The sequence below is a fragment of the Peromyscus leucopus genome, chromosome 7 (genome assembly GCF_004664715.2).
Source record: "Peromyscus leucopus breed LL Stock chromosome 7, UCI_PerLeu_2.1, whole genome shotgun sequence".
NCBI lineage: Eukaryota > Metazoa > Chordata > Mammalia > Rodentia > Cricetidae > Peromyscus > Peromyscus leucopus.
Window position 1 is genome coordinate 70,771,997 of NC_051069.1, and position 144,179 is coordinate 70,916,175.

General features: G+C 38.3%; 1 protein-coding gene and 1 long non-coding RNA gene across 5 annotated transcripts; one reads left to right on the forward strand and one right to left on the reverse strand.

Moving 5' to 3' along the window:
* Nucleotides 1–37,302: 37,302 nt before the first annotated feature.
* Nucleotides 37,303–42,855, reverse strand: Htr1b (5-hydroxytryptamine receptor 1B). Of its 2 annotated transcripts, none has more exons than XM_028879834.2 (2): nucleotides 42,572–42,855; nucleotides 37,303–41,794 (listed from the first exon to the last, which is right to left on the reverse strand). In XM_028879834.2, the coding sequence occupies exon 2, from the start codon at nucleotides 41,473–41,475 to the stop codon at nucleotides 40,315–40,317; it is 1,161 nt and encodes a 386-aa protein (XP_028735667.1). In that variant the 5' UTR covers nucleotides 41,476–41,794; nucleotides 42,572–42,855; the 3' UTR covers nucleotides 37,303–40,314. The 2 variants fall into 2 exon arrangements, with proteins under 2 accessions (XP_028735667.1, XP_037063698.1); XM_037207803.1 differs by having other exon boundaries at nucleotides 42,282–42,855.
* LOC114700264 lies at nucleotides 41,098–117,424 on the forward strand. Of its 3 annotated transcripts, none has more exons than XR_005092011.1 (5): nucleotides 41,098–41,202; nucleotides 106,178–106,399; nucleotides 106,942–107,191; nucleotides 109,056–109,105; nucleotides 110,717–117,423. It is a non-coding gene; the product is annotated as an uncharacterized LOC114700264 (long non-coding RNA). The 3 variants fall into 3 exon arrangements; XR_005092012.1 differs by having other exon boundaries at nucleotides 113,024–117,423; XR_003735651.2 differs by having other exon boundaries at nucleotides 109,056–117,424.
* Nucleotides 117,425–144,179: the final 26,755 nt, after the last annotated feature.

Sequence of the window (144,179 nt, forward strand, 5' to 3'; positions counted from 1 at the left end):
TAGTACTGAGAGCTCTCTGTTCTGTGGTTGGAATGCTCCTAGAATTGAATTGTCTGTCCTTTGAGGTTTTTTTTAATCAAACTTGACCAAGAGTTAAGAAAGGGGAAAGATGGAAAGTCGTCTTCAGTAACAGAAAAAGGTGAGGACATCAGCAGAAAGGAAAAGTAGTTCATCCAATCTCAAGCAAAACCAAGGAGGGTTGGGGCTGGCCATAAAAGCATTCTAGCATTGCATAGGCAGACAAACAGACAGCCCATACTATTCCATGATGGCTCTCAGAAGGACACTTCTGCTTCTTGCTTGAGAACTTCAGGGAGGCAGAGCATCTAAAAAATCTTTACAGGGAGCTGCCTCATAGCTTCAGGCTCTGTAAACTAGTTTTAGATTCAAAATACATGCACATCCAAGATTCAGCACCATGGGAAGGGCACCTTTGCCAACTTCATAAAGAATAGATGAATTAATGTTGTTTTACTTTAATTGAATGTATTTAATATAACTCTGGCAATGATTTCTGCCGAGTGTCTCAGTTATTTTGGGCTGAGAAAAGTGAAATATGCCAACACAGCCTTATTTTATGAAGATGATTACTTAGAAAACATTTGCAAATAATATACTTGAGTTGTAATGACAGAAATAAAATCTGGAAATGTTGATCTGCCTACTTGACAACCAGTTATTATGTGGTCAACCACACCATCCTATATAGTATCTGATACTAAGCACATTGCTTGTCTTTGAGAGGTTGGCTAGGGAAGAAGACAGACTTGTAAACACTAATTTGGGACAATGGGTGGCTATTGGTGTGAGAACAGCTGGAATAAATGTTTCCTTTGTTGTAGAAAGGCAGAAGTTATCTTATAATTGGTGTGAGCTGAATTCTAATGCAGAAAGCCAGTCGTGTGACTTCAGGTTGGGTAGTCAACAGCCAAGTGGATGTCGCTGTTTAGTAAGTACATAAAACCTAGAACCAGCCAAGCTTAAGACATCAGCGTTGGGTTTGCTTTGTTTTGTTTCTGTATAACAAACCAAAGTTAGAAAGTTTGAGACTGATGAAGCTGCTCAAAAAGCTGATGAAAGACTCAGTTACATTTAGATTCGTGATTAAATAGACATAATACCTAGCTTTTGTTTTGTGCACAAAATAGCTGTTAAGTCTCCAAAAATCTTTTCCCATTTTAAGAGGAATAACAAGACAAACCATGAAGGAAAGATGCTATTGTTATTTACTTTGTGTCTGTTTTTATTAGAATGATAACTTTCCCCAAAGTCTTATCCAGTAGGTCTTGGCTTTTTCATTATGAACCTATGTTGGATCACCTGAACATCTCTAAAGGAAGGAGAATCTGAGAAATTGCTTTTCCATAACTTCTTCAACTACCTTTCTTATACAACCCAGGATCACTTGTGTAGGAGTAACACCAACCGTAGTGGCTAAATTCTCCTCCGTCAGTAAGCAATTAAAAAAAATTCCACTCCCCCTTCGGACCCTGTATTCTACAAACCCCACGAGGTCCCCCAAACCTACCCACCCCCCAAGACCTAAGCTCTTCCTTGAGATGCAGACTCTACCAGCTCTGATTGGAACAACAGGTGAGTAACTGTTCTCCAAGCCAGTCAGCCCAGTCTCTAGGCCCTTGGCCCTGGGACACAACCTGTGCCACACTAGCTCATCCCATTGTAGCTCCAGTTGCAGGCCAGCAGGCAAGATTCCTGCAGGCAGACCTATCCATGCCCCCCATGGGACTCTGTAATCTACAAGCCCCACTCTGTCCCCCAAACTCACCCATCCCCTGAGACCTCAACTCCTCCCTGAGACACAAACCCTGCCTACTCTGATTGGAACAAGAGATGAGTAGCTGTTCTACAAGCTGGTCATCTCAATCTCTAGGCCCTAGGCTCCAAGGTACAACCCATGCTCCCCTACCCCCACCCACTACAATCCCAATTGCAGGCCAGCAGGCAAGACTCTTATAGGCAGGCTTGACCACCACCACCCTCCATTGGACCCTATAGTCTACAAGCCCCACTCTATCCCCCAAAACTACCCATCCCCCGAGACCTCAGAGGCTCCCTGAGACACAAGCACAGACAGTGCCCATTGGACCAAGAGGGGTCCCAAAGACACAGACACCACTTGCACCAACTGGAGGAAGATGTGGGTAGATGCCAGTGTAAGACTACATTCAGCAGCATAAAGAGCAATAGGGCACCACCAGAACCTACTGGTTCTACAAGACCTGATCATCCCAATGCAGAAGAAGCAACGGAAATAGACCTTTAAATGACCTTATGAAAATGATAGAGGCCTCGAAAGAGGAAATGAAAAATTCCCTTAAAGAAATCGAGGAAAAAATAAACAAAAAAAAAAATTGGAAAAAATCAATAAATCCCTTAAAGAAAGCCAAGAAAACCAAGAAAAGGTGATCAAACAGGTGAAGGGAACAGTTCAAGATTTGGATATTGAAATAGAGGCAAAAAAGAAGCCACAAATGAAGGTAATGCTGGAAATAGGAAATCTGAGTAAATGAACAGGAACTACAGATGCAACCATAACCAACACAATGCAAGAGATGGAAGAGAGAATTTCTGGCTTTGAAGATACAAGAGAGGAAATAGATTCATTGGTAAAAATAAACATTAAAGCCAACAAAGTCATAACATAAATCATCCAGGAAATCTGGGATACCATGAAAAGACCAAACTTAAGAATAATGGGGATGGAAAAAGGAGAATACCAGCTAAAAGGCATAAAAAAATATTCAACAAAATCATAGAAGAAAACTTTCCCAACCTAAAGAAGGAAATGCCTATGAAGATACAAGAAGCTTACAGAACACCACATAGACTGGATGCCCCCCCCCAAAAAAAAGTTCCCTCACTACATAATAACCAAATCATTAAATATACAAAATAAAGAAAGAATATTAAAAACACCAAAAGAAAAAGACCAAGTAACTTATAAAGGCAGACTCATCAGAATAACACTTGACTTCTCAATGGAGACTCTGAAAGTCAGAGGGTTCTGGAAAGATGTTATGCAGACACTAAGAGACCATGGATGCCAGCCCACACTACTATACCCAGTAAAACTTTCAATTACCATAGACAGAATAAACAAGATATTTCATGACAAAACCATTTCTAAACAATACCTATCCATAAATCCAACCCAAGAGAAATCACTAAAAGGAAAATCCCAACCTAAGGAGGTTAGATGCACCCATGAAAACACAGGCAATAGATAATCCCACACCAATGAATCCCAAAGAAGGGGAACACAAACACACTATCACCAAAAAGTAACAGGAATTAACAACCACTGATCATTAATATCCCTTAATATCAATGGACTCAATGTGCCTATAAAAAGACACAGGCTAACAAAATGGATACAAAAAACCATCCTTCTACTACATACAAGAAACATACCTCTATTGGTGAAATTATTAAGGCCACTCCACATAGTTAAAAGGAATATTTATTCAGTGGGTAACTTACAAATGAAAGGATAGGTAGATCGCGGGGCCTGGGGAAGGTGTATCGCAATCCAGTGGTGTTCTCTGGAGCTCTGCTCAGTCAACTTCCACCGTCTAGGGTCCAGGAACAGAGAGAGTGCTCGCCCATTCAGGTCTCGGGTCTCCAGACGCCTCCCCTGGCCCCGCCTCTTGGGTGTGACAGTTGCCAGAGTCTCAATGGGGGTTGGAACTTGCAGATCCAAGCTGGAATGGCTACCCACTACAACCTCAACTTCAAAGACAGACACTATCTCAGAGTAAAGGGTTGGGAAAAAACTTTCCAATCAAATAGACAAGAAGCAAGCTGATGTAGCTATCCTAATATCTAACAAAATAGACTTCAAACTAAAATTAATCAAAAGAGATGGAGAAGGACATTACATATTCATCACAGGAAAAATCCATCAAGATGAAGTCTCAATTTTGAACATTTGTGCCCCAAATACAAGGGCACCCACATATGTAAAAGAAATATTACTAAAGCTTAAATTGTACATCAAATCCCACATACTGATAATGGGAGACTTCAACACTCCACTCTCACCAATGGACATGTCTGCCAGACAGAAACTTAACAGAGAAATAAGGAAACTAACAGATGTTATAACTCAAGTGGACTTAATAGACAACTATTGAACATTCCACCCAAACACAGAAGAATATACTATCTTCTCATCACCCCATGGAACCTTCTCTAAAATTGATCACATATACATGATAAAGATTCTGGAGAGATCAGAGATACAAGGAGCATAGCTAAACATAATGAAAGCAATATACAGCAAGCTGACAGCCAACATCAAATTAAATGGGGAGAAACTTAAAGTGATTCCACTAAAATGAGGAACAAGACAAGGCTTTCCACTCTCTCCATATCTATTAAATATAGTACTTGAAGATCTACCTAGAGCAATAAGACAACAAAAAGAGATCAAAGGGATACAAATTGGAAAGGAAGGAATAAAACTTTCACTATTTGCAGATGATATGATTGTATACACAAGTGGCCACAAAAATTCTATCAGAGAACTCCCACAGCTGATAAACACTTTCAGTAATATGGTGGAATACAAGATTAATACAAAAAATCAGTAGCCCTCCTATATACAAATGATAAATGGGATGAGAAAGAAATCAGATAAACAACATCATTTTCAATAGATAATATAAAATATATTGAGATAACTCTAACCAAACAAGTGAAAGATAGGTATTACAAGAACTTTAAGTCTTTGAAGAAGATATCAGAAAATGGGAAAATATCCCAAGTTCATGGATAGGTCGGATCAACATAGTAAAAATGGCAATCTTACCAAAAGCCATCTGAAGATTCAAGGCAATCCCCATCAAAGTCCCAACACAATTCTTCATAGACCTTGAAAGAACAATATTCAATTTTATATGGAAAAACAAAAAACCTAGGGTAGCTAAAACAATCTTGTACAATAAAGGAACTTCCAGAGGTATTACTATCACTGACTTCAAGCTCTACTATAGAACTATAGTAACAAAAACAGCTTGATATTGGGATAAAATAGACCCATGGATCAATGGAATCAAATCAAAGACCCTGACATAAATCCACAAACCTAAGATTACCTGATTTTTGACAAAGAAGCTAAAAATATACCATGGAAAAAAGAAAGCATCTTCAACAAATGGTGCTGGCATAACTGGATGGTGGCCTATAGACGAATGCAAATCAATTCATATCTATTGCCCCGCACAAAACTCAAATCCAAGTGAATCAAAGACCTCAACATAAATACAGTTACACTGAACCTGATAAAGGAAAAAGTAGGAAGTAGCCTTGAATGCATTGGCACAAGAGACAATTTCCTGAATATAACACCAGCAGTATAGACACTGAGATCCACAATTATTAAATGTGACCTCCTGAAACTGCAAAACTTCTGTAAGGCAAAAGACAGTGTCAATAAGATAAAACAAAAGTCTACAGAATGAGAAAAGATCTCTAAAATATATAAAGAACTAAAGAAACTGTACGTCAAAGTACCAAATAATTCAATTTTTAAAAGGGGGTACAAATCTAAGCAGAGAATACTCAACTGAAGAATCTCAAATGGCTGAAAGACACTTAAAGAATTTTTCAACATCCTTAGTCATCAGAGAAGTGTAAATCAAAATTACTCTGAGATAAGATCTTATACCTTTCCTAATGGCTAAGATCAAAACCACTGATAACAGCCTATGTTGGAGAGGATGTGGAGTAAGGGGAACACTCCTCCACTGCTGGTTTGAGTGCAAACTTGTACAGCCACTTTGGAAATCCATATGACAGTTTCTCAGATTAATGGGAATCAATCTACCTCAAGACCCAGCTATACTAATCTTGGGCTTATACCCAAAGGATGCTCAATCATGTGGTAACAAGGATACTTGCTCAACTATGTTCATAGCAGAATTATTCATAACAGCCAGAACCTGGAAACAACCTAGATGCCCTTCAACCAAAGAATAGATAAGGAAAATGTGGTATATTTATACAATGGAGTAGTATTACTCAGCTTTAAAAAACAATGACCTCATGAAATTTGCAGGCAAATGGATGGAACTAGAAAAAAATCATTCTGAATGTGGTAACCCAGACGCAGAAAGACAAATATGGTATGTACTCACTCATAAGTGTATATTAGGAGTAAAGTACAGGATAACCAACCTATAATCCATAGCCTCAGAGATGCTAGATAACAAAGAGGGCCCAAAGAAAGATGAATGGATTTCCCTGGGAATGGGAAATAGAAGCAATCTCCTGGGTAAAATGTGGACTGGAGTATGGGTAATGGGTAATGGGGGAATTGGAACTTGAGGGAGCAAGTTGGGCAGGATGGGCACAGGAGCCATTGGGGGCAGGACTGAGTGGGAGAGTAAGGAAAAGATGGCTTGATGGGGGTGGTGCATTTGGGGGTTAGGGAGAAACCTGGTGCCAGGGAAATTCCCAGGAATTCACAAGGATGACCCCAGTTAAGACTCCTAGCAATGGTGGAGAGGGTGCCTGAACTAGCCATCTGCCTTAATCAGATTGGTGAATATCCTAGTTGTCAACAGAGAGCCTTTGTCTAGTAACTGATAGAAACAGATGCAGAGAGCCACAGCCAAGCACTGGGCCGAGCTCTGGGAGTCCTCTTGAAGAAAGGGAGGAGGGATTGTATGAGCCAGGGGGCCAAGGTCATGATAGGGAATCCACAGAGACAGCTGACCTGAGTTCATGGGAGCTCATGGACTCTGGACCAACAGTCAGGGAGCCTGCTTGGGACTGACCTAGTCCCTCTGCATGTGTGTGACAGTTGTGTAGCTTAGTCTGTTTGTAAGGCTCCTAGCAATGAGATCAAGACCTGTTCCTGGCACTTAGCTAGCTTTTGGAAACCTATTCCCCATGCTGGATTATCTCACCTGGCTTTGATGCATGGGGTCCTATCTCAACTTGATGTGTCATGCTTTGTTCAAGCCCATGGCAGGCCTGCCCCCCTTTCTGAATGGAAACAGAGGAGGAGTGGAAGAGGATGGGGATAGATGGGGGGACAGTAGGAGGAGAGGAGGTAGGGGAAGCTGTGGTTGGTATGTAAAATAAATGAAAAAATGTTAATTAAATAAAATAAAATTTAAAAAATAAAAAATAAACAAAATAAAATCTTAATAAATTTTTGAAACAGAAAAAATAAAAATTAGGAGTTTTGAGAAAACTCTTAACACTTGTAATTATATAGAGGAGTGCAGTTTGTGGTGTTCACAACAGCAACAAAACCAAGTCTGGAAGTCAGAGGTCTCTCCAAGTCCCAACACACTGTAGGACAGCTCTAACTGTTACATATATATTGAAAGAATGTGTCTCATGAAGCCACAAACACACATAGTGTGTCAACATAGCAAGAGAGCTTATTTTCACTCCATTAAACCTGATTTTCAAGTATGACCCCTGAGATGAGCAAGGGAAAAAATGCTAGACCATGTAGGTAAATGTTAATGCTTGTGCCTGAAAAATAAAGGTAAGCTTTATCACATCCATCATGATATACATGAAAGAGATTTTTATAAAGCAGCTTTTGGAATTGCTGATTTTATTAACGACTTTTAAGAGGAGGGGGAAAGAGAGAGAGAGAGAGATGAGAGAGAATGATGAGAGAGAGAATGCACCAGCAAGCACAGTTAGGTGGCATTTCACTTCAACACAATTGTGATTTTTTTTTTTTTTTTTGAGATTTTATTCCAGAGACTGGAAGTGGGCTAGCTGTCTTCTGATAAGAGTTATATTCCTTTACGAGGCCCTGGAGATAAGTTCTCAGGGCTCTCTAAGATTTGTGATGTATTTTGCAAAGTATGTAAGTAAACCAATATTTTCCTCTTAAGTTTTTGAAGTACTAGAAAGAAAAATGTCTAATGAGGTTCTTTGTGACGTATAGGCATAAGATTAAGGAAATGCATCAGAGCAGCATTGTGTGCTCCTGGAATGGTTTAAAAGGGAAAGAGTAAGAAGTAAGTAAACCCAGAACTCCTTATATCTGCTCTGTTGAGAAAATGGCTCCATATACTGTTGACAAGTTGATTAAATAAAGATGGAGGGAAACAAAATGATAACCCTGACTGCATTTGGTAAAACTCGTGGGAAAAAACTGCACCCACAGATGACATGCTGAACATTAAAATCAGTCTGACTTGGTGACAAAAGCGTAGCTGGGAGCAGAGGGACATTAACCACTTGCCTCAATCTAGGGAAAGTCACTCACCATCCCTGTGGCCAGGGCCACTCATCTAGAAGTAACTATGACTGCCATGCTTGGTGTCCACAGGTTATAGTTCTACCTTGGTGAGCTGGGGGCATATTTCTTACCTCCAACTCAATTTTCTCACCTGAGGTAAGTTTATTAATAAAGTAGTTATATAGTTGTGAAGATCAAATAAGTCATTTGACACAAAGCATGGTTTAATTAGTGATTTTCAATCATATTATTATTAACCTCTCAATCATATGCTAGACATAGACCCTCTTGAAGAACAGATTCACAGTGAAGCATTGGAACTAGCTTAGTGTGGTAGTCCAGCTTACACCTTTTCTCTCACCTTTTAAAGGGCTCTTAGGTGTAGGAGAGAGGGATAAGAAAATATCAGATAGAAAGAGAGACCTAGATGACGAGAAGAAAGAAACACAGGATAGCTTCGGGAGGGTCTGGGTCAACACCCAACAGCCTGATGGTTTATTCAAAGGAGCTTTTTATAATATGCCAAGGGGAGAGGCAAAAGACCTCCCCCTTGCACAATCACACAAACAGAACAACATACAGCCAAGTGTAGACCCTTCAACACCTGGTAAACACATCCGTGGTCAAATCATCTCATTATGCAGCCCTGCTGGGTAAAGTGAGCCCAGATTCTCTGACCCTGTGTAAGTTCTTACTAGGAAGCCTCTGTGGGTCTCCACAACTTAGAGGCCAGAATCCATCATAGCCTTGTATAAATTTTATAAATGGTCTGATATGTTTTGTTTGGCAGACTATATTTAGCTCCAGAACATTTTCATTATCATATTTTGAATTATTTCTCAATACGTAAAACTGGTTTTCAAAAACAAATCTCAACATTAAGCTTTCTCTAAAAATGTGAAGTATCTGGTAATATTAATCTTGCCAACTCAAATGTCCACCATTAGGGTCAGGTTAAAGCTGTTCTCTTTCAAGAATCTCTCTCTCTCTCTCTCTCTCTCTCTCTCTCTCTCTCTCTCTCTCTCTCTCCCTCTCTTTCTCTCTCTCTCTCTGTGTGTGTGTGTGTGTGTGTGTGTGTGTGTGTGCTGGTTATCTGTGCATTTTTATGTTGGTGCATGTGCATATGTTCAGGAGTCCATGCAGCCTCAGAAATAGCTCTCAAAGAGCCATCCACTTTGTTTTTCAAAATAGGGTCTCTTACTGGGACTATGTCTCACTGACCAGGCTAGACTGCCTTATCAACGAGCCCTAGAGCTCTGCCTGTCTCTACCTCCCCTGGATCCCCTCTGTCTCCACTGGCTGAGAACTGGCATTATAAATGTATGCTACTGTGCCCAGCTTTTTTCTCCCCATGGGTGCTGTGATCAAATCCAGGTTCTCATGCTCACAGGGAGAGCGTATTACTGACTGAGCCCCCTCTACAGCCCCAGACATTCCTCCTTTTATTAAAACTCACAAGTTTTGCTGAAGTTTATATTCTGCTGTTGTCAATGAGAACAAAACTTTAAGATAGATCATGGAAATTTCAAAATGTGCACAAAACAATTATTTCCCTTAGATTTCCACCACTGGGGGGGGGGAGGTTTACAAGGCTAGTGGCTCTCTTATTTTAATTAAAATGTGCACCTTAATTTTTGTCAGAACAGGAGAGGAAAGTGAACTTAAATGGTTTCTAAGCATTGCCATGTATTTAATGTCATGCTCAGTTATCCCTCTCTCTACTAGCTCCTCTGCAAGAGTGAAATAATGAAACATGAATGATAGAATGTATGCATGCCCTCACTTTAAATGAGTGGATATTGTGCTCATGAATCTTAAACAAAATGCTCATGAGTCTCAAGATATCAGAGCACCTCAATGTGTCCAACTTAAAAGTGTTTTTAGAAAATTGTTTTTAATAATCAAAACTTCAACATTCCCTGTTCTTTCTAAGAGTTATCATATATATATATGTATATATTAAGTCATACAAATAATTGCTCAGGAGACGCATAGAATTCTGCCTTCTTTGAAAAAAAATTGCTATATGTTTTTGTTCAAGTTTTTTATAGTGTGTGTGTGTGTGTGTGTGTGTGTGTGTGTGTCTGAAGACTTGAGAGGTAACCATGGCTGGAAGGAGAAACTGAGAAGCTGAAGAATTATTCTCTCATATGAAGTTTGCCATGCTTGATTCTCTCCTCTTCCAGCATCCTTCAGATTCCTATACATTATCATCTTTTTACCATCTGTACTATTGATGATTTTCCTTGCAAGTACCTAAGGAAGGAAGGGAGTGAGGGAGGGAGGGAGGGAGAAGACAGGGAAGGAAGGAAGGAAATGAGGGAGGGAAGGAGAGAGGGAGGGAAACAAGAAAGGGAAGGAGAAGGAGAAATGAATGGAATGGAAAGAAAGAAGGAAAGAGAAGAGGAAAGGAGAGGAGACGAGAGGAAGTGAGACAAGACAATATGAGACAAGACATGACATGACAAAACAAAAGGAACTCTTTTCTTGAAGAGTTTTCTTTTAAGTTGCCCTTTTATTTTAACTGAGACAGCGCATAAACAGACTTTAATATCCACAAGGTCCTGGGTATGTATTCTCTACTTTTCACCCCCACTACTTCCATTGCCCAGGCCCTTACAACCACTCTCCTTAACTGCATTGTACATTCTTCCAACTGGCATTCTGAATCCAGTTCCTGCTTCTGTAAACAGTCTTATAAAAGCACTGTGGGAACTATTTTCTAAAATAGAAGTCTGCTGTATTAGTTCATCCCCTGGCTTACAAGTAACAGAAACATGGTTTGAGCAAAATTGGAAATTTTTCATTAAGAATACTACGGAGTGCTTTTTTAAACCCAAACCAAGAGTAATTGAAAACAAATTATTTAAACATTAGAACACTTTGACTTTTTGTGGGTCACACCCTCCCTTTTGGTTAATCACTTTATTATTTCTCCATATGAGACAGCACATTTTTCATAGTTTCCATGACATAAAATATGAGCTTCTATGCTGTAAAAAAAAAAAAAAACTGCTGCTTTAATCCTCAACTTTCTCTTAGTGCTAAGTCCAAAATGGGAAGTGATCTGACAACCCTAGTTCCTAGTATTCACCAGGAACTGGATGAATTACCATCATGCTGGTTAGAACTGTTTTACGTATATGATTTCACCAAGGGTGGAAAAGGTATGAAGACGGGTGGTCAGAGAGAAGAAGGAATATTTCCAAAGGAGAATGTCTGGACAGAAAAACAATTAGATAATCACTAAATTTGTGTTCAGCACTTCTTCTCTCTCTCTTTCTCTCTCTCTCTCTCTCTCTCTCTCTCTCTCTCTCTCTCTCTCTCTCTCTCTCTCTCTCTTTCCTCAACAAAGATCCTGTGGTGTGCTGGTTATTTTCTATTGTCAACTTCACAAGCCTAGAGCAAGGGACCTGCTAAAAGCAACCCTCAATTGAAGAATTGGATTCATCAGATTGGCCTGTGTCCATATCTGCGAGAGACTGTCTTGATTGTGGGAGGGCCCAGTCTACTGTGGGTGACACCATCCTTAGGTAGGTGGACTTGGGCTATACAAAAAATGACCTGAGGATGAGCGAGAGAATGAGCCAATAAATAATGTTCCTCCAGGTTTTCCTCTTCAGTTCCTGTTTTAGTCACTGCCTTAACTTCCCTCAATGATGGATAACCTAGAAGTGTAAGTTGAAATGAACCTTTTCCTGCCCAGAATTGCTTTTTGTCAAAGGTTTTGTCACAGCAACAAGAATCATGCTAGAACATCCAGACAAGAGAAATATTCAAGGAATGTTGCTTAGTAGTAGTAGTAGTTGTTGTAGCAGTAGTACTGGTAGTAGTAGTAGTAATAGTAGTACCAAAGTAGTAGTAGCACTGTAGTAGTAGTTGTAGTATTTTATATATGAAGGTGTTTTACCTGCATATATATCTGTCCACACATGCACGCCTGGTACCTATGGAGGTCAGATCCCTTGATCTTGGATGATACAGACAGTTATGAGTAACCATGTATTTGCTGGCCATCCAACCCAGGTCCTGTGTAAAAGCAGTCAGTGTTTTTAACCACGAAACTATCACTCCAGCTCCTGAATACTGCTTTTCTTTATTCTTTGCTCAATAGTATTTAGTATCTTTGAGTTTTTCTACCCATCTTTCATATGTTTATAACTTGTGTGTAAGTCAGTCAATTAGAATAGATTCTCTCTTCAATCAGAAATCACACACACACACACACACACACACACACACACACATACATACACACATACACACACACACACACACACACACACACACACACACACACACACACACATTCACCAGCTATTCTCTACTGCCATTCTCCCTGTCCTCTCCCACTGAGGCTTTGTGGCATGATAAATAAGAGTACTATGAGTGAGTCCAACTCACAACTTCAGGTTTTGTGATCGAGTTCTTATGTACTGTAGAAATGGACAAGCCAAGTTTTCCTACAGTACAGTAGAATCTGCTATAGCTACTCTGCATAGTATCTTTCCATTCATATTTAGTGTTTTCTTACAATTGAAATGACGCTATACATTTCAGGGAAGGATGCCATCAAGGAGATGTGGTTGAATTACCCAGGAGTGCTCTAAACACTGTGATGTGTGATAGAAAATCACTGTCATCTTCTTTCTTTCATCTGTGAAAACCACAAATCCTCTGCATAGGTCACTGAGAACATCTCCTGCTGCTTCTCTGTGATTTCAGCTCTGCTGATTGTATTTACATAGTGCTCAGCAGCTTCTGAAAAGACAAATACAATGTACAGATCTTTCTGACAGTTTGATATACAAAACTACAGTTTTTCTATTTCAAGGAAGGAAAGAAAAAGAATCAATGAGACAATAAATAAGAATATTTGAAGGAAAGGACAGTTGAGGATGAAGTCAGCAGGAAAATATTTCTGTGCCATTTGCCTTTCCATCACACACATAAATGCACACAATCAATACTGGGCAGTAGATGATGACTTTTCCACTTTTTAAATAATATCAACTTTGTTTATAGCATTGCTTCTTAATTTTCATGCATAATATATTTTCTATATTTTTGGAGGTAAAATCTCGTGCTACAGTGTTGGTGTGGAAGTCAGAGAAGAGCCTGCAAGATCTGTTTCTTTCCACCAGAGTTGGTCCTAGATATTAAATTCACGTCATCAAGCTTAGTCACAAGTATTTTACCCATTGAGCCATCCTGCCCATGCTATAATTTTATTTATTTAGCTATTCCTTTTTCTCTTATGCAGGAAAAGTGCATATTGTTTAATTACAAGTAATCCAATACAAGGTGAGGCAAATTTTTGTTTTGCTTTAAGATACAAAAGAATATTTTTCAAAGTCTACTATTATAAATGACATTTTAAAAACACTAATTTCTGAACTGACTCAAACAGGAGTTCAACTCTAGTATTGCATTAAATTACTTATTAAGCAGAAAACAATCAAAGCTTGTGTTTTATGCTGTGTTTTTCCACATTACTGTTTTCCACGAACCAATGCTTTTCCTTCTAAAATTAAAATATATGTCTATTAAAAATCCATAAGATAAATGTAAGGGCACAAACGCATAAACACCTTATTTAACAAAGATATGATAGACAGATCATTACATGACTTTTCCTGGAAAGACACAAATAAGCATTTTCTTCACCATGATCTGATTATTGCGCATTGATGTGCATATCAAGCTATTACATGATGCCTCATACTATGTACAAATTTTAAGCTTAAAGCAAAATATATCTGACATTGGAAATATTTAAAATATAGTAGAAGTGGTTTCAGAAAATAACTCTAAGTAAAAATGAAATTTAATGAATAAAATTATATCTGTGTTTGTTTTCTAACATTCGGGTTTGGAGTTCAACATTATGTGTAGAAGGGCAAATGTTGAAAGCTCCCTTTAGTCTTCTGAAGTAAAAACCTGTTAGGATCCATTACTTCATCTTACCTGATGGGACTTTACCCTAGTGTTTCCATGGTGATTTTATACTTATTGCTTTGTTTTTATTGCCCTCCTTCTCTGTTCTTTCTCTTTCTTTGAAAATCACCTGTAATTTCATTGATTTTTCGAAGTTATTATATTGATATAATTTATAAACAAAGGTTATATATGTTTAATGTGTACATCTTGATATCTTAAGTCATATGCAAAAGCTTATAGAAGTATCATCACAGAAATATGCTACATTTTCCCCAAATTTCCTGTGTCCCTTTGTTTTTGTATAATTTTGTTTGTGTAATGACACATTCAATGGTAGATTTCTCACTTATTTATTTTCTGTGTTTTATTTTTAATAACACATTATTTGTGCATGCTAGTGGAGTTCAGTGTGGTATTTCCTTACATACATGTAGTATATATTGATCCAATTCAGCCTCTTTTTTATTCACTCTGCCTCCCCTCCTCCAAATATTAATCACTATTCTACATTCAAGTCAATAAATCCTCTTGTTTTAGCCACTTTTCAGTAAATGAAAGGTTTCATTTATAGTAGAATTATGTACACATATAATTAAAAAGCTTTTTGTTTTAGGCTTAAAACTAAGGATGAGTCATGTAGCAAAGCAACAGAGTTTGAGAAATGTACAAACCCACATTTTATGTCAAAGTAACTACGGAAAGTGTTGACATGTACAATTCCAGTCTTCTCTACCAGTACTCTCCCCACTACATCCTGCCACCCCGACCTGATTCCCTGCTGTTCTCATCCCTACCCACCCTTAGTCCATCCCTCAAGTCTTTTCTATTTTCCCTTCCCAGAAAGATACAAGCATTCTCCCCTGGAGCCCTCCTTGTTACCTAGTCTCTCTGGTTCTCTGGATTTTAACATGATTGTCTTTTACTTTACAGCTAATATCCGCATATAAGTGAATACATACCATGTTTGTCTTTCTGAGTTTGTGTTACTTCATTCAGGATGATTTTTTTTTTCTAGTTCTATCCATTTGCCGGAAGATTTTATGTCATTTTTTTTTAGCAGATAACACTCCACTGTGTAAATGTACCACATTTTCTTTACTTATTCTTCAGTTGAGGGACATCTAGAGCACTTTGGGGGCAAAGTAGACATCCAGTGCAATGGAAACTTACTGGAATCTATGAGGGTGACCCTAGTGAAGACTCCTAGTAATTGAGGATACAGATCCTGGACCAGTGATCTTCTATAACCAGGTAAGGTTTCCCATGGTGGGACTGGGGCACTAACTCAGCCACAAAACCTTAGACCTACAATTTGTCTGGCTTGAAATATGTGCTGGGAGAAAAAGAGAGTGCAGAATTTGTGGGAATGACCAACCAATGACCGATCCAACTTAACATTCACTCCAGGAGAGGGAGCTCATGCCTGACATTGCCTGAGAGCAAGAAACCAGAAGCCAGACAGCTGGGAAATCTAGGATAAAACCAAATATGCCTGACAATTTTTTTCAAGTCAGTGAAATGATTTCTAATAACATTCTGCTATACTGGTAGACCTACACCTAGCCTAGCACAATCGTCATCAGAGAGGCTTCATCCAGCAACTGGTAGTAGCAGAGGCAGAGACCTACAGCCAAAAATTAGATGGAGCTCAGGAATCTTGTGAAAGAAGGGAAGGAAGGGAGAATCCTAGAAGCCAGAGGGTTCAAGGACACCATGGTCCACAGAACCAACTAACCAGGGCTCACAGGGGCTCACAGACACTGAACAGACAATCAGGGAGCTTGTATATGCCTGCCTGAGGTCCTCTGCATATATGTTAAGATTGTGTCATTTGGTGTTCTTGTGGGACTCAACAGTGGGAGTGAGGGCTGTCTCTGACTCTTTTGCCTGTTTGGGGATCCTTTTCCTCCTACTGGGTTGCCTCACCCAAATTTACTATGAGGGGATATTCCCAGTCTTTTTGCAATTTATTATGCCATGTTTGGTTGACATCCCTGGGAGGGCTACTCATTTCTGAACAGAAATGGAGGAGGAGTGGATCTGGGGGAGATGGAAGGTGGGAGGGTGGGACTGGGAAGAGAGAAGAGAGGGAAAATTGCAGTCAGGTTGTAATATATGAGAGAAGAATAAACAAATCAATTAATTGAGAAAAGGCAAAGAAGTGTTGATATCTCATATGAAGATGTAATTAAGCAATAAAACACAAGATATATATATATATATATGTATATATATATATATATATTCCAGATTATTTCATCTGTAGATAGATTCTGAAGCTCACTTCATACCTTAAGAATCACAAATAATATGGTAGTAGAAATGGAGATGAGATCATCTCTTCAGTAAGTTGTTCTCATTATATATAGATGATATGATATGAGATAGTTGGATCACATAGTGGATCTATTTTCAGTTTTTCAAGGAAATTCCATTTTGTTCTAAAAAATAAGAGTACTAATTTACATTCTTATTGGTAGGAAATAAAACTTTCTTTTGTCTACATCTTACTAGCACTTGCTCCAATTTGCTGTTGTGATAATCATAGTCATTCTAGTTGGGATAGTACAGATCCTCATTATAGCTTTGATTTTCATTTCTGTCATGGCTAATGATATTGGGCAATTTTTCACAATAATTGCAAGGCTATTTGTATTTCTTCTTTTGAAAAGCATTTATTCAGACAATTTTACTTACTTTATTTAATTGTAAGTCTTCCATGAAAACATTATCTCTTTATTTCTTTCTATTGCCCTTTCTTCCTGTTAATGTAGACTCAGGATGTTTATATCATCATCATAGTCATAATCATCATCATCATTTTGATTACTGTGCGAGTTCTTCCAACTTTGGCCATCATTATGGCTGTAAGGAAAATTGCAGCTTCCATCTTATTTGTCTTATACAGGAAAGGCTCACTAATGAATACGTTATCAGATATCATTTGTGTAGTGTTTTTAAGAGTATGCTGTATCAACTTAATCATGATCAAATATTTGACAATTGCAAACTGGAGGACAGTATACAAAATATTTGCTAGTGTTCTATAAACACATGAAAGTCATAAAGAAAAGGATGAAAATTGTCACGAACAAGAGGAAGGAGTAGTCACATGATTACTATAATGTGGGATTTTGTGATTGGTACTGAAACTGAAAATGGCAATGCAATAGATATAACCAAGGATAACCCAAAATAACTGTTGTAGCAATCATAGTGTTGGTTATGATATTGCTGTTGCTAAACTGAGGTTGTTTTATAGTTAACTTCAAACAAAACATATGAGAAATTATAAGACATTCCAATTCTGTCTTCCTCAATATTCTGGAGAGTCAAGTTTTTCAATCTGTGAGAAGAAAGAATAAGCTACTAATTATCCTAATTTTGAATAACAAATATCAATATGAACTCCTGAGTATTTGTCACATATTATTCTTCTTATTTGTGTCCATGAAAGTCTCCAGGTGAAATGACTAAGAAAAAACCACCCAGAATCCGGGTAGGGCTTTCCAAATACTAAATAGAATTGGGGCTCCTTGGAAAAATGATTCTAGCACAGGGAAAACATAAGCTGCACTTGGAGAGTCATGCTGGATTACAAGACTGTGGTGATATTGTGTCCCCCAATATATTGTGCACCCTAATAAACTTATCTGGGTCAGAGAACAGAACAGCCACTAAATAGGCATAGAGGCCAGAAAATGGTGGCACAAATGCCTTTAATCCTAGCATTCTGGAGGCAGAGATCCATCTGAATCTCTGTGAATCCAAAGCCACACTGGAAACAGCCAGGCATGGTGGCACATACTTTTAATCCCAGGAAGTGTTGGCAGGAAGCAGAAAAGTATAAAAGGCATGAGACCAGGAACTAGGCTTGTTAAGCTTTTAGGCTTTTAGCAGCAGTTCAGCTGAGATCCATTCAGATGAGGCCACAGAGACTTACCATTTGAGGAAACAAGATCAGCTGAGAAGTTAGCAAGGTGAGGTTAGATGTGGCTTGTTCTGTTTCTCTGATCTTTCAGCGTTCGCACCAATATCTGGCTCCCATGTTTTTTATTAATAAGACCGTTTAAGATTCGTGTTACACAAGACTGGACTACAAATACCAGAAAAAAACAACATCAGTTTGTCATACCAGTGCAGCAGATGTGAGTGCAGTGGAACTCTGATGAGACACCTCCCTGTGCTGACTTTTCAAAGTCTTCTTCGGGATGGATCCCACGTCATCTCTAACCAGCTAACACACAGTGGCTTCTCTGACATCCAGCAAGCCTATGACCGCTGCTAAAGCCTGAATTCTAGTCTTAAGTCTCATCCTTGGGTACACATCTCAGTTCTAGGATTAGTGGCTGATGTTTCTACCTATTATATGTAAATTCTTTAGAGTTTTGTTTGTTTTTCACTGTGCAGTCTCTCATTATTCCAATCTCCCTTTATTGTTAACAATCCCTTCTATTAGTACTTTCTTGTTCCAGTTACTACTTGATTATGGCCTCTGTTTGAGCTTGGAATGGAGGGAGTAGCAGTATGAATGGGACCAGATTGGCCATGAGTTACACCTGTTTGGACTGGTTGACAATGGCAAATGCTTGATTATACTCCTCTGTTTTTGTGTATCTTTAAAATTATCTGTAATAGAAAGACAGCTTTCATATTTTTTTGTGATGAAACATGAATATTCATAGTGAGTCATAGAAGAAAAAAAACCCGAAAGTGTTCAACTCAATTTTTTTCCTACCAAGAGAGTATGCCCCAAATTTGTTGAAAACTGAAGTTTAGTTTCTGCAACATTTTATATATTTGAATTATAGGACAATCCAAATAGACATACGTAGTGATGTATACTATATAATTCAAAGGCCCAAGAGGAAACTGATTATACACTCAAATTAGTCATTGAAAGAGGGCTTAATAAAGAGAGTACTGTCTGTGTGTATGTGTAAGTGTGTATGTGGTGAGAGGTCAACTTCAGGTATCAGTTCTCACCTTCTTTGTGACAAGGTGTCTTGCTCACCACTACATACACCAGACCTGCTGATCCAGGAACTCTAGGAGCTTCTCCTGTTTTCTTTTCCATTCACCATAGGAGCATGTGCTATGCTGTACACTCCTTTACATAGCTTATAGTGATTTGAACCCAGGTCTTCATTATTATGGCACAAGTAATTTAGCCACTGAGCCTCTTCCTCAGTCTGGGAATATTATTTACCCTAATAAATGGCAGGCACTGTGAACATACTAATAGTATAGCTCTTTTGCACCTAGGGCCAACAATGTGAAAGCAAGGAAATTTGGTAAGAATGTTCTGAGAGAAATTTGCCTTGCAAAATCACAGAGCATAAAATCTGAGATGACTCCATAGGAGGGTTCTGACATTTCTCCCTTCCTTCTTCAGGCCTACTGCTGTATCTAACAAGAAACCAGTGGACAGCACTCTGGATACATCTGTGTAGACAGATCAAGGCCTCTGGACAAAGACTGAAGTGGATTGGGTGAAAACATCTGGAGAGATCAGGAGAAATGACAGTACAAAGATGCAAAGGATAATAGTCAGGAACTACTAACAACTGATAACACTGAGCAGTAGAGAACAGAGTGGGGCGATAGGAAGAATAAGAAACAGGTATATTATTGAGGCTAGTGATATATTAAAAAGCTTCATTCTAAGCAGTAGATGTGAAAAAGGATTACATAAACTCACAATGATAACACTGAAATAAGCACATCATTGTGTCAAATGTCAGGAGAGATACACATCCCTAATTATGAAGAGGTATCACTGTATCGTCTCTCACAAATTCAATAGTTTTCAGGACATCTTCCAGAAACATTCAAGCACCTAGTTATTCCCATAGCTTACAGATAATGCTAAAATCCTTGGTTTTTGCTAAACTGTTTGTTTAAAAAAAGTGTTATCTTAGCATGACCTAGTTCATTTTCTCTTCCATAATGTGAATCAAGGTAACTTCTAAGTCAGATTTCATATGATCAAATCTATTGTGAGTTCTCTAATCCACTTCATTATCTGTCTCTTCATGTACAAGTCTTAGCCTGCTATAACCACGAAAGATTTTTCAACATCTTTTCACACCAAGTAGAGCATGGTAGAACTAATCTCAGACTTTTTATTTTTACATAGCTTTCTAATGATTTCCGTTCATTTATTTCTCCATTTGAATTTTAGCTCTTTCCAACTAAAAGAGAAGCCTGTTGGATTTTGTTAACACTGGGTTAACTTGCAAAATAAGTTGATAAAGTTGTGATTAAATTGGTATGTCTTCATAACATCATTACAAGCCACAAGTTAAAAAAAATTACCATTCCTGGGACATTGCAAACAGATACATACATACAAATTTTAAAAAATTACCATTCCTGGGACATTACAGATACATACATAAAATGCTTGAGGACAAGCATGATCATGCGATGTTTTCCATCACATGCCAGAGTAAACTACCAACATGAGAAGACAAATTGCAGGATGAAAAACAACAGTAATTGGCACAGATAGATTTTAACTTGCTAATTCACAATACAATTTTTATATACAACCCCGAAGATGCAATATTAGTTAGAGAAAATGGGCAAACCACATGAATCAGCAGCTGACTATACTGAGTGTGAGCTCTTTGGGAACAGCTCCTGCAGGGCAGAGGTAAACAGATACATGTATGGGGAGTGCTCTATGGAAACCAGCTCAGGCTAACTCCCCTGGTGGTCATTTGAACACTAGAGAACAGAGAACTAATACATGTAGACCCCTTAACCCAGTATGGTTGAAGCCTAAAATTAGCCATCACACAGGACAAAAGCAAGTAAACACATACAAATCACCTGCACATAAATACAATATTTTTAAAAAATTATTCATAACAATAACATAAAGATATATTAAAGCTAAGAGTGTAATGAAGTTTGACATCAAACTCTGTTAAATTATAGGAAAAAGTACATGACTGATGGAAATACAATTTTTTACAATCTTTATAGGTGGCAGTATTGAAAGACATGTAAAAATTGTTAATCAAATATCTTTTGACCCATTCCACACCTGGGGCTGTATAATGCCTTTGTTGTTTAATATACCATATACATTTGACTGTTAATTAGAAGTCAATTGGAAAAAGCCAAAGTAATTAAACCTCAATGCTTGTCCGTAACCATTCACTGTGGAACTGCAAAAATAAAACGATAGTTTCTCCACAAACTCTTTAGTTTATTATGATGTATTACTAAAACAAGTTGCTATGTATAATAACCATTTCAACATACACCAATAATAATAATAAATTAAATTGAATAAAGTAATTCAATTTGGAAAAAAACAAATATACCCAGGATACATACAAGCTTAATTCTATACTGATGGTGGAAATAATGAAAAGAAGGACTAAATAAATTTAGAGGCACACAATCCTCATAGACTGGAAGATATGACTTAGTGAATTTGCAACTCTCCTCCAATTCCTTATGCTAATTTCTGCTTAAAGGTGTGTATGTAACTATATATGTATATATGTATAAGTCATGGTAAAATCTATATAGAAAAGCAAAGGACAGAAAATAGATAAACCTATATTGATAAAGAAGAAAATGTGAGGACTCATTCTGTCTGATGAGAAGACTTCCTATGATCTGTGGTACTCCTGGACATATAATGTTTGCATGGATACATGTATCCATAGGACAGAGAACAGGGAATCAGTCTGTACAAGCAGACACAAATGGTTATTTATAAAGGCACAGTACTGACTCAACAGAAAAGGGGTATGCTTTGATCTAGCGGGGGGGGGGTGTCTTTTGCCCCACCCCTTGGCATTGATATTAAAAGCCCTTTTGAAGAGACAGAAGGGACCAGTAGATTTTGATCCAGGTCCTCCCCAAGCTATCCTGTGTTTCTGTCTGTCTCCTCTCTGCTTTCTATCTAAAAGTTTCTTATTCCTCTCTCCTTCTCATAGGAACCCTTTAAAATGTGGGAACTGGCCTGCCAAAGATGGTGCCCTGAACAGGGGCTTAGGTTCAGGGATACCCACACTTGTATAAAAACTTATTTCTTTGAGAATTTCAAGAATTCATACTAAATATTTTAACAATATCCACCCTGACTCACCCCTCTATATCCTCTCCATCTTTTCCTTTTCATGATTTATTGAATCCAATTAGCACTCCCCACATTGCCCATAGGTTTAGGGCTGGCCATTCACCAAAGCATGGGCAACCAATCAGTTTTCACACACTTGGAGAAAACTGTCTCTCCCTCTCCATTAAACAGTCAACCTGCAATTACTCCTAAGCTTAGGGTAGAGTATTGTGAGCCCTTTCCCCATCCATTCTGGACTATTGACTAGCTTGATTGATTGTGCTTGTGCAGGTCTTACACCGGCATTGTTACTTATTTCAAAATAAAAGCTAGTAAGAATCATCGTTTAGAACTGAATGTGTAATGTGCTATTGTCTTATGAGGAAGCAGGGCACAAAGTAAATCTTTTGTTCTTGTCTAAACATGTACAACAGAACTCCAAGTGGATGCTAGTAGCAGAGATTGCCTGCACGTTTGTGACTAGGAAGAAGTGTCACAATGGGAGACAACTGTAAAAGGGAATTCCATTCTGTCTAACTTGGCCATGTTAATCTATTCATTAATCAAAAATTAGATATTAATTATCATATTAGGCATAGAAGTCACTACAATCATCGTGTACTATCCCTGCCATTCATAGAAATCAATCAATGAGATGTTAAGAAACAAAATGACCTAATGTCTATTTGAGAATATGTATTCAGATATAACTAGCCGTACTTCATTCTTATGTTTGCTCCTTTTTTTGTCACATAAATTTAGGGAAACTTTACCACTGGTCATCATTGATCCAGAAAACACTGCATTAATTCAACTGATTTCATCCAGGTGTGAAAATCAATTTCTCTTTTGACTCAGAGCTCTATGGTTTTCTCATATGTGAAGCACTGTGCTCTAGGACTTTCCTTATAGAAACCAACAAAACATACTTTAGAAAACTTGTAGAAATGAAACTAGAATATGGCTCTATTGCTTCATGGGAAATAGATTGGGTGGTGCGATTTGCACACTCCCCTAAAACAAAAGCCTCTAGGCTGCATAGAGAAATAAATATATTTATATATATATGCCATCCTAGAGGCTAAAGGAAATCAATAAATGCCAATGTGCCCAGTGCTGCAAGAATGGAAACATGTTCTTTTATTTACCTGCTATAGAAGAGTAAAGTAAAGGTGGCACCCTAGGCCGATAAAACATTAAAGATCCTTTGAGGTTCTCCACATTCAAAGCTGTAGTGTTAAAGGGCCATTTTTAGTAGATGTCTATACATAACATTTCTCATTGCTTCTTTTGGCATGTTTACAAAGAAGTGAGCAGTTTTGCCAATCTTAATAGGAAATAGACATCAACTTTAACAAAAAATAAATAAAATCTAGGAGCTTTAAACTAATAGAAAGGACACACATGGAAAAACACAGCTATATTAGCAATTCCAAAATGAACCACGGAAAGGGAAAGTCAAATGATTTGACTGCCAATTCAGGCAACTCAGGACAAAGCACATTGTGAATGGAGGATGTCTGGGGGAGGCCACAATCATTATTAACACGACTCCCACATTCAGAACACTCAACACACTTGAAAGAAAGATAACAGCCTCCTCAACTGGAACACCTCCTCCATATTTTGCCTACTCTCACACCCTTCAGCTCTGTTCAAACACATCCTCATTCAGAGATGTTGAAACAACACATCTGTGTTTCCCTGTTTCCTTTATAGCACTCATTAACACTGCATATTTTGTAGTTTTTGGTTATTGTCTGAATGCTCATTTTTCGTATTTCAGCTCTAGGAAGGTAAAAATTGGACAATTGTATTACAGCTGTATTTCCTTCTACAATTCCAGAGTCAAAAGAATGAACAATGCCAATATTCATTTTCTATTTAGGCTATGGGTGAGATAGGACCTCTGTTGGTCTTTTCTGTATCGAACACACAGATTGCAAGCCCAGTGCCACTTTGAGATCTTTGGCAGCAATTAACCATGCAGCTCACACACCATTGAGCCAGTATGATAATGAGTATTCAGAGATGGGTAATGCCTGGGAGCACTCACCAACCTAAGACCTAGCACCTGTGTGGCCTGGCCTGGGCAGGCGTCTCCATGACGGGTAAGGTGACCTGCTGACATCCCATGCAACCCAAGTCAGAAGCTCATTTTTTAATAAAAGGGGGACATGTAGGGCCCTGGCCCCCATTTTGGGTAGCTGTTGCCTTGCTTGTGGACCTTGACCTTGATATCCTCCCAATGCTAATTCCCTGCCAGGTTCTACCCTCCTTAATGCTTAAGGGAGGTTCCTTGTCTGTGTATCCTGAACAATGGGCATTAACAGCTTAGATGCAAGATTGTAAAACATCAGTAGTGAACTTCTGCCCTCCAGGGTCCTCCCTTTGTGCTGTAAGCCTGTATTTAAGACCTCCTACTCCCTTCAAGAAATGACATTCAACATTTAAAATTTAATATATATATGTATATGTATATATGTATATATATTTGAATGAATACTGCGAATGTAATCTATGAATACCACAAATGTGATTAATATCATGAGTGTAAGTAATGAATATCATGAGTGTAATTTAAAAAAAAATTTAAAAAATGGGTGTCCTTGTGTACCTAACAAAATTCTTTTATCTGATGCCCACATAATAAAAATGGCATGTGTGCTTCAGAAAGCAGTATACAACACCAGAGACCTAGGTAGCACTGCTATCTGAAAGTGAGAGCCAAGAACATGGGAGGTGTCTGAGGAGTGAGGAAGCCACCCATTGTATAATTAGAAACACTGGCCTCCTGAGACTTCATTGGTATAGATAGCTAGCTGATTTTTACCGAGTTTGGTTTCTTCTTCTATTGCCCTTGACCTCAATCACTGAGAAATGAGACGATAATTTAATTCTCAAACACTCATTTGGGAATGTGGATGATTAATGAACAGAGGCCACTACTCTTCCACACAGCTTGGCCTGTCTCTTCCTTTCTTTCTTCTGTGCTTGCTCTGTCTTCTCTTCTTGCAACTCCAAGAAACTAATTTGATATCAAAACAATAAAGTTCACCTGGCCTGTCTTAATCTTTCTCCTTTCATTTACTAATGTTTCACCCTAGAAAACTCTCCTGTGGATATTTGCATGGCAACTTGGTATTTCTGCATAACAGAGAACAGCCCTAGTCAGTCAGCATGACAAAGGGGTCATTCTCCCTTCCTTTACACCTCAGCCACCTAACAATCGTTGGAATGCTTGCTATTGAATTGTACCATCTTTATATCAGTTACAGTTGTTCAAATTTTTGATCCACTGAGCTCATGAGAGCAAAAAGGAAAGTAAAAATGTGTACTTATTCAATAAATTCAGTCAATCCAATATGCACATCTAAAATAATTGTTCAGACCACCAAAATTTGCTGCTGTGGCTGTTATGCTGGCATTAATGTTAGAATCATGTGAGGAAAAAATGTACTAATTTTACATAGAGGTCAGGTCTTTATTGACATAAATGTGCCTGATAAAAATGACTTAGTAAAAATATGTATTTTTCAAATGATCAAAAGAAGATATGTAAGACAGCATCTTCATCCCAGTCTATATAAGGGCTTCTCTCAGTTAAACAGGGATTAGAAGCCTCCATCTTTGGAATCAGAGTAAGGTCATATTCTCTAAGACTTGGTTGTACCTGCACAACTGAACCGGGGAGCCCTCCACCCACACAAGTGCTCTGGTCCCCCACCAGTCTATTCTGCACTCCAATTCCTCTTGTGCATCAGAGACTTAATGGGAATACAATGGGAGTGAGCAAAGAGTCAAAACAATGCCTTCCATCAAATAAGAATTATCTTTCCACTCATGACCTTGACCATAGAACAATGGTTCTCAACTTTCCTAATACTATAACCCTGTAATACAGTTCCTTATGTTGGGGTGACCCCCAACCACAACATTATTTCACTTCTACTTCATATCTGCAATCTTGCTACTGTTGTGAAGCATAATGTAAATATCTGACATGCAGGATATCTGATAGGCATCCCTGTGAAAGGGTCATTCAACTCCCAAGGGAGTCTCAAACCACCACCCAAGAAGAAGGCTGCAGCCACCACAATAAAGCATTCCTTTGAGTACTCAGGAATCCTTCCCATGCACTCCTGAAATCATGCCTTGTTCCCTTAGAAATACAGTACTCATCTCAGTAGAAAAATGAAATACTATGAAAAACTAAAATATAGAAATTAGTATTTAATACATTTAATGATAATAAAACTACAGCTATACAGAAAGCTTAGAGACTAAGCTCTCCTTTTAACTTTGCTTTCTGATGCTAAGAGGTGCTTGGCCTTAAAGTAACTTGACCTTTAGCTGTGAACCTTCTTACAGAAAATCTTCTAGATATATTAGTGCATTTTCTCCTTAAGGAAGTTATGATCTTTAATCATTTCTGATGATTCAGCTTCTGTTGGTATCTTAGTTAGAGCAAATATATAAGGTATAATTCTTTCTTTCAGTTATATACTTAAAACTAAAAGAGTTTTAGTAAACTAAATGTACTGAGCATTATTATGCAAAATAAAACATTCATTCATTCATTTGCTGAGTGCTTATGGAACTCCTATCACATGTGCAGGACTGTACCAGGCCTTGGGGTAAAGTGGCAAGTGACACCAAACCCAAAGAACAATTGTAGGCTAAATCCTCTTTTATGTTCTTCTATGAGACTTCTTTACCTTCCACTACAGTGTCCCCATTGTTATAGTCTATATGGTGTTTGGCCAAATAACTTCAATGATAATGTAGACCAGGAAACTGGCTGGGAGCTGGCCCAGAGGATAAAGTGCTTGCTGGCCAATCATGAGGATTTATGTGCTTAGCTTTTGTGTAAAAGCTGGGTTCAGAGATATACAATATAATGCCATATAGGGAGACATGGGGATTAGCAGTCCTTGGAAACACGATGCCACCCAATCTATCTAAAAAGCATGCCCAAATCAGAGAGAAACTTTAGATTAAAAGAAAGAAGGAAGGTGTGACATAAAATGACATCTGATATTCTCCATACCACACACATGGACAAATAGACTGTCTTAGTTAGAGTTACTATTTCTGTGAAGAGACACCATGACCAAGGCAACTTAAAGAAAGCATATAACTGGGGGCTTGCTTATAATTTTAGAGGATGAGTACATGACCATCATGATGGGGAACACAGCAGCAGGCAGGCAGGCATGGTGCTGATCAGTAGCTGGGAGTTTGTACATTGAGACACAACCAGGAGGCAGAGAGAGAGAGAGAGAGAGAGGAGAGAGAGAGAGAGACAGAGAGAATGGCATGGGCTATGGGCTTTTGGAATCTGAAAGCCCACCTCCACCTCCAGTGAACCACCTCCTCCAACAAGGCCACACCTCCTAATCCTCCCCAAACAATTACACCAACTGCAGAACAAACATTCAAATACATGAGCCAATGAGGGCCGTTCTTTGGACTTCAAATGCCCCCTTAATGCTACCATGAAGTTTCTAGAGATTTATGAATACATCTCTAAGAATCTCTGTATTATGTACAGTTGAGCAAATTCCTTTGTGCCTATGTAGTGAAAAATACTTAGCAATTATCTGAATAATACCAACAATATTGTGGCATAAGAAATGACTTGGGGGCCAGGAAGATAGCTCAGTCAGAAAAAGTGCTTGCTGAACAAATATGGGGACCTGAGTTCATATTTTTGCATTCAAGTAAAAAGTTAGGTGCAGGAACCTGTTTCTCTATAACTCAGGGCTGGGAAGCAGAGTCAAGCAGATCCTGGGACTTGCTGCCAAAGTAGCCAAAATTTTGAGTCCCTTCCAAAAAAAAAAAAAAAAAAAAACTGGAAAAAAGAAAGAAAGATGATATGATGTTGGGAGAACAATATGTTGGAGGTTGCTGGGGTAATTTGGAGGAGGCAAATGTTAGTGTGACCAAGACACATTATATATATAATATATATATAAGCTTTTATATATATATATATATATATATATATGCTTTTCAAAGAATATATTAAAATATTTTAAAAATGGAAATAAAAATAAAACTTAAAGGGTAAAGAGTTATAGAGGAACACTCCAAACATGATCTTCTGGCCTTTACATATGCACACATGTGGACATATATACATGTCACACACTCACACATGGAAAGAAAGGAAAAGAAGAAATGACTCGGATTCTTAAACAGATTTTCTGCTGTTTCTAATTTGCCTTTGCCTCTGAGGTTCTCAATAGTTTGTTGGTTTGCTTGTTTACTTATTCATATTTCCCATCAAAGGTCACTTTTCATGTCCTGAAAGAAGAATCCTCAGAAGCTGAGAGTAGGGGGAGGGGCTGGGGTTGCTCCTGACATCTAGAGCAAAGCTCAAGGTGTTAAATCTCTGAAACACAGACAACTGCCCCACACTGAAGGATGCTGTCACCAAAATGTCAATAGCGCCAAGGCTGAGAAGCCCTTATCTACAAGAACCAAGTGGTTGATATAATTTCTATAAGGAGTGGCTGGCCCCATTCACAGTTGATTCAGCAGAAGCTGGAAAGGGGCAGAGATACATCAGCTTGATACAAATAGCCTGGCTCTCTTTTTTTCTTGACAGAGAAGGAGGAACTGGATTCCTACCTTACAGACCTTAGTTTTTTATTTACTGTATATTTATTTGTATCTTTCCAGGGGTAAACGGATTTTTACTAAAATAAGGACATAAAAATACTAACTAGCTGGGCAGTGGTGGCGCACGCCTTTAATCCCAGCACTCAGGAGGCAGAGCCAGGCGGATCTCTGTGAGTTCAAGGCCAGCCTGGGCTACCAAGTGAGTTCTAGGAAAGGCACAAAGCTACGCAGAGAAACCCTGTCTCGAAAAACCAAAAAAAAAAAAAAAAAAAAAAAAAAACTAACTAATGCTGTCCATAAGGGCCTACTTTTATTCTCCTTTTGATCTGAAGTAGATCTCAGATATCATTTTTCGAAGGCAGGTTATCTGCTCTGTGCAAAGAAACTGATCTGGCTAGTCCATCCACCCTGGGGTGCTCACCTACAGCAGTTGCTATAGCAAATATCTGAGTTGTGTGGATATCTCTGAGTAACTGAAGCAGTCAAAATGAAAATAGACTTGATTAAATGTACACTAAGTGACCTTTAAAATTATTTTGTTGTCACTGGGTAGTGTTTTAGATTACTATGAACAAAAATATACTTGATGTGCATTTGGGCCACCCAAAACAGCTTCTATGGCAAAGAACAGTACCATGTGTCAGCCAAAGTTGCCTTCTCAGAGAGCAACAAATGCTGGACAGCCACTGCAAATGCTCAGAAATGCGCGGTGCCCATCAGAGAGCACAGCCGGAGGGCTTAGGTGTACTGGGTCTCAAATATACTGACATATTGACCATCACAAATTAGTTTTTCTCACTCTAGACTTCAGCGTTCATGATATGTAAAAAGAAAACTCTCATGGAAACATCTAGTCTAAAATGCAAATATATCACCACCCATAAAAGTACAGAGAGAGAAAGTCTTTTTAAAAAAAAAACAAAAAAAAAAAACTTTTCATTTCACTCTCCTCTAAGCTCCTACAGAAGCTGCCTTGCATCTATACTTATCTACAAATATATTACATACCACAGTCTATCATTTCTTATCCTCTTATACGCAAAGCTCACACCATTTCAATGTTCTGGACCCAAATGAACTATAACATGAGCAAACAAACTTGTATTAAGGATGATGGTTGGTGTAATGTATTAAAACTTCAAGCACTGTTCATTATTTAAAATAAGTAAAAGGATATTTTTTTAATTAATAAATACCAGTCAGAAAATAGCATTTTTTTTTTTTTTTTTTTTTTTTTTTTTTTTTTTTTTTTAGAAATCACATTATAAGCACTTTCCAGACAGGATCAATAAAACTGGCCTGATCTCACAAAGTTTTACAAATCTCACTTCCAACCAGAAATAGGATTTTAACTAGCAAGCCCTTGAGACAGACAGTCCTAGGCGGTGGCCTGAAGACAGGATAAACAGAAGAAAGATCTGCTGAGGAGCTGCCTTGCTTCTAGAACTTTCTCTGGTGTCTGATTACATAATAATAACAACGTGGTCCTCTTGCTCATCTTCTAAGATAGGTCTCTTCGTCCTGTTTAGAGAGAAGACTGAAGTGTTTAGAGATTAGATCACTTGTTCCAAAACCCAAGTTACTAAAAAGAAAAGCAGCAAGGAGGCTTTGGAGGGTAGCGTGGTAGAAAGGGACAGCAAGATGCCGAAGCGCAGAGGGGAAGGAAAACCAACAGAGAATTTTGTTTGAAAATGCCACACAAGCAAGCCTAGTACTTTCCATGCTAATCTTTAAGACATGGAAGAGGTAAATTAAAAAAAAAAAAAAAAAAAAAAAAAAACCCAAAACGTTCTGCTGACTTCAAATGCCAATCAGCACCTGCTTTCTTTTGTCTGAACAAGCAGCAAACTGGCATTTAATGAATGCCTCAAAGCTCTAAGTGCCTGTGGCCTGAGAGGGCATCTATTGTCTTCATGGCACTCACAGGCAGAGCAGGGCATGCCATGCCCACATTTATATGAGGAAACTAATATTCGGAGGCTGAGGTCACATGCAAGTCATTCTGGATCTTGATTCTAATTACAAGTTCATTCAAATTTGTTTCTATTGTCTTTCATGTAAAAACAAATGATAGTGATCAGATACCCAGCAGTCAGTATTTTGAGCAGAATTTTCTCCAAGCCAGAGGGGGCTGCCCATGGTTGCCTTTCACTCCCACAGTGCTCACCTCTTAAAGAGAGTCGACCTTCTATGTTCAGTCTACATGTGTAGTTTAAGTCAGTTTTTGTAAATTTGATATGTTTTTATCCTGGGAATCTGTCTTTTTTGATGTTTGTGTAGTATTTTAGGGTTTGAAGGGAGGTCTGCAGGGAAGGAAAAAACAATTCACTTAAATCCTCTTACAAACGAGTTGAATTCATAAAACATCCAACTTTAAAAGAAAGAGGAAAATGCAAGCATTAAGAAATTTCAGCTATGTGGATCAAGAAAAGAGAGGGAGAACAACGAATAGGAGACCATGGTAAATGAAGACCACATGAGAAGGGGAGGAAGCAGAGAGCTAGGGAGGCCCACGGAGATCCACAAAGATACCCCTGCAAAAGACTGCTGGCAATGGTCGAGAGACGGCAGGAGCTGACCTACTCTGGTGATGGGATGGCCAGACACCCTGATAGTTGTGCCATAAACCCCATCCAAGGACTGAGGAATCTGGATGCAGACATCCATGGCTGGGCCCCTGGTGGAGCACTGGGAGTCTAATTAGTGAGAAAGAAGAGGGTTTATATGAGCGAGAATTGTTGAAGCCAGGGTTGGATAAAGCACAGGGACAAATAGCCAAACGAATGGAAGCACAGGATCTATGAACCAAAGGCTGAGGGGCCCCCAACTGCATCAGGCCCCCTGAACGGGTGAGACAGTCATTTGGCTTGATCTGTTTGGGAGGCAGCCGTGTGTTGGTGCCGGGTCCTGGGCTTGTTGCATGAGTTGCCTGTTTGAATCCTGGGACATATGCAGGGACACTTGGCTCGGTCTGGGAGGGGGGGACTGGTCCTGGCTGGACTGAGTCTACCAGGTCGATCCCGGTCCTCAGGGGAGACCTTGATCTGGAGGAGGTGGGAATGGGGGGTGGGATGGGGGGAGGGGGAGGGGGGCGAGAGTGGGAGAACAGGGGAATCTGTGGCTATTATGTTGAACTAAATGATGTTGTAAAATAAATTTACTTAAAATAAAAAAATAAAAAAAAAAAAAGAAATTTCAGCTATGTTATGCAAAAAAAATAATAATAAAATAACTGTACTATTTGAAAACCACTTGTTCCCGAATTGGCTATTTCCTCAGAAGTTTGACTTCATGTAAAAATAGACAAAGTGGCTTGGGTTCCCAGGATTTGGAGAGATGTCTGTCAGTAACTTTCCACAGAGGGCCACACCTACTGGGACCTTCCTCACAGAGCACAAACACCTGTGCTTAATATTGCTGCAGCAAGCAGTTACATTCACATTTTCATGCATAACGTTTTTGGAAGGGTCAGTGGGCACCAAATATGCACTGGCTGGTGGAGGTTGAAGTTAGACACCAGGTGAGGTGAAGAATTTGGGGACCAACCCAAGAGGAAATCTGTGTTCTCTACATACAATACTGCAGCAAAATTTATCCATAAATTCCATGAAGTCCTAGTCTACTTTAATCCTTCAGAAAACACTTTTTTCATGTAAACAGACAAAATCATACAGTTTCCATTCCCAGTCTGAATGCAAATTGTCTAGCTGAGCCTGTAATTATAATTCTCTAAATTGAATTATTGAATGAAATTGCTAGAATACCTAATTCATGACCATGGTAATAATATAATAAGGGAAGCAATCTGGTCTCACAATAGTACTGTCAGGACTGAGTAACGGTGGGTCTTAAGTCAGTGCCCAGTAGTGTTAGTTCCTTCCTGAACTTTGAAAACAAAATCCTCAGCAATGCAGCTTTGCTGGGATCCAGCATGAAGGTCATAAGTGTACATGAAGCATGCCAGATGGGAGGCTGTGAACTGCATTTTGTAATGTGGAATGAAAACACACACTCACTGGCACTGTTTTCTTAGCTTCAAACACTCATAAACAAACAAGGATAACTCAATGATCCTTTCTGAAACAGGATTCTTTGATTCCTATTTAGGGAATAAAAAGTAAGAGAGACTTTCTGTGTAATAAAAAAAGTTTCAGAACCTAAATTTGTGTATATCTGTGTGTGTGTGTGTGTGTGTGTGTGTGTGCAAGTATGTCCTTGTGTGTATGTCTGTGTGTGAGAGTATATGAGTGTATATGTGAATGTGTGTCTGTGTGTGAGAGTGACTGTGTATATATATGTGAGTGGGTATGAGTGTGTGTGTGTGTGTGTATTAGACATAAATATAGGAGGGAGATTATTTGAGCAGAAAAGAGCCAGCAGGAAGGGGATGGGAACAAGAGAGGGTAACAGTATGGTGAGGTGAGAAAAATACATGATATATGCATATAAAAATGTTATAATGAAAGCCATTATTTTATATAAGTAACATACATTAATAAAAAAGTGCTAGCTCTTGTAGGATATGAACTTAAATGCTTAATTATTAGCACAAATGCTTAAAAGTTTCTAAAACATAGTAACAAGAGATAAAAATAATTGTTTGTACTTAGAAAATAAAAATATCTATACAATAGGCAAATATTTTCATGGCTCTGTGTTTAAAAAGCAATCCAAGTATACTGAACGAAACAAATTATGAAGGAAGCAGAGCCTTTTACTAAATATTAAGAATTGTTATTTCCTTTTTAAATTTGTGTTTTACCATTTGTACTTTTACAAGTTCTTTTTTTCAACTTTTTTTTGAAGGCAAATCTTTTAGTTAAAAATAGTTTGAAAACAAAGCACTGTATTGAGGTCAGTCATGCTTTGCTGAATCATACGCAGGAGTGAATTGCTTCTCTTAGGGTAGATTCGAGATGTATAGCTTCAGCAGAAAACATTTATTTCAGTGAGAACATTTAACAGTTGCTGAAATTGAGGTATAAGTATCATGTAAACAAACTGAGAAAACACAAGAAAAGCACAATTCTAATTCTCTGATCTGCAAATTTTGTATGGTTTTTGTTTATGTGCATGTGGAATGGCTGCTCCTCCTTTGTAACTAAGACAAGCTAGGTTTCCTTCCCTGCAGATCTCTATGATGCCATGTGATCCCTGGGCCAGTCTCATCAGGCTCCCCACAGAGCAGAGTCTTATAGGCCCACAAAGACACATCAGTCCTCTCCAGACCCATTGAATGGAGTCTGCTCTAAACAAACTCCTCAGGTGAGTCATATGCCCATTTAGTTTTGAGAAACATCATTGTGAAAACTCAAATTTCTTGACTTCCCATTTCTTTCTAGGATCTTCACACCCATATAAGCCTGTGTGTGCTGAACCTTATATTAAGAGCAGTGTATACACATCATCACAGTCTTAACTTTGGCCACAGATGAGAGTTATCTAGACAGGGCTTGATTTCAGTTATATAGTTCAATAATAAGAAACTGGGTCTCAACAAAGACTTTTTAAATAAGCTCACTTGATAAATAAAACGTGCAACTCTAGTTGAAACACTTGCAATATCATACATAGTTCTTACCTGAAAACACTGAGATGAGTATATTATACTACAGAGGGACTTGCCATGATTCTCAAACATGCATTTAGTCCGGTCTTTCTTGGCCTTTTTTTTCTTGAGAGCTTCCATGCCATCAAAGAGCTCTCAACTCCTACTATGTGATTATTTCATCATACAGCAGTCTGTGGGGGAAACCCGGAGAAGCAGAGCAAACACGGGGAGACTGGAGGACCTGACAGCCAGGAACAGCTTGGAAGGAAAGATGAAGCTCTGAGATAGTGTTCCTGCCAAGCACAGATGAGCATCCACTCAGTATTCAGCTAATGGCAACTGGAACTGCCGAGAGAGCTGCCACACCCAGAATTAAGAAGTAGCACACACGGGAGTATTAACAAAACACTCTGGGCACGGCTCTTTGACTAGGTGGCAAGGTCTCCTACCCTGCTCTGTCACAGCTGGCACATCACCAGCATGGCCACCATACTTTGGAGCAAGAGATATTCTGAAATCTGGTTATCCCAAAACAGGAGGACCAACCAGAGGCCCACCCATGTGTGGTATGTTCCCACAGAATCAGGCAGGAAGTGAGTCATGCCTGCTTGCATCACTAAAGTAAGGCATGTGTAATATTTTAAAGGATTTATTATAAATGAATCCCTCCCATCGCCATCTGCTCATTTTTGGTACAGGAACTATTACAAGCCCATTCTTGGACGGTTGGTTAACAGATTTAAAAAAGATGCATATTTTGTGATGTGTGCAAATAAGTAAAGGAAATGGGAATTTTCCTTTACAGACTATATTTGGAATGTTGTTAAGTCACTATCTTAGTCAGTTGCCCAGTTGCTAGTATACTCCTAAGATGTGGATGCTGCCTTTGAAAGTCCAATTGAATCCACAGATGTGTGTAATGGCCTGCTGCAGACAGTGAAGGCGCTGAGGATAACAGCAGTGTTGATGACCAGCAGCAATGGTGCCACAGCATCTATTTGCTTGCTTATTATGATCTGTTTGCCTCTGTAAAAAAAAAAAAAAAAATTGTCTTTCTGATACCCAACACTCTATTCACATTTATACCACACCGACTTTCAAATAAACACCAGAATTGCACAGATTTAAAGATTAAGCCTTCTGGGAAAGGCTGTCTTGGATGCATACTTTGCTTCTGTGTTGAAATGGCAAGTGCTGTACCTTTGAATTATGAGTGTATTAATATTAAACCAAAGAAGTTAAAGAGAAGGGGGAAAAGGGGAGGAAGAAGAGGAGAGACAGACAGACAGAAGACAGACAGAGACAGAAAGAGAGAAAGTGATGAGAAAATCCCTAGTGATGAATGTTCAAGTACATAGTTTGAATTATTTTGAGATAAATGTGTTTCTCTTAACTTCTGAATTCACTTGGTGTCATATTAATAAAAGGTCACAATAATGTAAATACTAAACTAAGAAAATAAAAATTGAGTACACATACATGAAGAAACACTTTGAGTGTGTTTTGGGGAAACTGCCTTCTTGGATTTTAACTTCTGAAAAATCTGCTACTTTAGTATCAGTGATGAACCTCGGGAGAGCTCGGGGAGCTTTGTTTTCACTGAGCCTAAAGGAGTTAATTCACTTGCAAACCACCTAGAAAGAATGACATCCTCAACTGGGAGCCGCAGCATTGGCTGACTGTTCAGAGGCATTCTGCCCCCTGGTGGACGCCCAGGGAGGGTTTGATGCATATTGCAGAAGCTTTCGTGCCCTTCCCACACCCTTCCCTTCTTTTTCTGATATCCTCAGGAGGTGCTCCATTTGAAAGCTTTTACCTCCTCCACATATATATGCATTTGGAGCAACAGTTTCCTTTTATGTAATATAAAAATTCTTGGCTTCCAAATCAGCTCTTCAGAGCTAAAATAAAAATTATACGCATCATTGTTGGTAAAGACTAAAAGAGGAAAATGAGGTGCTGAAAAAGGGTGTGGATATGGCCAGAGAATGTGGACTTGAGAAAATAGCCATACATCTCTAGAAGGTGGGAAAGAAGGTTTAAATGTGTATAAGAGAAAGCTACAGGAAACTAAGTGTGTGCCAATTTCTCACTGACATTGCACCTACTGAAAACCACCTTTTGTGTTCCCTTTTCCCTTTGGACCAGGAATGACCAGCCAAAGGAGGTGGTTGTGGAAAACTGCTAATCCCAATCATTTCTAATTTAGACAAGATCTCCCCATTCCAGCTAACTGAAACTTCCTCCGTCTACTCTCTCAAATAACCTTGATTTTCTGTGCTACAAGTACAGTGCATCCCTATAAAGGAAGCACTTGGAAATAATGCCAAAGAGGAGCTACCATTTATGAATCCCACTCCCCTTCTGAAGCGCAATGTGTACAGACTTTGAGCCTTTGCAACAACTTACAGTTAGGTGATATTTTGGAAAGAGAACCGCATAATCTACCATCTACATTTATCATTGAAACCTAGGACATTCTGACTCCAGAAGTTGTTTCTCTGGATATTCCATTGGTCCTTAGGTAGCACAGCCTACCCTTACATCATACAAAAGTCCGCTTTCACTCAGCTTCTCCTTTCTCTCATTTTGTATTTTAATCTTCAGAACACTGAGGAGAAACTCCTTTAACATTTCTATCTGGAAAGCATCTTGATAGTGGATGCAACCTTCCCTCTTTATAGAATACAAAATTACTTTTGAACTCTTCCTACACACATAAACTGAACTCTCCAAACCATGGCAACACATATCCATCCATCACACTGTCAACTATCACCAGTCAGCCTCTCATGAAGGCTTGAACTTCAAAACACAGCCCAGAATCAAGTGACCCAGTCTTCCCATAATAATAGAATAATAGTCTTTTAGAACACAAAAAGAACTTTTATTTCATCATTTTCCTAAATTTAATTTCCAATTACACATTTGCTGAGAGGTGGAATACCAAAGGCAACTTTAGACACAAAACTCCACCAAATACACACAATCTGAGACATGACTGCTTGAGTGAGTTATGGTCCTCTCAGTACTTCCCACTTAAAGAAAAGAAAACTAAGATAATAGAGAGGAAAGGTGAACAATATTGTTCTATAGGAATTTTGTCAAACTTCTTAAACATTCATTCCATGGGTGCAGTGTCCATTTTTTAAAAAGGAAACTCTAAAGTTCCTACAAACACAAGACAATATTGGCATTTTTAAATGAGTATACATTCATATACTTGTGTGAAAATTTGTGCAATTAAACAATATGGAAAATGGTACTTGTTACCATAGTCAATGAAAATATATTTTCATTTCTACGTAAGTTAAACATTTTCATCTCCCATTTTATGTTCTGCAAAAAAGCCATGTGTCTAGTTTATGAAACAAACTATGCTCATATGCAGTAGTAACTGAAAAGGAGCTTAACAGTTCTATCTGCATACCCGGGGGTGAATATACACCTTGCATAATCATGTGCAATGCTGGATGATGATCTTAGATCTCTTATCACTACAAAGGTTTGCAAGCTTCTATTTGATACACGATGCCTCACATTCAATCAGTTCAGCCAAAGTACTCAAGCAATAATTAAGGTGAGTGATTTACAAAATGACAAACAACCAATTTGACTAAATTGACCATGTTTTGTCAACATGGTGACACAGTCATTGTAAGTGCCCTATAAAGAAATCATTTGTAAGTGGCTATTTGTTTCAATTAATTTTCCCCTAAGGCTCTTAGAAGTTGACTTAATTGCCTCTTGGGCCCCAAGAAAACACAGCTACATAAACAGGAGACCAACATATTAATCATATGAAAACAAATACCATGCTTCATATGCATTCCTCCATAGGAGAAATGTCACAAAGCACAAAGAAACTAGGGATCCAGCAGAAATCTACAGGATTATCTAATGCCTAAGATTTTATCTTACTCCAGTGTCAGGTATAATGTTTGTTGAAATTCCCTTTTTTACCTACAGTACATGTGAACTTTTGACTAGCATCTTTTCAGAGTCATTACCCAGTGTGAAGGTCTGCACAGTAGGCGAGCAGTGTAATTCAGCTCACTACATCTATTGTCTGATGATCTAGACTGGGCAGCTTTACACAGGGAGTGGATCCATTTTATAAAGACAACTTCCTTCTGCAGACAAAAGGTCTCGAGTGCAGACAGCCTCTGAAGCAAGGACTGTGAATCTTCTTTGGCATATTAAACATTCCACATACACACTTGTTCTTACAGATGACCCTTCGGGACTGCTTCTTTTTGTTAAGAAAGTGCAATTTTTTTCATCTTCTAGTATGTGATTTTGCTGTATTATGTACCCCTCAGAGTGAATTCAAAATAACCAAGTGCCGTTGAAACTTAGAAAGAGAGATACGGTTCAGTAATTTTAGATGTTATCGTCACTGACATGGCAGGTCAGTAACACATCTCCAAGGCTAGCAGGCTTGCCAGTTTCCTGGTTGTTTAGTAAGCCTGAGGTCTGGCTCTATGAATTATAAAGAAAATAGGTTCAATTTCAGGCTCTCTCGGCTTTTCTAAATTTCTAATGTGTCTTTTTTTCTAGCTACTCCTACCCAAACTTCAATAGTAAGAAAAAAACAAGGTGGAGTCCCAGGCTCTCTCTCTCTCATGCACACTTTAATATAGTTTGGGGTGTTCTGGCTGCGTTTTGAAGATTTCTGGACAGGGAAACTTGTTCTCTTGTTTACTTTATATATTTGCACACAAAGGAACCACAGATGGGAGAGAGTGCAAATGATTATCAAAAATTGTCTCATGCATTTTAAGATTTTTTTTACAAGTCAAAAATATACATCCTCTTATCTCCCCCTTTATTCCTTAATTATATAAGAAATAGCATCTGTTTCATCAGTCTCCTCCGTATAGCACGGATAAGGAAGAAAGATACTTTCTTGTTAAGTAACTGTATCCAACTCTAATCCATTTGACAAACTCCTCTACCAGCAGCAGTTTGGACTGAGTCACTCAGCATACCCTCCATTGGTGGGGATTTAAGTGTGTAAGATGACTGGTACATGAGATTAGGAAACCACGCAGCCTGCAGACTTTGGCACTAGCACACATTATGTTTTGTTTGAGCTGTTAGAGTTGTAGTTTGACGATCACAAAACAGGAATTTAAAAAATTAGAACTCTGCAGAAAACAAACACTCTTAGGTGTTGATCCTCAGTGTAACACTCCCCATCTCCCATTCCCACCCACCACCCCCATATATTTTTTTGATTGTAATAAAAATAGAGCTCTTATCATCAGAATTTCACTTTAACTCTTCAAGGTTGCTCTGTGCCGTCCAAGCCACATTTAGTGTTTGAAGCACCAAATCCACAAGTTTCTCCAACCACATTTAAATAAACAAATGAAGACTGAAGGATGTCAAAGTGAGTGTTCTAAAATTAAGCTGTAACACAAAGTTCCCCCCAAAGCACAGGGTATTAATTGTCTAGTTCAAGTACTGCCAGGCTGTGTGTAGATCTGTCTCAGATAGGCTTCCGACAATACCTACAAGTGCCACTGGCTTAGAGGGCAATGTCCATGGTACAAAACGGGGCATCCCCCATCCATCATCAACGTTAAAAAGTTGCAACCTTTTGTGTGATTGGCTGCAGGAGGATCTGTGCTGAGCCCGAGCTTTGAGGACAGGAGGCTAACCTCCTCAGCATGGAAGCTTTGCAGTAGTTGGAGCAGTTCACCTTCCAGAGTGCTCTCTCAGAGCTGCCCGGATTCACAGGATCCATTGCCCTTGCCCGGGACAGAGAGCCTTGCTTCCACCCAGTAACAGGGAAAGAAGATTTGACCTACCTGCAAAAGACCCAACTTGATCCCCAAAGGCCGCCTAGGCGACCCCACTGCCATTGACAAGTCAACCTGTGCACTTAAAGCGTATCAGTTTATGGAATGCTTGTTTGAAGTCCTCATTGGACATGGTGTAGATGATGGGGTTGATGAGGGAGTTAAGATAGCCTAGCCAGTTGAAGAAGTCAAAGATGGCCATGTGAAACCAGCAGGCATCCTTGCAGATAGGCATCACCAGGGAGATGATGAAGAAGGGCAGCCAGCACACAATAAATGCTCCTAAAATGATCCCTAGGGTCTTGGTGGCTTTGCGCTCCCTAGCGGCCATGAGTTTCTTCTTTTCCAGCAGGGCGTCTGAGACTCTCACTTTGACTTGGTTCACGTACACTGGAGACCCGGACTCACTGGGCACGTCGGGAGCCCTGGAGTTAATAGAGGTGACCGAGGACGTGGACCCAGGGGAGTCTGTTATCAGCTGGGCTCGTGTCAAGCGCTTGCCGGTCTTGTTGGGTGTCTGTTTCAAAATCCGGGAGCGGGCTTCCACATAGATGCGGCCATAGAGGGCGATGAGGAGCAGGGTGGGTAAATAGAAAGCGCCCACCGTGGAGTAGACTGTGTAGAGGACGTGGTCGGTGTTCACAAAACAGTCCAGCACCTCCTCCTCAGCTTTGGCTTGACGCCAGAAGAAGGGTGGCAGCGAAATAGAGATGGAGAAGATCCACACCAGGGCTATCATGATGGCCGCCCTTTTGGGAGTCCTTTTAGCAGAATACTCTACCGCATCAGTGATGGCCCAGTAGCGGTCCAGGGCGATGACACAGAGATGCATAATGGAAGCAGTGCAACAGGTGATATCCGACGACAGCCAGAAGTCACAGACCACCTGGCCTAATGTCCAGCGTCCAGTGACCGTGTACATGGTGCTGATGGGCATCACCAGGATGGACACGAGCAGGTCAGTGACGGCCAGAGAGGCAATCAGGTAATTAGCTGGGGTGTGCAGCTTCCGGGTCCGATACACCGTGGCTATCACAAAGGCGTTGGAGAGCGTGGTGGCCAAGGTGATGAGAGCCAGCAAAGCAACCAGCAGGACTTTCCAGGGCATGGCGATGGAGTCCTGGTAAATGTAGCTGTCTGCGCTGCAGTTGTGAGAGAGGTTGACAAGAGGTACCCCTGTCTGGGAGGCGGCAGGAGGCGGCGGGGCGCACTGAACTCCCTGCTCCTCCATGGCTCTCCTCGCCCGGGCTGCGGAGCGCAGCTCTTGAGCATGGAGCGGACAAGGGAGAGAACAGAGGATGGGAGGATCATGGAGACCACGGGCTTGTCTCCTTTGCCTAGCCAGTTCCGTGGGCTCCTCAGTAACTCCTCCGCCTGGGTTCTTAGCCGAAAGGAGAGGTCACAGGCGCGGCCACCAAGCCGGCGGGCGCGTCCCCTGCACTTCCAGTGCGCCCAGCGCTGCCGCCGCGTCTGCTAGCTCCTCTCCACGCCCCGTCTTCGCCCGGGTGATTAAAGCACTGGCCCACCCAATCCAGCTCCGCTCAGGCTCCCTGGAGGCAAACAGTGGAGAAGGGCTAAGTATCGCTTGAGGAGGGTGTCTCAGGTCAAGTGGGACCTCTTACCCCAATTGTTCAGGGCTCAGCTTCTCCTAACCCGGGCGCTCCGGAATCTGCAGACTCCGCCCGCAGGAGTTTCCTCGTTGTACAGACCTAAGCTTGCATGCCAGTGCAGAGTCTGGGGCTTGCATCCCCGCCCCGCGCCCCCCACCCAGGGCAGGGCCACTTTCTGTGGCCACCGCCTGACTTGGGGGATTGTGAAGTCTGCGAGCCGCGCCGCGCCTGGCGCCGGAGCTCCGCACTCCCTCCCTTTTCACGCGCTGGCCACCCGGGCGAGCTGCCCCGCGGAGACGCGGCCACCAGAAGGGAGACTCTGGGGTCGGAGCTGCAGCTGCTCGAGCCGCGCAGCAGCCGTCACCACCCCCTGGGTTCCAGCAGCGCCGCTGGGAGCCATGCCGCGGGGCGCACAGGGCTGAGGCACCTGGAGCCGTAGACCAGGAGGGGGCAGGTGTCGGGGGGAGCAGGAGGAACCCGGCGTGCGCCAGCCCGGGAGCTAGATGTGAGCCTCGGAGCCGGTGAGGCTCCTTTTATACTATCTGGGTCCAGCCTGGTCCGGTCTTGCAACTCGTGCAGTGCGGCGAGTGCAGACGCCAGCGGCACAGCACCTTCGCTTTAGCTCTCTCCCTCCCTCTTTTCCTCCCGCCCAGTTCCATTCCCGGCCACAGACTTCTCCCGCCGGGTCCTACCGCCCTCTCTCGCAGTTTTCGTCACCTTGTCCCTTCTCCCGACCCTGACACTCAGAGTCAGTCGCCTTTCAGGCGGGGAATGGGGAACGGGACGTCCTGTTCTTGCCTCTGCAGGCTTTGAGTCCTAGCGCTCCCGCAGTCAATCCACGCCCTTAGTCGCTGCCACAGACTTAGTGCGGGCGTCCGGGTCTAGGCTTCCGCCTACCACCACCTCCCTCTTTCCTGGAGGTTGGTGGTAGGTGGAGCAAGCCCTAATCTCTGAACTCTCCTTTCTGGAATCTAACCCAACACGGAAGGCCACACCCAGGTTGGAAGGAGGCGCCAGAGATGCTGCCTTAGAAGGAAGAAACCAATTTGAGCATTTTATACTTCACGCTTGGGGCTTTGAGATGTCTTTAACTCTTAGTACATTAACAACACATTTTCTTATCTACATTTAGAAAATTGGGCTTGTCATCCAGTCTTCCCCCTTTAACTTTGTGAGTCATCGGGAGAGAAGCTGTCTGAAAGATTTAAAACAATGTCATAAAGAGAAGCCAGTTACTGTATGTGAAATTAAACATTTGGCTCCAACCTCGTTCCAGTGGCTGGCGGCTCAGTACCCGAGTTTCCAGGGAAGAACTTCTTCCCTTCAGCCCGCCCAGGAAAGAGAAAATAAAGGGGCCTCTGAGCCATCCTCACTGCACTCATCACACTGTCTCCTTTGCCCTCCACAAAAAGATCGCGATTCTGCCATAGGGGGCAGTAAGCAAGGCAGCCAGGCCCCCAAACCCTCATCAGATTCCTTGTGCTGGGTTTTTCCTCCAATCTGAACAGAACCAAATACAGGGTACATGTACAAATCAAGAGTTGAACGTGAAGGGAAATGTATTATCGGTCTTGAGCACTAAGCGGTCCACTGTAAGTCCCAAGAACCTAAGTTTGTGTTTGGTATGTTGGGTGGATCCAATGAAAGCTGCGGTATAATTGAATTCATCAGGTTCTCCGCAAGTGTGTTTTTATAAGCATGATTTATGCTGTCTCAGAGGTGAGTCAGGGATCATCTGCAATTTCAAAAGTGGAGTAACTCCAGACCTATATGAGAGACTTTACCTAAGATGACATGGCCCCAAACCAAATTCCCTGCGTTGTTGGTCCTCTAAGTCAGCCAGCCAGGCAAAAATTAGAATGAGTAATTGATGCTGGATTAGAATACATAATTGACGCTGGGTATTCTCTGCACTAGGAATATGGAAACGAACAGGGCAAATTCAGAACCAATTACAGCAGTTACATTCTAGGAGGGACAAAGACAGTGGGTGATGGTCAACTAAATTACTATACTTTCATTTGTTAGCAAGTGTGGTAAAGAAAATACAAACCATCCAAGCTTCAAGAGCGCACTCCTTTTAGTAAGGGGTTTTAGCCGGATTGCAGCAGATGATTTTAAAAAAAAGAAAGAAAGAAAGAAAAAGCAAAAGAAAAGCACCCCCCCCCCCGCTCCTTTCCCTGAGGCCAGAAACGTCAGCATATTAAGCATTTTCCCACCACATTTTTAAGGTGGCCTCCAGTCTTCCATCTTCCAACTCCATCCATCACCAGGCGCCTTTATAATTTTCTTAACCCTGGTGCCCAGTTCAAAGCTATTGGAAAGGGAAGGGAAGAGAAGCTGGCAAGTTTAAACCACTAGGTGGGGACGTTGACCAGGATGGAGCAAGTGCGTGTTGGAGGGGCAAGAATGGGGACACTAGAAAACTATTTTCTTGTTACCATAGTCTAGTAGGGGAGCTAGAGTAGCCCGAGAGAACTGCTCAAGAGAAAGGAGACAGGAGAAGAATATGGAGAACTACAGCGGCCTCGTTGTTTCTGTTTCAGAAGCAGGAGACGAAGAAAACAACTTCTCGGTATTGGCATTAGAGAGGCAGACACTTGTGGCATTCCCATGGACTACTGCAGCTGATTTGCAGAGTCCCATGCCCTGAGCAGACACTACCACTTGCAAGCAGATTGGGAGTTTACCTTCTGGTTAGAGCTGCGTGAATATGCCCCTGCAGCACAGAAGGGATGTGAGCAGAGCTCAGTGAAGAGCCACAGTTCATTAAGCCTAGTTTCTGAATCACACTCATTCCTTTTAGGACTTAAAACATAGAAAAGGCAGCTGTTTGCACAGCAGTGCATATTTTTGAAACAAGAAATTCACCCATCGCCCCTAGGTACCAATTCCTGGCTTTTTTGGATCCCAAGTCCCAGGTCATTCAAGGGCACCTTCTTTCAAATTAGCGGTGAATCCAGAGCTTCAAAGAACAGTAAAAATTCATTGGGTAGAAAAAGCTCTTAATAGAGACGGCAGGACAGATCAGGTAGTGAGTCATTCATGGTGGGGTATGAATCCCCCTCAAGGGGGCCTTTCTATGCCAAGGGGCTCTGTTGCTCCCACAGGGAAATAACAGGTACAGTCTGAGAGGTTTTGATCTTGGTCTTACCATACCAGACACTGAAGAGAAATTCTCTCTCCTGGCAACCACAAGGAGTATGTCACAGAACTCAGAACTCAATGTCCAACACAGTACCTAGCCTCCGGTGAAATCTTAATTGAAAAATATCCAAGTGGCAGGTCCTAATCACAGAATGTGGGGACTGGACAGGTACTTCTTTCAAGTCTTAAATGTCAAGTCTAAGGACAAGGTGAGACATTTTTACTGCTGTGATATTAAATTTCCACTGGTGAAATGATCAGCGAAGACACCAGCACTGAACAACCTTTTTTTGCATGGTGATAGCCCATAGCCTGGTTCCTCTCAAACATTCTCACTATCTCTGAAAGTTGATTGGTATCACAGGAAATACAAACTCTTCCAAGGGCCTTGTTTCTATCCTGTATCTTCTATGAGGAAACTATGGGAATGTCTGCATAAGAAAATACATGCAATTCTTACAAATACTGAGTGTTCAGGATTCTTTCGTACATTCATTGGCCTCTATAGTAGGTTTGTGAGCTGATATTCATGTCATAGTACTTCTATGCTATCTAATTTCTTAAGGATTTTTAAGATTTACTAGAAAATAAAGTCAGTTCTTTATGAGGCTAGTGTAGATTAGTTCCTAAGAAGGAACAGCTCTGCTGTGTTTCTAGGTATGGTGGACAAGCCATATTTATATAGAGAAAGGAAGAGTGACAAAATTAGAGCATATGTATAATATATAATATATTCATATGATATATATATATTTCATAGTCTAAGACCTGTCCTTGTAATAACAAACACTGTCTTAGTCAGTTTTCCTTTGCTGTGAAGAGACCCCATGGCCATGGTAATTCTTATAAAAAGAAAGCATTTAATTGGAGGCTTGCTTAAATTTTCAGGGGTTTAGTGCATTATCATTATGGTAGGGAGCATGGTGGCAGGCAGGCAGGCAGGCAGGCAAACACGGTAACTTAGACAACAGGAATGAGAGAGGCACTAGGCCTGGCTTGGACCCTTGACACCTCAAAGCCCACCCTTCAGTGACAAACTCCCTCCAATAAGTCTACACTTTCTCCAACAAAGGCACATCTCTTAATCCTTTCAAATGATGCCACTCCCGGGTGACAAAACAGTCAAGCATGTGAACCTATGGGAGCCATTCTTATTCCAACCAGCACGGACACTTTAAACAGTTACCTGCAACAAATATAGTAACACTGGTTCAAAGCTAACTCAGTTCAAACTAGCTAGCTCCCACACAAGACCTGGGTCTTGAGATACCACTAAGTAACACTAATATAAACTGCTTGGATCATTAGCTCCACCCAGCAGGGAATCTTTCTCCTTGGGAAGGGTAGGCTTTGTCTGCAATGAAAAGTTCTTTCATGAAAAAGCAATGCCAACTGAATCCACTAAACTTACAACAGGCTTTAAGTCAGCAATATCATTGTGAAGCTCTGTTCAGGATGAATTTTGTCTAAAACAAAAACAAATCAGAGCATATAATGATGAAATTGTCCATCAAGCCTGAAGAAAACAAGAAAAGAAATGCCTTTTTCTATATTCAAAATAAGTGGTTTGTTCTTTACTTTCAACCCAGAAGGAAAAAAAAAAAAAGCATCATTGTGTAGTTTAGGTTTGTAGAGAAAATAAGCCAAGCTGTGCTCTACCGCCTCTATACCTGTAATTCATGAATAATAATCATTATCCTTTACTGAGCACTGTGCACTGAGCCATATGCTGTGTGTCCCACACACATTTCTCATTTAATTGTTATAACACTGAAAACTGTCATTACCGTTCTCAGTTTCTGGATAAGGAAATTGAGACTTAGAGAATTTAAGAAACTCTGCTAATATCAGACAGCTGGCAAGTGCGAAATAGTCCAAATTCAAGTCTCTAAAACTTCCTGCTCTACCCCTTTCCCAGTGTTATATATAAACCAATCCTGCAACTCAGCCATGGTGCCTTTTTAACCAGTCTGCCTCTACTGTCCTTTTTTTTTTTTCTTCCAAGACATGACAGCAACAGTTTGTAGCTATTTGAGGTTCCAGGGTAATCTTACAGATACTTTCACAGTTCTGAAAGGGAGAAGAGTAACGGTACTGACTATGGTTTTAAAATCCGGGTATAAAACTAGTTTACTATAATTATAAGTGAGTGGCTAATCATTATATTATAAGCAGTATTTACTGGTGAATAGAACTTATTCATATGTTGAACACTCATGCGAAAACCATACTAAAGACTTACCTGTATTTTTGCATTAATTTTTGACCAGGGAGGGTTCGTTCTGGTTTTTTTTCTATCTTTATACTTCACACAGCCCTTGAAGTAAACACAAACATACACACTGAATTTTTCAAGGTCATCAATTAGAATTTGTTTGAATAGTGAGGAACAAGTTGCTGAACACTGTGACATTCATTCTCTTCTCTGAAATTTACCATACTATTTTGACTATCATAAAAATAACAGAAAAATTGAATTGCTTTACTTCTGATTTGTCTATTGAAGTTAATTATCCTTACTTTTCTTCCTAGGGCTAAGTAATTCAGAGAAAAAAAAAAGACTCTTCCTAGCAGTAAAATTATTCAAATAAAGTTATTAAAAAGTTTTAATCAAGCCAGGCATAGTGGTGCATGCCTTTAATCCCAATACTTTGGAGTTGGAGGCAGGTAGTTCTCTATGAAGTCAAGGCCAGCCAGATCTACATAGTGAATTCCAGGACAGCCTGAACTTAATAGTGAAACCCTGTCTCAAAGAGAAAAAGAAGGTTTAATCAACCATAAATCAGCAGTTTAGGATGTTCATTTACTAAAATAATACAAAACCCAGAAATGTATACAAAACTCTTATATTTTGTGTTATATAGATGACATTGTGGCTTCCAGTGTTCCTGAAGTTTAGAAGCATCACACTAGGAATTATGAGAAACTGTCAGACAAGCATATTGGATGTAGCAGGAAGTCAAATATGTCATCACTACTGTGAAGCAGAGAAGAGATTGAAGGCAAATGTTCAAGATTAAAAGCCTAAAAAGAATGACCATAATAACATTGCTTATATTAAAATATTTAATAGTATAACTAAAGACTCTGACCCAAATGTTGGTAAACCAATTTAATCCCATGTCTAAATAAAAGAAGGAGTCGGCTTCAAGAGGAGAGTGAGTGCGTCAAAACCAAGAGGAGCTGCATTAATTCACTTTGTAACTGAGCCTCAGGGAAAGCTAAGAAACTACAAGGCTGTCCTATTCCTCTTCAGTGTCGTGTGTATGTAGCTAGCTTCTTCTTCTTCTTCTTCTTCTTCTTCTTCTTCTTCTTCTTCTTCTTCTTCTTCTTCTTCTTCTCCTTCTCCTCCTCCTCCTCCTTCCTCTTAAAAGCTGCTGTCGTTTATTTTACCTTGTTCACAAACACTGTATCAGACTAACATTTCATTATTTAGTAGTATGTTAATCACACAAATTTTTATTGTATTTATTGACATACTTTGATCATATTTATCTTCCCCAACACTACCCTTCTTGCCATGTCCTTTTTCGCCTTACTCTTCATAAATATATCATTTTGTTTCTTTTTAATTTTGTTTAGTTTTTGTTTATTTGGATACAGTTTTTGTTGTTTGAGACAAGCCCTGACTCTGTAACTCAGGCAGTCCTGTAGCTCACTATGTGGCCTAGGCTAGATCATTCCTGCATTGATTGTCCTGCTTCTGCCTCTGGAGTGCTGAGATAATATCGATGAGTCACCACTATACCTGGAGCCAGCTACCACTGTTAATCCTGTATATGGAAGTGTTCCAGTGTTTGTACTTTAAATTGACGTGACTCTCCATAGTCTTTTCATATTGTTGTTAATACCTTAAAAATGCCTATCTTACCTTTAAATCATCAGCGGTTCAAATTCACATACCAAATTCAAGCCGGTTCCAAGTTCATAAATGATGAGAAATGTATTATGCTTCTGAATAAAAGATAGGTGCTACAAGTCACAAAAATATACAAAGTAGGATTTCAGCTGTTTATGATAAAGCTAACACCTGGAAGAAGCCAAGGGCCTTCCAGAGGTCAAGCTGAGGCTCAAGGAGCCTTGGTGATATTTGGCTTTTGATTATCAGCCATTTCCTGCTATGAGTTTCTTGTGTGCTATTGTAGCTTTTCCATCATTTATTGGGCACCATTTCCCCTCTACTAAAGGAATATTTAGACAACCTGCGCTGACAGCTATGCTCAGCCAGAACCCCAGTTCAAGCCTCCCTGTAATTATCTTCATTGGCAGCATCCGGCCAGGTCCATCCCCAGATGGAGGAAAGTACCTTATCAGAGATACCTCTATACTCTCTAAGAACAAACTTACGTGTCCAGATTACCCATTTGAGAAGGCCTGGCGGATGTGCCAATTAAGCTTAACTTCCTCCTTTTCCAAATCTTACCTCTAGTTCCAGATCTCCCTTTAACTATCACCAGAGGCATCTAGCTGTACACAAGTTGCCTAGTGACTGAGCACATCTTCCCCCACCCTGCAGAAAAACAGCAGATAGCTTAGACAGATAGGAGCCACAGGAACAAAGAAGGCAGTTTTATTTTCTCCCATTGTTCTAACAATTCTGGATGTTAGATATATCCCAATTCCTTACTAAAAGTATGATTCATTCCAGGCTCAGGAAACAGCCCTAGTAAATCAATTGTATATAAGCAGCTTCTTCGAGACCCCACTCTTACATTGTGGAGACATCCTAGGAAGCCCTACATAAGAGATATGAGTGGTCATCAGAAGAAAATAGATTCCGTTAAGTGGGCTTGAGCAAGAGTTATCAACTTATGTGGATTAGATTTGTACCATGTTTAACTCAATATAAGAACCATTGATGGTTAAAAATTTTTATTGTCATTTTAATTTTTAATTAAAATCTTACTTTATTTTATGCATAGTAACACAGTTTACATGCTAAATAACACTATAATAGAAGGATTTTATATGTTTTGAGCAGAAGAAAAAGGAAAACCTTTCAAGTTACAAAATCTTTTGCCCCCAACCAAAAATCCTTTTCTTAAAAAAATTGCTTCTGCTAAGCGGGTCAATGTGACAAATGTCTTATTGACTAGACATTTGTAATTCCTGTTGTACATTATAATAGTTAATGAGATTAAAAAGAAAGATATAATTTTACATCACTTCCTCAAAGAAATAGCACATGTTATATTCTTTTGGAATTCAAAATGGTTCTTGTTACTTCAATACATAGAAAGCTGAATTCACATTATGTTACATTGAAAGAGCACCAATTAAACTGCCAATTCTTTTTTAATTTTTATGTTCTTAACCTTAAAATAATTGTTCACAAATGGAAAAATAAATTATGTATTTTTATAAACAAAATAGGCAAAAATATTGCTATATTATTAAAAACTCTTACTTTAAGAATCTAAGTCTTCTGAATAGCTAATCAGAATATTTCATTTCTGTCATATACATCACCATCATCTGTCACCAATAGCACATGCAATACAACATTTTTACAAGAAATTACCAATGTTTTCTTAGGCACTTTTTCCCCCAAGGGAATATTCTGACGTTTTCCTCAACTCATGTAAACATGTAACAATTGACAATCACATCCAAACTTTCTTCAGTTAATTGTAACCCTATTTGAAAGATGGTCAAATACAGAAAAGAATGTTCATCTTAGACTTGATAACCTATAATAAGTTAATTTATATAAAATAAATTTCAGATTTGAAGTCTATTTATCAGCTTTGCCTGAATATCCATAAGAGTTAATGTTCTCATAGGTCATTATGTATTAACTACATGTATCTCAAAAACTTAAGGTTAAAGATGAAAACTTCATTATTTAATCCCATAAGAGTGAGAATGAAGAATACAAATTGAGACAATTTAATTGTGATTTCAAACACAGTTTGTTAATCTAATCTAGGTTGATATGAGTAAATTGGAGATATCTAAATTAAAATGATTAATAAGTTACCACTTGAAAAATGAAACTGTGATAAAAGTAACTACAATAATAAATAGAAGAATCTTAATAACAAAGTAGAAGGAATTGTAAAGATTTCTGGTACATAGAATGGTGAAATGAAAATCAGAGATAAAATAGGAAGAGACCACATTGACATAGCTATGTAGAGGAAGACACCAGACACTATGCAATAAATTATATTAATGCAAAACTATTCCTTAAGTTGAAGAAAGTGTGCTTGCTGGTTTAGAATACTGTTTCACGCCAGTTAATAAGAAAAGACATGCACATAAAGTACTCTATATTATTTCATTTTCAATATACTTTTCACATATTTTTTAAGAAGTATAGAACAGGGTAAGATAAAGGGTAAGATAAATAACTTTAACACAGGAAACAGAGTCTGTTCAATGTTTCTTAGAACTCCACCATCAAAATAAATGGAGAAGTGTTTGCAGACTTCGGGATCATGGAAGTCACAAGGCCAGACTTCAAAGCCTGAACACTGATACTCATGCATAGGAAAAACAGAAACTCTAGAAATGCAAGAAGCTGCATATCAATCAATTAATCTATAGACAAATACAGCTATATTCAACTGAAAAGTTCTGAAGAAATAAAATATCAAGCTTTGAACCCTTGAAGTTCTTTTGGCAGTATATCTCCACTCAGCAATCCTAGAAGACAGAAATGCAAGGAACAATGTATTTCAATCCTTGAAAGTAAATAGTTGCCAATAAGATTACTGGCCAAAGCCAGCATTACAGAAGATACTTAATGGGATACAGCAAAAAGTGGCTGGAGAAATACAGTCTCAATCACAAGAACATAGGAAAGAGTGAATTTCATGAGAGGTTCAGATAAACAAAGAAAGAAGGGCTGGGAAGTTAATCCACCACATTCAATAGTGAAACTAACAAACCTCTCATAGGGGAGAAAGAAAAAAAATCCAACCAAAAAAAAAAGCCAAATAAAATTATTACAATTAGAAAACATTAATAATAATATTTAATGCAAATAGCTTCAATTCATCAATTGAAAAGGCGTAGACTAGTTGACCTGCTTAAAAAGCAAGATCCAATTACATGTCTCCAAGAAACGTACTTTACTGGCAAAGATACTGTCTTAGTAAGTGTTCTGTTACAGTGAAGAGACACTGTGACTATGGCAACTCTTATGAAAGAACATTTAATTGGTGCTTGCTTACAGTTTCAGAGGTTTAGTCTCTTATCATCATCATGGAGAGCTATGGAGACACAAGGCAGACATGGTGCTGGAGAAGTAGTTGGAACTTCTATATCCAGATCCACAGGCAGCAGGAAGAAAAACAGCCATTGGGCTGGGTTTGGGCTTCTGAAACCTCAAAGTCCTCTTCTGGTGATATACTTCTTCCAACAAAGCCACATCTCCTAATACTTTCAAATAGTGTCACTCCCTGGTGGCCAAGTATTCAAATCTATGAGCTTAGGGAAGCCATCCTTATTCACACCACCAATACACACACACACACACACACACACACACACACACACACACACACAAACACACACGCGCGCACTAAAATCAAAGGTTGAAAGTCAATCTACCAAGCAAACATAAGTAAAAAACAAGCTGGTTCAGCTATTCTAACATCTGATAATGTAGATTACAACCAATATTATTCAGAATAAAGAAAGCCAACATATATATTAATGAGGGTAGCAATCAAGTGGAAAACTGTTAAATATATATTCACGAAATTTTAGGGCTCCTAATTTTAGAAAACAAATACTTAATGGGCATAAAGAATCAGAAAGGTCCTGAGAACAGTGGGTGATTCCATACCCTATGAATATCTAAACATAGGTAATATAAACTAAATACCAACAAAGAAATTTCAGAATTAAACTACATCACAGATTAAATTGACTGAAACAGATACCTACAAATTTGCTATATCTGACAAATACAGAATATACATTCTTCTCAGTAGCACAAAACAGATACCATTATAGGTTACAAAAAGTCTTATAACTTTCATGTATATAAGAATTTAATATGGTTTATCATATATAATGAACAATGCTCCTCTTATAAGCCACAGATTGACAAACTGCCCGATTCCAGATGTGAGATACTTTTTTTTTTTTTTTTTTTTTAAATCAGGGATGCCCAAGAGACCACAAAATAAAACATGCTCTTGGCATTGTTCTTGATTATCCACCAAAACTTCATGGTAAGACCCTGTTGCTGAAAGCATATGGCTACAGGACATGGATAAATCAAGTTAGTACTGAGCAGGAGGCTTCATCACTGCTGGACAGCTCTCATAAGACAGGAAGGTGCTCTATATGCTGCTGGGATGAAGGGGGGGGGTAATCAATGGTCTTACACACCTGTGAACCCTCTGAATTTCAATAATGTCTATCATGGCAAGTTTGGCCCATGATTATTGGCAGCATGAATGTTATGGGGTAAACAACGACTTTCTAGACTATTCCACAGAAGAAAACAAAATCCCCAGTACTGTTTTGGCCAAGGACCCAAGAACTCATAGTAGCTCCAAGGGTGAACTTACTACTATTATTTTGGTAAATGAAAACTGTATCAAATTGCCCTCTAATATCTCTCCACTTGTAATTTTAATATACTTTCAAGACCACATCAGCAAAGTTTCTTTGGTAGTTGATACAAAAACTCTTAACTGGTCAAAGTGAAGAGACTAAGTGTCTGTGGAGAGCTAAGTCAAAAATAGGACATGTATATCACATCACCCCGAAGCTCAGGATCTATTTTGGAAGATGGGTTGGAAATATTGTAAGAGCCAGAGGTTGAGGAGGACAGCGCTAAAACTCTCTCTGTACATAACAGGATCTCTGATATCATAAACTCATACCAGCTGGGGTTGCCTGCACAAGACCTGTATAAGAGCAAATCATTCAATTTTCCAGGACAGAGTAAGAAAACTCTATGTGTTTCCTCCAATAACTGAGAAGCTATTGATAGCTGATGGCATTTGGAGGATAGTCAGTTTTCTTCAAGGGTAAGGCCCTATTTTCCAGGTGATGGCCCCACAACCGTGAGTATGGACAACACAAATTGGGATCAGTGGGCTATAAATAAAAGAAACTGGGCACCAAGTTGGGAAGGGTGTCAAACTGGGAATGAGTTAGGGGGATAAGATGGATATGATTATGATCAAATTACTTACATCTATGAAATTTCACAAAAACTAATAAAATTTATTTTAACACAAAGGAATGAAAATAATTTACATACTATCATATAAACATGTTTAAAATGTATTTAACATCCTTAGCTATTAAGGAAATGCAAATTGCAAGTGCTTTGAGATTCCATCTCACCCTTCTCAGAATGGCTCACCATAAAAACCAATGACAACAAACAATGGTGAGGGTTTGGGAAAAGAAAAACTCTCATGTATTGTTGGTGGGATTGCAAACACTTGTGTAGTCACTATGGAAACTAGAATGGAGTTTCCTCAAAAGATTAGCAATAAGACTACGTAGATATCAGAACATTCATTTTTATTGGTACTGTATTCATAATAGCAAGATATGAATGAGCTCAGAAAGTCATTAACAAATAAGCAGATAAACACACACACAAAACCAAATTTGATTCAGCTGTAAAGAAAAAAAAACGAAATTGTGACATATAAGGAAGATGGGCACAATTTGAGATCTTTATATTAAACCAAACTCAGAGAAACAAGCACTAGGTTTTCTCATACACCAATGACTAGAGGAAGAGGACTATAAGAAGTAAGGAAGACGTCTAAAAAGGAAGGGGAATGAGTGAGGGTAATGGAATAAATATCTTTTAAATGCAGAAATGGGGACTGTTTAGAGCAGAAGAGACCACAATCCAAAAGGGATGATGGAAATGGGGAGGCAATGGGAGGGGCAAATAAGACCAAAGTACAAAGATGTATAAAAATGCCACCATGAACCCTATTTCTTTATTTGATACACAAATAACATGGTTGAATAAAAAGATGAAAAAGAGAAATCTTACCTATCTACTGTGCAGAAACATTTAATTAGCAAACTCACTAATTGTTTCAAGAAGATTCCTTTATATCTTAAAATGTTAGCAGATGTATCGTGCCACACATCAGTATTGTGTTTAGTAATACATTTTTGAGTTACTAGCGACATATCGAATATGTTTTAATACATGTAGTTTTAATACATTTAATACATCTAGAAGATGTTTCTAGAAATAGTGGAGTAATGCAAACACTACAAATTTCCCTAAAATTTCATTTTCATTTTGAGCATAAACTTAAGAGAAATGCTGTACATGTCATAGCAGAAACTAATATCTTTTAAAGTAGCAGCTTGCTCTGAATTTCTAATTTGCTGAACTGTTACAAAATACTTTATCTCTCATTGCTCAACAAAAATATTTCACACTTTCAATTTCAAATCTGAAAAATACTCTGTACATAAAGCTTTTTCCTCTAGGTCATACCATTGTTGGTTAGCTTTACCATTTTAATGAATAGCAAAATTATATTATTCAATAGTTGAATATTAATATTACTATCAGAATTCCAATTCTCTATAGCTTTGAATAAATGGGGTCATGTTAGTCTGCATTCACAGAATAGCTTCAGGGCCAAGCATTGTGTCTCACTGACATAAAGCTACTAAATAAATATTTGTATTGAGGATCAAAAGTAACTGTTCCAAAGTGGATCCTGGAACACAAAGTACATGACTGCTACTTTGAAGATCTTCATGAAGGTGCTTTAGAACTTATTATAAAACACTTCCCACTGTAATTATAAGTGTTCTCTGACATTTAAAGATCCATGCTTCTCCATTTATAAAAGCATTTTTAATGCTTCCATTTGCCTTTAAAATCCCATCATAGTTCGTTGAAATACATGTGGTCTTATTTTAAGACCTCATTAAGTCAATTTTCTAGTTTTAATCAAAATATTTAAATTAAAGTGCTAGGTAAAATTATATGTTTATTTCGTTGGAGGGAGTTGATACCAGGAAAGAAATAGCAATTAAGACATTGGGGATATACTTGTTTACAGGTGAATAGAACTGTCTCTAGCATTTGTTGCTACTATCTACCCTCATTAAAAGAAAGCCTGAGAATGGACTTCTTTAAATCTACCTTTTCCCATCTTTTTTTTTGGTAGGAAATATAGCAATATGCATGGAGTGGTTCCTGGGTGGAGCTTCTGAGGACCCCTGTTTTGTAATTAGATATCTGAAGCTCTTTTAATTTTGTGAACAGTTAAGACCCTTAATTAAGACTCAGACTAGGATGCTAAAGCATAATGGCATAGGAGTCAGATTCTAGCTGAACCTGAGAAACAGCTCTCACAAGCCTGAACCTAACTGTTAAATACAGACTTCAATTCTGTTAGGGTCACTGTTATTTCCAGATTCCAAATGTGCAGCCAAAACCAATTTCCAAAGTATTTAAGACATAGTCTTTACCCTTGATTTATCAAAGTATGATTATACTTTGGTTGTAAAATGCGTCAGTTCTTCCTTTGCAAACATTAATCAAGAGACTGACTTATCGCACAGCGTTTGCTTGGAACGTCACTGCTTACACATTTTCCTTCATTCTACAAATAGTTTCTGAGCAGCCAGGCATGTGGGCCTTAGAGATGAGCAGTATACTTCAAGATGTGTATTATGAGATAATCTGCTGAGTATATTTTGTTTAATCATGCCAAATAAGTCAAAAGTAATTTAAAATTAAAATTGACAATTTCTGAATTCCTATGTTAAATTTAATTGCAGAGTGAAATACAAATTAAATACTTAAGCACTAGTACCTACATAATAGCCTAGAATTTACCTCCTTCAAAATGCGTGTTTAAATTTTATCAGCATTATCTGTCTCTAGTCATGTAAATGTATGTTGTGTAATGTTTTTAGTTTGGAGAAAATTGCAAGACAAATTCTGAAGACATATTCTCTCTCTCTCTCTTTCTCTCTTTCTCTCTCTCTTTTTATTAAACATTGATTAAAATATGCAAGACTTGGGGGCTGGAGAGATGGCTCAGCAGTTAAGAGTATCTGTTGCTCTTCAGAAGACCTGTGTGAGATTACCATGACCCACATAGAGGCTTACAACCATATGCAACTATAGTTTCAGGAAATCTATATAATCATAGTTTCAGGGGTTCTAGTGCTCTTTTCTGAACTCTATGGGCACCAGGTATGCATGTGGTGAACATACAGTATGCAACCAAAGCACTCATTCACCTAAAAATTAAAAAAGAAAAGCTAAAAAAAAGAGAGAGATTCAAAACCTGATATTCTGAATCTGTAAAAGGAGAAAGCAGGGAATACACTTTAACTTCTAGATAGAAAGAACTTTGTCTGAGCAGGGCCATAGTAGTACAGGCATTAAGACCAGTGATTGACAAGTAGGACCTCAGGCAACTGAAAAGCTTCTGTACAGCAAGGGGCATGATCACTTTAGTGAAAAGACAGCCTACAGAATGGGGAAAATGTTAACTAGATATACAACTGATGTCTACAATAGCTGAAGAATTTACAACACTAAGCATCAAGAAAACAAGCTACTTAAGTTGAAAATAAGACATAGAACTTAGCAGAGTTCTCAAAAGATGAAATACAAATAGCCAAAAAATAATTTTTAAAATAACTGTTTAATATCCTTAGCTCATAGGAAAATGAATTAAAATTATTTTGAAATTTCATTTTATGCTACTGTGAATGTAAGAAAGGGAGAACAGTTACTCAGTGTTGGTTACAGAGCAAACTGGTGCAGCCAGTATGGAAATCAGTGTGAAGTTTCCTCAAAAAGCTAGGATTAATTCTACTATATGATCCATCTACACCACTTCTCAACAGATTACCAAAGGACTCAATATTATACTACAAAGATATGCCTGTTCATTACTACTCTATTCACAACAGTCAAAAATGGAAATAATGAAATGTGGTACATATATACAATGGAATTTTACTTAGCCGTAAATGAAAATGAATTTCATAGGTAGGTGGATGAAGCTGGAAATAATTATTCTGAGTGAGGAAACTGAGACCCAGAAAGACAAATGCTAAATGTTCTTCCTCATATATAGATGCCACTGCTGAATCTTTAGATATGTGTATTTGAATTCAAGTACCTGTAGGAGGCAGAAAAGTAGTAAGGGGACATGGAGGGTGGAGTTGAAGGAAAAGGAGATAGAACACAAGTGGAAAGAAGGGTAAATAGGCATAATGGAGAAGGAAGGGAAAATGATGCATGAAAACTGATTACTACAGAAATTTCCTAAAATGCATAAATATACACACATAAAGGGGGTTTAAATGTAGATACCCTATAACAGGGGAACAATTACTCATCTATCATTCTCTATCAAAACATAAAGTTCAGAGATAAGTATGGGTTACTTCTTTTGGAGTTGTTAATCAGTAGATTTCCATAGACTCCAAACATTGGTTAATCTCTGCAGTGGGTTGAGTGAGAATGCCCCCCATAGGCTCATATGTCTGAATGCTTAGTACTCAGTGGAACTCTTAGGAAATGATTAAGAGGTGTGGCCTTATTGGAGGAGGTGTAGTCTTGTTGGATGAAGTGTGTCACTGTCAGTGTGGCTGGGCTTTGAGGTTTCAAAAGCCCATACCAGGCCTTATCTATCAATCTATCTATCTATCTGTCAATCTATCTATGTGTCTGTCTGTCTGTCTGTCTTTCTGTCTGCTGTCTATCTATCTGCTGCCTATGAATCAGAATGTAGAGTTCTCAATTACTTCTCCAGCACCATGTCTGCCTGCCTGCCACCACAATCTCTGCCATGATGATAATGGACTAACCCACTGAAACTACAAATAAGTCCCCAATTAAGTGCTTTTATAACTTGCCTTGGTTATGTTGTCTCTTCACAGAAACAGAACAATAACTAAGACATCCTCCAAAACACTGGGTAGGACCCTATTGCTAAAGACATTACATAACTGAGTAATTGGACATGAAGAAATCAAGCTAGTACTGGAAGCTTCCTCCCTAGTAGCTAGTGTTCATAGTCCCAGAAGTTTATATATATGTTATGAGGGAAAGAAAATTTATCATCAGTCTTACTCAGCTCTGAATCCCTGAAACTATAATAATGACTAGCCTGGCAAGGGAATATAACTGTTGCAATACTGGCATGATTGTTGTAGGAGTAACCAAACACTTTCTTGTTGAATTTGGTGGCAGCTCTATAAGATGGGTCCCATGTCTCCTCCATTATCTAACCCTCAATTCATGACTGACGATGTCATATGCCCCAGGGAAGAAACTAGTACTATTAACTTGTTGACTGGATATAGTAATACACTGTAACTGGAGCTTTTCTGGTCCCACCTGGCTCGCAGCTGCTCAGACACAAACACACAGATGCTTGCTTATATTAATTAAAAATGTTTGGCCTAATGGCTCAGGCTTCTGGCTACCTAGATCTTACACTTAAATTAACCCATAATTCTTATTTATGCTTAGCCATGTGGCTTGTTACCTTTTCCCAGTTCTGCCTTCACATCTTGCTTCTCATGGTGGTGGTGGCAGCTGGCAGCATCTCCTGACTCAGTCTTCCACTTCCCAGAATTCTCCTCTCTTTTTTTCCTGCCTATATTATACTTCCTGCCTGGCTACTGGCCAATCAACATGTTATCAGTCAATCAGAGCAACACATTCATAGCATACAGAAAGATATCTACAGCCATAAGCTGTGCCTATGTTCTTACCTTTAACCCACAAAAACTAGTGTATCACTCAACCCTCATTTGAGAAGCCTCATTTTTGCCCTAAAAAATAATTTATACAAAGATCCAAAACTGATCAATGTGCAAAGAATAAGAGACTGTGGAGTTATCAGCTCCAAATGGGACATCTATATCACAGCCCTTTCTCTAAGGCTCAAGGACCATCATGAATGAGAAGGTAGAAGGTTTGTAAGAGCCAAATGAAGCAGATGTCTGTGGTACACAGTGTTTTACAGACATGACAGCATAGTTACACACGTGAACTTATAGCAGCTGCAACAACAAGCATAAGATATTCACAAGCTCAAGCCAGCCAAAATCCTGCCATGGATTTGGGAAGAGGGTCAAAAAGTCCCACCCCTATCTGAGTAGCTACCCGGAGAGAAACAGTCAGCTTTCTTGAGGGATGTGGGCTCTGGGACACTACCCATGCTCCAGTAGGTGGTCTCACACCCATGAACACATACACAACACTAAGTGTATTCACTGGGTATTCAGTTTTCAAAAAGAGAGAGAACCTAAAGCTGGGAAGGAAAAGTTGAAGAATAGAAGAGGAATTAGGGAGAAGGGGAAGGGTGTGGACTTGCACCAAACACATTAAATATGGCTAGTATAGTCATTTAATTAGTCAATAAGACATGTGGATACTTGAACTTACAAAGCCTAGTCAGGGTAGCTCCAACAGAAAAGGAGAAGATATGATGTAAAGAGGTCCATATATACTTCTCCTTAAAGAAATTTGCTATAATGAAAAATAAAGAAGCAATAGTTATAGGGAAGCAAGCACATTGGGAGGTAAGCAAGCAGGTTGGAAGGTCCTGATGTGTGTGAAAGTCTTTAATTATGTTTTAATTTAGATTTCTAAAAGAATTTTCCCCCAAGAGGCATCATTATAAATTGTATTCATTACTTCTACCTGGAAAATGTAAAAAATCATAACCTGAACTGAAATCTTGGAAATCTGTACAGAAGGCACAACCATAGCATTGTTTATCAGCTGGAACTAGTTTGTCAAGAGTTCTCTCCACTGGGATTTTCCTCTTGTGATTGAATAAACAATGTGAGCTTCCTCATGCTTCACACCTTATTCTTCCTTCAATTCAAAGCTTTTCCTAGAATTCAATCCATTAAAAGTGGAATAAAAATTCTTGGTAATACAAAGGTAAGAATTACTTACTCCCAGGTCTTATAAGAGATAAGTAACAAAATTTTGGCATAAAACAAAAAAGAACATTTCTTTCTGATACATCCAAAGATGCAAACCAATGTGTTCTTTGTCTTCATTTTAAAATAGTTTAAAAATAACACGTGCATACATGTTTTAAACTCTTCTCTTATAAAAATTTCAACACAAGTTGTTAATGTTAAATCAGCTTTGAAAGTTATCAGTTGTTTTGTTATAAAACAAGTCTTTGAGCAGGGTGTGGTGGCACATGCCTTTAATTCCAGCACTCTGGAGGAGGAGGCAGATGGATCTCTGTGAGTTCAAGGCCAGCCTGTAACTTAATAGCAATGTCAGTAAGTTTTATGCTCTCATGAGATTGTGGAACACCCCAAAACTGCTGATGCACTTTGTCACTGGGAAATATATGGTGCTCTGGGCTTTTGTTGTTGTTGTTGAGGTCATGGGTTTTAGATAATGTCTCTCTGTGTAGTTTGGGCTGCCCTTCAACTTGCTATGTAGCTCAAACTAGTCTCACACTTGCAACCAACTTTAATCAGCCTCATATATGCTGGGATTGTACTACCTTGTCCACCTAAAGAACCAGCAACATTGTTTTTAGTTTCAGTGCTTGAATTGTGTGTAGGGCCTTAAATATGCTGTGCACATGCTCTGCCACTGATCTACATCTTCAGTGACATAGTGCAGAAGAGTGACTTCTGAAAATCACTTTCTCCTTTCTCTTTTTCCAAACACCATTTGTTCCACATAATGAACTATAATTCCCATCTGATCACCTAATATGTGTTTAAATAGTATATTTCAAATTATAAAAGCAATAATACTCCCAAAATCCATTTGTTCTCCCCTTTATGAACACTTTCATCAACACTTTCACCTTCATAAAATTCTTTCATCTAATGGATTATTTTCAGCTGTAGGTTCTAGGCTTCACATTAAAAATAAACAGATGGGTCAGGCATAGTATTTGTTTTTCATAATTGTTCTAGATACTGGGTAAAGCAGCTGAATACAACAGGATGAGTATTTGCACACATACATGCAGTGTCACAGAGGACAGAAGAGGGCATCAGATCCCCTAAAGCTGGAGTTATAGACTTGAAAACTGACATGTGTGTGCTGGGAATTGAACTGTGGTCCTCAGTAAGAGTAGCAAGTATTCCTAATCACTGAACTCCAACTCATACAATGCATATTTATTTGTCAAAATAACTCTCTTTCTGTGTGTATGATCATTATTTCTTATAAGGAAATTGGTCTCTGGATAGATGGCCCATTCTAATGTAGTATGGCTTCATTTTAGTAATTTCAAAGATGCCCTTGAATGAAGTAGCATTCTGAGTTCCACACAGTCATGATTTCTGTGATATTATTTATATTTATATTAACATATATAATATAAATATAATAATATTTCTGATATAATAAATAAAATATAATAATATTCAACCCACCAGTCTCAGCAACAACTTCTGTACACAGAGAACATGTAGCAACTCTGAATAAATATTTGTTTAATAAACTAATGGGTTACTGGAAGAACAAAATGAATAAAAGACTTAAGATTTCATGCCTGACAAAACCTATTTCATTCCAAATCCCTTCCACAAAGGCTTTCAGGGGGATTTAACTTTCAAACTAATGTCTTTAAGACTAGAGATAATTTTAAATGAATGGAAGCACAGCAACCTGCTGTGGGACATCTTTCTGTATGCTGTGAATGTGTGTTGCTCTGATTGGTTGATAAAGTAATGATTGGCCAGTAGCCAGGGAGGAAGTATAGATGGGACAAGCAGATGAGAAGAATTCTGAGAAGAGGAAGGCTGAGTCAGGAGTCACCAGCCAGATACAGAGAAAGCAAGATGACAAGGCAGAACTGAGAAAAGGTACCAAGCCACATGACTAAACATAAATAAGAATTATGGGTTAAATTAAGTATAAGAGCCGTCGGTTATAAGCCTGAGCTAATGGCCAAGCAGTTATAAATAATATTAAGCCTCTCTGTGATTATTTTATAAAAGGCTTTAGGACTGTGTGAGAGAGATTTGTCCTGACTGTGGACCAGGTGGGACACAGGAAACCTTCTGACTACAGGGACCTTTAAAAAAAAAGAAGAAAGTCATAAGGCTTTTTGGACAGCATGTACCATAAGCCCACTGTAAAGAAAACATAGTCATCCACTCAACTGCAATGAGGGTAGTATTCCTAAAGCATGATATGGCCAACTGGAAGTGATGATGCCTTGACATGGAGGCATGTACACTACTGTGATGGAAATAACACTCACTCAGTCTAGATTCCAAAGTATTCTCTTAATTTCTTTGTAGCCACAAGTTGTCAAACTTCATATCAATAATTGAATAAGACTCAAGAGAAGTCAATGGAAAATCAGATAATCTAAGTTCCACTCCCATTTTGTTTTGAAGTATTTGAAGAATCAAAACCTAGCCCATTTATATGCTAAGACAATTCCTTTCAACTGATCTGCATCCCCAGCCTGATTTCATATTTTTATAAATTGCAAACATTATTATACTAGCCCTAAGGTGAACTTGCATCATCCACTTAGGGATGTGGCCAACTTTCAGTTGCTAGCAACAATTAGCAACTATGAATCATTAAAAATACACTTGATGCTATAGATGAACACATTCCCAAAATTTTCTAAAGATTATACTTTAAAAGATAATTCTAAAGTGGAGATTTTTATTTGCAAAGGAAGTTGTGGTGGTTTGAATAGGTATGGCCCTCATAGACTCATGTGTTTGAAAGCTTGGCCATAGGGAATAGCACTATTAGGAAGTATTGCTTTGTTAGAGTAGGTGTGGCCTTATTGGAAGAGCTGTATAACTGTATAGGCAGGCTTTGGGGTCTCATATAAGTTCAAGCCATGCCCAGTAGGAGAGTTTACTTCTTGTTCCCTGCAGATCAAGTTGTAGAACTCTCAGCTCCTTCCTCAGCAACATGTCTGCCTACATGCTGCCATTCTCCTGGCCATGATGATAATGGACTAAACCTCTGAAATTGTAAGTCAGCCCCAATTAAATGTTTTCCCTTATAAAAGTTGCCATGGTCATGGTGTTTCCACACAGCAATAAACATCCTAAGACAGAAGTATAGATATATAACAATTTCAACCTGAAAATTTAATTGCATTGTTTTTTCTTATTGTACAGAAGGTATAGTGCCCTTCATGAATAATAGTTAACCACTAATATTTGAAACATCACAAAACCCTGAGAAATGAGGTAAAAGAGGATTACTTATGAGAAACAATGAACTTATTAAGACTATGAACTGAAAAGTACTCAAAGAAAAATATGGAGGACTGGAAATGTAGTTTAGTGCTAGAAGGCTTGACAACATCTAGTGGCATCAAGTTGGATAGCTTTCACATAACAAGCTAACAGAATAAAAGCTAAGGAAATCAGTTTACTATAATCAAAATTTGTTTGATGTAAGACTCATAGTCATGACAAAGCAAAAAATCTATAGCAAACAATTTAAAAGCAATAAACAGCCGGGCGGTGGTGGCGCACGCCTTTAATCCCAGCACTTGGGAGGCAGAGCCAGGCGGATCTCTGTGAGTTCGAGGCCAGCCTGGGCTACCAAGTGAGTTCTAGGAAAGGCGCAAAGCTACACAGAGAAACCCTGTCTCGAAAAACCAAAATAAATAAATAAATAAATAAATAAATAAATAAATAAATAAATAAATAAAAGTAATACACAGGGAATAAAAAAATACTATTAGAGTTACTTATAGAGCTGCCAAGGAAGATTATGAGATGGAAAGAAAGAAAGAAAGAAAGAGAGAGAGAGAGAGAGAGAGAGAGAGAGAGAGAGAAAGAAAGAAAGAAAGAAAGAAAGAAAGCGAGAAAGAAAGAAAGAGAGAGATTCTCTAAATTCTGTTACTCTGGAGAACCCTGACTAATGCATAGGACCTTACATAACAATAATTGTCATTAATGTAAATGGATTAAGTACTCTAATTAAAAGGCTTAAAATGAATAAAAACACAAAACCTAACTATGTTATTTATAAAACATTTAAATCACCTCTGTTATTTGTGCTTGAAATACCAGATGAAATCTAAATAGAAGTAGCCACATTAATAATAGATAAAACAGACATTAAATAAAATAAATTAAATTAAAACATGAAAACAGATAATGAAGATGTGACAATAAAGAAGAAAATCCAGAGGTTAACAATAATTTAAAACATATATACATCCAAATATCAGAGCACTAGAAATATACAGTATGAGTAGACTTAATAGAGACAACAAAAACTGAAGGCATTCTTTCATTAACACCTCATGTTCAGTCGAGATTTGATGATAATCGATGAATAAATATTAGATAAATTGTACTCTAGATCAAATGGACCTAACAACTATAAGATATTCCCTACAACAGCATCTAAGTATACTTTTTTTGCCCCCAAAAGCCCAGATAATATTCTCTCAGACATCATAATATATGGAACAAGTCTCAACAGATTTTTTAAAACTTGAAATTATATTAGGTATCTTTTCTAACCATGGTACAATATATTTAGTTAGCAGTCACAAACAAAGCTTTAGAACTATACAAATACATGGAAATTAAGTCACTTATTCTTTTGTTTTTTTGTGGTCTGATTGTTCCTTATTTTATATCTAGAATCCACCTATGAGTGAGTACATAACATGACTGTCTTTCTGGGTTTGGGTTACCTCACTCAGGATGATTTTTTCTAGTTCCATCCATTTGCCTGCAAATTTCATGCTTTCATTGTTTTTCTCTGCTGAGTAGTACTCCATTGAGTATATGTACCACATTTTTTTCATCCATTCTTCCGTTGATGGGCATCTAGGTTGTTTCCAGGTTCTGGCTATTACTAACAGTGCTGCTATGAACAGAGCTGAGCATGTATCTTTATGGAATGAATCAGCATTCCTTGGGTATATGCCCAAGAGTGGGATGGCTAGGTCTTGAGGTAGTTCGATTCCTAATTTTCTGAGAAACCGCCATACTGATTTCCACAGTGGTTGTACAAGTTTACATTCCCACCAACAGTGGAGTGTTCCCTTTGCTCCACATCCTCTCCAACATTGGCTGTCATTGGTGTTTTTGATCGTAGCCATTCTAACAGGTGTAAGGTGGTATCTCAGAGTCATTTTGATTTGCATTTCTCTGATGATTAAGGATGTTGAGCATTTCTTTAAATGTCTTTCAGCCATTTGTAGTTTTTGTTTTGTGAATTCTCTGTTTAGCTCTTTAGCCCATTTTTTAATTGAACTGTTCAGTACTTTGATGTCTAGCTTCTTGAGTTCTTTATATACTGTGGAGATCAATCCTCTGTCAGATGTGGGGTTGGTGAAGATCTTTTCCCATTCTGTTGGCTGTCTTTTTGTCTTATTGACTGTGTGTTTTGCCCTGCAAAAGCTTCTCAGTTTCGAGAGGTCCCATTTATTAATTGTTGTGCTCAGGGTCTGTGCTGTTGGTGTTTTATTTAGGAAATGGTCTCTGGTGCCAATGTGTTCAAGAGTGCTTCCTATTTTCTTTTCTATTAAGTTTAGTGTAACTGGATTTATGTTCAGGTCTTTGATCCACTTGGACTTGAGTTTTGTGCATGGTGACAGATATGGATCTATTTGTAATCTTTTACATATTGACATCCAGTTATGCCAGCACCATTTGTTGAAGATACTTCTTTTTTCCATTGTATAGTTTTGGCTCCTTTGTCAAAAACCAGGTGTTCATATGTGCATGGATTAATGTCAGGGTCTTCAAATCGATTCCATTGGTCCGTATGTCGGTTTTTATACCAGTACCAAGCTGTTTTTATTACTATAACTCTATAGTAGAGTTTGAGGTCAGGGATGGTGATGCCTCCAAGGGTTGCTTTATCTTTTAGGATTCTTTTAGCTATCCTGGGTCTTTTGTTTTTCCATATAAAGTTGAGTATTTTTCTTTCCAAGTCAGAGAATAATTGTGTTGGGATTTTGATGGGGATTACATTGAATCTGAAGATTGCTTTTGGTAAGATTGCCATTTTTACTATGTTAATCCTACCTATCCATGAGCATGGGAGATACTTCCATTTTCTGATATCTTCTTCAATTTCTTTCTTTAGAGATTTAAAGTTCTTATCAAAAAGGTTCTTCACTTGTTTAGTTAGTGTTATCCCAAGGTATTTTTTTAATATTTGTGGCTTTTGTAAAGGGTGATGTTTCTCTGACTTCTTTCTCAGTCCTTTTATCATTTGTGTATAGGAGGGCTACTGATTTTTTTGAGTTGATCTTGTATCCTGCCACTTTACTGAAGGAGTTTATCAGCTGTAGGAGTTCCCTGGTAGAGTTTTTGGGGTCACTTATGTATACTATCATATCATCTGCAAATAGTGAAAGTTTGACTTCTTCCTTGCCAATTTGTATCCGTTTGATCTCTTTTTGTTGTCTTATTGCTCTAGCTAGAACTTCTAGTACTATATTGAATAAATATGGGGAGAGTGGACAGCCTTGTCTTGTTCCTGAATTTAGTGGTATCGCTTTGAGTTTCTCTCCATTTAATTTGATGTTTGCTGTTGGCTTGCTATAAATTGCTTTTATTATGTTTAGAAATGCTCCTTGTATTCCTGATCTTTCTAAGACCTTTATCATGAAGGGGTGTTGGATTTTGTCAAAGGCTTTTTCAGCATCTAAGGAGATGATCATGTGGTTTTTTTCTTTCAGTTTGCTTATATGGTGTATTACATTGACTGATTTTCGTATGTTGAACCATCCTTGCATCCCTGGGATGAATCCTACTTGGTCGTGATGGATGATTGTTTTGATGTATTCTTGGATTCAGTTTGCCAATATTTTGTTGAGTATTTTTGCATCAATGTTCATGAGGGAGGTTGGTCTGTCGTTCTCTTTCTTTGTTGCATCTTTGTGTGGTTTGGGTATCAGGGTAATTGTAGCCTCATAAAAAGAGTTTGGTAGTGTTCCTTCTGTTTCTATTGTGTGGAACACTTTGAAGAGTATTGGTATTAGTTCTTCTTTGAAAGTCTGGTAGAATTCTGCACTGAAACCATCTGGTCCTGGGCTTTTTTTGGTTGGGAGACTTTTGATGACTGTTTCTATTTCTTTAGGAGTTATTGGTCTATTTAAATGGTTTATCTGGTTTTGATTTAATTTTGGTATGTGGTATTTATCCAGAAAATTGTCCATTTCTTCCTGGTTTTCAATTTTTGTGGAGTACAGGTTTTCGAAGTATGATCTGATGATTCTCTGGATTTCCTCATTGTCTGTTGTTATGTCTCCCTTTTCATTTCTGATTTTGTGAATTTGGGTGCTCTCTTTTTGCCGTTTGGTTAATTTGGCTAGGTATTTGTCTATCATGTTGATTTTTTCAAAGAACCAACTCTTTGTTTCATTGATTTTTTGTATTGTTCTCTATTTCGTTGATTTCAGCCCTCAATTTGATTATTTCCTGGCGTCTATTTCTCCTGGGTGAGTTTGTTTCTTTTTGTTCTAGAGCTTTCAGTTGTGCTGTTAATTCATTGGTATGGGATTGCTCCATCTTCTTCATGTGTGCATTTAGAGCTATATTTTCCTCTTAGCACTGCTTTCATAGTGTCCCATAAGTTTGGGTATGTTGTACTTTCATTTTCATTGAATTCTAGGAAATATTTAATTCTTTCTTTATTTCTTCCTTGACCCATTGATGTTTCAGGTGGGCATTATTCAGTTTCCATGAGTTTCTGGGTTTTCTATAATTTTTGTGGTTGTTGAGGTCTAACTTTAAGGCATAGTGGTCTGATAAGATACAGGAGGTTATTCCAATTTTTTTTGTATCTGTTGAATTTTGTTTTGTGTCCAAGCATGTGGTCAATTTTTGAGAAGGTTCCATGGGGTGCTGAGAAGAAGGTATATTCTTTTGTGTTAGGATGGAATATTCTGTAGATATCTATTAGGTCCATTTGAGTCATAACATCTGTTAGGTCCTTTATTTCTTTGTTAAGTTTCAGTCTGGTAGATCTATCTTTTGGTGATAGTGGTGTGTTAAAATCTCCCACTACTAACGTGTGGGGTTTGATGTGCGTTTTAAACTTTAGTAGTGTTTCTTTTATGAATGTGGGTGCTTTTGTATTTGGAGCATAAATGTTTAGAATCGAGACTTCATCCTGGTGGATTTTTCCCGTGATAAATATGTAATGTCCATCCTGATCTCTTTTGATTGATTTTAGTTTGAAGTCTATTTTATTAGATATTAGGATAGCTACACCAGCTTGTTTCTTAGGTCCATTTGCTTGGAAAGCCTTTTCTCAGCCCTTTACTCAGAGGTAGTGTCTGTCTTTGAAGTTAAGGTGTGTTTCTTGTATGCAGCAGATGGATGGGTCCTGATTTCTTATCCATTCTGTTAGCCTGTGTCTTTTTATAGGTGAGTTGAGACCATTGATATTGATGGATATTAATGACCAGTGATTGTTAATTCCTGTTATTTTTTGTGGTTGTGTTATGTTGTCCTTCTGTGGTGTATGTTGGTGTAGGATTATCTATTGCTTGATTTTTCATGGATGTGTTTAGCTTCTTTGGGTTGGATTTTCCCTTCTAGTGCTTTCTGTAGGGCTGGGTTTGTGGACAGGTATTGATTAAATCTGATTTTATCCTGGAATATTTTGTTTACTCCGCCTATGGTGATTGAGAGTTTTGCTGGGTATAATAGTCTGGGTTGGCATCCGTGGTCTCTTAGTGTCTGCATGAGATTTGTCCATGATCTTCTAGCTTTCATAGTCTCTATTGAGTAGAGTAGAGTAGAGTGTTATTCTGATGGGTTTGCCTTTATATGTTACTTGGACTTTTTCCTTTGTGGCTCTTAATATTTTTTCTTTGTTCTGTGTGTTTAGTGTTTTGATTATTATGTGGCGAGGGGACTTTTTTTTTTGGATCCAACCTATTTGGTGTTCTGTAAGCTTCTTGTATCTTCATAGGTATTTCTTTCTTTAGTTTAGGAAACTTTTCTTCTATGATTTTGTTGAATATATTTTCTGTGCCTTTGAGTTGGTATTCTTCTCCTTCTTCTATCCCTATTATTCTTAGGTTTGGTCTTTTCATGGTGTCCCAAATTTCCTGGACATTTTGTGTTACGACTTTTTTGTCTTTAATGTTTTCTTTGACTGACGCATCTATTTTCTCTATCATGTCTTCAGTGTCAGAGATTCTCTGTTCCATCTCTTGCAATCGGTTGGTTATGCTTGTTTCTGTAGTTCCTGTTCGTTTAGTCAGGATTTCTATTTCCAGCATTCCCTCAGCATGTGTTTTCTTTATTGTCTCAAATTCATTTTTCAGATTTTGGAATGTTTCTTTCATCTGTTTAATTGCTTTTTCTTGGCTTGATTTGATTTCTTCCCATTTTTTGTTCATTTTTTTTCTTCCATTTCTTTAAGGGAGTTTTTTATTTCCACTTTAATGGAGTTTTTCATTTCCTCTTTAAGGAAAGTTTTTATTTCCTCTTTGAGGGAATGTTTTATTTCTTCTTTAAGGGCCTCTATCATCTTCTTAAAGTCATTTTTAGGGTTGATTTCTTCTGTTTCTTCTGTCTTGGTATGTTCAGGTCTTGCAGGTGTAGAATCACTAAATTCTGATGTTGCCATATAGGTCTTTATGTTGTTGCCTGTATTTTTGCACTGGCGTCTACTCATCTCTTCCTCTGTGTGGTGCAAGTGGTGTCTGTGTCTGAGAGTGCCTCTCTTGTTCTAATTTTTAGTCTTGGTTTAGTAGGGGTTCTTGGTTAAATTGGTGCTATTTGGCTATTTCTTCAGGGGCAGCTGATTTCAGTTGGTGAAGTATATACTTATGATTCTGGTGATCTGGTTTGGTGGCTGGGTAGCGCCTTCTTCTGTGTTCCCAGGTCACGTTTTGTTCATTTGTCAACTCCTCAGCTGATCTTGTTTATTCAGACTTCCAACTGTAGGCATCTGAATCCTCTCCCAGATGGGTTTTTGCTGAGCGGGGTAGTCTCACCAACACCTCCAAGTTGTTGGGTTTCACAGGATCAGCAGCTGGGCCCTGGGTTGTCCTCAGACTGAGTGTTCAGATTCATTCTGGTTCCATCCCATGGAGATAGCTTCTTCCCCAGGTGTTGGGGTTAGAGGCGTCCCTGTTCCAAGCAGTGTCTGCTTGTCTCCGTCCCTGGGCCTGTCTACCTCTGTGGTCCACCGCCGCTGGGCCTGTATGTCTCTGCCGGCTGCAGCCGCGGGCCTACCTACCTCTGCTTGTCACTGCTGCCGGGCTGTCTACCTCTGCGGGCTCCTACCGGGCCTGTATGTCTGTGCCGGCTGCCGCCAGGCCTGTATGTCCCTGTCGGCCGCCGCCACCGGGCCTGTCTACCTCTGCGGGCTGCCGCTGGGCCTGTATGTCTCTGCCGGTTCCCGCCGGGCCTGAATGTCTCTGTTGGCCACTGCCGGGCCCGTCTACCTCCGCGGGCCGCTGCCACAGGCCTACCTGCGTCTGCTTGTCTCCACCGCTGGGCCTGTCTATCTCTGTGGGCTACCGCTGGGCCTGAATGTCTCTGCCGGCTGCCACGGGGCCTGAATGTCCTTGTCGGCCGCCGGTGCCGGCCCGTCTACCTCTGCAGGCCACTTCCGCGGGCCTACATGCGTCTGCTTGTCTTGGCCACCAGGCCTGTCTTAAGTCACTTATTCAAGAATAAGTGGGTCAAGAAAGAAAATCTTTTTATAATTAAGAAAAATTTTTATTCATTTTACATACCAATCACAGATCCCCTTGTCTTCCCTCTGTAGATGTAACCAACCATCTTATTAAATAAGAAACACAGAAACAATGTAAAAGAGAAAGTCAAGAGGTCAGAGCTCAGAGCTAAAATCTCACCCTTCCTCCTCTGTGTCCCAGCTTCTCGAAAGAGAGCTATTTCCTGTGTGTAAGTCGTTTTTTCTAGTCATTCTGCCTTCTCATTGGTTATAAACCCAAACACGTGACTGCCTCGTCACTGTCTGAATGTACAGCCCCCTAGATCTTAAAGGCATATGTCTCCAATGCTGGCTGTATCCCTGAACACACAGAGATCTATGGGATTAAAGGCGTGTGCCACCACCGCCACACTCTTGCTATGGCTCTAATAGCTCTGACCCCCGGGCATCTTTATTTATTAACATACAATCAAAATCACATTTCAGTACAATTAGAATACCACCACATTAATAAAAAGAAAAAAAAGAAAAAGGTTATAACTAACAAAAGAAAAACTATATATAAAAGTACAATAACTATATACAATATATACAAGTAATAAATACCTAAACAGGTATTTGACAAATCAGAGAAAATAATTCCATTATCTATCCTATTTTGGTAAATCCAAGATGTATCTAATGCACTTTCTATCCTAATTAATTTTCAACTATAACTAACTAATCTTCAACCATAACTAACTAATCTTCAACTCCCTCAGAGACCCAAGAAGGGAATAATATTAGCTAACAAAAATAAAAACAGGAAGTGCATGCAAGCAACTTCCAAAAAATTTGCGAGTTGACAGAAACAGCCAGCTGCCTGGGCAGTCACCTGAGGTTTCTCCGCAGTGTTGGGGCATCATCTTCAGCCTATAGGCTTAGTGTATCTGACAGACTCATTTGTGAAGTAGGATGTACACAAGGTCAACAGTTCAACCTCACATTGGGTGAGAGCAGTCCATGTACCAGAAACACCTGAATTCCACTAGTGTCCTGTCATGATTCAGGATTTTAAATTCTGGAAATTGTTGACAGTTTTTTAATTCAGCTGTTCATTCTTCTTGACTGTGTATATACGGCTTCATCTCAGCATCCCCTTCTTCTCCACATTCCTCTATTAAATGCCAGTCTACTTTCGAGAGGCATGAGCTTTCAGCTGCTGTTCCATTGTACAACAGAAGCCATCAGCCCTCTGCCTGTTAAGCTGCCTTCGAAGAAAAGGGCACTGTACCTTTTCCGGATGCGAAGGCCACTTCAGGGATGGGGCCATATTGTCCTGGCCTCAGAACATGCCTTTTGATAAAGCCATAACCACACTTGTTTTGGCAAGAATCAGTAGTCCCTTGTTTCGTGTTCTGTCTGTCCATTTTGTCCTGTCAATTTGAGGATACTTTGTTGTCCAGTGGCTAACTTTTGTCACAATGAAAGTTGACTCCGTATACAGTTTCTTCAATGCCCATATTTTCTCTGAAGTAGATTGGTACTGCCAGGGGCCGACATGTCTCAAAAAAGAAAAATTTTCTAAGTTATTAAAACATTTTAAATGCCATATTCTGTAGATCTCTGAAGGGTTTGAAGATGACCTGTCTAAAACATCTCTGCTCAATTTTTAAAACATATCTAATATGACTACAAGTTCTATTGTAATGTCTAACTACTAACTTTCATTTCTTTATATCCTAATAGTTGGTAATAATAACATTCAAGGATCAGAATTTTGCATTACATTGTTAAGTGAATGGTATAAATACAATTAGAAATATACATATAGCATTTTCTAACAATATCAGTTTCAAATTTGTATACAATATAAAACAATCCAATCCAATGTAAAGTATTTAAAACTAGTAATTGTCTTTTTCTTTTCTTTCTTTTTTTTAAAACAAGAACCTTAAATCTAATCTCATTTGCTTAGCCTTTTTCCTAACCCTTGACAATAACTTGTAACCAACCCCCCTAAATAATGAAAATTATCCCAGACCCAAAACCCATTAAAAAGACCAAAAACCACCCGCCCCATGCCACCTCTTTGGGAATGTGGGCGTTGTATTCTTAAAATTGCTTCCTGCTGGGTATGGGCGAAGTTTTCTTTATCCTGAAAGAAAAATTTTTAGGTTAATTGTCAAATTCTAGGAGAGGTAACTATATCCTTCATTATCCAGTCTGTGTATAATGCCAAAGTTCAGGGTTTATCTCAAGTCCTTATTCAAGTAGTTTTTGAGACTGGATCATCTCAGCTAGTCATCTCAAAATTGCTCTGAGCACCTTGTAGTTCAAAGCTGATCTGTGGATGATGTTTGTCAGCTTAATGATATTATTATTGTCCACATGGAATTGTTGTTGTTGTGGGGCCCCATCTTCTTTCTGGAGACTTCAGTTGATGTTAGGCCTGGCCATGATTTCCTGCAGAAAACTGGTAAGAGACTCGAACACAAAAACATATATATGCAGCTAGCCTTTTTTCTAGAATTAGTTAGTACTCTATATGACCATTCATATCTTAACAAAGTTTAAAATGTATATATATATATTAATCTTGTAAATTTTGATATAAAATTTATACTTTAAGAAAAGTTTAAAGAATCAGAATAGAATCAAAGAGTTGAGATTAGTAATAGAATAGTCCCTTAATTGCAATACACCTTCCCCAGACCCTGCGACCTACCTTTCACTTAATTTGTGAGTTACACCATTAAATAAATATCCTTTTAACTACGAGAAAAAAAAAAAAAAGGTGTGAAGATGCCGGTAAGCCACCAGCCACATGGCAAGGTACAGATTTATAAAAATGGATTAATTTAAGATATAAGAACAGTTAGCAAGAAGCCTGCCACGGCCATACAGTTTATAAGTATTATAAGCGTCTGAGTGGTTATTTTATATGTGGATTGTAGGACTGCGGGGTTTGGTGGAAGCTGGAGAGAAGCCCTCCAGCAACATCCCTCCTTCTGCTCCTCCCCAACTTTTCCTTTCTCAACCTACCCTCTGTTCCCTCCTCCAAAAAGGTAAGATCTCCTATGGGGAGTCAGCAGAGCCTGGTGCATTCAGTTGAGGCAGGTTTAAGTCCTTCCCCCTGCATCAAGGCTGTGCAAGGCATCCCACTATAGTTAATGGACTCCAAAAAGCAAGCTCATGCACCAGGGATGCATCCATCAAAGAAGGGCTAGCTATTTTCTTCAGTGGTGTAGCCACTGGTAAGTTGGAGGTGTTCAGCAAACAGCCCCTACTTATGGTCACATAAATAACTTATTAATATCAATGAGAAACAGGCACATACAAAGACATGAATATCAGAGGGGGCTACTTGGGAAGAAGGAGGTCAACATGAGTAGAAAGGGAATGAGAGTCTTATCGTCAAAATACCTTCATATACCTTAATATGTCCAAAACAAAAAGACAAACCTAGACACATACACATTACCACGATTAAATCATGAAAGGGAAACCTAAAATGACCAGCAAGCAATGAGACCTCCCATCAAAGAAAAGCCTAAGACCAGACTCAGCAGAATTCACTGCTGAATCCTAACAGAAGAACTAATACCAATTCTCTTTATGTTGTTTTAAGAAAGTAAAATAAATTAACTCAAGCAGATTTTGCAGGGCAATCATTGCCCTCATGCCAAAACCAGACAAAGATGCAAGTAACAAGAACAAACAAACAAAAAGGAAGAAAGCAAAAGAACTACAGGTCAGTATTATTGATGCAAATAAACATAGAAAATAAAATACTAGCCAGCCAAATTAGAATGTTAGCATATTAGAATGATCTTCTTGGTTTATTCTAAGGACTCACAGGTGGTTCAATATATACAAATCAATGAACATGATGATAAGGATGTCATCAACACAATGGACAATAACCATATGGTCATCTCCACTGATGTAAAATGTGCATTCAATAAAAGTCAATGTCCCCTCACAAGAAAAATTAAATAAGCAAAGCACCAATGAACATATCTCAAGATAATTTATTATAAGCCAATAACAGCATAGTATATAGTGAGAAAAACATGAAGGAAGGTTTTATCTCTAGGAATCAAGAGTCAGGAATAGACAAGAATGCTTATTTCTACAACTTCTATGAGGCATAGTTCTGGGAGTCATAGCCAGATAATTTAGGTAAGAGAAATATATAAATGCATCTTAAAAAAGGAGGCCAAACTTTCACTTTGTGAACATTCTGATTTTATATTCAGGAAACTCACAAAATTTTACCAAGAAAATATCTATAATGAACATATTATTTTATTAAATAAACAAACTCATCAATGTTTCAAGATGCAAAAATCAACACACGAAGTAAGGAATATTGCTTTGTGCTGTTAAAAATTCTAAAAATAGGAAACAAGAAATAAATTTCATTTCATGGCTATTATTTTAGCTATCCATTTATAACTAAAATGATTTTACATTCCAAGAATAAACTGACTAAAGAATTGAAATATCTCCACAACAAAAACGGTAAAATACTAAAGAATGAAACTGCAAAGTGAACAAAAGCTGGTACCCTATTTAATGTTTGTTGACTGGAAGAATCATCCATCATAAACAAGTCAATTGAGATATGTACTTCAATGTCTCTCTATATAAATAATCATATTCTTCACAAAATTAGGAAAAGACATCTTAAATACATACAGGATGAGTCCAAGGTAAAACTGAATATCCAAGAACATTTTGAGCAAAAAGAATAGTGCTGGAGACATTATACAACCTCTTTTCAAATTATACTACAAAATTGTCATAATCAAAACATCAAGTCACTGGCATAAAAGACAATATCTACATCAGTGGAACAGAGCGTATAGCCTAGAAGTAAATATACACATCTCTACACAACTGATTTTTGACAATGATGTTAATAACATGAAGGGTGCTGAGAAATTTGTATATCCACATTCAATGAAAGAGATTAGACCTCTTTCTCACACCATTACAAAGATGGACTCAAAATGGATTAATGACAAATTTTAGCCTTATACTATGAAGTTATAGAAGAACACACAAGGGGAAATTTTTAGGTATTGGAGTGGACAAGAGCTTTTCCAACAAGATCTCACAACATGAGAAACAAAAGCAAACATAAACAAATGGAATCACCTCAAACTGAAAATCTTTCATACAGCATAGGATATGGCAGGCAGAGAATAAAACCAACATTGAGAATGGGAGAAAACATTTGAAAAGCATTTGTCTGGCAACAGGTTGATATCCAGAACACATAAAGTAGTCAAGAACTCATTAACCAAAATGCAAATAACCAAACTAAACAATGAGCATCAGACTTAAACAAGAATTTCCCCAAAGAAGATAGGAGAGGCAGCCATACCCCCAAAATATCTGACATTACTAATCACCAGAGAACTGCAAATCAAGACCACAGTGTTTACCACTTCACTCCAATAACAATCGCTAAAAGCAAAAGATTAGTAGAGTAAAGATAACAAGTGCTGGGTAACAAGAATGTGCAAAAAGAGGACTGTTTGTATACCCTGTTTATATTTCATGAGAACGCAAGTTTGTAAAGCCACTGTGGAAAGTAATCTGGAGGTCCACAAAATGTTCAAACTAGAACAGCCCATTTGCTTGAGCAGCTCTGCTAGTGCATGAATTATCCCTCCAAAAGTGAATCAGTGTGTCAAAAACATTTGCACTTCTGTGTTTGCTTACAGTACTATTCACAACATTCAAGAAATAGGAACAACCTCAGTGTCCATCACGTAGAGACTGAGTAATACAGAGTGGAATACTACTCAATCACAACTCACTTTTAACAGTGTGGATGGACCTGGAAATCATTGTATTTAGTTAATAAAAATCAGATAGACAAAGCAGCTGTAAATGATCTCACTCCTATGTGGAATCTGAACTTAATGTTATAGAAGTTGAGAGAAGGCTGTTTACTAGAAGCCAGAGACCAAGCAGTGGCAGTGTTGTGGCTCAGATGTAAATAGTTTAATATGTGACCATGCTTGAGCAGTTGGTTGCTAGTTGGTGGTCTGTTTTGAAAGGTTGTAAGACCCTTACGGGGTGGCACCTAGCTAGAGGAATTGGGTCACTAGGAGGTGACCCTTGAGGGTTTTCATTTCAGGCTCCGTACCTGTCTATACTCTCCCTAACCCTATAACTTCCCTGCCACTATTGCATCCATGGTCATATCTTGCTATTCTGATTATTCTTGCAGCTCAAAAGGTTCACTGCTGGGTAACACTGCTGATGACCCTCCACTCCCCAACAATCTGCATAGCACTTTCCAATATTATGAGAGCTATCCAGCAGGGAGAAAGCTTCCCGATTAGTATCAACTTGACTTCTCCATCTCCTGTGAACAATGTATGTGGTATCTTCAGCAACAGGGTCTAACCATCAGGTTCTACTTGGCAACCAAAAGCAATGGCTATAACCTATATTGTTTGGGAGAACCATCAAGTGTGTCTCCACTCTGAACAGGGATCAAAGATAAAGCATCCAAAATTGAAAAATATAATGTCCCCTTTCCTAAGTGTTTAAGGACAACTTCATTCAATTGTCTATTAATATGCCACAAATATCCAAAAATGAACAATACCTTTAAAACTGTTTTAATAACAGAGCAGAGCATTTATAATGTTTTTTAAAAAACTGACTCATAGTTCTGAGCAGGATTACTTTAATACTTGTTTACTTCAGCCATAAATCTGGACACATCATTTCCATTTAGCTATTGACCTTAGAATTTTTTTCCTTAGAAAACTGGAAATGTAGATATCTCACTTCAGTATGAAAAATATCTTAATATTGTTTTAATTTATTTTGCTATTCATTGTAATTGATATTTTATAAATTTATTACAAATATATAACTATGTGTTATAATATGATAGGCTATCTCTAAGTATAATATAAAGTTTTAATCTTTACTATGCTACTAAATAAATGTTTTCCTTAATTATTTTCAAACTTTACAAACCTTTCATAGTGGTCTGAGAAGGCCACCTTCATTTCTTTCTTCAGTCTATCCAGTTGGAAATAACTTTGTTTAGAAGACTGGCTTCAAGCCTTGGCTTAGAGTGATCTTGTAGAATCGCTTAGTGTTTCTGGCCCTTTTCCCTAGTAAGAAAGCAGTGATGTTAATAAGTAACCACCATGTCAGACCATTGGCGCAGACATCAAACAAGGTAAAAATCACCATCAGTGGCACATAGCACATGTGATTTAGTCTTTGTTACCCATTCAGTCCTATCCCTTGGCACTGTATGTAACAAGCCCTGTGTCTGGCAGTCTTGGCATCCTTTCGAGTTGTTCCTCCTCTCTTTGGCACTCCACTAGTTTGGTGAATACAAAATGAGCTTTGAAACGTTCTAGTATTTTCACCTTCTCAACAATAAAATATTAGTCTTCATGAAGACTGTATTACTTGTGCCATGTTCTAATAAGATGTAAAGTCAACATTTCCTACTTCCTTCCTCACAGGATTTGTGGTCCATGCCAGCCCATTTGTTTCTCTTATCCTTACAGATACTTACTCCATCTGTCTTTGCAGTGTGTTAGTAGGATTGATGGTGTCCCCTCAGGTAAAGAGCTGGCCTAGAAGTCTCTGGTTGTGCAGATTTCTCAGGTAACTGTCTTTTCAACCAAGAGTTTTTATGTTAAAGTAAATAGTCTAACCAGAAAAAAAAAATCATTCCTAGCCACATTTTATGGAGGTGAGTTTCTTGTTTCTTTTTATTTTTTGTTTTTAAGCTTCTTGGGTATCTTTTTCCCTCCATCTTAAATATGAAAATATATGCCTTCCAGGTTCCATGTTTAAGTAGTGGAATATAAACCACGAAACTGCTTGTGAAAACCGGGCCTGTTTGATTCTCACTTGCTATTCTGTAGTGAGGGTTTGGATCCCAGGGTATCAGTATTCTACTTCTGATTTGTTCTTCATCCATTATTGTTGGTTTCCACCTCTCCCTTTAAGAAGACACATGCTGGGGCTGAGGAAATGGCTCAGTGTGCCAAATGTTTGCTGGGATGAGGATGTGAGTTTCCATGCCAGAAATCATGTGGAGCTGAGCACAGTAGTGCTCGTCTGTATTCCAGTGTTCCTAAGGGGAATACAGGAGACAGAATTAGAAAATTCCCTCAAGCACATGAGCCAAGTAGCCTGGATAATGGAAGCTAATTCAAGAGAGAAAGAAAGAAGGAAAGAAGGAAGACAGATGGAAAGGAGGAAGTTTGGGAAGGGGACAAAGAGATCCTTCCTCACACAAAATCAGGACCAACATTTAAGATTGTACTCTGACCTAAAATGTTCACTGTTTCATTTGTGTGCCCACATACACATACACACATCACACATCATGCACTCACACATTTATATCACACATCACACATTCACACACACATATACATATCATATATCACACACATATACAAATCACACACACACACACACACACACACACACACAAAAGAAGGACCATGCCAATGGGAACTCTCATTAAAATCTGCCAAATTCTTGTTATAGTTGGCTAACTAACATAGAGATCAAATGCTGCCCATTGCCCATTGTGTGCAGAATTTACCTTGGATCTCCACCAATCTTTTCATTTACTGATAGTGTATTAGTGTTTTTGTGCAGGAGTGGCAGTGTTGAGTAGGTAAGACTGAGATTGTAGAGAAGGAAAAACTTGAAATATTTATTACCTGGGACTTTGAAAAGTTTTTTGATTCCCAATCTACACAATATGGTTGAAGATTGTTTTTTATCATAAGTGCCCAGTGATCTGGAAGACCTGTTACTGTATGGCAGTGCTCTCCTAGAAACAACTACCTCTGTGAAATTCTGGGGTGTAGTAGTAATAACAAGCCTAGGGATGTGACCAAGTCTCTCAGTCCCTCTGTCCTATTCCACTTACACACAATCAGTAAATGTATCTTTTTCCATAAAAAAGCTTTATGTTAAACTGTAAATGTGTCTAAACTGGAATATCTCAGTAAAGTGCTTACTAGGCAAAGACGAAGCCCTGAGTTTTGATTCCTAGCCAGCAAGCTTGGCAAAGGATGAGGATGAGGAGGTATAGTCCATACCTGTAATCCCATTACCCAGGAGGCATAGCCAGGCTAATGCCTGTGGCTCACTGGCCAGCCAGCCTAGTTGAATTAGAGAGCCCCATATTCAGGAAAGAACTGTATCAAAAAATAAAGTAGAGAAGGATCCAAAAGAGCACTAAATTATTGACCTGTGGAACACACACACACACACACACACACACACACACACACACACACACACAAATGCTTTTGTATATGAATAGCACACACATACATATACACACACACACGCTTTCTGTTGCTAAGTATTTGAGATGTTAGAGGCAGATCTTTCAGTGTCTGGCATCAGATCAAGCCGAGAGGAAGGTGCACTTTAGGTATGTTCATGTCCTTATGTTTAGACAATCTTCAGACAGCCACTCAATATCTATCTTTCTGATGGTGTGCCAGCTAAATTTCAAGCATTGTTTTTACTTTCCTATCTCCACATCACCCTCTGTTATCTTAAAAGATTTCTACTTCCTGTTGCCTTTATTATATCTGTTTTCAAACCAGGTTGTCTCGTCTGCCTGTGAAGCAGCCTCCGTCTAACAAGGTTATGGCACTGGGCCCTGCAAGTCTGATTTCTCCCCTAACCCTATTATTGTTTTCATCTCAAAAGTAAAGCAGATAAACAATAAGTTAAATAAATAAGTTATCACCCAAAGCTCTGAATTTCATGGTTTTCCCTGCTCTAAAATAAATGAGCTTGAGAAATACTGAAATTGTGGGTTTGTGCCCTAAATGAAATAAGGTTTTGCAACATTTGCGTTCATCCTGAGTTATAGACTCCTGTGCTGTATTTGGGTACACATTTTAATGCCCAGTTCCAACCAAGTATAGCTATTGTCCTAGTTGATTAATAAAATCTTAACAAAATCAGGGACTTTATCAAGTCCCTAAATATAAAATCTATTAGTTAGGAAAGAATGAGCTATTTGTTTTTGTTTTCTCCTAGCATAAAGATGAATGAGCCAGAGCAGAATGAATACCCTTATCCTACATGCTGGATGAACACTGCAGTCCCATTCCTGCAGAATCCTGCACCTCAGGGGAGGCACCTGAGCCATTTCTAATCTCTTTGATGAATGCCGCTACAGCTCAAGTTTCAGAATCAATTGGGGAAAAATTTGAAGTGGGGCCTCTCATGAAGAAGTGGCAGGTCTGTTCTAGACGGGCATGCACTAAATCAGAGTTTTCACATTTCATTGCCTGGAACTGACTCAAACTGTCAGAATGTGGCCAGGTTTAAATCATGCAGTTAAGGAGGAGGGTGGACAGCCTGAGCCTCAGTATCTGATACTGGACAGTTATGAAAAGATTAGACTCTTTGGGAAATAATCAACCTAGAAAAGTCAGTATTAGGAAGCTTATGATGCCAGGTAAACAGCTTATAATATAAAAATTGAGTCAAATAGGCTTAACTTATATAAATAGTAATAATAGAATGAATCTCATTTAATTTATAATTAGGTTTAAAAAATAGATGTTTGATATGTAGTTACCAAGGATTAAATTTAAATAGTAGTAAATAGCCTTTATAAATATAAAATCACTTGAATGTCAATTGTTCCTGATTTTTGTTTGATGAGTAATAAATTAACTTTCCATCCTGTGGTGGTATTGTGTTCCCCAAAATATTGTGCACCCTAATAAATTTATCTGGAGTCAAAGAACAGAACAGCCACTAGATACAGAGGCCAGAAAATGGTGGCACTCACACCTCTAATCCTAGCATTCCAGAGACAGAAATCCCTGTGGATCTCTGTGAGTTCAAGGCCACACTGGAAACAGCCAGGCAAGGTGACACACACCTTTAATCCCAGGTAGTGAGCCTTTAATCCCAGGGAGTGATGTCAGAAAGCAGAAAGATATATAAGGTGTGAAGACCAGAAACTAGAAGCTTTTAACTGGTTAGTTAAGTTTTTAGCCTTTGAGCAACACAGTTCAGCTGAAATTCATTGTAGATGAGGACTCAGAGGCTTCCAGTCTGAGGAAATAAGACCAGCTGAGGAACTGGCGAGGTGAGGTAACTGTGGCTTGTTCTGATTCTCTTATCTTTCAGCGTTCACCCCAATACCTGGCTTCCAGGTTTGGTTTTATTAATAAGACCATTTAAGATTCCTGATACACCATCCAATCAATATTTACTGTGCAAACTACAGGAGGATATGTAAATTTATGTTTTTTTTTTTCTCAGAAATGGGTTTATGAATTCACTCAGGATCAAGAACATATTACATTGTCCTACTTCACTTACATAGTGATGACATTTTTTTCAACAAAAGTGACACAGTTAGAGCAATGATGGGCCTTAGTATTCTTTTCCTTCATGTTCTTTACTTCCAAGATGGTGGAGCTGAGGGTAAATAATGTTTAATGGCCAACTGGGTAGGTGGCATGTTAGCTTCTAAGCAGCTCATGAATTAAATCCATAGAGGTATGAAATACCTATTCAACTTTATCAATTTCTCAGTACCCCAGTTTCTTCCTCTATATGTATAAAGACAAGAATTTAAAATGTGATTGATTATATGTTTTATCCTGCTGGGAGAGCTTCTGTCTTTATTATAGCCCCAAGATAGTCCATTCCAAATCAAGCCTTGAAATCTCTACTCCAGACTTGGATCTATTTATCAGGTTAGAACCCAGGATCAAAGTAATATCAAACCTGAAAGATGTGAAAGTAGCCATAGGTTGTTCTTCTTCTATGCTTAACTTTCTCTTCAGATGAAGACCATTTGAGCTGAAGAAGAAAAGAACTGAAAAGCTGATGATGTGAAGTGTCTCCACAACCTTGCTGTTGCAGTAGCTCATCTTTAGAAAGAGTAGTAAAAGAAAACAAAAAGATTTTTAGATATGTTTAAAGGGTCAGATATTTCTGTTCCATCTGAACTGGTAGCAAATGAAGTACCTCTTGTCCCTCTAACTATATTGGTGATAGCACTGAGGTGGAGCTGGGTGTGGGGGTCTTGTGAACACTCATAAACTACCTCCTATCTCCCACAGGGCTTGAGGGAACTAAGTAATGAGTCCACAATTCCAATGCACTTGAGAAAAGATTAAGATGCTAGAAAGGGGTTATGCATATGTCAATAAGATCAAAGGAACCTAGAGTGAGGAATTAGACCTACCTTACCTATCAACTTACATGATGTTCCAGGTCAGGTAGTGTATAGAGGACACCTCCGTAGACATAATAAGATGAGATGCTGACATTAAAAATAATTAAAACTCTATTGTTACTATACCTTTGAGAGGTCCAGTGGTGACAAAATTAGCCATACATTCATTGCCAATGCTTAGTAGTATCTCTTAGTCATTCTCATATTTTGGATTAACATTAGATGATGTGGTTTACAATGTGTAGAGCAAATTTAAGTGCTTGGAAATTACTAAGTCTGGTTACACTTATCTGAACTTGACTAGTTTATGATTATTTTTATCCGATTTATTAGAAGCTTTAAATCACAAATTAAGCTGGTAAATGTTAGGTCCAAAAAACAATCACCCAAAATGGCAGTGCTAGTTACAATGAGCTAAACAGAAGGACTTTGTAAACGGGGCAGGCAAACAGAAGGATTGTTATTGGATAAACAGAGGCCTAGAGCCTGGTTTCTGTTTACCAGGAACTTCCCTTAATCCACCAGGAACCTCCCTCATTCGGCCTCAAAGCTTAACTACCTGAAGTAACAGCATCTAGCTCCCATTCAACCGGAATGCCCCATGTCAGCCCAAAAACCCCCTATTGACTACAGTAATAAATTCTGCTTGCTTTTCTTCCATTCTTCTCTTCTCTCTGCTCCCCTCCCATCCATATTCTTGGCAGACTGATCCCCAATAAACCTTTCTTTCTACTCATGGAGCAATCTAGTTCAGTGGTTTCACTAAACCCTTTCTTACAGTAAACTATAGAATTATGCCCACATTTGCATACAAAATGGATATGCATATTAGTTTCCTAGTACAGCATTAATAAATTAAGCCAGTTTAGTAGTTTAAACATAAATATTTATTTATCCTGTAGTTCTGAAGCTCTGAAGTCCACCCTGGGTTTCATGGCTCAAGCCAAAGTGTTAGCAGGCTATACTGTTTCTGGAATTTCTGGAGAACATATTTTTAGAGGCTCCTGAATGGTGACTGATGACTTGTTTCTCCTGTTTCAAAGAGAGTAGTATAATAACATGAAGATAGTCTGACCTTTTGCCTGTCATTTCTACCTTAAAAGTGCCCTTGAGACTACTTTTCACCTACCAGGATAACCTCTCTGTCTGAAGACCCTTAATTATACACACAGTTTTCCTTTTTCTATGGAAGATCATAAATTCACAGGTTTGAGGATTAAGATATGGAGAATATGGATGGTATTATGAGATGAATCTGAAATGTTCCCTGTAGACTCATGTTTCAAATGCTTCTTCCCTCTAGCCTGTGGCACTATGTTGAAAGCTATAAAGCGTGAAGACAAGGCTTGGCTTGTAGGTTTCCAAGGATGAGCCTTTGAAGTTCATAGACTGGATCTGTTTCTAGTTCAGTCTCTGCCTTTTGGTTTGCCACACCATGAAGACTCTCTGTCATCACGCTCCCACCACCATCAACTGTGCTTGTCTTCTTCACCAAAATGGGTTGACCCCTCTGAAACTGTGAGCCACAACGAAGCTTCTTCCCTTAAGTTGCTTGTGTCAGTACGTCATCACAGTGATGCAACATTAACAAGTGAGGCTGACAGAAGTTTCCTCATTTCCAAGACCAAGTCCTTCACATCTCAGGAGAAGGGGTGAATACTAAGCCTATGCTGACATATCCCAGACAGATTGCTAAATCCTACTATAGTTCTGATGAAGGTTTGGATATATTTTAAAAACAGTTAATGTATTTTCTCAAGTCGCCATGCCAAGAGGCTTTGTAATAGAGGGTAAAATTTAAAAGAAAAAAATTAAAACCTTACAAATAAAGGTTACCAGTGTGTAACAGGAGATGAATCAGACTAGTGTGCATCAGAGCCTCTCCTGGGATGCATGTATATAAAAAGGGAAATGTGTTGAAGTAGAAGAAACATAATCACTAGTACTAAAGAACTATAGGGAGCAGTATCTCAACTACCCCATGGTACTGACATCTATTGCTCAACCTATTCTTTGGAATCCTATTTAATTTGCTAGGAAAAAAAAAAATCCCCCTCAATCAAACCCTGAAACCATGGTGAAGGATTCCAAAACAATTGGAAGTAAAAGGAAGATTTAGAGGATTTTTGAGGGCCCAGTTTATAAGATTTATGCCAGTTTCTAGAGACTCACTCTTCAGTTCTCTGTACAGAAGACTGTGGAGTCACAGCCAGAGTGGGGGCGGGGATGTAATGGGAAGGGGCTGTGTTGATGGAGGATAGTAGCTCATAGATCTAGCTGTTTCCTAGGCAGGGTCTAGCCCCTTCAGGAGCCATATTGTAGGTACATTCAGCTAGTCAGCTAGTCACTCAATTCTCACCATTCACTGTGGACTTCTTTGCCTGTACCATGGTGATTCTGGAACCATGAGGCAGTGCAATTTTATTTCATTACAGAGAAGCCTCAGGTAACTTCATTCTCATCTACATCTAGGAGTTTATATCTGCATTTCCAAATGAGAAATTCTAACCCAGAGTGGGCAACTACTTAATACACTGAGAGATACTGTTCCAAAACATCTTTTGAATGAATGACTCAATAACTTTAAAAAAATGTGTCTTTGATTCTTTATGTGAAATGTTTTGGTTTTTTAATTCATAGTTATCGTGTGGCTTTAAACAATAGATTTTTATAGTAGTTTAATTTTAATGTTAATTGGTATTTTAACATACATTTTGATGTGCTCTCAAATTTTATTCCTCTAAATTGTCTCTACTTACCTAGAAAATTAACTTTTGTGCCTTCCTGTATAGGTCTCCCTAGACTTTATCCAAGGCTATTTCCTGATACCATCCCGCAGAAGCACAGCATTCGTGGTAGTTAAAATGGCTACTGTGGAAAAATTATTTCTCTAGCAAAATATTTTCTATTCTTTGGTTGATGAGGGAAGGCCTACCCCATTGTGGAAAGGGACACCCTGAATCTGGTAGTCCTGAGTTCTATAAGAAAGCAGTCAGAGAAATCATGAGGAACAAGTCACTAAGCCACACCCCTTCATGGCTTCTGCATCACCTTCTGCCTCCAAGCTCCTGCCCTGTTTGAATTCCTGTCCTGACCTCCTTCAATAATAAATAATGATGTGAAAGTATAACAATAAATCCTTTTCTTCCTAAGTTGCTCTTGTGTCTCATCAGAACAATTATAAGCCTAAGACAGTTAAGTATTAGCTATAATAATGGCAAAAGTATCTTTAGGTATAATGGAGGACTTCATCAAGTCAGTAGTTAAAAATTAACTTGGTTTAGGTGGTATAAGAAAATAGAGAAGAACAAAGCAGAATGAATCACTAGTGATTAGAAAAGAATAATGTTTATTAAACTCACTAACATTTTTCAAGTTTAAACATGATGTAATAAATGTTTACTTTATGGGCAACTAACTTTTGAACTTAGAAGTAGGGAAAACGATCATATATGTTCATGATTTGTCACTACAGAAGACCCCTGAAGACAAAGCTTATATAACAAATTCATACATGTTATTTCTTAGTTCATTGGCACGGAGTAAAGCATTAATTAGTAATACTGTACTCTTCTGAGAGGCAATATGTTGAGGTCAGTGATTAATTACATTTGGGAACAAATTACAAAACACTTCATTGCCTTCATTTTTATCAACTAATGGATATTGAAAAAATTGTATATCAATGTCCATTTAAAACTACTAAATATACAGAAAATAAATATGTATGAAAATTATTTGAATAAGCTATTGATTCATTTCAAAACCATAATGAACTGAGCTAAAATAGAACAGGAAGACAAGAGAATGTATATATATAATTTTATTTGAAGGAATAAAATGGTCAATGAGTGCTAAAGTTCATGCTCACCAAGAACAGCTTTCAGAGTTCACTGTATTAACTAGAAATTTACCACTTATCTTTGGACAAGCTAATTATATTCCTGGACATAATTGTGTTGATGGAAGTACTGTTTCCAGCAGAATTCTGAAGTACCAAGGAACTCTAAAGGAAAATGTGGGCCCTTAGTAGTTTCTTACCCAATGAAATGAGATTAATAATAAGGCCTACCTCACTGAGTTGTTGTGAAGATCAAATTAGCTCGAGTTTATCAATCAGTAATTACATTCATTACAAGTAAAAACCAACCACAGCAATATGAAAAATAAAGTTGAGTTTCTCATATAGCAAAGGGCTCAGCTCATATTGGCTCAGCTGTCCAGAGCTGTTGAAATTTCTTGAGGAACTTAAGTACTATAGATCCTAAGCCCGTTATTAAACTAAAACATGAAGCAAAAGAAAATTCAGATCTCGCTGTATATTTAGTGACTATGTAAAGAGTAAATAAGATTGAAATTCTCAGGGAAAGTAAGCAAAATTTGGTTCTCTATAATGTGACAAATATTTCTATGAAGGTTCAAATTAGGATGCTCCTCATAGTTCATGTTTGGATGCTTGGTCTGTCAGTTGGTGGAACTGTTTTGGAAGGACTAGGAGATACAACTTTGTTGGAGGAGGGGTTTCACTGAATGTTGGGTTTTCAAAAGCCACATCATTCTCATTCTCTCTCTTTCTGCCTCCTGGTTGTGGATCAGTATGTAAGGCCTTGGCAGCTGCTCCAAGGCCATGTCTGTCACCTGCTGCCATGCTGCCCACCATGTTATTCACAGAATCCAACCCTCTGCCCCAAATTAAGTGTTTTTCTTTTATAAGTTACTTTGTTCATGGTGTTTTATCACAATAATAGAAAAGTAACTAGGACACCTTCCTACTAAGTAAAAAATTTGAATCCCTGACTTTATCATCTATTATGTTATAGATATTACCACATTTTACTTCCCAAATGGGTGACTAAGGCACCTTCAAATTCCTGAGTCAGAAATCATTAAACAAGATTGCTAAGACTAGGAACCTGGAACAGGCTGTCTCTTCTTTGCTTTGACACCAGTGCTTTACCAGTTCAGTCATTTCACTAAGAATCAAAGCAAGTATGATATTGTCACCTGTAGGTATTGTTTCTTTCCAGCTAGCCATGGGAGATCTTGTCAGATAGGTTGCTAAGCATCTGATACAGAATTTTCCTGGCCAAACTTTTGGAACTAAGTTTACAATTTCTCTATATAAATGATAATTTTCTTTCTGTTTTCCTCTAGCTTAGTTCACTTATTTCTTGACCTAAGTTTATAATTTATCTATATCAATGATAATTTTCTTTATGTTTTACTCTAGTTAGGTCACCTATTTCTTAACCTGAGAAATTAAATTAAATTTATCACAGATATAACTAATTGTGAATTTCACAAGTTAAACAACCTCTACAAGTTTTTGTGAATCTCTCTTGCCTTCTACAAGTTCTCAATCATAGTAATAAGTGTAGGCTTGGAAAGTGTCCTGCTAGGGATTTGGTAATTTGAAAACTATGGAAAACATCACCCAGCCCACGTCTTTTCTTTTCCTTCAGCCATTTGGGCAATGCTACCTGCTGAAGTTGCTTTGTGCCAGTTTCAAGCACGAGTTGCCTTGGCGCACATAGTATTTTAACTAGCCTTTAATCAAGAACATCCTTGGACTTCCCAAACACCTGTCTCAGCCCAAACTGCAAAGCACACAACACCTCCTAGCCTAATTTGATGCTGTCAGTTGACTTTAGATTCACTTCATCATTACACAAAATCTCCCACTCTGTACTTCCTCAATTCAGTGCCACAGAGCAAGTTTCCATCCACCTGTGGCTATTATGTATGTGCCCATCTCTAAAGCAAATGCTCTGTGGTGCTGTGGGATGTTCTGTATGGCAAATGTGTTGCTCTGATTGTTTAGTAAATAAAACACTGATTGGCCAGTAGTCAGGCAGGAGGAAGTGTAGGTGGGACAAGGAGGAGAAGAATTCTGGGAAGTGGAAAGCTGAGTCAGAGACACTGCCAGCCGCCACCATGACAAGCCGTATCATGTGAAGACGCTAGTAAGCCACGAGCCACATGGCAAGGTATAGATTTATGGGAATGGATTAATTTAAGCTATAAGAACAGTTAGCAAGAAGCCTGCCACGGCCATACAGTTTGTAAGCAATATAAGTCTCTGTGTTTACTTGGTTGGGTCTGAACGGCTGTGGGACTGGCAGGTGAGAGAGATTTGTCCTGACTGTGGGCCAGGCAGGAAAACTCTAGCTACACTGGGGATGGAAGATAGGAAAGAAAGTAACTTCATAATGTCCTTTGGAACCAGCCCACTTATTCTCATACATGCACAAGCTCTCCTGTCATTTGCTATAATGTGATAAATTTACATATGTGTAAGGAATGAATTTATAAGACTACTAAAAGAGTAAAATGCAAAGTATACTGTAAAATTCCTCCATTATACATATGCAATTCCTAGTGGGCTGGAGAATTTTAGAGCAACCTGAAAGTTTAATATGATAAGGTCTAATAAAGTGCTTTTAAAAGGTAAGAAACTCTGTGAAGACAAGGTCACCACTATGAAGGCAATAGCACATTTCCCTATCCCCGTGTCCTTGATAATGCTCTTAACATTTCTAACTTCATTAATCTACAATTTTATATTTATAACCTTTCATTGCTATCATGGATTGGATACAAAGCAAATTTAGAAATGATAATGTAAGAAATAGGGAGGTAAGGAAAAGGAAAGCAATAATAAGAGACACTCTGAAAATATGGACGGGACTGGCAAGTGAAGGGAATGATGACTGCGGGTGGAAAACTTGAGCATTGTCATCCCCCATGCCTTTTTTACAAACTTCTTTTTAACTCATACATAATGTCAATATATATATATATATATATATATATATATATATATATATATATATATGACAGCATGCAAATGTTTGTTACAGGTGAATATTGTATAATTATTTATCAGGTTAAGCAAATTTACCTCCATCAAACTTTTATTATTTCTTTGCAGTCAAAGCCTTTCAAATCCTTCCTTCTAGCCTCTTGAAAACAACAGTGCATTGCCATTGTATGGAGTCACTCTATGGTGGAATAACACTCTGAAATTGTTTGCTCTTATCTAACTGCAATTTAGTTCTCACTGAATAACTTTCCCAGACTGCTACACTCACTTGCCCTGGCCTCTGATAACCGCTTTTCCTGGGAGTCAACTTTATTTTTTGTATTTTACATTTGAGTGAGATAATGTGGCACTTGTCCTACGTTGACTGGCTTATTTTGCTTAGCATCATGAACTCAAAAGCAATTGTTGAATAATATTCCATGTAGTATATGTTCTACAATTTTTTTTGTTCATGCTCTGGTCAAGGGACAGTGATATCTTCATTTCTTTGCTATTGAGCATAAATGCTACAATTATAATGAGTGTGCAGATGTCTCTTCAATATGCTTATATAATTTCCTTTGGGTATATACTGAATAGCGGATTTGTGAGTCTTCTGTGATTGCCATTTTGAATTTTTTAGGGTGCCTCCATGCTGTACTCTCTATCTATATTAATTTATATACAAATAGTGAGTAAGTGAGCTTCACGTCCTTACCAGAACTTGATATTTTGAGTCTTGCTAATAACAGTCATTATTTTTGGGGTAAGATAGTATCTCATTTGGATTTTCTACAACTTCTTTTTGGAAATATTCTCTTAATGTATTGCTCATTTTTCAATTGAATTAGTTGGTGATTGGGTTCTTATAGTTTCCTATATATTCTGTGTATCAATTCTCCTTTTAGATGTATAATTCATAAACACATTTAGAACAAAATTTTTCTTCATTCTATAAACTATCTTTGAGCTAAGTTGATTATTTCCTCAGTTGTGCAGAAACTTTTTAGTGTGATTTTAGCTCTATTTTTCTGATAGCTTTGGAGGTCTTGATAAATAAAAGTCTTTTGATTTGCATTTCCCTAATGATTAGGGATGTTGAGCAATTTTTTAAATGTCTTTCAGCCATTTGAGTTTCCTCTGTTGAGAATTCTTTGTTTAGTTCTATAGCCCATTTCTTAATTGGACTATTGGGCATTTTGATGTCTAATTTCTTGAGTTTTTTTATATATTCTGGATATTAGCCCTCTGTCAGATGTGGGGTTAGTGAAGATCTTTTTCCATTCTGTAGGCTGTCGCTTTGCCTTGTTGACCATATCCTTTGCTCTTCAAAGGCTTCTCAGTTTCAAGAGGTCCCATTGATTGATTGTTTCTCTCACTGTCTATGCTACTGGTGTTATATTTAGGAAGTGATCTCCTATACCAATGCATTCAAGACTACTTCCTACTTTCTCTTCTATCAGGTTCAGAGCAACTGGATTCATGTTGAGGTCTTTGATTCGCTTGGACTTAAGTTTTGTGCATGGTGACAGATATGGATCTATTTGCAGCCAGTTATGTTGATATCCAGTTATGCCAGCACCATTTGTTGAAGATGCTTTCTTTTTTCCATTATACACTTTTGGCTTCTTTGTCAAAAATTATATGTTCATAGGTGTGCGGATTAAGGTCAGGGTCTTCAATTTGATTCCATTAGTCCACATGTCGGTTTTTATGCCAGTACCAAGCTGTTTTTATTACTGTAGCTCTATAGTAGAACTTGAGGTCAGGGATCATGATGATTTCAGAGGTTGTTTTATTGTACAGGATTCTTTTGGCTATCCTGGGTTTTTTGTTTTTCCATATGAAGTTGAGTATTATTCTTTCCAGGTCTGTGAAGAATTGTGTTGGTATTTTGATGGGGATTGCATTGAATCTGTAGATTGCTTTTGATAAGATTGCCATTTTTACTATGTTAATCCTGCCTATCCATGAGCATGGGAGATCTTTCCATTTTCTGACATCTCATCAGGGAAATGCAAATCAAAACGACTCTCAGATACCACCTTACACCTGTCAGAATGGCTAAGATCAAAAACATTGAAGACAGCTTATGCTGGAGAGGATGTGGAGCTAGGGGAACTCTCCTCCACTACTGGTGGGAATGCAAGCTTGTACAACCACTTTGGAAATCAATATGGCACTTTCTTAGAAAATTGGGAATCAATCTCCCCCAAGACCCAGCTATACCACTCTTGGGCATGTACTCAAGGAATGCTCAATCATTTACCACAAGGGCACTTGCTCAGCTATGTTCATAGCAGCATTGTTTGTAATAGCCAGCACCTGGAAACAACCTAGATGCCCTTCAACTGAAGAATGGATAAATAAAATGTGGTACATATACACAATGGAATACTACTCAGCAGAGAAAAACAATGACATCATGAGGTTTGCAGGCAAATGGATGGATCTAGAAAAAATCATCCTGAGTGAGGTAACCCAGACTCAGAAAGACAAACATGGTATGTACTCACTCATAGGAGGATACTAAATGTAAAACAAAGATGACTAGACTGCTACTCACAACTCCAGGGAGGCTACCTGGAAAACAGGACCCCAAGAAAGACACAGGGATCACCCAATGACAGAGGAATGGATGAGATCTACATGAACAACCTGGACATGAGTGGGGGAAATGAAGGGCAAGGGTTGAGGGAAAGAGAGCTTAGGGGAGTGGGAGATCCCAGCTGGATCAAGAACAGAGAGGGAGAACAAGGAATAAGAGACCATGATAAATGAAGACCACATGGGAATAGGAAGAAGCAAAGTGCTAGAGAGGTCCACAGAAATCCACAAAGATACCTCCACAATAGACTGCTGGCAGTGGCCGAGAGAATGCCCAAACTGACCTACTCTGGTGATAGGATAGCCAAACATCCTAATTGTCATGCTAGAAACCTCATCCAACAACAGAGGGAACCAGATGCAGAGATTCACTGCCAGGCCCCAAGTGGAGCTCCAGGAGTCCAATTGGCGAGAATGAGGAGGATTTGTATGAGCAGGAATTGTTGAGACCAAGATTGGAAAAAGCACAGGGACAAATAGCCAAACGAATGGAAACCCATGAACTATGAACCAATAGCTGAGGAGCCCCCAACTGGATCAGGCCCTCTGGATAAGTGAGACAGTTGATTAGCTTGATCTGTTTGGGAGGCATCCAGGCAGTGGGACTGGGACCTGTCCTCAGTGCATGAGCTGGCTGTTTGGAACCTGGGACTTATGCAGGGACGCTTGGCTCAGCCTGGGAGGAGGAGACTGGACCTGCCTGGACTGAATCTACCAGGTTGAACTCAACCCCCAGGGGAGTCTTTGCCCTGGAGTACATGGGAATGGGAGGGCTAGGGGGAAGGCAGGGGGTGGAAGAGGGGGGAAAACAAGGGAATCCATGGCTGATATGTAAAATTAAATTAAATTATTAAATAAATTAATCAAATAAATAAATAAAAGTCTTTGTCCATTCTGTAATGGAGTCTGGAGCCAAAGGCCACCTGTCTACAGGTCCTTGTCCTTTCTGAACATGAAGAAGGATTTGAATACCAGGAATCAAAAAAGAGGACTCAGAGAAACCAAAGGTACGTATTTCTAAAGTAGCCAGAAATCACCCTTGGAGACAGAGTGGGATCATCAGTGCTCAGACCATCAAGTGATCATTGGGCTGGGCTTTTAAAGGACGCTGGACTCTCCTCTCCTTCTCTCCTATTAATTACTTGACCTCCCTGTCTGGGTGGTCTTTAGCCCAGGGAGAAAGATGAATGAGGTCACATCAAAGCTGTTAGAGGAGGCACTATCCCACTTTACAGTCTAGCTGTTATGTGGGAATGCAATCTCTTTCCTCTGACAGTCTATTCTCTAATATCTCCTCTCAATGTCCTGATGTGGTTCCTCTGTTCTCTTCTAGTAGTTTCATAGAATTAGTCTTACATTTAAGTTTTTTTGTTGTTTGAGTTAAGGTGTCACTCTGTAGCTAAGGCTAGCCTGAAAATCAGCATGTAAACCAGATTGGCCTCAATTACTGGGATTAGAGGTATAAGCCACCACATTTAAGTTATTTTTAAAGCTTTCACCAAGTTTGGGGTGACTTTCGTAAGTGGTTAGAACTAGAGATTAGGTCCTTTCTTTTGCATGAGGCTATTCAATTTTTCTACTACCTCTTATTGAGTAGACTGGCCTTTCTCCAAGGCATGTTCTCAACACTTACATACATAGCTTTGTTCTAGGACTATCAATTCTATTGGCCCTATGTCTTTTGTTAGGACAGCTACCATGATGTTTTAATGAGTAAATCTTTGTAGTGTATTTTCAAGTCAGGTAGTACAAAGATTTCTGCTTTGCTCATTTTTCAAAAGATGTTTTTGGTACTCAGGAGATTTAATATTTCCATATACATTTTAGAATTGTTTTTCTAAGCCTGTGAAGAACATAATATGAAGTTGTACAGTAATTGCATTGAATATGTAAATAGTTATAAGTAGTATGCACATTTTGACAATAGTGATTTTTCTAAATTATAAACACAAGGTGTTATAGCATTTTACATCCTGTATAATTTCCTTCATTAATGTTTTTATTATGAAGGATATATCTTACCTCTTTCATTAAAATAATTATTGAATATTTTAATGGTTTTAGCTACTCTAAGCAAAGTTGTTTTCTTATCTCTATTTCAGATAAGTATAGACTGGCATATGGCAATGTCACTATTTTGCATGTTGATTTTATATCTTTCAGTCTTGCTGCATTCATTTTTACTTTAGTACCTTTTTGCTAAAGTTTTTAGGAATTATATATATTTCTGTCATATGCAAATAGTGACAACTTGAATTATTCGTTCCTAATTTGGTTGCTCTTTATTTCATTCTCTTGCTTAATTGCTCCACGTAGGAGTTCCTGGAACTCTGTTGACTAAAAATGATCATAATTGGTATCCTCATTTTATGCTATACCTGAAGGAGAAATTGTTTCATTTTCCAAGTTTATTAAATGTTAGGTATTGGCTTATTATACAATCCCTTTATTATACTGATATGTGTTCATTCTATATCTAAAAAAAAATCAGTGGTTTTAATAGTAAGGGTGCTTTAGATTTTATCAAATGCCATTCTTCATCTACTGAAATGTTCCTACAGTATTTTGTGTTGTTGTATTCTGTTAACTGGTTTGAGTATGTTGTATTCTCAGGATGATTCACCCTCGATCACAGAAAATAAGTCTTTTTTTTTCAGTGTCCTTTGGAAATAGTTGCTAGAGATTTTTTTGTATCTGTGTTCTTTATGAATACTGACCTAGAGGAAGGATTGTAGAAGCCAGAGGGGTTGAAGATACCACAAGAACATGGCCCACAGAATCAACTAAGCAGGGCTCATAGGGGCTCACAAAGCCTGAAGCAACAATTACAAAGCCTGTATGGGTCTGACCTCAGTCATCTGCATATATGTTATGGTTGTATATGGATGTTCTTGTGGGACTACTAACAGTGGGAGTGGGGGTTGTCTCTGATGCTTGCCTGCTCCTTGGACCCTTTTCCTCCTACTGGGTTGCATGGGCCAGTCTTGATATGAGGATGTTGCTACTCTTATTATAACTTGATATGTCATGTTTCGGTGATAATTGTTAGGAGACCAGATCTTTTCTGAAGGGAAACAGAGGAGGAGTGAATCTGGGGGTAGGGGATAGGGCATGAAGGGGAGGGACTGAAAAGACTGGAGGGAAAGGAAATTGGTCAGGATCTAATATATAAGAGAATAATAATAATAATGATAAATAGAATGCTGGCCTATAGCTCCCTTTTTTGTTGTCCTGCTACAAGCTGCAAAAATATACAAAGTAGGATTTCAGCTGATTATGACAAAGCTAATACCTGGAAGAAGCCAAGGGCCTTCCAGAGGTCAAGCTGAGGCTCAAGGAGCCTTGGTGATATTTGGCTTTTGATTATCAGCCATTTCCTGCTATGAGTTTCTTGTATACTATTGTAGCTTTTCCACCATTTATTGGGCACCATTTCTCCTATACTAAGGGAATATTTAGATAACCTGTGCTGACAGCTATGCACAGCCAGAACCCCAGTTCAAGCCTCCCTGTAATTGGCAGCATCCAGCCAGGTTCATCCCCAGATGGAGGAAAGTACCTTATCAGAGATACCACTGTACTCTCTAAGAACAGATTTAAGCATCCAGACTACCCGTTTGAGAAGGCCTGGCAGATGTGCCAATTAAGTTTAACTTGCTCCTTTCCCAAATCTTACCTCTAGTTCCAAATCTCCTTTTAACTATCACCAGAAGCATCTAGCTGTATACAGGTTGCCTAGTGACTGAGCACACCTTCCCCCACCCTGCAGAAAAACAGCAGATAGCTTGGACAGATAGGAGCCACAGGAACAAAGAAGGCAGTTTTATTTTCTCCCATTGACCTAGCAACTTACAGATTCTTAACATTTTCTACCAATCACGTTTAAGACTATTGTAGAGTACATAAGATCCCTCTTCTTAGGTATTACCCAAATTTAGCCTTTAGTTAATTTATTTCATCATTAGTCATGTCCCTTTTGGGTTGCAAATGATAATTAACAATTACTGCCCCTCTATGTGATTCCTATCACCCCTCCCTTTGACCCTGGAAGCCTGGCTTTGTACTGCCAAGGAATTATTTCTGGTAAGTGTATATATACTGGGATTCCCAGGGCATGGGAGGACAAAGAAGATTTGGAAGAATAAATGACCGGACTAAGAGCTCTGTGTGCTGAGATTCTCTTTCCTGAAATAGTCCTCGCCATTCGTAGTTTTCTCTCCTGAGCTCCTGGGATGTATAATATTAAGGCTGGTCCTTCTAATATTATACAAGATTGCCCCATGTCTATTTCAGTGCCAAGATCAGGCTCATCTTACAAAGTGTTTGAAACGGTTCACCTTTCAATATTTCTTAGAATTATGAGTAAATTCTGATGAATCTGATTTTGGGTCTTAATTTGATGGAGTATTTTCATACTAACTCAATTTTGTCACTTATTTCTCTTCAAGCTTTCTGTTCCTTCAGACTTGCTGAGTTATATGTGGTCAGAAATTTCATTGGAAAAAAAAATAAAAATTAGTGGTAGACTCTAATTTCTATTTGCGGTTTTGTGGCCTATGCACATTCCTTAGATGCCTGTCCACAATGCTGCAGTTTAACTCATATGTGTTTGGTGGCTTACAAGGTCTCAGTGAGAAAGCCTATATTGAAGATGCCTGTCTTTGATCTATACTTAGGCAGCCAAAGCAAGAGAATTGGAAGACTGAGGGCAGCCTGGGCTCCGTAAGGAGTTCTAATCCAGTCTAGATTGCCTAGCAAAATTCAGAAACAAAAATATACATAAATTAAGGGAGAAGATAAAAACTAAAAATCTCAAAAAAAAATTAAGGCATTTTTCAAAGCTTTATAGAACACATCCTACAAAAGGTAATCCTTTTCCAAAGTGTACATTATACCTAGGCCCAGTCAGAAGATGTCCATCGACAGGGTCCTGGAAAAATGGCTCCATATGCAGATGCTGAGATGCTAGACAATGAGAAAAAAATGGAGCCAAAAATCTTCACACATGATATTTATGACAAGAGTTAATGAAACAAATTGATATATTAATTTCAATATTCATTGTGTATTAAAATATATAGCATTGTCAATTCAAATACCCAGAGCCTGTATGATGGTACTTCCAACACACCAGTAATTGAAAGGTTGATTTGTTGCTACCTAAAACCTCATTTACTGGACAACTGGCTTCTCATTGAAATAAACATATATATGTGGTGTACATCTCCTCATCAGCAAATAGAAGTGAATTCCACTGCATCTTCTGCTGATATTGTTTTCAGTTATTTCTTTGGAGCTCTTCTCCTATACGGTTACTTGTACCTGAAGACAATCTCTTGACTTCTCAATTAAGCTCCCCAGTGGAAAGATTACATGATGCTATGGCTGTCACCCAGTGCCACTTTTATTAAAGTAAAGTGTACAACATGTGACTGTCTCCTGTGTTGACCCATTGTGGTTTTCTTCTGATAACTCCTTCAAATATCCCACTACAGTTTTACAAAGTCAAACACACTCTCCAATCTCACAATATTGCAATTAGAGGTCACGTGTTTAGTTAATCATATGCTAATGCCATCACACTTGTCGTGTTGATTATGCTCGTTTTCCTTCTCCACATTGCTGCCCGGCATCAACTTCATTACTTCTACTTTAAGCTCACATGTAATGTATTGAACATGACATGACACACGTCACTAGAAACTGTCCTGACAATTGAAATATTAATTACTTACGGGAGCTACAGTGGCTGGGGTGACACAGGCAGGTACCTCACCAAGAAATCTCCATACCAGAGTGAGTGATGCATCACAAAAGCAGCATTGTTTGAGCCCCAGGTACAATTTGCAGGCAGCACTGAAGCACATTCTTCCTTCCAACAATTGATGATTGCTTACGTAACTTAGGGAGGGGCTTCATGAGCCTTGTGAACTTCAGGAGCCTTTGAAATTTGTGAGGTTTATAAGTCTTGCTAGCTTCATATACTTTATAAGCCTGTCCTTCCTCCATGAAGAAATGTTTCAAATGGGTATACAATATTTCATTCCTTTCTCCGTTCCTCTATTCCTTTTGTACCTTCTTTTATAATGTCCCCTAGGCCTTAAAGAGGATGATGTGGATGCACTATTATTCTCTTTCATTTATGTCCAATCATCGGGCTGCTATTCCACATTAATAATTCCTTATTCTCAGCAGTTCAAGTTGTTCTATGCCTTCATAATAGCTGTTGTAAACTGTAAAGAAAACATTGCTTTTGACTGGAGCTAACAGCAGCTGTAACCTCTGGGCAAATGCACAAAAGTTTAGTAGGCAATTTCATAGAAACATCTCATCTATTTAATAAATCAAAGACAGCAGCTTCAATTTAGGGTGTATGACTTCCCTGTCACACATTTTGTTCTGGATTACAGTACCAAATATAGGTACTCATGGAAAATGCCTTAAATCCAATTGGAAACTAGTCACTTGTACATGTAAGGATCATACCATTGTACCAATGGCACAAATTTGCCTGGCATACTGGGGCATTAATATAGTTGAGAAGGACAATTGGTGGCAGTTCCCTCGTAACAGCCTACACACAACTTCATAGCACTACAAATGCCAGCTAGCAGCGAAAGTGCTCTCAGTTCTAGCCCAGCCTAATTTCTTCCATGCCCTGAAACCAAAATGAGCAGTGTCTTCAGCAGTGGAAGCTTAGTATACATTCTGACATTCAATCAATAGCAGTGGCCACAGCCTGTTTTTTGTTGGGGACTTACAAATCATAGATGGGTAGCATAGTTCTGACACTACTTTCATGCAATATCCTTGTGCTCGTGGTTGTGACATTTTCCACCCATACAGAGTTCCTGCCCTCACATTCTTTAACTGCTGTTTCCATGGCTCTTCCAGATGCTTTTAAAGTCTCAATAACATTAAGAAGTTACTATGACAAATCCTACTGTTTTTTTTTTTTTCCAAAGGGTAAACAAGATCATCTGGTGATAATCGAATACCCTCAATGCCTTTTATGAGCCAGTTCATCGGGGCTCGTTTCCCTCATTTTGCCTCACATTGTGCAGCCCTTGTCTGAAGAAATGATGCTTAGTTTCTCAACTTCTATCATGTTTAAAGTATTCCCATCTTCAACCTTCTGATCCAAGCTGGGAAAGACACTTTCATTTCTTCTTTAAAAGTTTCTTCCCACCTCAAGGAATCCGTAGGTAAAGTGAAGATCACACTTGCTCCAGATGAATGAACAAATAAGTTTATGGAGTCATTTATATGAGGATGGGTAAAAAGTTACATGCAGAGGCATGAGTAACTTAGGCAGCTGCATCACCAACAAGTTTATTTCAGCATGAGTAATGTCCCCAAAAGGCTGCAACAATATGTCCCTGTGCAACTTGCAAGCAGTTACACCACAGAACACTCCTCCTTAAAAACTGTTTACTATTTGTGTAACTATATTGGGAACATCACAAATCTTGTGCTTCATGAGCCTTGTTAAGCCTTGTGAGTTTTGCAAGCCTCATGAACCCCGTTCCTCCCTCTGTGAAGAAATGTTCAAATCTAGAGCTATACAACACAAAACCCATTCTCTTATTCTCCATAGAATGCTTACCACAAAAATCTTCAAACATTGTAGTTATATCTTATAAAGTGAGCTGGCAGCATGAGAGTGAAAGTGAAAATGTGAAGCCAAAACCAAGGAAAGGCAAAGGCACAATACAGAAGGGTCCATTTCTAACCCAGATGACTCACAGAACCAGACCAGAAACCAGAGAAGCAAAGTGCTGTTACAATGAACATTTTCCTGTTGTGAGCAGAACAGATTCAGATGCAAATGCAAAGATGCTATGAAGAAATATACAGAAAAATGTCTTCTAGAACACACACACGTATAATAGTTACAAAGACCTCTCACATGGGTGCTTGTCTTCATGGGATTAATTTCCTTTGAAATGCTTGATCCATTGAGTCTAATATCTGACACTTTCACAAAAGTATAGGAACTTTCCTTAATTCCTTAGTAAAATTGATACCTCAAAAATTCCTATAACCTTTTTAACATCTTTTCATTAATTCAATCACCAACATAGAATTCAAAAGCTAGACACACAGATAACAATTGATTTTTGACAGTCAAGAGCATACGGAGAGGCAAAGATAATTCAGTGTTCTATGAGAAACTAGATACTTAAATGAAGAATAACAAAACAGAAAAACAGACAAAGTGGATTAAAAATAGAGTTGTAAGGCCACATTCATGAAACTTGTAGAAAAAAGCACAGGAGAATTGCATTGTGACATTGACCTGGGTAAGATTTGTCTATTCTTTTTATTTATTTATTTATTTATTTATTTATTTATTTATTTATCTATCTATCTATCTATTTATTTTTCATAAGACCTCAAGAACACAGACAATAGAATTGAAAAGACAAATTAGATTAAATTAGACTAAATAGTTTCTGTTCAGCAAAGGAGACAACCAAATACAAAACACTCTACAAAATAGGAGAAAATACTTGCAGATTATATATCTATTAAAGGATTATTATTCAGAATATGTAAGGGATTCAATATCCAAAAACCAGTCCAAGTAAAAATTGACAATATTTCTAAACATCCATTTCTCAAAAAAGACCTATCATTTCAACTGTCATATGGTATGTGTGTCGTGTTGTGTGTATAGTGTGTGAGGGGTATACACTCCTTTGGGTGTATATGTGAAAGTCAGAGTGGTTCAGTGTCAGATACCTTTCTCTATTATATGCCACCTCATATTTTGAGACACATTTTGGTCTCTCAGTTAACACTGATCTTGCTGGTTAGTCCACGTGGTTGGTTAACCAGCAAGCCTCAGGAATCACGCTGACTCCATCTCCTAGTACTGGGATTACAGACATATATTATCCCTTGAAGCTGTTTATGGGTGCTACAATTCCAAACTTGAGTTCTCATACTTACTCATCAAGTGCTATACCCACTGAGACATCTCTCTAGCCCAAAAAGGATAATATTCTTAAACGTTCATGATTACTAAGCACCAGAGAAATGCACAATGAGATATCCCCTCACCACACTGAAATGGCCATTAGGAAAAAGACAAAACATAAAAGAAGTACTGATGAAGTAGAGGATAAGAAACTTGCACAATGTTGCTGGGAATGGAAATTAGTACAGCCATTACAGATCATAGTGCGGAAGGTCTTCAAAATAATAATAATAATAATAAAATAATAATAATAATAATAATAATAATAATAATAATAAAATAGTAGTAGTAGTAGTAGTAAAAGAACTAACATACGATGCCACAATCCAGCTACTAAGTATATGTCCAAAGGAAGTGACACTAGTATATCATAGCTCTCTGGCCTCCAGGTTATAGCAGCAACTTTCACAATAGCCAAGATGTGGAAACAACCTGAGTGTTCATGCCCTGTAGAGTAGAACAGTACATAACAGGAACTCACTGTGTGTGAATATATATTCATACATCACACTAATAGAAGGCACGTATTACAACAGTATTCAACCATGAAAAGGTAAACAAATCCTGTCATTAGTACCAATGTGAATGAACCCAGAGGGCATTATCTTATGTCAAGTGAAACGTGACAGACTCAGTCAATTACACGTGGTCTCGTGGATGTATATTTTTAAAAAATGATTTGAAATACCATCAAGAAAATGATTTGAAAGAAGTAGAAAGTACAATAATGGTTATTAAAAGCTGGGAAAGTAATCAAGATGGGATGAGGGGGGAAGAGACTAATCAATGGATAAAAAGTTGTTTAGATAAGAGGAACAAGTTCTAGTGTTCCTTTGTATATCAAGATGAGAGTAATAACAATGTTCTTCAATATTTAAAATAGCTACAAGGTAGAACTTGAATGTTCTCACCATAGACATGTTAAATATTTGAAGTGATGAATATGATAACTACTTCTGAGACTTTCAAGAAGATATTAAATAACCAGCTAGATGAACATAATGGGGAAAAGTTAACAGAAGTCTTAGCTACAAATAAGAACACGTGAGATGATTCCTGCCTGTGGATTCTTTCAGATGTAACAAATAAACTGGTGAGAGAGTGTCTACAGTGGGAGACGCGAAGGCTTGATCTCCCTCTTTTGATCACCTGGCACAGTTTTGCCTTGCTGACTCAGGGGACGAGGGTGTTTATTTCCCCTGGTGCATCAAATGTCTTCTGCATTAGACTTCAGTCAGTGGTGTCTCCACAGGACAGAAAGTAGCAGCAGTTGCTTCCCCATGACCAGTCTTCAGCTTCCTCTGTTCCCTTAATGAGAGTGCTCACCCTCTTTTGTCTTGTGCTTTTCAAAATATAAGCAAGGAATCACTAGCAGTGAACATCAAAGTCGCTTCCTGCTTTTCCTCTGTGAGATGACAATGTGACAGCCTGTTCTATTTTACCAGGAATCTCAAAAAAATGATTTGAAAATGACATCACCACTATAAAGAGAGATGGTAGGACTTCTAAGATCCCTTGCAGACTGCACAACAGGATAAACAACATCTAAAGTAGTTACAAAACTTACTTAAGATGTTTTTAAAAGAACAGTTATTCAATCAATTGTAAATAACAGGGAATAGAACCCCAGTGTCTCCTCCCTAAGCCATAAAATCAGTTCATCTATCAACGATTATCCTAGAAAACACAGAGAAAATTTAAAAAAAAACAACTTCCTAAAATACATGAAAATTGTTTCTTTTTTAAAATTTATTCTACTTTCATACAACACACCCCAACCACAGTTATGCCTTCCTCCACTTCTCCCAGCCCTTCTCTCTTCCCCAGATCCATCCCTCTTCCATTTTCCTTCATAAGCCAGCAAGCCTCCCAGGGATATGAATTCAATATGACCTAACAAGATACAATAAGACTAGGCACAAGGATTCTTAACAGTGGGAACAGGGAGTGTCTCTGACTCTTTTATAGGCTTTTGGAACCCTACTCACACTGGGTCACCTTGCCCAACCTTAATAAATGGGAAGGTGCTTAGTCTTACTGCAACTTGATATGCCATGTTTTGTTGATACTCAGGGGGGACCTGCTCTTTTGTAAACAGAAATGGAGGAGTGAATTGGGGGTGTGTTGAACAGAGTGAGGATGTAGGGAAAGGACTGGGAGGAGAGGAGGGAGGGGAAACTGTGGCTGGGATGTAAAACAAGACCCAGCTATACTATTCTTGAACAAATACCCAAAGGATGCTCAATCATACAACAAGGATACTTGCTCAACTATGTTCCTAGCAATTTTATTTGCAAGAGCCAGAACCTGGAAACAATCTAGATAACCCTCAACCGAGGAATGGATAAAGAAAATGTGGTACATTACACAATTTACTCAGCTGTTAAAAACAAGAACACCAGGAAATTTGAAGGTAAATGGATGGAACTAGAAAAAAACATCTTTAGTGAGGAAACTCATACCAAGAAAGACAAACCTGGTATATACTCACTCATAAGTGGATATTAGTTATAAATAAAAGATAACCATGTTAAAATCCACAGACCCAGAGAGTCTAGATAAAAAGGAGGGTTCATGGGGGGACACCCAGGATCTCCCTGGGAAAGGGAAATAGAATAGATTTTGTGAGTGGACTGAAGGTTGGTGGGGATGAAAACATCAGAGATCAGGTTGTGGGTGCCAGAGGGGGAGAGTGCTGAGGTGAGTGCTGGGGGCGGGGCATTTCTGAGTCTAGTGAAAGCCTGGTGCAGGGGAACCTCCAAGGAGTCTACCAGGAGGGCCCCACCTTAGACTCCTATCAATAGCAGATAAGTAGCCTGAACTGGCCATCTCCTGTGACCAGACTGGTGCCTGGCCCAGTTGTCATCAGATAGGGGCCATGCAGCAACTAATGAAAACAGATGCAGACCCACAGCCAAACATTAGGCAGAGTTCTAGAATCCTGCAGAGGAGGAGAAAGGGGTGTAGGAGCCAGAGGGGTCAAGGAGGGCTCACACAATCAACTAACCTGTGCTCACAGGGGCTGGCAGAGACTGAATGGACAACCAAGGAGCCTGCATGGGACTGACCTAGGCACTCTGCATATATGTTTTAGCTGTGTAACTTGGTCCTCTTGTGGGACTCCTAACAATGGGAAGAGGGGCTGTCTCCAACTCTTCTACTGGCTTTGGGTATGCTATTCCTCATACTAGGTCACCTTGCACAGAATTAATACATGGGGAGGTGCTTAGTCTTACTGCAACTTGATTTGTCATGTTTTGTTGATACTCATGGGATACCTGCCCTTTTCTGGATGGAGATGGAAGAGGAAGGGACTAGGAGTGGGAGTGGGAGGGTGGGAGTAGGGGGAGGGACTGGGAGGGGAGGATGGGAGGGAGGCTATGTCCAGGATGTAAAATAAATAGGTGAATAAAAATTTTAAAAACTAGAAAATAAAAATAAAAATAGAAGAAAAAGTTTCTTTAAAATATATGTGTATCAAAGTCTCAGAATTTCTAACAGAGCAAGGAATGACTTAGGGAGGATGCAATTATTCATTAATAATTAATTAAATAAGAAGCCCTAAAAAACCTGTCAGTGCTGCATAATAATGAGTTGCTTAAACTTCTGGATGTTTTCCCTTTAGCTAAATCTTGAACAAAATAGAAAAAAAATGGCAGGAAACAGTAATGTCAAATTTGATAGAAACATGCTAACTAAAATTTTAAAGTGGAAGCCAAATAGATTTTTGTTTAAAAAAAAAAGAATAAAAAAGAAAACAAGGTTAGCACTGAATGACACTTCAAAACTTATTTCTATTGATTTAAGAGTTCAAATATTTACATGAATTGTCTGTAAAAGCATTTAAATCTAAGGAGTATTCACACTTTTCATGCATGCATGGGACAGTGGGAGTTGCAGTGTTTATGAGAAAGGCAGAAGCTCTGTTCCCTCATATTAAAGTCACCGGTTTATACTTACAGGACTTGGAGAGAAAGCACCATCAGTGGAAATCACAAACTCTAAGAAGGTATGTGAAGATGAAATTCAGCCAAGTGTTAGGATGCATACCATAGAGCCCCAAACTTAAGGGGTGGTGATGGGGGTAAAGCCTTCAATGAAGGCCTCATTGAAACAGAGACAGAAGCCAAGAATCTTGACAGTGCCACATCTGAAATGAAGAGCTTTGTTGAACAGCTGCAGAGGTCAGTCATAAAAGAAACATGTTGTAGCAAGTTGTAGTAATTACTCCAACAAGGCAAGATACCAGGCCAAACCTATGCACTTTTTTTTTACAATGGAAATTTGGGGAAGGAAGTAATAATCTCTTTACATTAACCTTGCCAGTGGTTATAGATAAGAGGGAGGGGTGGAACTATTTGGAGGGCAGAAGCTTTGTCATAATGAGGTAGCACTTGATGCTTCTAATAAGTTAACACTTCCGAAAGTTAATAGCAGTCACGATAAGAGTTTGGTTAAGGATTTTTGGTTTTGCTCGTTTGTTTTGTGTGTGAGAAACAGGGTTTCATGTAGCCCTGGGTGACCTCAAACTCATGTAGCTGAGGCTGGCTTTGAACTCCTGATCCTTCTGTCCCCACCTCCCACTTACAAGGATTATAGACTCATGACACAGTTGCCTGCATCCAGATTGAGTTAAGGTTTCAACATACATTCAAAAATGTTAAAGGCTTCTATACTCAGCCATACCTGGTTAATTGATTTTCATGTCTCTTTCCCAACATTATAGGAATTTCGTCCCTATAATGAAATTCACATACTGTATATTGACAATGTAAGAATTGGAAAAGAATAGCATTTTTAAAAAAAAGGAAACACATGAAGCAGGAATGATCGTCATGGTGTTAAAGACTTAGTTATAAAACAAATGCAAAATAAATGAAATCCAGAGGAAGTTTTGACTGAACTCATAAAGGAATGGTGTTCTACAAATCAAAAGAGACTTAACTCCTTTAATGCCAGAAGAGTGTCAAACAAAGGTAAGGAAAAGTCATGACAATATTATACAGTCTTCATTCCTCTGCATATAAAACTTGTTTTCTTATAGGTAACAAATACATCATTGACTCTATCTTAATAATTAAAACTCAAATTGTTTACACACATACACAACAGAAGAATTTATTAAGTACCCGAGGGCAGGGTTAGGTGACTGTTAGCCCTGGTCTGGTGGACACGCCAAGCTCATGCTCCCAGCATTCCCAGAACATTCTGTCCAGCAGGAAAAACCAGCCTAAGTTGCCGAGACTTACTCATGTGCCTAAAAATACTACAGTTTTCTGTTCGGAAGCATAAAGGAGCTTTTTCTTAGCCAAAGTAAAGAGGACTCGAAGTACTGTTAAGGATGGAAAATGTAGATATTTGGAAATTGTTTTTTTGTAGGAACTCAAATGTGTGCTAGTACCCATTGAGAAAGTAGCTCCTCAAACTGGTTCTAACTGGAGAAGTTGACAGGTCTAGTCAGGAAGAGGAGCCTGCAGCCCCTGGGAATCCGTCTCCTATTTACATTGTATCTTATTTACAGCCTGAGTGTTTGAGATCTGGATGGGGAAACTTTCAATCTTGTATTTTGATCATTCTTTGAAATTATTAAAAATGGAAATCTCCCAGTTGTTAACACTCTTTGAATTTTGAAATTTAAGTGAAAAACACTGAAAATAGGAATGTCTTATGTCTAGATGACAGTCATATCTACTTAATTGGGATTTTTCTCCTGCTTTCTTGAGCTTAATTGTGTCACTTAGTAGACACAGCACAAAGCTATAAAGTCTCTTCTAGTTTTTTTTTTAACTAACTACATCTGCTATATAGTTCAAGATGCAACAATAAATTACATAGCCATTATGGGGTTTGTTACAATTTGAGTAATCAAAAAAAAAAATGCATCCCTTTCAGAATATATTATTTTGATATTTTTTACTGTTTAAAAGCAATATCCTCAGTCTTTGAAAATATCAAATTAAATTTGTAAAATCAGTATAAATAAACAAATTTGAATTATGAAAATATTATGTTACATGCAAAATGTTACCATTAAATTACAAATATTTTTCTCATAAGAGTCAGAAGTATTAACTTCATTCAAAATTTACACCTAGTTCTTTCTCTATATAAAATGAGAGTTCTAAGTATCTGATACTACTTCTGAATGTAAATGAACAATTTTGAAAAAAGCTTCTGAAAAACTATTTATTCAAATTACTTTTTTCTTAATTTGTTTTTTTATTTTACACCCTGACCACAGTTTCCCTTCTCTCCTCTCCTCCCAGTCCCTCCCCCACATCTCCCTTCTGTACCCCCATCAACTCCTGTTCCATTTCTATCCGTAAAAGGGCAGCTCCCCCTGGATATCAACAAAACATGGTGTATCAAGTATGTACTAAGAACCTCCTTCCTTTGTATTAATTAAGGCTAGGCAAGGCAACCCAATATGAGGAATAAGGTCCCCAAAGCCAGCAAAAGTGTCAGAGACAGCCGCTGCTCCCACTGTTAGGAGTCCCACAAGAAGACCAAGCTACACAACTGTCACATATATGCAGGGGGCCTAGATTCATGGACATGTAGGCTCTCTGGTTGTTGGTTCAGACTCTGTGAGCTCCTATGAGCCTAGGTTAGTTGGTTCTGCGGTATATATATATATCCTTGACCCCTCTGGCTCCTATAATCTTCCTCTCTCTCTTCAACGTGATTCCCTGGGCTTATCCTAATGTTTTACTGTGGGTATCTGCATCTGTTTCCACCAGTTAGGTCAGGCACCAATTTATGACTATAGCAGAATATCATTAGACATCATTACATTGACATAATATTTTTTCTCTCTAGTCATGTTTGGTTCCATCCTAGGTACGTGGACCATTCAGCCTCTGGTTCTGGCACACAAGGCAATGTCAAAGGTAGGCTCACTCTCATGGCATGAGTCTCAGGCTAGATCAGTCACTGTTTGGCCACTCCAACAATCTCTGTGCGACCCTTACCCCAGAATATCCTGTAGGCAGGACGAACTGTAAGTCAAAAGTTATGTGGCTGGGCCAGTGTCCCAATGTCTCCACTGGACGTCTTGCCTGGTCACAGGAGATGACCAGTTCAGGTTACATATCCCTTTTGCTTGGAGTCTTAGTTGGGGCCATTGTTGTAGATTCCTTGGAGTTTCCCTTGCGCCAGGTTTTCACCTGACCCTGAAATGACCGCCTTTCCAGTTGTCTCTTTTAGTTTTCTTCCTCCTACTCACCCACCTGATCCCTCATGTTCCCTTCTTCACCTGCCCCAAGTCCACCCACGAACTCTCTTCTACTTACTTTTCCTAGAGGAAAAAATGACTTTTATCCTGTTTTTATACTGTAAAGGTTATGCTCTGTCCAGTTCTTAGGAGGTTGTTCCTTCTGCTAACAGATACCCTTATTTTCTCCACTTATAGGCTTGTGTTTTTCATGTTGTTACTTAATCTATTAAAATCTTATCTTGGGGCTGGGATGTAGCTAGATATCAGAGCATAACTTTAGCATCAAATCTCAGTGCCAAAAATATGAAAATAGTTTCTTTTCTCAGAGTGTAACCAAATAAGTTTGTATATGAGAATACCTAATATTACCACATATCCTTACACAATACCAAACACAAAACAGAGAGCATGTTCTCCAGATATCCAATCTTATCTTTTCTAAAACACACAAATATTTCAGACTGATTTTATGGGGTTCTCCAGTTACAAGTGTCTCATGAGGCATAGTCCACAAGTAGGAAACTGTCATTAAAAAATCTGCATCACTCATAGAGCTAGTAGTCACAATGAAAAACATAAGTAATAGTCAAATATTGTAACATTGTATCATCAGTTTTCCATGAATACATTTTGCTCAACTTGAGATAGAAGATATGTAAAACTACTGCTCTTATTGGTATTAGTAGGACTTCCAGGTAATAATTTGCCATATAAGTCAGGAATGGCCAACTAATTAGTTGGGAAGGGGGCTTGACTGGGGTCTGTGTCGCAGCACAAGGAAGACATTCTCTGAGAGTGATAGGAGCATGATAAAATATCCTCAGAAAAGCCATGTGGAAAAAGCTCAGTTACCAGTTGTTGCAGCTTTCTTGGTAGTGATGAGGTCATGGGATCTTTGTCTTCATCAATGTGGTCATCTTTTGTTGGAGTCATAATTTGATGCCATTGCATCAGAGATTTGGGAGGTAGAACCTTGAAGGGCATATCTTGTCCAAGAGCCTCCATTCTGTCTACTTTCCAGTTACCTGGAGGTGAACACTTCTCCCTGCCATGTACTCCTCATGGTGCTCATCTCATTTGAGGTTCAAGCAATGGGACCGAGTGACCATGGAGGAAAACCAAAACTGAATCAAAACAAACCTTTACTTCTTCAAACAGTTTTAGGCATTTGACTCTAAAGTGAAAAGTCAGGCTCTGAATGCTAGACCCTTGTAGACACAAATCAGCTGCCACTTACAGTCCTGATATTACGACTCATGTCATATTACTTCTTGGTTTTTACCAGCTGGAGCTTGTGATCTGCTCATACCCATTGGGTTCCTGCAGTACAGCTTTCTGAAGATGGAAGAGGCACTCCTTCCTGCTGCACTGTGATCATAGGTGATCAATTCCAGCTGTAATGTTACTTTAATACAGGGACAATCACATACTGTCTACTGCAGTCATACTGTACATGCAGGTGAGATATAGAAAGCTTAACAGAGGGATGGATCGACAGCTCCAGAGTGTGAACATGGATAGAAACTTCTTTCGGTAGCAGTTGCTTCAGGTAGGAAAATCAAGGATTGCCCTCTCACACAATTTATAAGCCTACAGAGGTGTTCCCTGGTAGAAGGTTTCTATACAAGGTACCATTTCTATGGTTATCCAGCACTTGAATGATCCTATATAAGAAGAGATGATTTTTTTGAAAAGATTCAGTAAACAAGTCCTTACAGAATTTTGAATTATTGACAAGTACAAAAGTTCTAAGGGCAACTTGACCAAAGGAATATGTGAATTGAGATACATTTTACTGCTTTCAGGGGTTGGGTTTATCCCTTAAAAAGAGGGAAATGTAGACACAGGAAACTTCTTCCCCTTTGCTTGATTATCTTCCAGACCTGTCTGGATGGTGTTAGAAGTTATATTGCAATTCAATGGCGACATTTCCATATCTCAGCTCATACTAGGGCCATGCCATGTCATTTAAAATAAGAGTTTCTTTTTTGTTTGTTTTTTAGAGTGTCTAGGTCAAAATATCTCTATATTCAGGATGCAGCCTAAGGGAGTATATAATGAGACTGAAGTCTGACTTGTCATCTCAGGAGACTGCGTTTCTACATGCTCTGTTTCATAGGCAAGCAAAAACAGTGGTACAAGGAAATATTGGACATTTTCATCTTCATCTTCAAAGTTTGAGGATCAAAATTGTTCCAGTACACTCCTTTGAGTGCATCCTGAAGAAAGTTGGAAATCCATCCAAAAAGACAAGGAATTATCAGTATTTTCCATTTATTCTCTGAATTTAGGCCATTTCCCAAGCTTTTATGGTATAGGATGATCAAGTTGATGCTTACCTTCCTTCTGCCTAATTTGGAATCCTTGCATTTCCTCAAGATTCCCACAGGAGAAGCTGAGTTCTAACCTAAAGTCTGACCTTAATTGTATCCAACTCATTGACTTGTCTCCTAAGGTCTGTTGATGTTCTATTTTCTGTTATCCTCATATCCAAAGATTTCTTCTGAATACAGACTCTCACTTTTCTTCTAGCTGTATTGCCTCCTGCCTCCATTTTAACCATCAACTCTCTAGTTTACCTCTAGACTTACACACCATCTCCAGGTTTCAGCCTCCACAAACCTTATGTAATGTACTTTGACCTTCTGTGACATGAATTTGCTTTCCAGTTCTGTCCTCATCCTTCTTACTGTATCTTAGTACAAAAATCTCACTGTACAAAATTTCATCCTTCCCAGAAGTATCTTACAGATTTCTTAACACTTCCTTCTCCTTCTCATTACCTCACTTTCAATTTCTATGTGTGTGCCTATGTGTATGTTTGTATGTTTATGCTTATATGTATGTGTATGCAGTCAATCAGAGTTGTTTGTATGTGGACAGTTCGACTTTGGGTATCTTCATTTATTCCTATATCACTTCCTATATTACTTCCCAAGACAGTGTCTCTCATTAACCCAGTGCTCATTTGGTGAGGCTGATTGGCTGATTGGATGCAAACCCTGTGTGTGCGCAGTCTCCCATTCCTGAGCTGTGCTACCAACACCCATTACACATCTGGCTTTATGTGTGTGTGTGTGTGTGTGTGTGTGTGTGTGTGTGTGTGTGTGTGTGTGTATTTTGTGAGGTTATAGTATAATTCCATAATTTCCTGGTTTCATTTTCCTTCTTTTAAACTCTCCTATGTACCCCCTTGTTTCTTTCAAATTCACATCCTTTTTTATTTAATTGTTGTTATGTGTGGTGTGTGTGTGTGTCTACTGAGAGTCCACACTCAAGTCCATATGTTTGTATAGCAAGCATTTTACACACTAATCATCTCCATGTCGCTTTTCATTTTCTTCCCACATATACTGTCTTCTCATCCATTATTCTCTTCCCCTTCCACCAATGTGATCCTCATGAAAATCTATAACCAATCTGGTATTTCTTGTGTTTCTTACTTTCTTCTACTCAGTCACTTCTATGCAATGAAAGGGGCTCCTTTAAAGAAAGGTCCCGGTGCCCATTGGTGTAGCCTCCAATCAACCATTCTTCCTATGCACAGCTCTCCTTTATTTAACTTTTTTTTTCTACTGCCCTTCTTTCCCAGAACTGGAGGTAATCAACTCTTGAGTTTCACATGCCAGAGTAAAGGTAGTGTGACCCTGCAACTGGAACCAGATCTCCGGGAGAAGCCCAGAAACATTATGGTGGCAAGATTCTAGCCAAGAGCTGGTCTGCAAAAATGAAATGGAAATAGCAGAAAAGGCAGGAATGGAGGATTTTGTCCCTGAGACACAGAGAGCAGTTTCTTAGAGCAGGATGATTGATTCGGTGAGTTTGACTTTAATGAGCAGGAACAGATCTTCTATGTAAGGACTAGGCTCCCTGGAGCACTGGCCTTAGAGCTGGACTCTGGCCAAGATCCAGAGCAACTCAATTAAAGGCTGTGCCCAGGGGTTTTTATAGACCCATGAGGGTTCTGATTGCTTGGACATATGCAAACAGGGTTAAGATTAACTATTAATAAGCAGAGAGCCTCCAAACACAAGCAAATTATAGATCAGGGTCTCTGTTTCATTGGTTCCCACCCACCTCATGTAGTATTAAAAGCAGGAGAAAGGAAAACAAGAAAGGTAAGGTAGGTCCCCCTCACAATTTTCCATTCTCATTCCCAGATGTTAGCTCCAAACACAGACAGATGTCCCTCCTGCTCCTATCGTTCCCTACCATGGAAACTTCTAGCAGTCTCTATAGTATGAATTTTATCAACAGAGAACTCATCTAAATTTAGTTCAATCTGTTACTTTTAAGTTTTCAACTTACTTTACTGGTGTGTAGCATATGATATAGATAATGTACAGAACTATATTTCAGCAGCAATTCTCCTTAGCAAAAACGAGAATAGAAATGTAGTTATGTTCAAAATTAAACAAAGAAGTATAAAATTGCCCTGAAAAACAATATTGTAAATATTTAAATGAGTTTTCTTTTTAAAATAATGAAGAATTAACCACAGAACCTGCTTGAACTTGAATTTAAATAGTCAATAATTGGTATGTTTCATATAGAGTAACCAGAAGTTAGTTTTTCAGATTTACTTCTTCTGAGTTTAACTCAGAAGCATTTTTATTACCACATACATTAAATATTTTCTACTGAATAGTACATTAAGATAATAGCATGTTTGCATGAATCAAAACCTTGTGTTAATAGTAAAATGTGCTTACTTCATGGCAAAATATTCTGAAATTAATATATCCCCAAATTTGATGATTACTAATCTTTACCTGGACATGATAAATAAAATAAAATTAAACATTTAGTGTCATGGAACTAAACTCGTCAATTATGAAATATACCTTTACTTCTACAAATTAGTTTCAAAATTAATTGGTCATCAGTTAATTGCAGTAGTTAATGTAAGAAGCTGGGTTTGCCTTGTTGTTTAAGAAAAGCACAACAATTTTCTTAGGATTGCTTATAATTTTAGATGCAGCAAAAACATTCCTGGCCCCCAATACAAATGACTTGTAGAGATGAAAACAGTTTGATCAGTTCCATATCTTTAACTTTCCTATTGTTTGTCCTATGTACTACTTAATCCTGCCCTTACAATTACCTACTGGATAGCCATTACTCCTGACTGTATGGCAGAACTTCATGGTAAACCTTATTGTTGAAGACAGCACACTTGAGCCACAGTACATGAACAAATCAAGCTGGAACTACATGGAAGCTTCCTCCTTACCAGCTAGCTTTCATAGTACCAGAGAGTGCTACACAGCATTCTAGGGTAGAACAGTCTTATGCAGCCATGAACTCTGAAAGCCACAATAATGACTGATCTGGCAAGATGTGCCCTTTTGTGAAATAGTGGCACGAATGTTAGGGGGATAACCAATCACTCTCTGTGTGGATTTAAGGTCTGCTCCCCAACGTGACACTCATGCTCACTACTGTCAAACTGACCAAGAACCCATGGGCAGGATGGTGATAAGCTTTAGGTGAGAACTTACAACTATTATGTCGCTCAATAGACAGTATCGCACTGCATTATGAGTACTTATTTTTACACCCATGTATTAGTGCACCCGCCCCACCTCATCAGAGAAGCTTCTCTGTGTAGTGGATAGACAGTGGTGACTACAGAGGCTCCCAGCAGGTCAAAGTGCTGAAAGTCATACAAGGTGCTGAGCCCTCATGTAGCAACTGTGAATGTTACCTCCCCACAGGGCTCACAGGTTGATATTGCAGAAGAGGAAGGGGAAAGTTCACAGGTGCCAGTGGTTAAGAAGGATTTCTGTGAAATAGTGTCTTCTAGACATTCTGGGGCCACGACATTCATGAATTCACAGTACCTGTGGCTGTCTACCCAAGACCTGCACGAATAAACCAATTAGAATTTCAACATGGTTGAGGAGGGGGACCCAGGCTTTACCCCTAGCAGAGGAAGTACTGGCGGTTGACAACTACTGGGGAGGGAGAGTCACTTTTCTTCAGAAGCACAGCTCCTAATTGTTCAATTATGTTCTGCAGATGGCCTTATATTCATGCACATATAAGAGGCACTAATTAGGCATTTTGTTTAAAGAACATGAAGATGGTACAATAATACAGTTTGTGGAGGAACCTGAAAAGCTTTAACTGGGAAGGAGGGAATAAATATGAATGAAATCCACCGTTTATATGTAAGAAATTATCAAAGAATAAATAAAAATAGTTTCAAAACAATTTATCTACTGGCCAACCATACACACACACACACACACACACACACACACACACACACACACATACATACAGTGTATATACATGTACACACACATACACACACACATATGTGTGTATGTGTGTATTTTTGAACATATTTTTTTCCCAAGAATTGTGATCAATAACTGTAAACAGAGATGGAGTTTGCCTGGTCCCAAATAAACACACAAAAGCTTACATTAATTACAAAATGCTTGGCCAATAGCTCAGGCTTATTATTAACTATCTCTTACTTTTAAATTAACCCATTTCTATTACTCTATGTATTGTCACATGGCCTGTGGCTTTACCGGTCCTCTGACATTTTGATTCCTGCTTCTTGGGCAGCTCAGTCGCATCTCTCCCAACTCTATCCTTCTTCATCCCAGTCCTCAGTATGATTGTACCACCTAACTTTACCACCTAACAGCTTTATTGTTAACCAATGAGAGTAATATATATTCACAGGATCATCCCACAGCAAATAACCCTCTGTCCTAAAATATTGTTATTGATGAATCCTAGTTAGTTTCAGTCCTCAAGAAGAATTCTCACTATATCACTTAAGTCAGTACCTATATTTTCTGTTCATGTCTCTTTTTCCTTCTTCCTTGTTAGTGAACTCCCCCTCAAAAAAGTGCTGAGTTTTTCTTAGATATAGTTTCCAAAACTTGGAACATTTCATTGAGAAGAAAACTCAAAAAGAAACATGAGTGTCCTTCATGTTAAGTCTGGAAATTGAGTGGTAACCATATGGTTGAAATTTGTTTCCTAGGGTTCTGAGAGCAGTGAAACTTGTGATATTTAGTGGGTCATTTGAATGCATGTTATACAAAGTTCCTAAATTGTAATTGTAATTGTAATTTGCAATCAAAACAGTTGGTGGCACCTTTGAAGCAATTTTTTTTTGTTTATGACAGTGCCTAAGCTGCCTGTAAATCACTGGACAAACATATTACTGTACTAACGGTTTAGATGTACACTGCTTTGAGCAAAACTTCTGGATGCTTAGGTGATCAATCCTCTTTAAACATAACTATTATTTACTTCTTATAACCTTAAAAAGGAAAAGGAAAGAATGATTATGAATAATTAAATTAAAGAATAAGAATGAATAATTATGCTGCAAACAATAGTCCATATTACCCAAATATTTTTTTAAGCCTTGCCTTAGTAAAAATCAGTTCTCTTAATAAAACAAAACAGCAATTCCTACAAAAACACAGGATCAGGCTGAGAAGACACAACACGACAGTGTGGGACAGGGCAAGGATACTACTAACTCCTCCTTAAATTTCCCAAGTCTGCTTTATGGCCAATGTTTCTGACAAAGGAAAGTTCTTCTTTGGGTTAAAATATTGCAGACTTGGTGTAATCTCTTACAGGACAAATGTCCTTGAGAAGTTGAAGCACTGAGGTTCCTTCACTATTAGCACCAATAAGAAAGGGACTTAAGCTGAGCTAGAATACAACCAGTGAGTATGGAAAGGGAATTTAGTAGAAGATTTTATAGTTCTTCTTAGGGCTACTGAAGGTATAATTAGCCACAATTCTTCACTGAACATGAAACCAAATGAGCCGTCTATGCAGTATCACATGTGTAGTAGAGACTTGTTAAAGATGGTTCAGTGGGGAAAGCACTTGCCATGTAAACTCAAAAGCCTGAATTTGATCCCAAATCCCACGGTGGAAGAAAACCTATTCTTGAAAGCTGTTCTCTTACCTGTACCATATTCTCTCTCTCTCTCTCTCTCTCTCTCTCTCTCTCTCTCTCTCTCTCTCTCTCTCTCTCTCTCTCTCCCTCCCTCCCTCCCTCCCTCCCTCCCTCCCTCTCTCTCTCTCTCTCTCTCTCTCTCTCTCTCTCTCTCTCTCTCACACACACACACACACACACACACATACACACACACACGGAGGGGGATTGGGAGAGAGAGAAAAGCAATGAAAATAAATTAAATTGAAAATAAATAATTTTTTGTTGTAAATTCAGTGTTGTCCAGTAGTTAAGTGTACTTCAGAGCACTTTATTCCAGAATTATTTTTTTTCTCAGTTTTTTGAGATAGGGTTTCTTTGAAAATCTTATCTACCCACATGTTGCTCTGGAAAAAGTAGAAACAATCAAAGAAAATGTACAATTCTCTTGGACTTTAGAAAGTCAAAGGTAAATGAAATTTGGCACTAAAGTAGTAAATATGGATCCTAAGCAGCAATATATGATCATAACAGGGTCTCCTGTGAACTGAGTTCAAGTTGGATTGTATAGGGCTGTCTGGTAATACTTTTACAAGTTTGTTTCTATGTGTTATTCTGACAGTACAGTGAGGTACTGAGTAGAGTCTTCTATACTATTATTTGAAAAGTGTCATTGGATTATTCTTTCTCTTACAAAAGAATTTCTTAAAGCAGAAAAGAAAGCTATAGTGCTTTTTCTGTTGACCAAAAACTGAAAGAAAATATAGCTGACAGTGTAGTTCAGTGCAGTGTATTTGCCTAACATATGTTAGACCTGAGTTTTATCCCTAACAACAACAACAACACACACACACACCAAAATAAAATAAAAGAGCCACATACGTGTAGCCTGACATGAACTATATAACATGCCTTTACTATCATAGCTAGAGGCTTTAGCTAGAATATAAAAGACAAACGCCATGATGAATTTCCTCTAGGCAGTCAGTCAGCTTTCTAATTATTTAATACTGGGGAAGTATGGGTAATAAAAGTTAGTAATACTGTGTTACATTTGATTGGTGAAAATATGAAGAATGACTATAAAAACACAGAAGCGATAGACAAAGAAATGAGATCTGTGGACTGAAGAAGGGAAACCTGTCCTGAAGTAGGGAAACCTGGGGACAACAGGAGAGGAATATATTCCATGTATCTTAATTCAGGAAACAGTGTTTATGATCTCTAAAATGGAGAGATTCTAACCAGATAATGGAAGAGCACAAATAAATCATGGCACATTGTATTGTGAGACACATCCCTATGTTGATAAAAGATCATGGTGTTTGGGAATGTGATCTTTCTCTGTGAGAGAGTCCTCCCTTGAAAGATTGCTGTGAGAAGGTGTAAAAATTGGGCAGGTCCTTTGCATGTTTTGAAACTTAGCATCTAAGTAGAGAAAAAGGTACAAACAGCAGTAATTCGTAAGTTCTTACTTAGCATAGTGAACTGGAAGGGAGACAAGACAGAGGTAGAGATTTTTGGAGGGAAAAAAAGAGCAGTGGGATTTCTTTTGAGTTCCTGGTGTAAGAGGCACAAATAGTTAAGAGATTCTGAATACAAGAAAAGAAAAAGAGCTTGAGGAACAAGGGAAACAAGCATTGAAACCAGCGAATTTTTTGTGTGTATCTGTCAATGAGGAAATATTTATTCACAAACAAACATACAGTAACATTTCAATATTCAGACTCCACTTACAGAAGAAGGCAAATGGCTGATAATGTTTAGTTGCTTTATGTCTGAATATTGCAACTTGTTGAGTTTTTCAGTTCAGAAGTGTGAGTGATATTTTGAAGTCTAGAAAGTACTGGCTAATAAAAATTGTATCTAATACAAGACCAACACGCAGCTTTATAGTGAATAATGAATATAAAATAATAAAACCAGTGCTAAAGTTTGCTCAGCACATAGTCACCTTCCAGAAAACTCAAGAAGTAAACACGTACAATTTTTAATATGAACAGGCTTCAGGCTTTACTGGGTTGGAGGCAGTGAGGTGAGCCTGGAAGATTGCATATAATTTAAATAAGCAGAGGAAGAGGGGAGGAAAATAGATGAAGGTGTGGTTGAATACAATGTCTTCCTTGAACAAAGCTGGCTTGAGGTCAGGCGTGGAGAGGCTGTGGAGCACTTAGTTGACTAAGCGAGTTAAGGACTGTGGTAGTTGGTTTGGGTTTGTCAACTTGACTGGATTAACGTATGTGTAGGACTGACCACACCTCTAACTGTTTGTGTTTTTTCCAGAGAGGATTGACAGGTGGAGCAGTCATTGCAGGGCAAATCCCTGTCATAAATGTGGATGGCACTATCCTTGGGGCTGACAGTGTCATTAACTGATTGAATGCCAGGCTTTGACTGTGCTATCCATCTGTAATAAATATTGTTAAATGATAATTATTTGTGTGTTTAGTCTTGTTTTATCCATAGGCTACAAACACATAATAAAGCCAAAGCCTAACACTTAAACAGTTAATAACACAGTCAGGAGAGAGAGGCTGCAGGTCAGATAGCTCCAGAAGTCAGGAGAAAAAGAAGAGGCTACTTGCAACTGAGTCAAGGGTCGCAAGAACAGGACAGGGTATAGACATAGTTACCTAGGAAGAAGAATAAAATTCCATAACTTGCCTAACCACGTTTGGACACACACACGATCCCTGCCAGCCTTGGCTATTTAATGAGACACTATATGAAAACAAAACAAAAACAAGCAAACAAACAAACAAAACCCCTCTTTAAACATGTTCAGGTGAAAAAACATATTTCTGTCATTGAGAGAGAGAAAAATGAGAAATAAGTCTCATTCAAATGGAAAGTAAATTAACCTTAGAAAATATTGAATATAATGTGATAGCACTGCAATAAATCCACTGGGAAAAGAAGATTAAAAACCAAAACTTAAATAAATATTTACTAGAAGGAATATAGTGAATATATTTTCCTATATATTATATAAGCTATGTTAATAAATTATAATTTATGTCATATCACAACTAGACTTGATTGAGACCTCTAAATTATAGAATTACAAAATTTTCATATTTTTTGAGACTTAAAATTTTCCTAATCAGCAGAATAACCACTCACAGTAGACAAAGAACAATCCTGAATCAGCAATCCACAACAAAACACAAAAACCATTTTAATGCTGAGAGGATTTACTAGGTAGATTCTGTAATTAACCCAACCACAGAAATTAGGAGATTTCTTTGTTTCCATAATTTGAAAGTAATTTTTTTTCAGGTGGCTGACTCCTTCTTGTAGGTGAAGAGAACTTGAAATCCATGAGAGTATTTGCTGTTGACCCATATATGAGGAATCTGCCCTTAAATGCTGATGCCCACACTCACATTGCCTTTCCCTCACAACCAGCCCAATACAGTATTGGATTCCATGAAGTCTTATAAATAAGCCCTGTCCTCATGCTAAGGCTGCCTACTGAAATTTGCATTGTGATGTCCCCTATGATCACATAAAATGCACTGTGTATGAGAAATGCCTTACATGTCCCTGGATGCACTGACGGAAAGCCCCATATCTTCATCCACCGTGTCAAAGGGTAGTGTGTGTGTACGCTTGTCACTTAGCTTTCACTGATACTGCATTCATGATCTGCTGCTGCTAGCCCTGTTTTGGTTTCCTGCACAGAGAACATTTTGCTGTAACTACATATTTCTCAGGTAGGATTAGATTAATCTTTTATGTAGCTAGCCATCTATTTATAGGATTTTGAGAAGATGATATTATTTAAATGGAGAGGCACACGCAGGTCATTATGACCTGCCTTCTGGATTCACACAGCTAGCATCCAGGGCCCTTGATTGCCACTCTTGGGAGGAAACTCAATATGCTGGCTCTACCATCTGCATTGAAACAATTGTCTCTCTCAAACCTTTCTGCTTCTTATGTCACAACTTAAGAGTAATGGAAGCAAAATATTCCTCACAATTGGTAAATAGAACCAGAAAAACAAGCCTGCTATTAACCATGCTAACATCCATCAGAAGTTTCTCCTGAAAAGTTGCCTAACTATGGGCATCAGTTTCCAGCTAATTAATTCAAAGGGACAAGCTGCAGTTAGTCACAGTTTGCAGCAGTATGGGGATGTAAGCGTATTTGTCAAGTTTCATTGACAATGTCTCATATTGTTTACAATCCAAACCATGAGCCACATAAAATATACATTTTAAATTACCAAGAAATGTCTATGGCTTAAAACAAAACCCTATGAATACACAACCAGAAATAACTGGTTTCCATCTTCTTTAACTATGTTTAATGAGACAAAACTATGTTTCTAATCATTTACTAATGACATTATCAATCATTGATATGAAATATGATATTAAGTAGTTAATATTTATAATATTTTCAAAAATCAACAACTAGTAATTATATATCGGTAGGTACCACATTCCCAGATGGACTGATGTTGGAAAAAATGTTTAGTCTTTTAAATCCAGTCAAGAATGACAAAGGATTTCAATTCTCAGGCCAACTCACATTGACTGGGGGTAGCTTACAGAACACTGTATTTTAAAGAAATTCCAGGGTTGCTATTTCACTGAGTGCCATGATTGACTGGTGATGACTGAGGAGGGGTGGGGGAGCAATAATGGCTCTATTGCCATGAATTTGTCACCTCTGCATGAGGTACTGGCTGACAGTCTAGCAATTAGAGAAGTACCATGGTAACAAGGAACAGTGACTGCCAGAGAATTCCCCATCTTCTACAACTTTGTCAGGTGTTGTACAATCCCCTCTGCACTTGACGGGAGACTAGAGTCCCATTAAGTTCCAGCAGTAACTGAATATCAGAGCATGACACTGGAGAGCTGGGGAGTACTTTTCATTGTTTCTATTAGCCAGATTCTCATTAAGCAAATACCAGAGTTAACTAATTTTTGTGAGAAAGGGTTATTTTGACTCACTTTTTTTTCCTGTTTCAATCCAAGATCAAGTTTTAAGGCCCTGGTAGCCAGACGGTAGCAGTAAAAAACCCATGGGAGAACAAACTGCTTATCTCACAGGAAGCAAATGAAACCGAGGAAGCTAGCAGAGTTCCCAAATATCATTCGTGGGCATCTCTCAAGGCCGGAGGGACTTGCTGCAAAGCCTCACTTCCTATCCATCTTTCTACCTCACAGTAGCCCCAATTTGGCACAGTCTCGGGAGAGTTATCCAAATCAGTGCATGGTCCTGGATTCCCCTGCGTGCTTATATAGCTTGAGATACAAAATGCATCCTGTTCACCCCCAAGGATCTCCAAGGTCTTAAAGTGTCCAGAACTGTTAGAAAGTCCAAGTTTAAATGTCTTCCACTACTCAAGGAAAACTCACCTGTCAGCACCTGCAAAACAAAAAAGGTGAAATGACAATAAACAAAAACAAAAACATTTAAAAGTGCATACTTACCAGGCTGCAGATGGTGAGCAGGCATGGGTTAAATTATTTGCCAAAGCAAGCAGGACATAATCCCAACATTCATGCGACTGAGTCAAAGAGGATCATGACTTCTAGGCCAACCTGAGCTACACACCAAAAACAAAGAAACTGCATCATCCTGATATACATATGAATTCACAGGAACTGTGGCAACACACATAAGACCTGCACAAGCCAGACAAAATCCCTGTACTGAGAAAGGAGAGTGGATACAAAGTCCCATCCATAAGCAAGAATCTATCTATAATTGATACCAGCCAGGAAAGGAAAATGCATTTCCTTCAAAGGATGTCACTGGGTATATTAACCACACTTCAGAGTAGGACCCATGACCAGTAAAAGTCACCAACACAAAGTAGACTGCATTTGTGTGCTTTTGTCCTGTTTCTGTATTTATTTTCTTACTAAAAACTTTTAGTTTTCTTTGTTTTGTTTTGGTATTCTGTTTTCGGTTGTTACTCATTTTTCTCCTTTTCTTTTCTTCTCTTTTTTGAGAGAGGGAGAACATGGAATTGAGTGAGTAGGGGAGGTGGGGAGTATATACAGGGGAAGGGGAAGAATATGATCAAAATATAGTATATGAAAAAAAATAACATAACCAAAATAAACCAAATTTGTATCCCAAAAATAGAATAATAAGAAAGGATTAAAATTTTGACTGAAAGTACTGCCTAAAGCCAAGGAAACACAGATCAAGTCCTAAAGTTCCACATCCCGCATCATGGGAACAACAGGACAAGATGATCTCCCAGGTACTTGAGAAGCTCTGCCCACTGTGCTCTGTCAAGGGTAGCACAATGTGCCTGAGCTAGCATTGAATACTGCCTGTAGTTCTGCTTGGTGATTTTTGTCATTCTTTTTTTTTTTTTTTAAAGATTTATTTATTTATTATGTATACAGAAGAGGGCGCCAGATCTCACTGCAGATGGTTGTGAGCCACCATGTGGTTGCTGGGAATTGAACTCAGGACCTCTGGAAGAGCAGTCGGTGCTCTTAACCTCTGAGCTATCTCTCCAGCCCGATTTTTGTCATTCTTACACTTTGGCTTCTACATATCAAAGGCTAGTATGGTGTCCTTTGCAGGTGCGTTCCCACAAGTCTATTACCCAGAGATTTCCATCCTGAAGCACATCATTCCTGTACTTTGGCTTCTATATATCAAAGGCTACTGTGGTATCCTTTGCAGCTGTGTTCCTACAAATCCACTACTCAGAGATTTCTATCCTGAAGCAAATCATTTGGCCTTCTGGGCCTTTCTCAGAAATCTCCATGGAAGTCACAGTCACCCACAATTATATCATCCGTCATGGTTGTAAAATTAGGTTCACATGGAGGAGGCCAAGGTCAGCTTCATGAACTCACTAGACTCCACAGTAAATTCAGAACTCTGTACTTGTTGACAGTCCCTGGTGCACTGGTCAGGGCACCCTGGGGAACTTTTCTGTAAGAAATGTTCTGTAGAGGGCCTTTAATTTGTATTTCTGCCTGTTTGAGCCTGTGTGGTGAGGGACTGCCTTATTTGTTTCTAAGATCATCTTGAGGCCAGCATCTAATTCCCTTGTATTTGTCTTCCCTCTGTCCACCCCAGTGCCTTTAGGGAAGAACTTGGCCTTACCCTTGCCTCACAAACAGATGGGATTTCTCCTTCCCTGACCAGCCTGCACATTTTCCAACTTATTCCACTTTGTTTCCCTGTTCTTCAGAATTTCACTGTAAATTTGATTAAAAGCAACTAATAATACCCACGGCACATGCTAAGTGGTTTGCTATTCTGAAATTTCCTTTGCCAGATAAATTTGTCTATGAGTGAGTCTTTTGTTATTCGTTATTGTTGTTGGAGACAGGATCCCATTGCCCAGGCTGTCCTCCAACTCATTAATTTCAGGAAACAGCATCCCGGTGCTGGGATTACAGACTTCTATTGCCTTGTTTGCCTCTCCATGATTCTTAAATTCAGTTGTCTTTGAGTCCCAAGCAATGTACATAATGCCTGCAGGTTCTCTGACACAGTATAACAAAGATGGTCTTTAGTATGATGTCCAACAGAATTGTAATTTATATCAGAAGCTTAACCAGCATAGTAAGTATCGTTGCTGTTCACATTTCCATCAGAAATTTGAAGTCTTCTGAGCCCACACCAAAATCATGTCAGAGGCCACTAAAGAATTTCAGCTATCTCTCTCCTGATCTTACAAAGTCGCCTAAAATTCCACCAATCACATAAGTTCCTTCACAATAACTCAAATAAGGCTGTAGTTAGTGACCCCTGTGGTGATATTGTGCTCTCCCAAATATTGTGCAACCTAATAAACTTATCTGGAGTGAGAGGACAGAACAGCCACTAGATAGACACAGAGGCCAGAAAATGGTGGCAGACACACCTTTAATCCTATCACTTGGGAGGCAGAGATTCATTCGGATCTCTGTGAGTTCAAAGCCACACTGGAAACAGCCAGGCATGGTGACTCACGCCTTTAATCCCAGGAAGTAATGGCAGAAAGCAGAAAGGTATATAAGGCGTGAACACCAGGAACTAGAGCTGGTTAAGCTTTTAGGCTTTTGAGCAACAGTTCAGCTGAGATTCATTCTGGATGAGGACTCAGAGGTTTGCAGTCTGAGGAAACAGGTTCAGCTGAGAAATTGGCAAGGTGAGGTGGCTATGGCTTGTTCTGCTTCTCTCATCTTCCAGCATTCACCCCAATACCTGGCTCCAGGTTTGTTGTTATTAATAAGAACTTTTAAGATTCATGCTACAGACCCAAGTTCTTAATGCCAGGTTTCTCCATTAATCACCTTACTGGCTCTATAATGCAATATGAGACATAACTAACTTATAAAATAAAAAGTTTATTTTTGCCTTCCACTTTCACCTCCCATCTAAGGTCTGGTGGGCTTACAGAGGTTGACAGATGACCTTGGCAGGGAATGGATACTGAGGCACACTGTACAGATCATGTTGAAGAAGAGAAAGAAGAAGTGCAAGGGGCAAAAGTAGTGTCCCACAATCCCCTTCGATAGCATGGCTCCGGTGACTTCATGAACACTGAAGACTCCACCTCATTAGTGTCCCATAACTACTCAATAGCATCTCCTGAGGGTGAAATTTTTAACCCAAAAGACACTTATCTAAGCCACTTCGGCAATTTCATGACAGTTTTACTGAGTGCTCAGTATGATGTTGGTGCTGTAGGCTACACATGCATATTCATGCAAGCATGCACACCAACACAAACCCATTCGACATTCATTCTAAGTTTCTGATGTACTGTTTCTTTCATTGGGTTAAGCACACTTCCATGATTCTTGACAATATCATTTTTTACTCAGGTGAAAATTCTGACCAGAAAAACAATATATAAGTTAGTTGAAGACTGAATTTAAAGTATAATTCCATCCAATTTTAAAAATACCTGTCAGGTGGAAGTTAATGTCTAGACATAAAAATTATTTTATCTGTGTATTTTGGCTTTCAGAATGTCTGTGAACCATGTGTGTGAAATGCCTATGGAAGCCAGAAAAGAGCATTGTATTCTATGGAACTAGTATTAAAGATGATTTTGACCTGCCATATAGGTGCTGTGAATTGAACCCCACTCTCTGGAGGAGTAGCTAGTGCTCTTAAAGACTGAACCATCTCTCCAGTTCCTATATATTAAAAAAAAAAGTTAAGTGAAGAATGTAAAAGCAAGAAGTATGCTACATCAGAAGAAAATGTGCCGCTTAGTCAGCAGCTGCAACTTATTTCCTTCAGACTTCAGGGATTCATAAACTAAACAATCTCCTGTGGAGAGACCCAGCTGCCTTGCTACACATCAAATCAATGGGTGTGTGAATAAGGACATCAGGACCAATTAAGTCAGTGAAGTTAAAATTGTACGGTTGCCTGTGTGCTGAATTTAGAAGAATACGTGATTCTGATCATTCTTTGTGGTCTGAATTAATTTTAAATACTGTCCTTATTTTGTTCATGTAATCATGCAAACTACAACATCTCTCAATCTTCAACGTGGCTCTGATTTTCTATAGGTTGTGTTCCAAATTTCTTCCACACTGGATTTCTAGTCTCTACCACTGTAACCATATTGAGGCTATTTTCAAGAAACTGAAAATGTCACTGAGTTTATAAATTTTGTTTTTAATGCTTGTTTTTACTTTTAGTGCTGTGGTTAAATAAGTCAACTCTTACAGAGTTATGTTTTATACATCTTTTTTGTTAATAAGAGAAACTCTGAAATTTACTTAAGTTTTATGTATTCAAGGGGGTGGGAAAAATTCAAACAATAATTAAGCCAAAACTTAACACTCATATGTTGATAAAATTACTTATATAAATCACAGATAACATATCATGTGTTTTTAAAAGAGTTGATAATATAAGTAATATTTTAATTAAGTTTTTAGAAGTCCTACAGAAGTGTGACATACAATACAAAACCAAAATAAAGTTTATCTTGTTTAATTTGCAGAGAATGTGTATATTATGAGACCAAAATTATGAGGTATTTGAGTATGGAATTTATTTATTTTTTTTTACCTACAACTTTGCAATTTCCAGAAAAGCTAAGTTAAGCAACCAACAATAGCTGAACATTGTGGCACACAACTTTAATACCAGTTTTTTGGGAGGCAGGGGTAGGTGGTCCTCTGTGATTAGGAACCAGCCTCATCTACATAGTAAGTTCTAGAACAGCTAGGGCTACATGTAAAGACTATGTATAAGAAGGAAGGAAGGAAGGAAGGAAGGAAGGAAGGAAGGAAGGAAGGAAGGAAGGAAGGAAGGAAGGAAGGAGAGAGAGAAAGAGAGAAAGGGAAAGAGAAAGAAAGGGAGAGAGAAGAGAAGAGAAGAGGAGAGGAGAGGAGAGGAGAGGAGAGGAGAGGAGAGGAGAGGAGAGGAGAGAAGAGAAGAGAAGAGAAGAGAAGAGAAGAGAAGAGAAGAGAAGAGAAGAGAAGAGAAGAGAAGAGAAGAGAAGAGAAGAGAAGAGAAGGTAGGAAAGGAAGGAGGGAAGGAAAGGAAACAACCCTAAAGAATCAATAAGAGGATAGTTCTGGTTATAGATAGTTTAAGACAAATCAACAGACAGAGAAGCCACTATCTTCTCTTTCCCATATTTATTGGGAATTATTATAGGTATACAATAAAAGATGAGAGTATTCCTGGGGAGACATAAACAAAGGACTCCAGATAAGGTACTGAAGACAGACCCAAGAAATGACTCCTGTCAGGTCTAAGCTTGATGAAGTAGTGAATTTACTGGGGTTACTTAGAAGAATATGGATGAAAGAACACTTAGAGGACCATAGCACCATCAGTCGGTGGTAACTGCACCAAGACAAGCCTACTACAGCACAGATCAATTATGAAAGCTGAATCTCCAGAACTCCATGCACAACATGGAGGCAGCGCCACCAAAAGTCACAGTTCTTTACTGCTTATGTGACCTAAGGGATGCCACCGTGGAACTTGTAATTTTCTGAGCTTCTGAAGTCTTTTGGCTTCACTTCCTGAGTCTTATAAGCCCCACTATTCCCAACATGAGGAATTGTTTCAATTCAGAGAAGGTAGCTACAAAACATGGGCAGAAAATCAGAATCTTTAACTACAGAGCACAAAACACATTCCACAGTGAGTCAAGTATAGGACAATAATGATGAATCATACAATCTATTTTATGTGTATGAGTGTTTTGTCTGCATGGATGCATGGCATCATATGGGTGCCCAGCACCTATAGAAGTCACTAGAGGGCATCAGTTAGCCGGGAACATGATTACAGTAGTTGTGGGACACTATGTGGCTACTGAGAACCCAAACCAGGGCCTCTACAAGAGCAACAAGTGTTCTTAACTACTGAGCCATCTCTCCAGGCACAAATCATGTATTTTTAAGAGCCATGTTCTTGACAGAAATATTTTGATTAATAAACCATTTAAGTTCATTTATTTAGGTCTTGTTTATATAGTCTAGTTTATTTTTCAGACCTTAGATTTTTCTAAATTACTGAGTTCAGTACATTGATAACATTTTTAATGTAAACATGCAGATTGTGTTTGAATAGTTTTTTTCCAATAAAGTATACTCTATGTGTTTTAAGACGTTAGTTTTTCTTTTCCTACCTCCCTGCATCCCAGTATCAGAGATTAATTATAAAGCCCAAGTACTCTAGGTAACTATTCTACCACTAAGCTACATCAACCCTCTTAGTTTCCTGTCTATTTTGAGGCAGTGTCTTACCCAACCTGACCCTGAGTATGTTCTTTAAGTCAGGCAGGCCTTGAACCCAATATATTCTTCCTAAGCCCCTGAAATGGCTAGTAATACAGTCCTGCAGTACTGGGAATAGCATGGCATGTTATTTATATCACACTGAATTCTTTTCACTGTACTGTACACCAACAATGCTCCAAGACTATTTGTAAACATACTAGAATGTAATATGCCATACAACAAAATTTGAAAATGTTGGGCTTTGAAAAATATTTAAGTGGAAAGGAAATTTTAGAAAAAAATAATGTAAAGTAGTTGACATGCTACTCAGGAATGTAAACAATGTATCTTACAGAATTGTATTAAGGAAGAAATATGTCACCTAGCATTGAAACTACTATTTCACTATCAATTTTATTAATCAAATCTAATATGATTCATAGTGACTAGATAATGAAGTCCCACTATTTATAGTTCGGACACTTTAGTAGTAGCCTAATTTCCATATAACAATAAAAATTGTCAAGCATCTTTAATAGATTGTTGGCACTTTTGACTACAATAATTCTCCTCACTTTTGTTTCTTTGAAACTTATCTTTGTGCTTTCTTGGTCCTTTAATTGAGAGTCAGAATCTAGCTCAACCTACAAACTGGAGTCTTCATGGCCTCTTACTTTAATCAACAGACTGTAATAGATTTATTTGAGGACTTCTAAGTGTAGGCCTCAGGAGGGATTGCTGGCTCTGTTCCCTGTCTTTGGTGCAACCATTATGATATGAAGCATCTAGACCATCAATTAGAGACAACAGTGTGGCCATATTGCCAACCACTGCCAACTGACAATCACGTGACAGCATCCTCACATGATTCAGCCTACCAGGTAGATGAATAACCATCTGTGAGATTCCAGCTAATGCTAGAAGGACCATGCAGGAGAAGTGCAGCCCAAAGTAGTCACCCAAAGAAATTCAGGCAAATGCTTGCTGTTTCAAGTCACTCAAAGTAGAGTGCTTTCCTATTTAAAGAGATGAAATGAGCAAAATATGGTACCAAGAATGTTGTGCCACCACAGCTAAAACCTAAAGCATTTGATTTTAGCAAAAGAACTGTTTAAGAGCTCAGGGAAGTATAGCCAAGGGGCCAAAAGCAGCTTACAGACACAATAATGTATGCATGCCACAAACTAAAGGCATGACTGTTACTTGGAGAAACTGGGAAGATACCATTTGTGATCAGAAAGAGTTAACATAGTTAAAAGGCTTCCTAGTTAATCAATGATTCAATGAAATCTCAATCAAAATCTGTGTGATTCCTTTTAAGTAACTGGAAAGCAAACTCAGAAATTTTCAAGGACGGGTGAAAGAAACAGAACAACCAAACCATTTTTGCAAAGAACAATGATGTTCAACAATTTCAACATGTAATATGCAGCAATATTATTCAAGAGAGCTACTGGAATTGTGATAGGAATGTACAGCAATGGAACAGAAGAGAGAGTTAGAAGCAGAGTCATACATATAGCTCACTTGAATTTAGACAGAAATAATTAGGCAATTCTGTGGAAAATTGCACTCTTTTCAGAAATGCATACTGGAAAAGCCGCAGATTTTTTCATAAATAAAATATTATAGCCATGAAAAATTGATCCTTAACTATCAATTTTTCCTATGCACAAAATTTAAATCTAATGAATCACACACTTAGCAGAAAGAGCTCAAATGGTAAAAGGGCTAGGAGCATGCAGAGAAATTCTTTATAACAATGTGTTAGGGAAGGTTTCTTCAATGAACTGTAAACAATCACCAAGCAGACAGAAAGACATGGTGAACATTGCCAAAAGTAAAGACATTTATTCTGGGGATGTTGGGGAATTGAAGCAGGTGACTTCCATATGCTCTACCACTGAACTATCTCCCCAGCTCAGGGGTTTTGTTCTATTATAGACACAATTAACAACATAGAAACACAAAGTCAGCTGTAATGAGAAAATATTTGTAAAATATTTATCTAAAGAACTCTTAAGCAAAATATATAAAGAGCCCATGTAATAAAATATTATAAAGAAATGCCTCAAGATATTTTTGTGTGGTTTTTGGTGTGTGTGTGTGTGTGTGTGTGTGTGTGTGTGTGTATGTGTGTGTGTGTGTTATGTGTGTGTGTGTGTTTTAGTGGGCAAGAGATCTATACACTTGCAAGGGTTGAGAAGTATTCACAAGGTTAGTATTATTAGACATTTCTACTGGAGTTGAATAATGTAGATAAGGACTCTTGCAAAAACACATTGGTGGATTCTACAAAGATAAATACTTTGTGCACATACTTGTCATTGACTTCACACCCCCATTCTTAGCTATACATAAAAATATTCACACATACCTAGATGCCAACGTTTATGTGGATTTTATTGACAGTAGCCAAAATGGAAATAGCCAATTATATATCACTGAACCAACATATAAACAAATGTGGTATATCCATATTAGGAATGTTCACAATGGAACGATATAAAATATTGATGGATGCAACCATAAGGATGAACATTTAAAACACTATTATCCATATAATAAGCTAGAAACATAAAACTACATTGCATGATAATATTTATACTTAACCCAGAAAAAAATAAATTTATAATAATACAAGAGGCTCAATACTTACTGAAGTCCAGGAATTAAGAGAGGGAGTTACCTGCAAAGGCTGATGAAAGAAATCGTTGCCCTGCTCTGATTGTCCATTTTCCTTATAGAGATAAGAATTACATAACTGTTTACAATGACAATATTTCACCAACTACACCATTAAAGTGAGTAAACTTTATTACACACAAACTATACCTTGAAAAACTTAATAAAAACAGGAAAGAAGGATGGAAGAATAAGAGGGAAGTAGGAAAAAATGTAGGAAGGAAGTAGTAGTTACAATAATGTAGTTAGGAAACCTAACAAGGCTCTAAGTTCTCTGGCATGTTAAATTTTTATTCATGGTTTTACTCCTTATTTATATACCTTTGCTCCTAGGTCTCTATCGGGGTCCTTTGGCTAAAGCCAAAGTCTTATTTACACTGCTCTGAAGAGGCCTGTTTACTTGGAAAATATTGGAAACATTAAAGATAATTTTCTTTAGTCAAATTTAGCACTCAGGGCTTCTCCAATCCTATGCCTCCTCTTTCCCATGGCTTCTGGCTCCATAAAACTCACAGATATACATGCATGCAAAACACCAATGTACATAAAATAAGAATAAATAAATTATATTTTTAAAAAAACTTCAGGATCTTTGAGGGTTGTGATCTGATATGACCTCCACATTTGTGCTGATTTCCTTGATTTTGGGAGATGGAACACAAGAGCTCCAATTTAGTCTCACTTCACTGTTGCTTTTAGTTTTAACTAAGAACTCCAGAAGTTGACAGACTGAGCTACAGAACACAGCAGAAAGTAAAATTTTAAACTGAAAACAAGTTTGTAGCCTTCCTCCAGGAGGCAAAGCTCTGACGCCAGGCCTCAAGAAACTATCGCCTTTGCCTTCTAGAATCTTCGACACCTGATTAGAGTCCACTCTAATTCTAACTAGAGAAATTGTCTGAGCTGATCTTTGGAGTAGGCCAAATGTGGGGGAAAGCAACCACATCCAAGAGGAAGGAACTGGATCTCTTGCTTACCACAGTCGGTGTGAAGATATCCTGGTGAATGTGGATCCAGAGGATGCTGGGCTAAGGATAACTGCTCAGAGCCCAGAATTATAAGATGCAAGGTGATATTAGCCACGATTTATGGCAAAGAAACGCAGAGAAAATGAACAGAAGGTTCCAGATGGCCGGGCAAGAACCAAAGCAGGAACCTGTGAAATAAACTAAAGCCTGATTTCTGGAGCTGGTCTTAAAGGCCATAGTGATCATTGGTGAGTGGTTGTTCATTGGGTTTCATGGCCAGTAAGCTGAAGCTAATAGCCTGAGAGGTCACAGCACAGTGCAGTCAGGACAACACTGTTCTCCTAGAAACAGAAAAATTACTTTCCTATGAGACTCGTTGTACTGATGACACTTAGGACTTTGTTCTTTACCCAAGCTCCTTAAGGCTTAAGTCCCAGTCATAATCTCAGAGCTAGCAAACCAAATGTGGTCAGTCTTTCCCCAGGAGACTACTTAGGAACCAATACTTAAATTATGCATAAGCATTGAAGAACCAAGACAATAGTAAAAGTGTGAAAATTTAATATCCTGGCTAATAAGTGCATCAGTTTAATAACCACATTATCATAATCCCTGACAAAATATTCTTAAACCTGGAAATACATGGCATGTAACATAAAATTATTCAGTGTTTATTTTATGAGGGATTGTTATTATTCTGTTTATAAAGCATTAATCACAGATTAAATATAAATTCTAAAAATTTTGAGAGAAAGTGGTAAAATAAAATCATAATAAATATCAGAGAAATGCATTGGTTTTCCTGTGTTCTTTGGAGATTAATGGTAATGTGTTTCTTAAGGAGTACTACAGAAGATAGGGAGGTAATAGTAGATGATAGATAGATTAGATGGTAGATAAACAGATAGTCAGTGCACCTCATTTGATCCACAAACGTTCTTGCTACATGTGCAGAAAATGGGTGATAATGGTCGCTAAGAAGGGCTTGCCTTTTTCTTAGGCTCCTTGGTCCCTCTAGAGATCAGCAGCTGTGACAAGAAAAAGCAGTGATCTCTCACTTTCATTTCTACTCATTCAAAGTATCAGCCATCTTCAAGCTGCCCAGCATGTTTTCTTCCCAAATTCTTAGTGACTGTCTAAAGGAGCATGATTCTGAAAAGAAAGAGAAACCCTGTAACTACAACATCAATCTGCTTCTCATGCTGTTTGCAAGGAGGGAATCAAAATCAGGGGAAAGAGTGAAGACATATACCTACAATCATATCAATTGATGATACATGAAGGATGAAGTTGCTATAACCCAACAGAAATAGAACAGTGAAGAATAAGAAGGAACATCTGCCTTCACAAAGGGAAGGGGTAGAGGAGCATAGCATCTGGCTCTTCCTCAAGGAAGACAAAACCAACTGCTCTATAATATAGAGCAGCAGCGAAATCACAAATGGTACACATTTTCTTTTATTTTAGAGCTAAAGTCTATTGTATGGCAAAATGTAGATTTTTTTAAATTATCAAATTTAATTATTGGGGATCAGAGGACAACTTTCAGTAGTCAGTTCTCTCTCTCCACCACCTCAGTCCAAGAGGTGTAACTCAGGTCCTCAGACTTGGAAGTAAGCACCTTTACCTGCAAAGTCATCTTGCCAGCCAAGAAATGTAGGCTTTTGTCTGTTAGTAACTGGAGATAAATCTATCAGGAAATGCATTATATTAAAGCTATCAGAAGAAAAGCTTCTTGCAATAACAAGATATACATGGCTTAAAAAATAATTTCTCTAGTCATGGTTACCTGAACTGATAATTGCTACCAAGACACTTTTTGATTAAACCTTGGTGAATGTAGCAGTCTACAGAATTCCTTGTGTGTGTGTGTGTGTGTGTGTGTGTGTGTGTGTGTGTGTGTGTGTGTGTTGTCCTGTTTCTTTCTGTTTGGTTTGTTTAGCTTTTTGTTTGTTTGCTTGTTTCTTAAATAGAGGAAAAAGAGTTTAGAGTTGGAGGTAGGGAGAATCTGGGAGGAGAAAAGCATTATCTGAATATATTGTATGAAAAAAATTCTTTCAATAAAAACAAAAACAAAAGAATTTAGTTGATGGGGACTTCATTCTGTTTCACCTTAATGAACTTCTTAAGAATATAAGCACAATTTATTCTTGTATTCTGGGTGTCCTGCAGATTGAGGATGGAGTTGAAGTGTTGTAACATTTCAATAAAGAGATGCACTAATTCTGTTTTCCTAGCATATATTGGACAGTGATTATGGAAGTTTTTAAGCATAAGATATTGCTATAAATTTCTCAATTTTTTTGCTAAGTGGGACTTAAGTACTAAAGAATAAGATACAATTTTTTCTCTGGCAATTTAATGTCACATATGGCATATGGTGGATTTTAAAATATATAAAGAATGAATAAATCAGTCATTGTTCCATACAGAATGAAGACATGGTGTGGTTGTCGCTTCCCATGTGGTTACTTTTTTCATGATACTAGGAGTGTCACTGAGGGCATTAAAATATGTTGGCAAAAGAAGTGTGAGTGTTTCCCTCTCTGTCTCTGTCTCTCTGTCTCTCTGTCTTTCTCTGTCTCTGTCTCTCTCTGTCTCTGTCTCTGTCTCTCTCTGTCTCTCTCTGTCTCTGTCTCTCTCTCTCTCTCTCTCTCTCTCTCTCTCTCTCTCTCTCTCTCACACACACACACACACACACACACACACACACACACACACACACAATGTTTTTTTTTTCCAGACAGGGTATCTCTGTGTAGCCCTGGCTGTCATGGAACTCACTTCGTAGACCAAGCTGGCCCTGAACTTACCGAGATCTGCCTGCTTCTGTCTTCTGAGTTCTGGGATTAAAGGCATGTCACCACCACCACCACCACCACCACCACCACCACCACCACCCAGCCTGAGTTGTTTCCTATCTCAATCTGTCAAAGTCCTAATTTATTCTTCTGTTTGTTGTGCTGAGGGTAATATTGTGCATGTATTATCTAGAACTATCTATATATGAAAAAAAAAGAGAGAGATTCAGTAGAGTCCAGATTCAGGTGCACTTTAACCTTAAAAAAAAAATCAGGCACCTCATGCTTATTCCAAGGAAATGATATGATGCTTCCAACATTGAAAGTTAAACGGACCAAGCATAACTTAATAAATGTAATGAAATAAGGAGAAATCTAGCTTTCTCAAACTTTTCTTACCTTTAACTTTCTGAGGCTTACTGTTTGGAAGTACACCATGTATCAGATAAAATGTGGTTACCTGTGGTGGTATTGTGTTCCCCAAAATATTGTGCACCCTAATAAACTTATCTGGGGTTGGAGACAGAACAGCCACAATATTAAACATAGAACTTAGGTAGTAGTAGCACATGCCTTTAATCCTAGCATTCCAGAGGCAGAAATCCATGTGTTCAAGAATACAGCCAAGCATGGTGACTCACGCCTTTAATCCCAGAAAGCAAGCCTTTAATCCCAGGGAGTGGTGGTAGAAAGCAGAAAGGTATATAAGGAATGAGGACCAGAAAGTAGAAGAATTTGGCTGGTTAAGCTTTCAGGCTTCTAGCAGCACAGTTCAGCTGAGAGCCATTCGGATATGAGGACACAGAGGCTTCCAGTCTGAGGAAACAAGATCAGCTGAGAAGTTGGCCAGGTAAGGTAACCTGTGGCTTGTTCTGTTTCTCTGATCTTCCAGTATTCACCCCAATAACTGGCCGCAGGTTTGATTTTATTAATAAGAACTTTTAAGATTCCTGCTACAGTTACCCAGCTGCAAAGCTCTGAGACAGAGAGCTGAAATGAACCTGATGAAAGCAGATTTGCTGAGCTCTTAGTCAGAGACTAAATTCATCTCCTTATGTTGCTTTGCTATCTGTTGGTGTCCATGTCTGAAAATAAAAACATTTTTTCACCAAACAGTAGCAAGAAGCAGCAGAACTCAAAGTCATGATTCTGGGCACAAGTTGGCATCCATGTCACAAGATTCTTTGATAATATCCAGTCACAGACATCAGTCCCAGAAATGGGTCATTCTCATTATTTCCAAGCAATGGATAAAGGTCACACTCCTGTGGTCCATACAGGATTTTTCACACCTGAGATCTATACAATTCTGATAACTGAACCTCAAATGGTTTTAAATTCCAGGAGAATGAATCTATTAGTAGCCCATAGACAAGTCAGGACAGAATAGATTATTTTTCTCAGTACATTACTGTCAGCAAACCTCTGATCAGTGAAAACACGAAGACCTGGGGAAGCCGGGAAATAGGAAGCAGAAAAAGTCTCCTTGTATTTAGAGCTTGCTTCTGAAGACAGTAAGAAAAGATGGGAGTTTTCACACATACTTGGCTGGTAGTTTTCCTGACAGGTTAAATTTACTAATGAAACTGGGGCCAGCAACACTCAAACCAATGCATGCTTATTTTCGGGGCCCCAAGGGTGGCAGCTGGAATGACACAAGTGTTTCCAAACAGCACCAGCACAGTGCTGCTAGTGATGTACAGCCGGTTTGTAATTCTGTAATCATTTTCATTTCTCTCCTACACTGTTGCATGTTTAGTGCATCCATTACAACTACTTTTTGTTCTGAGTCTTCACCAAAATGTGGTTTTGTCTTTTGTTTTTTACTATTAAATTTTATTTATGAAATACATGCATAGATTTAAAATTTGGTTTCCTTTGGGGAGGGTTTTTTTTTTTAATAAATAATGACCAAGAGGAGCAGAACCACCATTGTTCGTTTTGTAGGTCCCTCACTCCACCTCAACTTTAATCTTTCCACCATGAGTTCCTACTGTCAGTCTGTAAACTATGGCTTCCCACAGCCACCATCAAAGGTTTTGATGATGTTGGCCAGTGGTGCTCATGCTCTGCAGTGGAGATGCCTAGGCTTCTCTTTGAACATGGCTAGTAAATCGGGTGTACAGGTTGCTATGGATAACGAGGGCTAGCTTTAGAGAATGTTTACAAAGATTTTAAGCAGGAAAAGATGCCTATAGTTACCATACATTCTTGAATTCTGCTACCTGGGGTGGAAGTAAGGGCCAGCACTGTCAAGATTTGTACTCTGCTGTCTGCCCACCAAGAGGTGGATGGCTTTTTGTACAGCATCATGCAAAGTAGTCAGCCACTTGTTCAAGTTGCTCAACTGTGGTGATGTGTTGGATCAGGACATGGAGCCATTAACCCTTCAAAACATAGAGTTGCAGTTGTAAGTCTGATGGGGGAATGTCTTTCTGTATGCTGCAAATATGTGTTGCTCTGATTGGTTGCTAAATAAATCCATTTGGCCTATGGCAAGACAGCTTAGAGGCGGGCAGGAAATTCAAAGAGAGAGACAGGAAGAAGGCAGGGGAGATGCCAGCAAACTCCCCAGGGAGCAACATTTAATGGGATGCAAATAAAGACACCGAACATGTGGCAATATATAGACTAATAGTTATGGGCTAATTTAAGATATAAAAGCTAGCTAGCAAAAGGCTTGAGCTATGACCATGCAGTTATAATTAATATAAGCCTCTGTGTGTTTACTTGGGGGATGCAAGTGGGAGAGATTTGTTCTGACCACCAGCTAGCCGGGACATGAAAACTTCCAGCTACATAAGTCTGAGAATCTGACCTGTTGATCATGCTGGAAGATAAACTTCTCCCATTTAGGAAAGATAAAGGGAAGAGCAAGGAGACACCTAGATCCCAAGCTATGATCACATCACTGGAAGAAAGGCTTCTATCTCCATCAGGGTATTAAAGTCGCACAGCCCAAGCCAGTGTAAGATCCAGCATCTCTCTCTGCTGTTCTTGGGTTCAATGGATGAGAAATACACTTTCTCTAGCACACACTCTGAAAAGCTTTTGCCTGTGGAAGCTTATCCAAGAATAATATCTCAGGGGACATGGTGTAAGGGCTACATGATAATTGATTCTAATTGTTCACTATATCTTAGAGCAGTATTTCTTAATGCTGTAAATGCCTCACAACCATTTAAGTACATGTTCTCCTTATTTTCCAAGATTTAGGAATAAGGACAACCTGACAAAAAGACATTTGGATTTATACAAATAATTCATTTTTTCTTAACTTGACTTTGGGATGAACCCCATAGTCTTTGGTTTTCATGTTAATGTGATCATAACATTAATGATCATAGTGAGGATGGACTCATTGTCTTCTTTCCCTTAATAACAGCCAAGAGATGGATGAATTTTCCATTACTGTATCACAAGTCTGCAGGATACAAACAGTAAAACAACTGGTTATACACTTTCTGGTGGTATCCAGTAAGGGAAAATGATTCATAGATCCTTTGTCCTCCAAGCTGTTAACACAGACAACAATGAAATGAAGCACTAATTAATTTGAAATTTTTGACTGTTAACAGCTGTACAGATTTCATAAACCAAGAAAAGAGAAAGAGGAATTTACCTCTAAATACATTTTAAAAATGCTCAGCAAATGAATCCACAAGCAAGATAGTATGGTATAAGAGCACAAGCATCAGTCCAGCACAGCAGGGAAAAGCCATGTTACAAACCCACTAGGGAAATAGTGCTATGTGAATGTATACGATATCAACAAATAATTTGCTGTTAGTAAAAGAAACTAGTTAGAGTGTTGATATTGCCACCTAATGTGATATTGTAGTTATGTAGATACTGAAGTTTTGTGTGAGGGAATTCATATAAATTAGAGATGCCTTGTTTTTCGTCACTCTAAGTCATATACACCATGGTATGTGTATTCCAGTTACATTCCATTGCCCCAACTCTCACCTTTCTTCATGCCTGTAGAACAGAACTAGTATATCCTCACATGTCAATCATGATCAAAATCACTTGCCTTAAATGAGTCCTCATACTTTGTATTTTCTTTCTTTTGTGTAGTCAATTGACCTTCTGTTTCCTAATCACAACAAAACCTTCCATTTTCCTCAAACTTCCTATCAGTTTATTTCTTCTCTTTTTCTCTAACCTTCTCAATGAAAAAGATGCCATTAGGAAGGCACTCTCCATTTTATCTGAAAAAAAAAATCTATAAAACTACCTACATATACATCTCTTGTCCTGCTATGGGAGTTTTCTTCACTTGTATCTGTCTTACCATTCCCACTGCTTTTGCAGAAACAATGCACTATCAATTATCCATCAAACCTTTTCTATCAACTAAGCATTTGTCAGAAACATACAAGCATGATCAAATATCTCCTAGTTTAGAAAGAATATCCCTTTGACTCTAAATATGCTTCCAATCATTATACTTTTCCACATCCCTCTCATAGCCAACTGTTCTGGAAAGTTGTATGTACTTATACCATACTGTTCTGATCATGGAGCCTGTTCTAAATTCCATCTACACCCATAAATTTGTATTTATTATATTTAACTATAAAACAATGATTACTTATGTCATTTTCAAAGATACTTAATGTTTTATTTTTTATTATTATTAACATTGTTGTTGTTGTTGTTGTTTTTAAACTCTCCTCCCTACTACTTATTTTCTTGTGAGTGGGACCATTTTGGTTCTATTCATATTTGTATGTTCCATGCCCTGTGCAAATCCAGGTATGTTGTCTGTGTGAAAGTGAATCAAAAAATGAATGGATGGCTAAATATTTTCTTGAGGGGACATGGACTGTTTGGGGTTGCAGTACCATATCAAAGCTGTAAGCAAAACACATTCTGCCACTTGTAGCCCATTGTATCAATATATCATGAAGTCTTGCTGTGTGAAAGTTAACCAGGTATTTAGTCCCTAACAGAAAAATCAGAGAACCATGTGTCTGATAGCCCTGTTACTCTGATTGTGAGTGTATCACTTAAAATGTACAAAATTTGAAGCCTAGAATAGGTCAGCAGCTTTTCTTGTATTTAAAACAGAAGAGATCTTATTGAAAAAAATGCTATGCTAAAAGCCAGTTTGATTTAATAAAATAAGATATTTTTGTTGTAGAGTTGCCTGTATATACATATACATACACATTTGTGTGCACATAAGCACACTAGAAAATAAAAAAGACCATGAGCATAGCTTGGGAAGCTAGACCCTCATACAACTGGCTACTATTAGAGTCTCATAGTGGCAAATACTGGTTCAGATTATATTCTATAGTTTCTTCAAGTGTAGACAACTATTTGTCTCTAAACTGTCACTAGTGTGCATAAACTCTAAGAGTCCAACCAGTGTCTAAACTAAACAGTGTTGGTGCCCTGTCATACCACACACCTCAGAATTATGTCTATTGAATAAAATATCTAATAATAATTTACAACACCATTTGAATTAAGGAATAAACATGAATTAAGAGATAAACATGAACTTTTTCAAGTGTCTTTCATCTGATAAAGTAAAAGTCAAGCTGAAAGTATTCAGAATATAAGACTATTCTATGACCAATCATAGTGAAATGTTTTCCTACTTCACATTATGAGTATTGTCTGGCAGAAACAGCAACATACTACTTTTACTTTGCAGTATACATTAGATAGTAAAATGTTAGCCCGAGAAATAGAAAAAAATATAAATATATTACTATATATAACCTGCTAAGTTAGTATAAAGTTCCTTGTGTCTATGTTTTCAGGGTTGACAATTTGGCACTAGACAACCAGTTGACATGCTCTTCCCTGGGAAAGACCACCTTTTCTGCTCTCAGTCTTCCTCCATTGTCTATAGATCTTTATGGGGTTGAGGCCTCCTGGGAATTCCCCATCCATTTTGACATTCTCATCAATGTTGTCCATGTTCAGCTCACATTTTGGCAATCATGTTGGGGAGATTTTCTGGATGTAGCTTCTGAAATACTTAGGAGACACAATCTCACAGAAAACTTCATGATCATCTGGCTCTTACAATCTTTCCACCCACTGTTTCCTGAGCCTTAAGTATGGGAATACTTTACATCCACTGGGACTCCATAACTCTGCATATTGATTGGTTATGGTTTTCTATATTGGACTATGTCTGTTTCAAAGAGAAGTTTCCTTGATGAGGTGTGAAGACTACATTTATTGATTAGTTTAAGGACAATTTTTTTTTTATCAATTGATGTTAGTTATTATGCTGGTTTAGTAAATTAGTGGTTGCCACCTCTAACATTGGCTTCTCTGAATAGCCTGGATTGATCGTTAAGATTTAATTTTTCCTTTAGGAGCTTATCATTTTCTACATTTTTATCTTGTAACCTTTTAATATGGCAGTGAATATATTTATCTTTTGCATAATGTCAGGTATAATGTCAAGGCATTTTGTATAGTTATGCAGGTGTAAGAAGTCTACAACTACAATTATCTTTGTCTTTATTTATTTATTTAACGCCACACTCCTCTTTGGATTACGGGTTAAATTTCAGAAGGACTGTGTGTAACTTGTCTTACAGAGTATTCTTATAACTTAGAAAATTCCTGGTACACACACACACACACACACACACACACACACACACCACCTTCCCCCCAAAAAAACCCCAAAAACATGTGGTGAGTTAGTAGGTAATAAAGATCCTAGGACATTGTAATTCCTCACATCCTTCCTATGTTTGAATGCAAAGTTAGTGTGCTTTTAGAATCAGGAATATACCTTAATACATCAATCCCTTAAAAAGCAATGATGACTTATTGTGTGCATAAAAAGATTGCTAGTCAAGCAAATTTTTATAGTAATAAGAAATTACTCCTACTTTTGTCTTCTGCTTTAGAATTTATTCACCTCAAAATGAGAGAGTTTTTACAATTAAAAACTCTATCACTAAGAAATTTTTAAAAACTTATTCTTAGCTTACACAAAGTATAAGTAACGAAATGCACATCTCCCCACATCGAAAATTTGAATTTTAATTATGTTAATCAATACTTTACTCTTCATTCCCAATAAGACTTTACCCTATTTCCCTAGAATGGGTCATCTGCAGGTGTTTTACATGCTTCCAGAAAAATAAATAAACTATGCCTCCCTACCTTTTCCTTCCAAATTCTTTCCTCCATCTGGCTTCCAGTCTTGGGTCCAAGCGAGGGTGGAAACAAAGGAAAGAGGAGGAAGACAAGTGTGATTTACATGTAACACAGAAAATTAGTCATGTCATACGTTCATTATAGCCAAGTTCATTTATTAATGTTCTTGAGTATTAAGGATTTTGCATCATTTCCTCATAAAAACATTCAACTATGTTCCTGTGACAAATAAACTATGTGAAGAGAATAACACTACATCTGTTCTCCACTGACAGTCACTCTCAGTCCTATCTCTAATTTAAGGAACATGCTTCAGAATCTCTGGATAGGGATCCAGGTAATTACATTGGGAAGTATAGAAAAGATCTCCAAGATGCCAGCTTCTGTCTATGTGAAAAGCCAATATCCTTAATCTTCATCACCAGTGAAACTTTGTCTGTTACCCAGATCCATGTGCATTTGCACCTTGGAACAGAAGACACAGGCTCTCTCTTACAAACCTGCAAGTAAGTAGACAAAACTGGAGAGATTTCTGTAAACGTTCATTAATGGTCTCCATTATGTCTGCTGTGTGGGCCTGAGTGGGGTGGTAGGATACCCTCACTTCTACTTCAAGCAGTATGTGTCAAGGTATATATCATAGCTTAATTCCAAGAAAATCTCTTTCCAAAACCTCTTTCTATCTGAAAGTTTATCTATCAGCTATTATTATTCAATAGTATTGCATATCAAACCATACCAAGGAAGTTTAACAAGTAAACAGTAATTGTAACAATTAGAAGTAAAAGAAATTGAATTTCTGTTTTTATTCACTCATTTGTCTGCTGGCCAATCTAGAGTGCCTTCCACTGTGATGAACCTGTCATCTCAATGTTTCTATTCATGACTCACTCTCCAGCTAGCTAAGCTCATACTCCATGGCAGTAACAAAGAAGTGAGAAAGAGCATGTTTACGCACCATGTTCTCCAACATACATTGACAAAACAAATAACTTTGCCAAGCCCAGGACCAGATCAGAATAATTTCAAAGACATGGAAGCAGAAAGGGTAAATTCTTGGGCAACTGATGCAAACATTCACTACAGTGTATATAGCAAATCCAATTATTGACCATGATGGTGTGTTGAAAAACACACCTAAGAATGTAGTTCCTAATATATTTAAGCCTCAGTTGCAAGTGAGTTGAAAATGTCTCATTTTTATTTAACTACCAAAAATACATGTGAAGTTTTAATTTTTAAAATTAACTTATTAGTCAATTCCTAAAAATATAATTGTGAGTCATTGTTGTTTTAAGTACTTACAAATGAAGAATATGAACCCACAAGAAATCATACTATTAACTATTTACCAATAAAAAACAAACCCCAAAACAAAAAACAACCGCCCCACAACAAGAACAAAAAACCCTATAATGCATGTAATTCAGTGTATAAATATACATTTTTAGTTTTAATGAACTTTTCTTATTTGGGAAGACAGCATTCCATCCAACAACCAAACTAACAAAAACCCCCAATACCATCCTGAGAAGCC

Coding starts and splice junctions, on each gene's coding strand:
- Htr1b (XM_028879834.2), bottom strand. CDS start 41,475: ATGGAGGAGCAGGGAGTTCAGTGCGCCCCGCCGCCTCCTGCCGCCTCC.